General features: G+C 47.6%; 2 protein-coding genes across 5 annotated transcripts in view; one reads left to right on the top strand and one right to left on the bottom strand.

The window, feature by feature from the left end:
- LOC144146717 (sushi, von Willebrand factor type A, EGF and pentraxin domain-containing protein 1-like) overlaps positions 1 to 54,950 on the top strand; it is a 759,548-nt gene extending 704,598 nt beyond the window's left edge. Inside the window, exons 14-23 of one of the 3 annotated variants that reach the window (XM_077678646.1) lie at positions 21,731 to 21,934; positions 34,077 to 34,313; positions 35,265 to 35,624; positions 38,130 to 38,411; positions 42,361 to 42,534; positions 43,543 to 43,680; positions 45,312 to 45,485; positions 47,064 to 47,243; positions 49,197 to 49,373; positions 50,429 to 54,950. In XM_077678646.1, coding sequence (XP_077534772.1) covers positions 21,731 to 21,934; positions 34,077 to 34,313; positions 35,265 to 35,624; positions 38,130 to 38,411; positions 42,361 to 42,534; positions 43,543 to 43,680; positions 45,312 to 45,485; positions 47,064 to 47,243; positions 49,197 to 49,373; positions 50,429 to 50,718 — 2,216 coding nt within the window. In that variant the 3' untranslated portion in view covers positions 50,719 to 54,950. The remainder of the gene's footprint in view (positions 1 to 21,730; positions 21,935 to 34,076; positions 34,314 to 35,264; positions 35,625 to 38,129; positions 38,412 to 42,360; positions 42,535 to 43,542; positions 43,681 to 45,311; positions 45,486 to 47,063; positions 47,244 to 49,196; positions 49,374 to 50,428) is intronic. The other 2 variants (XM_077678652.1, XM_077678657.1) reach the window with 2 other exon arrangements.
- A 17,652-nt stretch (positions 54,951 to 72,602) lies between these two features.
- Sec24ab (Protein transport protein Sec24AB) lies at positions 72,603 to 133,671 on the bottom strand. Of its 2 annotated transcripts, XM_077678636.1 has the most exons (24): positions 133,514 to 133,671; positions 126,414 to 126,738; positions 124,746 to 124,820; positions 119,124 to 119,216; positions 114,259 to 114,965; positions 114,009 to 114,167; positions 112,352 to 112,458; positions 109,986 to 110,088; positions 108,899 to 109,025; positions 104,209 to 104,318; positions 102,393 to 102,459; positions 100,603 to 100,767; positions 98,227 to 98,282; positions 90,418 to 90,519; positions 90,228 to 90,329; positions 89,071 to 89,194; positions 87,917 to 88,075; positions 86,262 to 86,435; positions 83,881 to 83,991; positions 81,923 to 82,104; positions 78,392 to 78,529; positions 77,805 to 78,005; positions 75,931 to 76,034; positions 72,603 to 74,260 (listed from the first exon to the last, which is right to left on the bottom strand). In XM_077678636.1, the coding sequence occupies exons 2-24, from the start codon at positions 126,733 to 126,735 to the stop codon at positions 74,146 to 74,148; spliced, it is 3,603 nt and encodes a 1,200-aa protein (XP_077534762.1). In that variant the 5' UTR covers positions 126,736 to 126,738; positions 133,514 to 133,671; the 3' UTR covers positions 72,603 to 74,145. The 2 variants fall into 2 exon arrangements, with proteins under 2 accessions (XP_077534762.1, XP_077534766.1); XM_077678640.1 differs by lacking the exon at positions 119,124 to 119,216.
- Positions 133,672 to 144,179: the final 10,508 nt, after the last annotated feature.

The following is a 144,179-nucleotide window of genomic DNA, read 5'->3' as shown; positions in this document are numbered from 1 at the left end:
GGGTACCCACAATGCCGCTCCCGACAGACCTTTCACCATGCAAGAACTCAAGACGAACTAAGTAAACTCATCCGCAATACTAAGCCCGAACACGACCAAATCCCCAATAAACTTTTTCGCAATTCGGACGACTTCGCACTTGTGCATCTCCTCCATTGCATCAATGACCACTGGGCCCACGAAACGCTCCCACCAAAGTGACGCCATTCCGACATCACACTTATTCCAAATCCTCAGAAATTCGTATCCCTTTCAAACCTGCGTCCTATTTCTCTTACCTTGTGCGTCAGTAAGCTCATGGAACATTTGGTTCACACTCGATTGACTGATTATATAGAAGACAACGCATTACTACCAAATACTACCATTACTACCATGTACGGCTTTAGACCACACCTGTCCACTCAAGACATTCTACTTCAACTAAAGGGGGACATCAACCTTCGTATTCCCAAAAACCACAAATACTGCATTCTTGCTTTGGACATCAAAGGAGCTTCGACAATGTCACTCATGACGCCTTACTACATGGCCTCGCCACCGGTACGAACACCTACAACTACGTTAAAGCGTTTCTAACAGAACGCACGGCGACAGTGTGACTTGGACACCTACGCTCGCCTAAGTTTACCGTAAGTCCACGTGGTACCCCACAGGGGTCTGTCATTTCCCCACTCCTACTTAACATCGCTATCAAAGATCTATCTACGCAACTCTCTACCATACCCGACCTGAAGCATGCTTTGTACGCAGATTATTTATGGACAACCACAGGATCCATCGGAGACCAGCAAGAAGCCCTTCAAACAGCTGTTGATTGTACATGCAGATACTTAGAGGAACGCGGTCTCACATGCGCGCCTACAAAAGACGGTTCTCTTTACCCTGCAACAACTCACAAACAGAAGAATCTATCCAGTACCAGACCATGAACTCCATATTGAAAACTTTCCTATTCCAAGTGTTACTCACTTACGCATACTCGGACACATTATCCCACAGGACGGACCAGGCTCCCATACAGTCCTGCAACTTCAACGCTCCATGACTCAGCTAACCCAATTAATTCGCCGTATCGCGCACAAGCGGACCGGACTGAAGGAACCAGAACTCATCCGCTCATTCAAGCCTGGCTCATAAGTCGCGTTACGTGCCTTACCTGTCTCTCAAGCCATCCGAACGACAAAAGCTAAATATTCTCATCCGAAAAACATACAAGACGGCTCTCAGACTTCCTACATGCACATCGAACGCCAAACTGTTACAACTGGGCTTAAACAACACCTGGGAAGAGCTATGTGAGGCACAACGCACTTCACAACTCCAACGGCTCCGACTCACTAATGCTGGACGTGCGACACTGGTGCGCCCTGGATATTCATCGCCTTCGGTCTCCAGATGCAAGATACGTATTCCACTGTCGATACGGAAACACATCCGCGTAACCCCAATTCCTCGCAATATGCACCCTGCCTATCACGTTGGACGAGGCCTGCGCCAACTATCTTCAGGCACAATATCAATATCAAAAGGATGTACGTAATCAAAAACGTCTATGCAATATCAGTGGTAAGTAATAAACTTCAGTCTGTAGCCACAGCCACTGTCCTCACCACGGACACCACCATAGCCGAGGGAGCAGAATAGCCATGGCAGCCACCACAACACAGAGCGACTACGTTACCATACTGACGGGTTCACATGATGCTTGTCGCAACTTCCTGCGAGGCACAATCTCCCCAGCAGCCCTCCATATTCTCAAAAATAAGACTCACTTACCTGACCTCTGCATTATCTGGGCACCAAGTCATTCCGGCATAGTCGGCAATGTAGCGGCACATACCGCGACCCAAGAAGCATTACACCGGGCCATTGCGGTCAGCCACAACCCTATGCAGTGCCGGATTAAGGTGGAGGCTATGGGGGCTGCAGCACCGGGCCCCCCAGCTCTCAGGGGCCCCGCATCAGGGCCCCGCTCGACTATTTGTAAGAGGAAATGTCGCTGAGCTTGCTTCCTGCCCACGTAGCATTGAATCGAGGTTGAGCCCCCGGTTAAGGGGCTCGATTGAGGACCCGGCCGTTGGATTTCTATCCGATGGCCGGGGCTTCAACATCGACTTCACAGGGAAGCTAATCCGGGACAGATAGGGACGTCCCGGCAAAGCCCCTAAACTTATGGTTGACAACCTTGGCGTTCAATTCAATTCAATGTCTTTATTTTTCCCAGATGTTTCTGAGAACGTTTGCTGGAATAAAGCTATTGTACCAAGCTTGACGGGGCTCATGCACCCACCAAAAATAAAAGCTCTGAGCGTGACTCCGGTATTTTCGGTAGAGGGCGTTTCGGTACAGTCTTTTCAGTACACGAACCTTTCGGTACACGGACGTTTCTCTGCACGGACCTTTCGGCAAACACAGGGGTTCAGGCGTGCGCATAATGTGTTGATTTCCGTAGAGCATTGGGAACTTTTTAAACCCAAGGGAAGTTCAATGTAATTATTGACAGCCTTACATGCTCGAAAATGTGCGTGCAGCAGTCTTTGCCAAAAATTTCAGAGTATAGCGCTTGACAAGAACGTTCATTGCGATGACGACCTGGTTAATCAAGGTAGTGGATTAATGAAAGCGCATACGTGCGATTTCGACGCGTTTTATTTTTTTTTTTTTTCACTACCTGGGGCGTTGCAGTTTCCAAGACAGAAGCACAGGCGGTATGCTCAAAATGTTAAAGCAAAAAAAAAGCGTTTTTCGTAATATTTCTATTGCTCTGAGGTTATTACCTAATCATTCCTGTAACAAACTAGGAGTCTGAACACTCCTTTTTTTAAAGCTGTCCTTAATTAAAAACTGCTTGCGCTCTACTATGTGCACAAAGAACTAGAGCCTTTACACATCATGTCGATTGAAAGGGAACTGCTGAAAGATATTTCTTCTGACGGCCCAATATAGAAATTTGCTAGTTTGAATAGCTATAAAGTACCGTTTTAAATTTTATACTTGTTCTTGTTTTAGCTTAGTGCTACTTTCTTTCGTTTGTTTGGTTGTGACCAATGTACAGTGTGAAGGACGTCGTTCCTTGTTCCCATGGTGTTACGGGTGATTGAGTCAGACGTGACCGATTTGGCTAATTGTATTGAATGTAAACATTTATTTAGGAGTGAAGTCATTGTATATGATTCGTATGGCTATTTCGGTGTTCAAAGGCTGCGGCTATACATACGTTTTGTTTAATTTTATGCGTTTCTAAGAAGGCTTAAAATGTTGCTTTCGAAGAAAATTCTCTCATGTTCTTTGGCCTTTCCTACGTGCCAACGCGGCATTTCGATTATTGTGAATTTCTAAAGGACCGGGGAATAAAACATACTGACGTGCGCGCCAGATAACGACCATTAAATAATATTAGGACGGAAACCAATGAATCAGTTTCCGGGAACCATTGCAATTACGTATAGTTTATCACTGATCAGTGACCGGAACATGTGGGCTTCAAAAATGTCAGCCTCTTAAGAATCATTAGTATCGTTATCATCGGCCCCAACCATAAATTCTATGGGCCCCAAAATTTCCTTATCCTGCACTGACCCTATGCTGACCACCCCCGCCCACTACACGCCCCAACCCCTACCAACGTACAACTACATACTCTCACTACCGATTAGCCACCAGCAGTTTCCTCCCCCCCCCCCCCCCATAAGCAACTCACCAAAGAGGAAGGAGTCACACTTTGCCAGCTCCTAACACCTTCCCCCACAACAGGCTCTGGCACAAAATATTCCCCACCCAATACTCACCTCAGTGCATCTTCCGCCCTACATCGGGAACACTATACCACATAGTGTGGGCATGCCCGAACAAACGCCCCAGATCTGCTTCCCAATCCCAACCCTACCCCTTCACAGTGGGCGGCGACGCTGACCAGCTCTGACTCCTCCTCCAGCTTCGGCTGGTCACGGAAGGCCGGCTACAGCCAGGGATTCCTGGAGTGAGGACTCCCCTCACTGGTCCGGACGAATAAATGAATCACAACGGATGGAATAAATGAAGTTTTTTCCTCCTCCTCCTCCTCACGTACTGGGCCGACTCCGGCGGTTCTGGAATGGGAAATAACCCAGGGAGCGGAGTCAACGGAGTGGCCTTGCGAAGGCTGGAGGCGTGACGTCATGCCGTCTCCTAACTTTTTTTTACTCAGGCATTCAAAGGGCATGGGCCACGTGGCCTGGGCGCTGTCATCAACGCCGCTCGTTCGACCAGCGGCCTCGCGCGGCAGTTTCTCTCTCTTTTTTTTTTTCTTTTTTTGCTCTAATACCCTTATAACGGGAGGATTTGACCGGATCCGTGCGGTTTAAAACAACCCGGCCGTAGTTAATGGCGCCGCTCGAGCCGACCGCTCGGGGTGGCGTCTTTCACTTTACCTTCATATGCATTTATTTCACCTCTCCTCGTTGCCGCTTGTAACTGTCGTGTGATCCTGTAGACTTTTAGGAGTGCCACCACCCAATTTTCCCCGAATTTTCCTAATCCAGACAGGACCTCCAGTCATCCTTTTGTAAAATAAAAATTGCCCGACCGACCCGGTTACGTACATTTGTTTTCATAAAAGCAAACTGAACGTGTGTTTTTATTTAAGGTAACCCTGGCATTCTCAGTTATCCCTTTATGCTTTCCTTAAACCGGCCTAAGGTTTCGTTTGAGCCAAATACTGTTGACATGTACGAGCCGTGTCATAAGTGCTAGCAATTTGTAATGGTCTTACCTATATTTACTTCGTGTTCGGGCTTCTTGTCACGGCAGACATTCTTTTTGCAATGGTGCACAGTATCCCAGGAGATGGAAACGGCTCCAGAGAGCCACACTAAAAAAACCTGCCGGGGGTTCGCGAAGAAATGTTTTGCAGATTTAAAAAATGTCTCAGGTTTAACAATTCTTAACCTAGTTAGCACGAGCGAAAACAACGACTATGCACACAGTGTTTCGTGAAAATTTGCTTTGCTTGAGGCTTCGCTACCTGCCGTCTAGCTTTATCTACTAAACGATTGGATTCATCCTTTCCCTTGCGCTGAAGGGCGCGCACAAACAGCACAGCTGGTGCGCCGTCGATGCCAAGACTAAGGGACCCAAGCGCCGGCGGAGCAGCCGTTGAACCCTCGCCTAGCCACGTGGTTCACTTGCGCTGAAGCGCACGCATGGACGGCCCAGCTAGCGCTGAGCGAGCGAGCGCAGGCGAAGCAGCCATTTCACCCGCGCCTAGTCACGTGGTGCCGTAGCAGCCACACTCAAAGAAAAAAGGGTGTGGTAGTTTCTCCCTTAAGGGTGGAACAGGAATGTATCATATATTTCTCCCTAGGAGGTAGAAAGATTCTCCCTTTAAGAGGGAGGAGCGCGTTTCTACCCCTAGGAGTGGAGGAAGATTTCCCCCTTTCGTGTGCTAATGGAGGAGTGTTCCTCCCCTGGCAGCGTCACCCAAACAAGGCTTGTCATGCGAGAAAGGCCTAGCGAGCTGATCGGTTTGAGGATCGAGGAAGTACAAATACGTAGGTTACCATGGTTGTGTGCGCTTAAAATGCGCTATAACAAAAAAATTACCTACCGAGCACCAGAACTGCGGTTAGCAAGCGCTGTCGCCAATCGTATATGCGCGACTTCTTACATTCGTCTCGCTGCGCGCCACGCCTACGCGTTCAGAGCAAACGCGCCGCCGTAAACAAAGTAGAAGTCATACCGATTGCTTCCAAAATGCCACCTTTATTTCCGAAAGGCTCGTAACCCCGCCGTTCACCGCACTCGAGATCACAAGCATCCAGTGCGGCCGTTTGAGAACAACCAGTTGTTGTTAGTCGTCTTACCTTGCTATAACCGATGCATCAAAACGCGGATCGCCTGCAATCTCAGCGCAAAGGCAATGCAGGCAACACGAAAAAAAAAAATTCCCGCGCCTTCCCGCGAGGGGAACACGAGTAAATGCAGAGCATTGGGGCCTCAGTACTGGTTGAAGGAAGTGTTGCTTCCATCGCTTCTTCCGTGATGCTGGAGTAACAGACACGAGTAAACGTGGGAGCGAGCGTCAACCAAGGAAGGAAGGAGCAACGCAGTGACTGAAGCACGAGCGACCGCTAGCGGCTTTATATTTGCAGCGCGCGCAGTAGAGGGTGAGCGGTACGGGGGGGGAGAGCGCGCATGCGCAAGCAGCGCGCGCTCTTCTACGCCCCACCGCGCTGCTATCACGCACCTGTTACGCCGAGACACGGCCGGACTGGAGGAGCGGCGAGCACGCCCTTTCATATGAAAGTGCGCGCCCACCGCTCCTCCAGCCCGGCCGTGGCCGAGACCGCGACGGAGCGTTCCGGGGGTGACGAGCGAACGGGCTGACTACGACGCATGCGCGCACCTGCTGCGGACGCGGAGCTGTGGACGCCGTCCGACGCAGGAAGAGGCTAGGCTAAGAAATGCTCTGCATTTAAAACGTATCCGTCGCTGTCGCAACCGTCCGAGCGAGGAGATGACAATGCTCGCCCCCTGGCGTGCTCGAAGTAAAGCAACCGTAAACGTTTTAAAATGACCGATAGATGACGCAAAAAAAAAGTAGGGGTGGGGAGGGGCAGCTATTAAGCATCACCATCAGTGGGCACTTACATCAAGGCGTTTCCTTGGTTTCCTTTATGGATAACGTATATTATTATAACCAACATCACAGAGACCGCATGTGGGCGGGCACATATTGGGAAGAAACATAACACAACACAGCGACATACACTTCATTAAAGGCACTGCCAACGCACAATACACGCAACACACAACATCGCAAGCATAATACACGTATACACCATAACATACAGCACACTTTTGACATGTCCGCATGATCACAAGCCACAACTAAACATTGAAACGGCCACAAAGTATTTATAACCCTGAACGCCGAGAATGCAGGTAGGAACAATAAGCTTGTTGCTTGTTTCCATAACCCACGGCAGTGCGTGAGCCTTAGGTGGGTTTTGTTATTTTGATCAAATGTAGCTCGTGCAATTGCACACTTTTATTAATTTGAGGTTTTGTAAGAAGCAGTAAAATAGCTCAAAGAAGAAAAAACGTTTCACGAAACAGTACGGGAGGTATGTTTGGGTAATGACCCTCATTGCCTCTCCTTCGCTCTTTTAGCGTAGAGCGCACCGCTGGTCTGGCAACCATTCAGCCAAGATGTGACCGAGTGTGGCCCTGTTGTTGTTGGTAACTGATGCGTCAATATGCTGCGGTCCGTGTTCGTTGACGAAAAAAGGGGCAGTTTGCTATCACCGCTGACCTCTTTTACCCTTGGGCGTCAGTATAAAACGTCCACAAATGCAGTGGTAACGTTGAACGGCGCAGGCGAGTCGCCCACAGCAAGCATGCAGCGGTGCCCACAGAATGTGCTTCAAACACACGGCTGGCGAGCCGTGCGTTAGCGTGGCGGGCACATGGTAAAAATAACAAAGAAAGGCAGCGAGAAAACAAGCAAGCAGCACACCGCAGGGGAGGCGTTGCTCATAGTCGTCGTATGCGCCCGGTCGGCGAGAATATTTCCTCCCCCGTTTCGGTGTTTCGTAGAGGCCGTACAGAGGGCGCTACGTGTAATTAGCTAAAGGGAGAATCTCGCTGGTCCGGGGGGAAAAAACCTCGATTTCCTCCTTTTTTCTACCCTTTTTTCTACCCTTTTTTCTTATAGTGCAGGATCAGAGCGAGCGAGGGGACAAGAAAGAGAGGTGCAGCTTGCGCGCCGGCGGCTGAAGGTCACTTGCGACGCGATGAATGACCGTGAAAGGTGTATCGTAGCAGTGTTTTCCTCTAAAAGGACGTCTAATACAGAATGATTGCACATCACGATGACTCTACAACTGGGCCCACTTCCATCGTACTCATTACCACAATAACAATAGCTAATAAATGGAGTGATACGACACCGCCGCTAGCAGCGTCACCGGCAGCGGCTCTGGAAAACTGCTGCCAAACGAATTGTTGTGAATGCTTGCCTACCAGGATAAAACTGTCATTACACTGTTTAACTCGGAAGAAACACTACAGCGGAATTCGAAACCGATCTTGATTTCGTAGCTCGCCTCGGTCTCGCCACTGTCGCGCCTGAAGACCGCAGTCCGGTCATCTATGAGGCCGACCGCAATGTTGACCGTGCGGCTCCCTCAGGGGGTCGCCCGTCCATGCCTTTCCTTACCTTCTTACTTTTACGTGTTCCGCTGCGATAACGCAGATACCTATAAAATACAATTCGTATACTCGAATTCCTTCTCAGAAAAGCTCAACCAGACATGTTCACTAAAAACAGCACCTAAACTTGCCCCTCGGCTACAAGTCTCGCCGCTGTGAAGGGCTTCGAAATAAGTCAAACCAACTGGGATGCGGGGAGATTTTACCTTGTTGCCCCCACGGATTCATTACGATCCTGCGTTAGAAGTCTTCGTTTCATTCCTCACCTTGTTGTTTTCCTTCTCATTTTCTTGCCCTCTTTGGCTTTCCTGTGAATGCAACTTTCCTAGTGTGCCTCCTTCAGGTTTGTTGTCGGACTGACACTTGATAAATATAAAATGTCGATTCATTTCATCGGTTGTGTTTCATGCGCCAGTGCGTACCTAAAGCGGCACTGTAATTGGTCAATTGCACTTTCTCTAGAAATCCAGCAGTGGGCCGTCCAAAGGGCCGACGACACCGCCAGAAGCCAAGGCATCTTGGCTGTCGTCTAAGGCGCCACAGGTCTAAATAAACCTCCCCTTTGGACCGAGGAAAGCAATTTCCTCCTCCTAGAAAATCACTGCGCCACCAAACACTCACCGCTGTAATTTGGTTGCCCTGGTTATGTTATTGGTTGGCACTAGGGTAAAGCACTTAATTCCTGGCAGAGAAGCACGCCGGAGCAGCACGGCGCTCACTGGAGTGCTACTTCAACTGTCCGCGGGGTGAGGTGGCATTATTCACTTTCTCAAACTTTTCGGAATGTCGCATGAGCTGCTCCAATGGTTCCGTGCGAGGGTAGGGGGAAATGCCGCGTTGAAAAATAATAAAAATATCGAGGTGCTATTGGGACATCGTTGGCTGGGATGAGAGCGTGCGGCGACACTAGCATCTCAGGGAGACGTTGATTCGATTGCCGCGTCGTCGCCACCCCTCCTTGCTTTGTTCAGCAGATCGCCGCTCGCTGAGTCCATAGATGGCTTGCACTGACTCCAGTAGATCAGCCGTGTTGGAGTACCTCGTCTGCGTTGAAACGCTGCGAACTTATTTGGCGCTGCAATCTTTAAAAGCCCTGCGAACGTTAAGATTAGTGCACCAGAAAGAGTGCTGGTGACGTCTGTGCAAGGCATGTACGTATAGTTTTATTGGCAATCGCACCGCGTACCACGCGTGTACGGGCTGCGATCGTTTCGCTGGCTCGTCAAGGTGGTACTGCCGTAAACCTACAATATTTTATGGCTGAAGACCTGGAGACTTGTAAAGTTTCTTTTCCACACATTCTAGGAAGCCTCCATTAGCGACGGGATTTGCGACCGTGTTAAATGCGTAAAAACACGGCACATGTGGCGGCGTTGCAGCGAGCGCCGCGCGAAGGCAGCTGCGCCGGGCAATGTCCCACCTCAGCTCAGTTTCGGAGCTAACGAAACGAGACGCGAGCCGAGGCCAGCGTGTCTCGCGAGAGTGCTTGCCTCGCGTTTGCTCTCGAACAAACTCGGGGCTCTCAAAGGCCCTCGGAGAGAAGGCGCCCTGTGAGACTCGTGTAGTGAGACTAAGGGCACCCACTCTAGACGGCCTCGCAGGGGGCTTTTATCTCTCGCTGCTTCCCCCTCTTACCCCGCGGGAAAGATAGGAGCGCGCGCATCTTTCCTCCGTGGGCGCACGTTTAATTTCTGGCCGAAGGAGTGCACTAGGGTACGCTTTTTTTTTTTTTAACGGTCAGGATGTCAGCTGAGCTTTGAATAAATTCAGAGATGAGTTTTTTTTTGTTTGTTTTCTTTTCAATTGCAAGTACAGGCGGATCCACGTTAGTGATCGTATCCTTTTTAAGAACAAACAAACGGGGTATTCATGGTGTTGTGTGTTGCAAACTCCCAGATTGCAACATTGCAGACAAAAATTGTTAGCGCTTCAACCTAGGCATATTCAGGGATAAAAATGCGGTAAGCCTTCATTAAGTTTGCGGCAATCCAAAGACGCTTTAATGTGAGAATTGATTGATTGATTGATTGATTGATTGATTGATTGATTGATTGATTGATTGATTGATTGATTGATTGATTGATTGATTGATTGATTGATTGATTGATTACGAGGTTTAATGCGCCGAAACTACACAGGTTATGAGGCGTGCCACAGTGGAGGGCTCCGGATTAATTTGAACCACCTGGGGATCTTTAACGTGCGCCGAAATCTTGAACACACAGGCGTTTTCGCTTTTCGCCTCCATCAGAAAAGCGTCCGCCTCGGCCGGGAATCGAACCCGCGTCCTAGGGCTCAGCAGCACAACGCCTTAGCCACTGAGCCGCGTCCTAGGGCTCAGCAGCACAACGCCTTAGCCACTGAGCCACCGCGGTGGGTTAACGTGAGGAAGCCAAATTCCATCAGCTTGAGGGAACTGTATACAAGGAGAGGTTTTTTTTTTTTTTTTACGCATTTTGTTAACTGAACGGAAAGTACGGTGCACTTACAAACGAAAAAAATCATTTTCTATCCGTGTAGACGCGCCTAGCGAAAAAATATCATAAAAATTTAAAAATTAAAAAGGGGGGTGGGGAGGACTGGGGAAAACACATAACCATACTTACAGCAGAAGAAAAGCATGGCGAGCAAGGGATTTATTCGGCGAAATATACGTACATTAGTTATGTTGAACGCAATTGGTATAAAATTACGTACAGATGCAGGGTTCAATCGACTCCCGTAAATTGCACCATCATAATTGGACTTTCCGTTCCGTTCCGCCGGACTGAAAGGCCCCGTCATACGGTCCTTTTAAGAAAACCCGTTATTTTGAACGCCCAAGCACAATGCACCGGCTAATTCGGCCTGCAACTGACGGGTCGAAGCAGTTCCGTCGTGCGCCAACTGCGCGCAGCATAGCTGAAAATGATTATCTTCTGCACGAAATAGATTCACCGCCTTCACTTAGAGCATTCACTGTATACGTCGTCACAACATGGCTTCGTAAATCTGTTTGATTTCAGCCTCCGCTTGCCGATGCTCTTTCCCCTGGTGTCGTTTTTCGTTTCAATTCTACGTTGAAGCCGCGTTTAAAGATATCGGCGCTGTTCGCAGCATGCTTGAAAACCAAGCAACAAGAGTGAGTCGCGCTTAACGATTAAGAAATAAGGAGGCATACTATCTGCACTATCTGCAACAATTCAGCCTTCCGGATAATTCGATGGAATTTTACGGTCCGGTTCTCTTACCTTACAAAACAAAAATATGGCCTAATTAATCGTGTTTTTGTGTGTCCTAGGTTCTGACTTTTTATCACGTTCCGAGTGACGTTCATTTGATATTTCGGTCCTGTCTTCGTTTCTACTGGCCGCGGAGAGTGCGAGGTTGTATTTGAGCCATAGGTGTCTGCATGATTCATCGGGATGCTGCCAGAAAAGTTCGTCTTTCTGTTTAAAAAATATGGGCTAATTTATCGCGCTTTTTTCTCTTGTCTTCCAACACCTTTCACGTTTCATATAGTACTTAGGAGGGAGAACCTCTGAGGACCACAGAAGGACGATAGACGTTCTCAGCTTGTGTGTACTGCCTGGTCCGGTAGAGGAGAACATACCCGGATACCAGTGCGGCTACACTGCTAGGAACGCTTCCTTGGATACAAGCGGTACTCGCTTATTAACAGGAGAGGATTTGGCCTCCCTGGAGTACCATTTCGGCTAGCAACCCCCACCCCCTGGCCCCCGAACAAGGCGCAGTCAGCTCAGCGACACACGGTAGCGCTGTGCTGAAAATATCTGGGTCCGGTCAGGCCACGGCTATAATTTGAACCTGGCAACGCTCAATACTGTAACTCCGTCGAGCAGGAGCAGCTTAGCTGTGTGATTAGAGGAGCTCTCAGGCGTTAAACAGGAAACCACCAGGTTACGCAAGGTTCTAAGAACAAGTGGGGGCTTTAAGCTGTTGAATATTGGGGATATTCCGTGCTACCGAGAGCATCGAGAAATGAACCAGCTTGGGGTTGGATTCGTGATCCACAAATGAATAGAGAATATGGAGGAATACTACCGCATCAGTAAGATGGTTGTCGTCTAGCGTCGTCTTGTTTTTCTTCCTCTTGTCCCTGCTCGGTTTGCTAATAATCATGTCTTATTCTGCCTATAAAACATGGCAAAATTTTTAAAAATAATAGAAATGGCAGGATGTTTAGGGGCGAGGAAGAAAGAGTTAGGAACTTGCTTTTAGCAGAAATAAGTATATATTCTCTCACAGACCAAACTGGTAGCACAAAGAACAGCATGAATGTGGCAATGAAAGTAGTGGAAAGGACCTATGGACATTGGTACGCTAGCAACGTTAGGCCAGGGAAGATTATTGAAAGGACTAGCCTGGTTCGCGAGGTTCGAACAGCAATTATAGACAAGCTGGGAAAGACGCCCAAGGGGGTGAAAAGAGGAAAAGACGCAGGAGATTGCGGGTTAATTGTATATCTACTATAGGATGGAGGAAATACTGTGCTAGGAAACCTTCCAAAATTATTCCCTAAACTCATAAATTCCTCAATGACAACCTACCGTTAACCTGTAAAACGCCATCACCAAACGACATAAGGAACGCCAGAGAGCTTACGTATTAAAGACCCGTCACCGTACTATTTGTTGCGCACGAATTATGTACCTCGTCAGAGCGACACCCTAGATTTTCACCAAATGAGATAAGAGGCTGGATTTGGAAAATGCTGCTCAACAATGGCTCACATTGATGCCTCCACCTAAATAAGAAAGGCGTTGAGAGAACATGGAGTTTTTTGCGCTTCTGAACAAGTTGCCCGCTTCTTTTGATTTCTTTCGTTTTTACTGGTATCCCTCTTCGCTACTGGTACCGTGATTCTGATATGCCTCTCCAGATCGAGTTTTTTTTTCAATTGTACGCTTTCCCGTCCACCTGCGTTACTGCATTGTCTTTCTGTTGATTTGTGTCGGGACCAGACACTCCTGTGCAAATGAAGCTCCTCGTCGACAAAGCAAGAACGCTCGCAACCCCCTTCATATCCATCACTGTCCCACGCGGGCTTTGTGAGGCGTATATCTTGACCATTTGGATCCGGGGTATCCGCAACCAGTGTGGCGCCAGCACCAGCGCACAGGCACGGAGGACTGCTCTGGCCGCTGCGGCATTCTAGTGCTTGGGGTTCCGGCTACGAGAGGTACCAGCTTTCGCCAATGGTAGTCGGAAACTCGTCCCAAGGCATGACACGTTGTTGCCTTGGAGGACACGCTACTACATTTAGGCTTCGTGCGCACGGGGTCGTCCTTAACCAAAAAGTGGCTGCGGCTTAACTCAGCTAACCCTGGGTATGCAAAGCGAAAGCTTGGCTTAGCCTGGTTAAGTCTTGGTGTCAATTGGTTAACCTTTGCTGGCTTACCCTTCCAACGGCCAGACGTCAGTGAAACTCGTCAGTAAACCAGTAAGCTGACACGCGCGTGTCAGCTTACTCCTTTAGAACCGGGCGTATAAAAAGCAAAACCGACAAACGCTGGCTCAGTATCACTACAGGCGTGCGCGGCAACATCGTCCGCGGAAAAATTCCCTCGCTCTCTCGTTCATCTTCATCTGGCAATTTATGCCCATCCCATGCAGGGATGGAGTGCTCCGTAAGTAACCATCATCCCGGATACCTAAGGGGCTACACTAAAAAAGTTCAACCATGCTAGGAAGGCTCTTAGGGGCACAAACAGCTTTCCTTCACTAGAAAATGATCTAGCCAACCTGGTGTAGTAGTTGGCCTTCACCTCCCATGACTGACCAACTCAACTCTCGGCCCTCAGTCCCCAGCAGCTGTAGAGCATCTGTCCACGGCGGCGGTCACAACAGCGATACAGCAGAGGGTGCTAAGAATCTCTGGGTCCGGACAGGCCGCCTTTGGAAATTGACCCTGGAAACGTTCAACGCACGCACTCTGTCTAGCGATGGAAGCCTAGCTGTACTACTAGAGGAGCTCTCGGACGTTAAGTGGGATATTATAGGGTTAAGAGAAGTTAGAAGGACAGGAGAAGGCTTCATGAAGCTCACTAGCGGGCATATTCTAGGCTACAGTGGACCCCAAGAGGAGAACGAACACGTGGTGGGATTTTTAATCCACAGAGAAATAGCAGGAAACGTGGAGGAGTTTTTCAGCATTAAGGAGAGAGTCGCGGCTGTTGCGATCAAGCTAAACAAGCGACGAAGGTTAAAGATAGTACAGGCCTATGCGCCAACAACCAGCTTTGATAATGAAGAAGGCAACAACGCAGTTCACGACTGTGAATGAAGACGCTAACGCAAACGTCAGTAAGAAGCAAATGGAAGAGAGGTCAGTGGGAAACTTCTGAATGAACAGTTGCGATAGTCGGGGAGACACACTGATAGGATTTGCAGAGAGGACTAACCTGAGGTTGATGAACGAATTTTTTTACAAACGAAAGAATAGGAAATGGACATGGAAAGGTGCCGATGGTACAACAAAAAACGAAATTGGCTTTACTTTAAGTAACCACGTAAGTATCGTGCAAGACGTAGAGGTGCCATGTACATTAGGAGCAGCGATCATAGGATGGCTAGATGCAAGCTAAGGCTGAATCTCAAAAGAGAAAGGAACTCGTGAAAACTAAGAAACGCCGCATGGAGTCAGTCAGAGCCAGATCGCAGGAGTGTAAATTAACTCTTCAAAACAAATTCTCGCTTTTGAACGAGTGGAACGAGGTCAGTGTAGACAGGCTAAATGACAACCTAACATCGGCACTCAATGAATCAGCAGCAGCTGTGGTAGAAGCAACATGTAGAGAACAAACTGAAAAACTAACTACGAAAATGAAGGAACTAATTGCCAAACGTAAGAACATGAAAGTGTCAAGTGCAGCGGATCGGATTGAATTAGCCGGGCTGTCAAAACTGATTAACAGAAATAAAACAAAAGATATTCGTGCATATAACATGGCAGTGATCGGGGAAACGCTGCAAATAGGGGTAGGCCTGAAAGCAACTAAGAGAAGGCTATCCATCGGCAAAGACAGGATGTATGCACTGAGAGATTATCAGGGAAACATTACACACTATTTGGACGAGATAATTAAGGTAGCAGAACGATTTTACACCAGGCTGTATGCCAGCGACGTTTACACCAGATTCTACACCAGGCTGTACACGAGCTCAATTTACGATGTCCCACTTGTAACCAAAGAGGAAGTTGGAAAGGCGCTCAAAGGCATAAAAATAGAAAAAGCTGCAGGAGATAGCGACATAACCGCAGATCTTTTGAATGAGGGAAGAGATATTGTACTGGAAAAGCTGGCTGTACTATTTTCGGAATGCTTAAAGACTCAAAAAGTACTTATATCTTGGAAAAACGCCACCATTATTCTGATTCATAAGAAGGGAAATTCTAAGGACATCAAGAATTAGAGAACCATCAGCCTACTCTCAGTTGTTCACAAGCTGTTTACAAAAGTTATAGTCAGCCGCATAGGTGACAGCCTGGATTACCATCAATCCAGAGAACAGGCTGGGTTTAAAGGGTACTCAACCATGGATCACATCCATGTGCTCAATAAAGTGATAAGAAAATCCGCAGAGTGCACTAAAATTTTTACATGGCATTTATAGATTACGATAAAGCGTTTGATTCTATACCCACCGCAGCCGTGCTAGAAGCACTAAAAGACCAGGGAACAGAGGAAACCTATATATGACTTTTAGAAGACATATACTACAAGGGATGCACGGGCAGGATAACCCTCTACAATCAAAGCGATAAATTTCTGATCCTAAAGGAGTAAGACAGGGAGATACCATCTCTCCAAAACTATTCACATCATGTCTGGAGGGGGTATTTAGAAAGCTTGACTGGGTTCACGTAGGATTAAGGATGTCCCCTTCTTGTTAGGAAATTAAATGATAGAAGTAGCAGAATATAATTTCCTCGGACAGATGGTTAGTGCTGAACCCAACCACGAGAGAGAAATCCGGCGCAGAATAGTTATGTGTTGGGGAGCACTCGGCTAGCACTCCCAAATAATGAAAAGTGATTTTCTCTCTCTCTCTCTGATGTACCTCTGTCACTCAAAAGAAAAATCTAGAACCAGTGCATACTGCCGGTGATGACATACGTAGCTGAAACTTGGCGGTTACTAAACAACTACAAAGCAAACTTACGTCGGCTCAACGTGCCATGTGACGAATAATGTTAGGAATAACACTCAGGGACAAGAAAAGAGCTACCTGGATCAGAGAACAAACTAGAGTTGTCGATATCATAGTTTAACTGAAGAAAAAGAAGTGGACTTGGGCTGGCCATGTAGTGAGACGAACCGACAAGGCCTGCTCGAAAGGCGCACGTAGTGGAGGCTTCGCCACAAGCAAAGGAGTGCGGCAAAAAGCACGAAGCATTGCAGCCCGCTGATTCGTGGCAATACCAAGAGATAGGTGTAGAAGAAGGGGAAGGCCGTTAACCCGATGGATTGATGAAATACGAACCTCGGGGGTAAACTGTGGACGCGAGCAGCGCAGGACAGGAGTGGTTGGAGGTCAATGGGAGAGGCCCTCGTCCTGCAGTGGAGCTGAGCAGGCTGATGATGATGAGGAACTTTTGATTTAGCTGTAAGTATTGTACAGCCTCCCAACTTTTTAATAATATAACGGGAGCGACGACCGACCGGCATGTGAGCGCCTTATCACGGTGTCCACCGGCAAAATAGGCGAGGGTACGCGAACGCGCATAGAACTATCTGTTGTGGGAGCGTCGTCAGCTCTGCTGTTCTCAGGGCAACACACCCCCTGTTTTAAAGCAAAGCTTTTTACCTCTACCCCCCAAGGGTTCTTTCGCGACCGTTGGTGTCACCAGAAAACTCCAGCGAACAAATAAAAGAATTTACAGGCACGGCCGGGAATCGAACCTGGAACTAATAGACTAACAAAGCGAGAACCCGTTGTCTTACCGATTTAGCTACGAGCCCACGCGAGAAACGGAGAAGACAAGTGTTGTACTCATCAAGCACATCTACGGGTTTATCCCATGCGTTCTCGCTGAATTCCTCGCTGACTCACGCCCGTCTAGCGGCCCTGTGCGCACCTTGCTCATATGCTAAGAGATATAAAAATTAAATGAAGGTCACACCAATGCATGACATCTCACTTCTAGTACACCAATGTGCTAAAGCCGGTGGCCTCCAGTGTTCACGTAAAAAATCACAGCTCCTTGTCATTCGCCCTCACGCCAAATCAAGGAATACATTCAAATATTCCTTGATGGCCAGGCCATCACTCCAAGCCCCAGCATCACGATCCTGGGCCTACATCTCGAGACTAACACCAAGAATGACGTCTCACATGATCAGGCGACTTGCCACCAAGAAGCGAGGCCTAAAGGAATTCGGTACCTTTCGATTAATTGAAGCTTTTGTCCTCTCGAGAGTCACTTACGTCAACCCCCTGTCTTCTTCTCGACAAGGAAGACATCGAGATGTTTTATATAATGATTAGAAAGGCGGTCGAGCAGGCCATTGGTCTTCTCATTAGTGCGTCTACACAGAGGCTGCTTAGCACGGGGCTCCATAACACGGTGGAAGAGCTGATAGAAGGACATCTTTCTAACAAGAAGGTCCGACTCAGAACTTCGGTGGGTAACCACATGTTTCACCAGATTGGCTGCGCAGCCCAGAATGTCACTCTGCTTGACGTACTCCCAGACTCTTGGCGACTAAAACTAAAGATGCTCCTTTTGCTTAGAAATATGAACCCCTCACATGACGAGGGTCACCGAAAAGCACGGGCTCAAGCGCTAAACACCACCCTCGGTGGGGATCATGCAGTTATCTACACAGACACCTCAAAACATCGAGGGCAGCAATACGCCATCATCGTGGCTACCTCCAGAACCAACCTCCTTGCGTGTACCTCGCTTAGGAACCAAGAAATGACGGCAGCAGAAGAGGCAGCCATCACCTTGGCTCTCACTCAACCAGGGGTTCGGAGGGTAGTCACCGATTCCCAGCAAGCCTAGTGGAATTACCAGTCGGGTTGGGTGTCCTGACCTGCACTGCGCGTGCTAAAAAACCACTCCCCAAACGGGTCCATTCAGCTCATCTGGACCCCCCCCCCCCTCACGCTTCAATGGAGGGCAACAAATACGCCCACCCACAAGCCTGCGCTTTTACCTCCCGTGCTATGGAGCTTCACGAGGACAGTTACCCGGTTTTCACGTTCATGGAGATAACCCAGGATTATCGCCTTCTGAGACAGACCGTGCCTTCGCCTTACCCTGACCTTTCCAGAGAACAAAAAACTACCCTACGGCTCATACAATCCGGGCTCCTTCCCACAGCCTACGCGTCTTCACTTAATGCATCCGAATCGCTATGACGCTGAATCTAAATTTTGCTCAGAAGTAGGAGCACTCCGCCCCGTAATCGGGGTGTGCGACTTGAGCCCTGAGCACCCTCCTCTCTTTCCGTCAACTACCCAACAAGAGCAATGGGAGATGCTGCTGTCCAGGCCCTCTCTACCTACCCAGCTTCAGCGGACAGGCCGCGCGGACTGCATATGGGCCCCAAAGAAGAAGGACTCACTACCCAGGGCTGCACTCTGGGCTGTTCAGAAATCTGAACAGAAGTATTTCTTCATCCTCCTCCTCCTTCTCTGCCGCAAATCTCGGAGAAGTCAGATCGTCTAACACCGGGTTGGAGCTTACTTTAGTTTTATAAAAAAAGTTTCCACTCTTGTGCTACACCAATACAACTCAACCAGACACCGTTCAAGCATAATGCATTGATTTAACCTTACCAAGAAAATCTCTTTGAAGTAATAAGTGGTGTGGTTAAGTGCATTTCACTTCTATCTGGCTTTACTATTTGTAGAGCGATGTGAGTGAATTTAAGTGACGTCGCATGGGTAATCGTTATGGGTGCCGTTTACAGCTTTGCTTTCCAACCACATTCACGGGGTGGATTGGCGCGATTTTTTTCTTCTCTTGCAAGGCCGTTTCGCTGCCGCCTAAGATAGCTAAGCAGCGGGGTGCGCAAAGTCATTTAGATGCAGTGGCAGGGGGTGTACCACTCTCAAGGAAACAGCGTAGCAGACGACACTCATACATCAGATAGCCCTATCCGCATGCGCGTACTCTCGCCTATTTCGCTGGTGAACACCGTGATAAGGCGCTGACATGCCGGTCGGTCGACGCGCCCGCTATATAATTAAAAATTTGGGAGGCCGTACTATTCGTTCAAAGCGTGCATTTGTCTGCGGTTTTGGTCCCGCATCTACGCGTAACATGTTGGAATAAACAATATGTCTTTTTTAGATGACAACTATTCTGTAGCTTAATAATTCTGCAATTTTCTTTCCCCACGAGCTCAATCAATCTACATGTGTACTGTGGCTGTTAGGTTTTACTCTTTACTGCCGCGTCCATTTCCTGCGCCGGACAACGCCAACACCGGTTTTCTCACAATGGGACACTAAATGCTTTCGCATTAAATGAACAGCGGGAGTACTTTTTTTTTTTACATACGTGAAAATATGAATTTTGAAGTGGCAGAAAAGAAAGATAATGGACAAAAATATGCACTGCGGTTGGAATCCAGACTCACGACATTCGGAGTACGTATCCAATGCCCTAGCAATTGGTCTACCTGGGCGGATGCATTCCCTTCAATTTCCTTGGGTATTTTAATGACAGTAGTCTTTTTGGGCTACTTAAAAGTGAAAATTTTAGTCTGCCTGCCTGTCTGTCTGTCCTTTTATTCAGCCGCTCTACCAAATTAAAGGAATTCTTCAACGAGGAGTTTATATGGGCAAAACATTTCCAAAACATTTCCAAACTACTTTCAAGTTGAACTTTATTTAACATGTTTCAAAAAATGCGTAATAATATTAAAGATCAGAAGAAATTCAGAGAATTGTCTACTAATGCGCAGCATTCTTAGGCCGCTTGTCTAGTGCGTAAGTTCTTTACAGCCAAATATGGTTATGAGTAGCTAAAGGTGTTACTTCCGCCAAATCTGCATTTTTGTGGATATGCAGGGTGTTACAGGTTAACTCATTTTCGCTATTTTTGTTAGTATTTCTAACGTTCTTTTGCAGACTTATTTAAGTGCGAGGCACTTTGGGGGCCCGGGTCTTATCTAGCCACCGCAGTCACGCGGTGTCACGCGTGCAAACAGAGGCTTCGAAAAGGTACCCCTGTGTCCCTCTATTCATACTCGATTCCGGACAAAAGGCAAAAGAATACATCAACAAGAGGTTTATAAAGGCAGAACCCTTCGAAACTCCTGGAACAACTATCACTGGTCACACATGTCCCCATTATTTAGCGCAATTAAAACTGCATGTGCATTTGAGGTAAAATATATGTACTTATCCCTGCGTCCATTTAGTTAGGAATGAAGTTTGGTTGGATTTTGCGATATCAAGAAAAAAAGTGGCCGTGGAACAAGAAAAAGCGACGCGTTCAAAATGGCGCAGAAAGGCTCCAGCACGTGCGAGATGAAAGCAAGCACAAAAAGAACAGACCTCCCGCTCGTGCTGTTCCAGGCAGAACAAGAAACAAAAGATAAAGTAGTAGTAGTAAAGTCCTTTATTGGGAAGGGACGGCCGGTTGGCCAGAGGGGGGAAATGGGAATAGCAGGGAGAGAGGATTAACACTTCTTGAATCTTCAAGGGTCGTACAGGATCTAATTGTCCATTGAAGATCTAATTGTCCAGTTTGAGGGACCGAGTGGGTTGTAGGCCTCGGCTCACACTCGAGCCAGACCGCTCTCAAGGGAAAAAGTGCCTAGCGCGGCGAGGAATTGGGGGTCATGGTATGGGGGATTATCTGGTGAAGAACCATTTGGGAGTGCATTTTCGAGAATATATCGATGGTCTGAGAATGCAGTGCAGTGCCAGATTAAATGATTTAGGTCCTCGATAGAAGTCGCTGAATAGTGCGGACAACGTAGGGGTAGTGACTTCCCAGGGTGATTCCATTTGTATATTGTGTGAGGAGTGAGACCAGCGTTCGCAAGGGTCTTATTAATGAAAATTTCGGCTGGGCGTGGTAGAGAAGGGACGCCGTGTGGGTAGCCAAGCGGAGTGCTTGATGCTAGGCGGCATCGGAGCGCGTGGCGAGCGTGGTCCAGTTGCAGGCGAAAGGGGGTGGGCGAGACAGCAGCAGGGGATTGGTCATCCAGCGGAGGGGTTACGAGGAGGCTCTCCCTAGCCGCATAGTGCGCGGTCTGGTTGCCATGTCCCTGCATCATGTGTCCCGGTATCCATGCCAGGCGAGCTTTAGTGCCCTTCTAAGCGAGTATGTTAACCATAGCTTGAATCTGGTGGACAGTAGGATGGTCAGAGAAAGCATTGTTGAACTCGTCAATGGCATTTTTGGAGTCAGTGAGAATACGAATGCGGGCAGGTAGTAAAGCAGAGACGTTGTAGGCAAGATAAAGAAAAAGATGTAAGCTGTCCCGGGACTTTACACGCGCCGCTGTGTGGATCGTCCCCGTGGTAAGCAGAATGACTGGGTGCTATTGCTGTTCCCACGCCGCAGCCACGTGCTCGCTGCCAGAGGTGGCGCACGGCTCGTTCCGGGAGCTGACGACGGAGCGGCCGCTGGACCCGGAGGAACTCATCGGCCACGGTACCCTGGTGGAGCTCGTGTGCGCCCGCGGTTTCCAGGTGCAGGGTCAGCCCGAGCTGCGCTGCTGGCAGGGAAACTGGACGCCCCCGGGCCTGCTCCCCGAGTGTTTGCCAGGTACCCTCTGCGTGTACACGCGCCGCCGTGCTGCCCTAATTATGCTGTGGCGAATGGCTGTGGCAAGCTTCGCGTTTGCGGCACTTGGCTTTGATGCGACAAGCTGCGCCGACTACGTAAAAAGAGAGCCGGTCGCGCCGCTTTTCTTGTCAGTGCCATCTCGACAACAAGGGATTGAGCGCCTCGCTCAGTTTCATTGTTGCACATTCTCGGGGCTATGCCGAAACCGTTGGGCGGTCACGAGGCTGTTTCACCACGATGCGACTGAATCACAATCATGGCGATGAAAAAGGACGAAGTAGGCAGACCATCTGGCTAAGAACAAATATGGTCTGCTCTGTGGCATTACTCAATGCAAGAACGACACTTTGTTTTTCGTTAACTGTCCAAGCGCAGATCCCATTTCGGAGTCGTCTAACGCCGCACCACGTTATTCGTAGCTTTGCTCCCCTGAAGGCTTCGGCAAATTTGTCGCTTAGGTGCACTGGGGCGAAGCATAGTACGTTTCTAGACTGCCATGGCGGAAAAGGCATAGAGTGACTCGGGCTAGAGAGGGAGTTCAAGCTCAGAGTGTAAACTCGAGACTGCGGGCGCGCAAGCGCGTAGATGAAGCAGCGCGCGTGCTGCACGGAAGGGCGTACGAATGCGATAAAGCCGAAAGCGCGTTCGCAAATGACGTTAAGTACCCTTCTCCTCGAAAACCATCTCTTTTTTAGAAACCATCTCCTGTCCCACACTGCTTCTTTCCAGTCGGATGAATGGTGATGCTCTTAAAAATGGTTAAATAAATACTGCCCTGCCAGGAAATTCCTGGGCAAGGAATGCGAAGCAGATCTCAGTCAGTCAGATTATTCGCCGCAAGTGGCCTCCATTGCAGTATGGGGGGGTACGTACTTCGTCACAAGGAGCACGTAGTTTATTTCGGGGCGCTTGACCTTGATGTCACTGCTATGCATAAGCGCGTCCAGGAGAGAACCAGAATATTACATTTCGCCATCACGCAATCATCTAGCACCTAAATAAAATACATAACAACCGAGTCAACCTCAGTTGGAAATTAGCGCTTGTGCTCGTTTGTCTCGTTCGGAAAGCCGCTGCTGCCGCGGTTGCCCCATCAAGTTGCAGCTGGTCGAGTAGCTGCGAGTCCTTCCCGGACGAACAGCCACTGGCCCGCTTGGAACGCCGACGCCGGCCAATGTCACTTGTGCGCGTGTTCGGAGTGGAGGGAGGGGGTAGGGGCGGCCCACGCGCAGCTAAAGGTTTCATGCTCTTACTGATGGAATGTCCGGTCAAGAAGATGGCCGGCGCGGTAATTAGTAACCAACAAACGCATGTGCTATCCGTTGGGATTTGAACCCGGGTCTTCACAATAGCAGCCCGATGCGTTACTGCTATGCTATTTCAGCACCTTCCGAGCGATAGAACAAAAGCTGTTGCCGTTGTTGTTCCTTTCTTGAACGCAGTTACCCACTTTATGGATCGACCGGGAATTTGGAGCTCTGAGGGGCTAATGTGCCCGCTTGAGAAAATTCAAAAGTACAAATTCGAAACGTCAAAGTTGTACAATATTGCCTGCCGCGTGACACCTGAACGCGATGTCACGCGAGTATAACAGGTGCATTTCAGCCGCGCGGAACCCAGATTCCGGGGAACTTGTGGCGTGTTTCAGTCTGCTCGCTGGCGCAGTTCGCGCAGCAAGAAGAGAAAAATGAAAGCGAGGAAACCGACGCAAAGGGAGTGTGGCACAAAAGAAGCCGGTCGAAGTAATTTAATCAAAAGAGAAAGAAATGAAAGCAAAGAAAGAGGCGCAAATGTGATGTTGCTGCAAATAAAAAAGTCTCCCCAGGCTTTCGCCTTCAAAGCTCGTAAGCAGACTTAAGTGCCCCGAACAATTTTTGTCCTGCTGATTTAACTAACACTTTCTCATTTAAAATTTAAAAAAAAATTTCCCCTACGAGTGTAATACCGCCAACGGGCATATTACGTATAGCCGACATTGTTTCAAATGAAGGGGTCGGGAGGTTGAGGCAGAAATTGGGTTGGGGGAAGGCGGGGAGGGGAGACGTGACGGCAGGTGTTGGGGCAACCCTCGTTGGGAGAGGGTTATGGGAAGATGACGGAGGTCATCGGTCATCGTCCAAGCTCCCCCGAATGGAGCGGTGGGCCCCAAGGGCTCCCCAGCCCTGCTGTGGTCTAACCGTACGCCGGGCGGCACCTCCTCTTGAAGGGCCTCTGGACCGACGCTTCTCCCGGTGTCTTCCTGAGCCACTGCCGCCGAACGCCATGTTCGATAAAACGTTTTCCTCCTCTTCCTCCTTCCAACCTAGGCACATGCGCCGTTCCAATGGCCACAGCGACTACGTGCACGTGTCGCGTGCACGCACGAGCAGTGCAATATAGCCCCAAAAAGCCACCCCGTTTCTTGACCAATCCCCACGTGGGTATTTGCCACTAGAAGAGGAACAACAACAACAACAACAACAAAAGCCAAGCATGCTCAGCTCCGATGCTGACCTTCAAAAAGCTCTCGTCCATCTATTCTCGGACGCCGCCTGTGCTCAAGGCGTACAGGCCGCCGCCTGAGGAGGGCAGGCGTTTTTGGGATCTTTCTTAGCTTTGGAAAAAATAAATTTGTTCATCATCGTCCTCATGTAGTAGTAATAAACAGTTATGAACGCGAGAGCCTCAGTTGTCTCATCAAACACGTAAGTGACCTATGGTCGTAGTCGTCGTTGTTTCGGGCAACACGAATTGTACCAAATAGACCGCCCCTGCAAACAGTAAATAAATAAAGAAACATTTCGATTATAGTGGGATTTGAATCCGTGCCGCCAGAGCACGAGGCCAATGGCTAACCACAGCTCCAACTAAGCACCCTTGATGTACGGAGCAAAACTAGCCTGATGTGTGCCCCGTGGCAGGGAAGCGCGACCTCAGAAGCTTTGAACAGCTGTGCACGCTGAGAAGACCTCCTGTAGTGGGAAAGCAGGCGCGTGAATTGCGGCCACTGTCCCTGTCGGGGTAATTTGCGCGCGAAGACGAAGAAATGAAAGTGGTGGAATAGGCGCAAACACGGTGAAGCGGTGAAGTCTCATGGTCGATGCCTTTCGCCTTCAAATCACATAACCAGAGTTAACTGCCCGCGATTTTTTTTTTTTTTTTTGACAGAAACACGTTTCAAGGTGGCAATGCACAATCAACGAGTGTCTTTCTCTTGCAATAGTGACCAGGGTTGCCAGGTCCCCAGAAAAAAAAAAAGTCGACGGATAATCGTCGACAATAGCCCCAAAAAGTCGCCACCTTGAACCGAAGGTCTGGAAAGAAGCCACATAAATCGCAATTTTAAGAAGACGATATTAGCCATTACTTTTCGATGGCCTTCGCGGGAAAAAAGGGGAAACTTCTGAGAAGTGGCAAACTGGACCATAAACATTATTCGTTTGCTATGGTGCAGGAAAGCAACAGATGATTAACATAGTATACAAATAAAGCTAAGATAGGTAAGTTTACTCGAAGCTGCACTGCGTGGAGGGCGTGCAGCTTCGCAGGTCATCCTTCTCTACAGAGTGGGAGGGCACTAAATTTCTTCCTCCCAGCGAATGACATGCGTCCGTCCCATAGCTAGTTAACACCTCGAAAGATTCCACCTTTATTTTAGCTGACACACACGTGACTGTCCCTTCCACTGCCCTGTCGTAGGCATCTTATTTTCTGTGCAACACACCAACCCAGGCAGAAACCGCTCGATTGCGGAGGACAGCTGCCAGGACGCATTGAGCGATGAGGCTCCCACGTTTAAATCTCCCACTACCACAATGCGCAGGTCATTGATATTGGCATTGAGCCCTGTTGTGCATGTATGCCCCCTCCCTCCCCCCCCCCCCCCCCCCCCTCCCAACCCGTGCACGCCTAAACCGGGAACCGGGGATGGGCGCCTAATGAGGCATGAAATACACCGGCGAAGGGAGAGAGAAAGACTTATCTAGTATTATTCTTCCGCCAGAAGAACAATGACCAGCTGGTCAACGAGGGCCGGCGACGCGACAATGTCGCTCGGAATGGCTTTCAAGCTAAAGAAGAATTATGTGCTCACGCCGGCGTTCCAACGGGGCAAGTTGCTTTCAACCGGCAGGAACCCGCAGCTAGTACAGGTGGGCGAGGTGGAATTTGAGGCGGCAACGGCCGCGGCTACATTATCGGCGGTGGTGGCGGCGGCGGCTTTCGGGCGTTTTTCCACCCATTCGAGCTGCTTTTGATTTTCCGCAATCATCTGATAGCGACGCTACGGCCTCTGTCTTCCGACTGCGCAACTTGTGAAAGAGGCATCGGTGGTGGAGAGGGGAATAACTGTTGTGAAAGAGGGGTCGGCGGTGGCGAAGAGGAGCCCCGGAGCGGCGCCGAGTAAATCTGCTTCACCGTAATGAAAACTGGGGGTGTGAGACACATACAGCTTCGCAGTAAAGTGTTCACATGCGCGAGCCTTCTCAAAGGTGCTTCAGCGTGGGAGAGTTCTGTCGAACAGCTATATTTTTTTACATTAGGAGGGCACTGTGTTCGCTAGCGTGTTCTCGCTACCATGTAGTCCGCATGCGAAGCACCAGCGGAATAATCTACACAAAAGCACCACCTGAAACCGACGCGAGAAACCAACCCCAGGGTTCACCAACGTATATATGCTTACATTACATGTAGATGAAACTTGCACATCACAAATCATAAAGAAGGTGGCTGATGGAAAGGCTTTCCTTCGATAAAGGTGAAGTTGGGAAGCTCTGAACGCGACGTTCGCTCCTGCGCCGAGTCAGTCCTCACAATGGGAACGAAAACGGACTTCTTCTAACGGCTTTCCGCATCGTAAAAACAGCGCATGCGGAGAGCATCACGTGGTTTACGGACCCTGCCAACTACTGGGGAGTACAAAAATGTTCGGCAACTAGCTAGGAGCCGCATCTCTCAGTGTGAGACTGCGAGGAATTTTGTGTCATGATAAAGTAAAAAGCCATGGTGCCTCACGCAACGGTGAACACACATTACACCGCGGCGTCAAATGTAGCCATGCGCCGCAGACTGGCCAACAAGCGAGCTTCGTGCTGGTTGCGTCGTGTTTCTTTCCCAACCATCCGCAGCCACAACAACCATAGATGCACTAACAAAAAACACAAACGTCACTAAAAAAGAGCTGAGACAAGTCTTCGCTGGAAACATATCAGAGCTTACGTCGAACAACCCATTAAAATTAACTTTCTAATTCAAAATTTATTTTCTAACCCGCAAAAGAATCCCCGAAACACCTGGCTTATTTTATGTGGTGTACTGGTGAAAAAGAGGGGAGCTGCAGATTAATTATGGCAACGTAGCGCTGAAACCTCCGTAAGTGAGGGGAGTGGACCAAACGTGAGTTGAACAAACTCCCTCTCCAAAGAAAAAGGAAAGTCAAATGTGCATGTTTTTCCGCAGATTTATTTTTCACGTTGTATACCGAAGAATTTAGAAGAGGTGTCAGAGAATTTTTGCTTTAAGGGGCATACATCTTAACGCTGAAGCGATTCGGGTACAGCATGGAGCTTGTTCGGGCGCCCAGGCCGGTTTGGAAAGAAAAGTAAAGGTTTGCTTAAAAAAAAAACTTTGATAGAAATAAAATATTTGCCTCTCGTGTCGTTTCTTCTCCCCTGTTCCTCCTCCCCCCAACAAACAACTAGTAGAGGATGTCGTCAAACATGGACAGGACGCCAAGAAGCAAACATGTTCGAGAAAAAAAAACGAATCAGGGTTCCGTCGTGACACCGTTGCGTATTATCGCGAGTGCTCAAAAGTTTCTGCCTTTGCTGTCCGAGTGGTGTAATTTCGCGGGGCACACACACGAAATAAAAAGTTCCGAGTGCACTCCGCTAAACACATTTACTTGGCGCGTGTCTTTATCTTTTCTTATCTTTTTTTTTCCCCTCAACAGTAGTTACACGTTGGTGTCTGTGTTCGTTGCTGACTCAAAAGAGTATCTTGGTCTCGAAAAAAATTCACCGATAAACTTTTTATGCAGGCTTCCTTCTGTGCCAGACTGTACAGTGTCTGGCGTGACTGGCAAAGCGCAACAAGTAACATAAATACCTCGAGTCTCAGTATTACCAGAGTCCTTCAATGCTTTACTGGTCACGAAACTGCTCCGTAACTCAATGGGAGAGCTTCATATGCTGCGTTTGGCCGCCGCGCGGTGGCGCCACCCTCTCACTGAGGTCACTCCTCGGGCAGGTTGCGTTGGCTCGAACGGCAGAGCCGCGGCGAGTTGTGTTTGCTTTGTGCGGGAAAAAATGTAACGTGCATATAGCGCTCTTGTGATGCGACTGAAGTAGTGCAACGACGATGCCGAACATGTGGTGCGTCCCGGGATGTCATTCCTTGAACAACGATACCACAGAAAATGTTTCCTTGTTCTGTTGACCGAGCGACGGGCAGCTGTGTGAGAAATGGAGGGGCGCCATTCCAAGGCAAGCAACGGGAGATTTCAGCTTCGATTATAAGTGTGCGACAGGGTATGGAAATGCACTGTGTGTGAGAATGGAAAAAGCAATGTACCCTTTTGATAGCATCGTGGACCTAGAATTGTTCAAGGCTAACTTAAAGCCGGATTTTTGTCATATCAGTCAGGTTGTAGCGGTGCTTCATTATACCTGTTTGCAAACTTGTATTACTTTGCGCTCAGGCTCGCGTGTAAAAAAAGCTTTGGGACGTCCTTGTGCTTTTACTTTTCATATTTCCGCGAATTATCCCTTAAAGTTTGCTTTGTTTGTTTTGTAACACAGTAACTCAACACAGCTATTATTCCCTCGCCACAAGATAATAAGCGCAAAACACATTTATGACTATCGCCTACTCTTTTCATTTTTCTTCTCAAATGAAAAGTTTAAAACATTTCTGAAGGCATGCTCAGATTTGAAAATTTGTAAAAGTGATTATCGCACACGTGGCAGCGATAGGTGGCTGGTACCACGCCGGCGCACGGGCTACATGCTGCAGTCCCTTAAACATAACGTGCCTTTTCTGCTTAACAGATATGAGAATAAACTGAACTCTGATGCGTGTACGCGCAAAGCACTGCGTGAATATTTTGTAAAGATAAGCTAGAGCATGGTTATTTTTTTTTAGTTATCATTACGTCATGATTACCGGTTTTACTGGCTTTGTGCACGTGTTTATTTCGTTATGCCTGCATTTCCTTGTGTGTGCATTATCTATGAACCAGCAATCTATTTAAAATGTAACTTTATATTCCTTGTATAAACATAGTGTAGCGACTGTTTCTATTTATTGCTCATTTGTTCTTTTTTTTTCTTCTTTTGTAATCTTCGGAATAGCGTGCAGTGGTATGGGCACGTCGTGTAGTATTTCTGCGTTTTTGTGCATCAGATGAAGGTCATCATGTAGTGATATTTTTATTTTTACTTTTTTTTACATGGTTCTGAAGGCATATGTTTGCTTCATGGAGCATTTTGATATCTTACAAGCATCCATATATTTATATTATCCTTTTTCACGTGATGCTGTCATGTATGCGGGCCCTCAGGCACCTTCAAGCGGTAGCTAGCCGCTTTTCGCCTGAGGGACCCCCAACACTGTTGTTGGAAATAAACTGATTTGATTTGATTTGATTTGATTTGTAACCGCGCGTGGCCGATTCCGGTTTCTTATCTGGCGTGTCAACCGGAGCGCCCGTTTGCTCTTTTTGTCGTACGTCCCGTCGGGCAATATTGTTTGATATGTAAAGGGTGCCACCTTGTCGCTAACTTGATTATTTGTTTCTTCGACAATGTTCTCGATCCTATTTCCATGGATCTGAAATTAATAACGTTCCAAGAGTAATGCATGCATAGTAAACGCCGCCCAAATCACTTTATCGACGTTCATCTCTTCACGCCACACTGCGGACTGCTTCTTAGGCGTTTGTGTTTCATTCTAGTCTTTTGTAGTGCAGAAGATCGCTAGCTCGCTGCGTTCAGAAAAGCTTTGCGTCGTCCTTGGCTACGTGGCAATTGTTAAGAAATAAAGATGCGCAGGCAGGGGGCGACAGTAGGGGGAGTAGAAGGGGAGGAACAGGAGGATCAGGGCGCTCACTGTCTCGCTAATCGACACCAACACCACATCGGAAGCCAGACGCTGGTCTTATTTCGCTACACATTTTCTGGTGCCGAAACCCGAGAAATGATTAGCGAGACAGTGAGCGCCCTGATCCTCCTCTTCCTCCCCTTCTACTCCCCCTATTGTCGCCCCCTGCCTGCGCATCTTTATTTCTTAACAGCAATATTCTGTTTCCTCCGTGTGCTGCACATCGCAGCGCGAAAAAATAAATTTTTGTACGCTGGACCACGTTCTTTTGTCTCCCTTCGTAACATTGAAATTTTTTGTTGCGTGTGATAAAATCAGTTTCATTATTCTTTTTTCGCTTCCTGTTTTTGCAAGGATTGCAAAGTGTGGAAGCAGAAAGACACATGGTGCAACATATATCTCTTCGTGTTTTGATTCTTTGTGTTTCTGCAGCGTTTTTAGATGTTCTGAAGTATGTACCCACTCATCGAAACGACAATACTATTGGGCTATCTCTTTTAGCGTTCTGTGCATTCTAGAGCAATCAGCGGATTCATTAAGCGTAGTCTCAACGACGCGTACTTGGTTTCTTTCAGTTTTTTATTGTATTATCGATAAGCCCGCAGCAGTCCGTGACTACACAGCTACCGTATGTGTGGTATTTACAACTTTGCTTTGAGAAAAGAAGCAATATAGATTTAAAAATCCGTAAACACGACGGCGCAGCGCTTGTGCCAGAGCACACAGAAGCCGTTGCCGTTCGCGGCCGAAGTCTACGGTAACTTACTTCGAAAAATAAAACCCCATTGAAGGCAGGTGATAAACACAATAACTGGACTATTCATCGCTAACTACTACAAAAAAAAACACACTTAATCAGCGCGCAGACACCAAAAGCAGCGAGCGTTTGCACGCCAAGAGCTGGCCAATACGCCGCACGCGCGGCGGCGGGATGACCTTCGTGCGGCGGTGGCGCCTGTAGTGGCGCGCGCGGTCCCTATATGAAGCGAGCGCCTAAGTTTCGTGACCAGTAAAGCATTGAAGGACTCTGGTATTACTTAGCCAGTATGATTGGGAAGAAATAAAGAAATCCTCAAGTACGCCACCTATTGTACTCCAGGTGTTGCTTCGACATGACTTCGTTCGCTTGACCACCCCAAAAAAAGATATTAAACCCTTTCCTTTATCCTTCCCCTCTCAATGTGGGCGATAGTTGTTTTTCCCCGCACATGAGGTTTTCTCCGCTTGCAAACGTGAAGAATACCGTAGAATATGGTACGAGGAATATAGGGAGTAGTCGAATTCTCGCAAATGTCGCCATTGCGTTGCCTTGAAACAGAGCCCTTCTGCCCAACCTACTCCGGTGACAGTTGTCCCTTGGAGACTCACTTCTCTGCGCTGCTTTTAAGTGCGAATGCACTTCTTAAGCGAGCCTGAAGCGTCCGCCGCCGTCCGCATAGCAACAGCTGCGGGTGCGCGCGCTCCTCGTCTTCCTTGGCAACGGGGGGAGATGGGCGCGCGCAGCCTGGCCGCTGACATGGCACATACCCACGTGGGGGATTGGCCAGGAATCTCCTCGTCTTCCTTGGCAACGGGGGGAGATGGGCGCGCGCTGCCTGGCCGCTGACATGGCACATACCCACGTGGGGGATTGGCCAGGAATCGGGCGTGAGAAGGGCTAATGCACCCGCTTAAAGGAGTACTGACACGAAATTTCAAAGCTGAGATCCGCTCTAGCAATCAAGTACAACGACAACACAAATAGGTGTCTGTGCATGGCACATACCCACGTGGGGGATTGGCCAGGAATCGGGCGTAAGAAGGGCTAATGCACCCGCTTAAAGGAGTACTGACACGAAATTTCAAAGCTGAGATCCGCTCTAGCAATCAAGTACAACGACAACACAAATAGGTGTCTGTGAATAAATGCATCTTTCTTTCTTTGTAGTTGTGTGTGTGTGTGTGATCTCTCTTTCGCGAACATTACCGAACCGCGCAAATTCAACTCCTGCATTCGCACTTTCACATTCTTCCCCTCGGGGAAATGCGGGGAATTTTTTTTTTATTAGGGAATGGCTTCGTGCACTGTTATATTTGAACAATTTTGAAGTTGGGCGGCTGTAAATGGAAGCACTGGTAATTTGGCAGCTCTTGTCGGTGCCTTCAAAGTATGCATAGTTCTCGCCCGGAGGTACCAGCTTTTTCTTGCATGCACGAGAGCCATGCGGCGAAGCTGCTAACCTTCGATAGTCGTTTGCAGATTGAGCCGTGTTGCGTAACTGCTGACACACGACCACCATTTCTAAACTAGGATTAACTTGTGGGCAATCCAAGGCAATACTCAGGTCAGTGTAACTGTCACGTCACTCTTCTGTCCGGATTTCCCAAACAGTTTCATGGTCAACGAAACGTCCGTCAAACGTCGCGTCTCGTTTTCTTGAGATCAACCAGTTGACCTGGGCGTGATACTTGTTATTTTCACTGACCCCGCCCGTACGCACACCTGCGCTTCTGAGCATTTCCTCGAACACCGGGGGCATGTTTTTAATCTCGTTAACCAGAACTGACACGTGCGCCGTACCGTGGTGTGCGCATAGCATGTAAGAATGCTTCAATAAAAAAGAGCGCTTTTTTCTCTCCCTTCCGTTCGTGTTTCGCTTTGTTTCTTTCTCTTCGCCTTCCTTCTTCATCTCTTTTCCTCCCTGCGTGTCCCTCTCGCTCTCTTTTAAACGTCCTCTCTCGCTCCCTTCCAGCCTGGGGGCTGCCTCTGGGCTGTTTGGCGTAAGGAAGCCACCAGCGCGAGCGCTGGTTTCGCTCGGCGAGATGTACTATATACTCAAGACTTGGCAGATGTTCTTCGTCGAGGACGGTAAACAGTGCGAGCTTGACATAGGCAGGCTCCGGGGAAGCGCGAGAACTTCGTTTGCTCAGCGGTGGCAACGTTCTTCTTGTCGTCGGCAGCCGGTGGACGTTGTTGAAGTCTCTCGCCACTTGTGCCTCCTGTTATATCTCAACGACTAGCTCGGTGTTTTCCCTTCGCTTGTTTTTCTTATTCTTCCCGAATTCTTCGGCTGACGAGGAGATGGGAGAAAGTGGAGGAGAAAATAATCACTGGCACGGGATATCAAAGAAGCGGGGCAACTGGAGTGGCAAAATGTAGAGAGGACGATGTTTGCGGAAGAGCCTGCGGATCCAGTGGAAAGGTACGAGGCAAGCTTGAGGCGGAAACAAGCGAGAAACTCGGATCGTAATTACACAGGGCAAGATGATTGCCAAAAAAAAGTACGCCGCGTAATATGCCCCCAACGCACGCTTTGTAACTTCTGTACACATTGCGAATGAACTATGTGGTAGTTCCTCGAAATCGGCGGCACAGAGTTTTCTTCCAGAAGCCATAATCAATGACGACGCGCAATATTTGTGGGACCTTAATTTTTATTCTAAACGCGTTTTCCAATCATGGTTTTAGAAATGAGGTGCGGCACCACTCAATGAATTATAATAGAAAAATGCATTGTTTTCTTAATTAAGAACACTTTATGAATGAATTTAGAACAAAGAGTGAGGGCCCTTGATCGGTTCCGGCATAAAGAGTACTTTAATTACTCAAATCCAAGGTTAATTCCTGCTGTGATTTTGCACGGCTTCACACCAGAGGTCGCTAGGCCCTTTTCAGCGGTTGTGTGCGCAGTTAGAGGGGCAGAAAAAGTGGGCTTGCTACGGTGGGGCGGTCACAGCTGCTTGCCATACGAAAACCTAAAATCCGACTACACGTGCGCTTAGCACTCACACAAACTTTCTCTTTCTCGCGGCAGTGCGGTATGTTACCCGGCCGGGCACACACGTAACCCGAGTCGACATCCCAGTCAACGCATACTTTTTTGTCAGCTTTGAACGGACGGCCGAAGAATTTTCGAAAATAAATTTCCCTCGAATGAATTACCAAATAATTACCAATCGAAAATAATTACCAACCCCGCCTGGTCGCTCTAGTAATGACTACTGCGCAGTGTGAAGACTGCTCTTAGAAACAGCTCACCGCCGGCGTGGTTCCTAATCTCTCTAGAGCCGTGCGAGCTACCGGTGCTGCGTGGCGGTCGCTACCTGGGCGGCTACCGGGCGGGCCTGACCATATCTCCGGGCTCGTCGGTCGAGTACGCCTGCGACGAGCCGCAGCTTCGACAATGGCCACCGTCACCGCTCCGCTGTCGCATGGGCCGCCTGCAGCCGGCGCCGCCAACCTGCCTGCTGCCTCAGCCGACGATGCACACGCCCTCGGCACGCGAATCGGGCCCGGACGCAGGTATGCACTCTTGAAACGCTAGCACAGCGAACACCAAGGGCAGCCGACGACAGAAACAGAGCCCGCCTATCTGCGTCCGTCACAACGCCTAGTTGCAGGCGTGTATCGAACGCAGACATTGCAACATGTCGTGGGAAAAATTACATGCAACCTTGACATGCTCATCCGCGAAAAATAATTAATGTGCAAATAATATGACATAACTTCCGGCAAGACAATCCCATACTTGTTACCGCACAACCGGCGCGGCGGTGCCTGGAGCCTATCCTTCTTCGGAAAGTTCTTTGCGAAGTTGGCCCTCTGTCTGTCTCGCTTACGCTAATATACACTCCACTACGTTCTTATGGTGGCGTACAAGGCCCTTGACAAGTTGTGCAACAATGACAGAAAATTTGCTTCAATTCTAGATTGGAGAACCCGTACGGGGTGTCAAAATTGCGTAGCAGCGAGATAGAAAAAAAAAACTTTTATTGAAACGATAGGGAAGGGGTAGGGGAGAAAAGGCTATGGGCAGCAAGTGGCCATCCTATACCGGTAGGCCGCGTGCTGCGGCTCCCATCCTCGCCCGAGAGATGTTTTGGTCTTCGATCTGGCAGCTCTGAAAGGCTCAATCGCACTGCTCAAAGGTAAGGGATCTGGGGCGTGGATGATTGGTGGTGCACGTCCAGACGAGGTGAGCGGTAGTGTTAGGCTCACCGCATTTGGGGCAGTTGGGTGGGTACGTAGTAGGGAAGGTGTGGTGGAGATGGAGGCGATTGTAATACGTGTCAATTTGAAGTCGGCGCCAAATGCGGGCGTCTGCGGGAGAAAGGGAAAGGTGGGGGGGGGGGGGGGGGATTTGTGCGTCGGGCTGCACTTGCAAAATCTTTATATAATGAACTCGTGTTTCAATGCATGGATGGCGAAATGAGAGCCACGTGACCCACTTTTTCTACCCCGTTTCGCTGCAAGCGCCCGAGGAAGCGGCGGTGCCGGAGGCGAGCTCCAGGGGGACGGTCGAGGAGAGTCCGACCACAGCGGCATCTCCGACGGCCCCCAGCGGAGGTGACGCAGTCCCGCGACGCGTCACGTCCCCGGCCCCTTCGGACCGGCCGTGCAGCGCTCCGGAGCGGCTGCACAACGCGCTCGCCTTCCGCTCGTCGTCGCAGTCGGCGGTGGAGTCCGACGAGGAAGACTCCCGGGGCCTGCTGCAGTTCCCGCACGGCACCGAGGTGGTCTTCCGCTGCATCGACGGCGCAGGGGGTGGCGAGAGGAGCACCTGGAAGCTCCTCTGTGAGGATGGCAGCTGGCTGGGCCGCCCCGAGAAGTGCGGTGAGCGAGACGCTGCCTAACCTTCACCCTGAACCGTGCTCATACCTCATCATCATCCTCTGTATATACACTCCATAATGAACGGCTCTTCTATGTATGTAACTCCCCACTACTCTTTCCTGCGTCATATGAATCCATTCTTTGCCCGCATTCTCTCATCTAATCCCTCCAGCGATTTTTCTATCGTTACCACGGTCTTCGCGAAGGTACTGAAGCAGACGATGTATACTTTCACTCGCTCTCCCACAACAACGCGTGCAGAACGCCTAAGTGACAGGCTGTCTTTCTGATCGCCCACCAAATCCAGCCGTGTTTTACACCTTCCCCGGGAAAGATTTTGATCTACGTCGGCAAGGCTTGTTTGCGCAAAGGTAACACGGTTTTACTTCGCAGAAAGCCATAGTTGGTAACCATTTCTCCAGAACTGGCCGAAAAATTTACGGGGCGTAGGCGCCTAGAATACGTCAAGAATGTGCAGGGCTCACTGTTCGGCACGAGCTGCCGTTTTCTTGTTTTCTAACTTAACAAGTGCATCGCAATAAGTCAGCCAGCGGTGAACATGAAAACGAACTTTTTTGTTTCGATTTTACAGGTAGCAAGAAAATTGTACTTATTGGGTTGGTGGAACATCACGAAGAGGAAGTGAGTGAATTTCTGTTGACAGAGTAAGAAGTATAATTGATGACACCCTGCCGCCCTTTAGGCGGTAGAAAACAGAAAAATAACGTTTCCTTCGGAGTGCAGGTGAATGCTTAGCTCCATCTATCGCCACTGAAAAGTACCACGGTTTCCAGGAGTGTTTGAGCGGCAGCGTCTACAGCCACTTGCATGTTGCGCGTATATAGTTCTTTTTGGAGAGTACAGTTATCACCGCCACGTAAGGGAGTGACCATTAAAAAAAAGTTTCACCCTTAGTAACAGATTCTCAAGCTGCCTGTCGCCATTAATCCGCCGGTCACATTGCTCCGTTAGCCCTCGGCATCGTATAGTCCATCCCTAACCCCCCTTACCTCTACATTCTCTGCACCCGGGACATGAGTCTCTGGAGGGAAACGAGGTGACCCATGCTTCCGCCCCCGCGCATATACCGAGTGTTCCTCTCCAACACTCCAGCGTCACCGTCAGAAGTGCACTATTCTGTGCCTCAAAAATACAAAGATATCCTCGAACACTACCGCCTCGAACGCCGCACCTTACTCCCACCCCACAACAAGTTGAATAAGGAAGAAGCCATGACACCATCTACCGCCGCCTCCAAACCAACACATACCCGCACGGCACTCTCCTCCACGCCATCCCCTCCACCTCCAACTCCGTCCCCTGCAAGTACTGTCCCCAACCCTGAACACTCTACCACATGATCTGGGCGTGCTCCCACACCCCATCCCTTCCTTCAACCACGAGCAGTGGGTAGGCATGCTTGCCAGCTCAGAACCCGGCAATCAGCTTCGGCTGGTTGGAAGGGCCCTCCTGGCCGTGACCGCCCAGGGACTTCTGGACTGACGTGACCCCCCATTGCCGCGAGTCCAGAATTAAGATACAAATAAAGTTTATTCCTCTTCGCCGGCGGATGGCCCGGAAACCAAGCATCTTCCGGTCTGCGGTTTACCAGCTGCGCGCGTTGATACGATGGGCATAACCAACAGCATCGCCAAAAAAATACAAATAAATAAAAAGTTGCTCAGAAATTTTTAGAATAGTCTATTAATGCGTAAGCACTCTGTCAAGCCCCTCTGCTTTTCACCGAGTCCCTTTAAGGTAGGTTTCACTATACAGGCCGCGAGAATTCCCCGTGGCCGCCACCGCCGGCGCACTTAATCTGGGCAACTACGTGCACACAATTCGGAAGAATTTCGCTGACGGCACAGGCTGAAAGAATCGCCAAAGGCTTTTATATGGCTGCGTTACTACCATCTCAGAAGCCGCGAAGCGTTGCCAATACAGCTACCGACGTAGGACTCCTGGCTGGGCATTCAAAAAGGCGTCCCTTGTATATACACATGTGATTCAGGCACGTTGTCGGGAGGACGAATGCTTGAACCAGACTAGCATCGCTCAAACTGTGGACATAATATGCCATTACGGCCTTTGTGTCACTTTTGCATAACTTTTCCGTAACACATAACAGCGCGTCGAGAAACCAATCGTAGATAGACCATGAGCTTGCAGAATTTGTTCCTTCTCTGGAGAGACAAGATGTGTCTAGGGAAGTCAAAGGACAGCAACCAGGTGGACATTGTGCAAAATAAATAAATGAATAAACCCTCCTTGTGTTCGTAGTGTTTTTTTCTTTCTACAAGCAGGGGCAATGTGCATTAGCTGCTATACAGACTATCGGAGTTCACCTAACGCCGGTTTGACTCCAGCTTCTAACTCTAGGCCCGCCTTACGAACGCCATGGCGCGAACAAGGATCATCGCATGCCTTCCTGCGAGCAGTGGTCTTCTTCTTCCACGGCGGGGCAGCTGTGGCGGTTGTCCCACTGAATTTTTTTTTTTTTCGCAGAGGACGGCGCCCAGCAGCAGCAGCTGTCGGTTCCCAAGGAAGAGCGCCGCAACCGGTCCTGCGTGTTCCGCAACACGGAGCCAAACCTGGAGGCCTTCCAGGGCGACCGACGCATCACGGACGACGCGCTTCATTTCCCGCCTGGCGCCGAGCTTGTCTTCCGCTGCAAGGACATCGGCAAGTACAGCCTAGTTGGCAGCGTGCGCCGACGCTGCGTCTACGGTGACTGGGACGGTGTCAAGCCCTCCTGCTTCGGACTCTCCCAGGAGAACGACTACGCGCGTGAGTGGCCTCCTCTGCCAAGTCTTTGGACACTGCTGTACGGACGGCTGTTTGTGCGCAGAAGACGCGCTGTATTACGACACGTTCCAAAACACACCAGTGTTTGTCTGGGTGTGGGGCGTTTATTCCCGTAACCCACAAAAATCTTTTCGAGAAGGCAGGCTATCAAGCTGCTGAAATGCAACGTACTTTTTTGTTCGCATCGACTTCCCACAAGTTAAATGCAGATGTCATTTATTTTGTACCTTACACGCCTCCTTGATTGCTAGCTGAGGACGACAAAATCAGAGGGAAGTGGCGTCTAAGCATCTCAACACTTTCGGTATGGTTCGGCAACTGTTAAGCGTTATATCCCAAGGAGCAAAACATCTGCAATGTTTGCTTAAGAAGTGCGCAGCCTAACCCATTTTAGGGTCCTGCTCTTGAGCGTCGTTCAGCGGCCAGAACTGCGGAAGAACCAGAGGCGCCATTTGTATATATAAAAAACTTCAACCTCTATGGTAGTGGCGAATTGAATCTATCACGTCAAGCAAGCGCACAAATGATGCAAAACTTCTTTTAAGGTACGCTAATTAGGACGGGAATTGAAGCTGTTTTTTTGTTATCATACTCTTTTCGTAAAAGGCAATGTGTTTGAAATGGTAAGCGAAGGAGGAATTCCAAGCCGTTTTACTGCTCCAGTGGGAACTACCTCCTTGCCACCAGGATGCGAAGCTCGGCATGGTTATCATCTATTTTCAGAAGATATGTAGGATATAAACTGCATTACGGAACGTTGCATCCGATCAGTTATAACCGCTTAGCGGAACCGCCGTTTTCGCTAATGCATGACGGTAGCGCATTCGTTCTATATGTGAGGTCAGAAATTATATACGGCAATAAATGCAGTGACACTCAGAACGGTTGCGTAGGCAGGTTTGCAAAAGAACACGGTGTAATACGCTGCTAGGGATTACTAATGTAACGCTGGTTAAAATTGTTTTTTAAGGACACACTCCGAGTTGTTGTTAGCGGTTTCCACCAACGACAATGCCACATTACGATGAGCTCGTGGGCGCGTATAAATTGCTATCTCCACAACATCAATCCGCCGCCAGCTACTCATGTAAGTGCCTTTAAATCTTATAGCAGTAAAGTGATCTCAGTTTATATATATTTATATATATATATATATATATATATATATATATATATATATATATATATATATATATATATATATATATATATATATATATATATATATATATATATATATATATATATATATACATATATATATATATATATATATATATATATATATATATATATATATATATATATATATATATATATATATATATATATATATATATATATATATATATATATATATGCTACAACTCTGCATCCATCGGCACTTCCACGCTTCCCACGCTTCTCCCCTTAGCGTGAGGCTTTTCCACACAAAGACCCACCTAGTGGAAGAGCACGCTTTACAGGGCAAGATAACTCGAGCCGTGCGACTCCAGAGTTGTTTCCCATTCGGTTTATTTGTGTGTAGTATGGTGAGGCCTGGCGGCTTTAGGGTGTTGGTTCCCATGCAGAATTTTTTCAACATGGGAAGATGAGATTTCAAATTGTAAGCATTGATCAGTGCATCTAAGCTCAGCCAACGAAAATGCGTTGCACAACAGTACCACAGGTTTCCCGCTCAATTTAATCCAATCGCCATACAATTTAATCCAGGTGCCAGCGAATTTATTCCAAGTGCCATCTAATTTATTCCAAATGCCATTTAATTGAATCCAGGTGCCAGCGAATTTAATCCAAGGGCCAACCAATTTAATCCGGTCGCCAACCAAATTAATCCAGCTGTCAAAAGGTTGTTCAGGAGTGTTTTGTGCGAAATTAGGCGCCGCTCAGCGGACTTTGTTGCGCGTGGTGTAGTGAAAACGTGGTGTTCCTTTATCCATTATGTGAAAAATATTTGATGCGCACAGCCTAATGAACATTTACTACATGCGCAAACCAGAAGAGCGGTCTTGTTTGATCCGTTGGTGCCGCGTGCTGATCGTCTGCGACATCGTCATAAGTGTCGTTTGCTCACGTATTGTTACGCCAGCAGACGTGCGTGCGTACTGCAACGCGAGCAGACGATACTTCTCACGCGAGCAGACGATATTATAATTTCGAAATAGTACTCAACACGGCAGAACAGCATTCATTGGATGAAAATCGGAATGCAAAGAGCATTTAAGTAATGTGTTTTTATCAAAAAAACTTCTGAAGGCATTGTTACGCGAGGCGCAGGCGATGCTTCTGACGTGAGTTATCGAAGGCGCTCTCGCAGACGATCAGCTCACAGGCACAGCATGCGGCACCGGCGGATCAAAAAAGACCGCTCTCCGGTCAGCTCGTGTTAGTAAATGTCTATTAAGTTGTGCACATAAAACATTTCGCACATAATGGATAAAGAGACATTACGTTTTCACCACACCATGCGCAACAAGGTCCGTAAAGCTGCGCCTAATTTCGCCTAAATGCCTCTGAAAAACCGTCTGACAGCTGGATTAATTTGGTTGGCGCCCGGATTAAATTGGGTGGCACTTGGATTAGATTCGCTGGCACCTAGATTAAATTAAACGGCATTTGGATTAAATTAGATGGCACTTGGATTAAATTGGGTGGCGCCTGGATTAAATTAAATGGCGATTGGATTACATTAACCGGGAAAACTTGTAGTTTCAATGTTAGTTTAGCCGGCACGTTTTTTTAGATATAGTGGCCTGACAATTATTCTCGCGTCTCGCTTATCAGGCAGTTTCTCTGTGCGTACATGCGACTGAGATGCAAATTGACTATCAATCCTCAAGCTGCCTTTAATGAGCCGAAATGAGAGCAACCAATCAAAATATATTATACTATAGTTGTCAGGGGTTGTTTAATGACCCCAGAAAGAAAATCCAGTAGTCAAAAACCCCAGGAAGGACATAGAAGAATTGTTTTGCTCCTTTGATCTCAAAAAAGAAATTTGTAGATGCTAGGAAGAACGAAAGTGGCGACAAACATGCCCCCTGATGGGATCCGAACCCACAGCCTTTGGATAACACGTCTCCCTCTTAACCAATTCAGCTACCCGGGCGGCTGCATTCCCACCCAACGTCTGGTGTAGGTATGTGCACTTCTACTCGTACGCGCCAGGATATCTGTACGTGCACATAGACACAAAAAGTTCGAGGGGAATACAGCCGCCCCAGTATCTCGATCGGTACGGCATCGAACGTGCTAGACAAAGGTTCCTAGGTGCGCATACAACACCTGGCCTATTTTATCTTTTTCGCAACATTTCGGCGCATGTTAAATATCCCCAGGGGTTCGAAATTAATTCGGAGCCCTTCACTACGGCGCGCTTCATAGCTTAGGTGTAGCTTCGCCTCGTTCAAACCTACAATTTTTTTTGTTCTTCTAACGGAAAAGAAGTACTGAAAATACATTTTCTTTAATGTTGTGAAATCAACTCGGCCATCAAATTACGGGCTCGTTGAAAGCGCCTTATTCGGACAATGTCAGAATGAAAAGCTTCTTGTACTAGCCTTTATCTCACTGCATCAGCCGCAGGCCCCGACAATCGTTATGGGAGACTGTTTGCACTCGGTGATTGCCGGTTGCTCTGGTGCTGTGTGCAGTCGATTTCGACCGGAGGACAAAGTATCCGCCTGTACGTGCATTCGATGTCCCTTTGAACGTTCTAGAATGATTAAAGAAAACGCTATTCTCAAAAGGCTTCATATTTTTGTTCTTTTTCTGCTGATAGTTTCCACGAACATGCTTTATATATTTACTAGATATAAAGTACTATTCTTTTTTTCTTTTCCTTCTGTTTCCTCAAAGCATTAAGTAGCGTGTAAACGAGTGCCTCCCTCCCTATGCTTTCTCACCCCAACCCTTTCCTTGGCGGCGGCAGTGGAGAAGCCTCCGACGATCCTATTCCGGCCGCACGTGATGCCGGTGGCGCAGAGCAACGACGGCAAGCTGGTCGTGTACCCGGGGGCTATCCTGCACTTGGAGTGCCTCTGGCTGCGCAAGTACGGCACGCCCAAGTGGGAGGTCAGCCACAAGTCCCGCAAGTACGCTGAAGGTACGAGCCGCCTTCGCCGCCTTTCGACCCGCGGTACGCCGAGACGACGAAGAGACGGAAGGACGCGAGCATGGCGTCTTCGTTTCAAGAAGGCCTGTAAGGCTAGCACTATGGGCTTGCAGAATAAAGCGCAGAGCCAACGTACCTTCATTCGGCGATTTTCATTGTACTCTAAAGTAGAAAGAAGGAGCAAAAGGCCTACAGACGTAGAAATTGGCGTATCTTCATCCCATTCAAACAATTATCCATGGGGATGTGTAAGACTTCCTTCAGAGTAAATTACCAGACCTCAGCAGGCGCCAGAAACGGCACAGTGCACTCTATTATTTTCTTGTGCTGTTAACAGTCGTGTAATGCATAAAATGGGACTGAATGCATGTAGTGCCATGCACACCTCATGAAGCTGCCAAGAGGAAGCTGCTGGTGAAAGTTCGCGCCTGCGCGCGTGGTTTGCCTGGGAATGTGTGATGGGGTTTTCAGTCGCATCACGAGCGTGTGTGCAACGATTCGTAATCACGTAATCACGTCCATGCCAGTAAAAAAACTGTGCACCTTATCCTGCTTCAAGGCCACTTCGGATGAATTTGACGTTATTCATTAGCCCTCCTCTGGCTCCCCGTAGTCTGAAAAAAAAAATAAGGCTCTTTGCCAAGGTTTGAGGGTCCATGCACTCACTTGTTCACAGTCCGCATTGTTTATTGCTACTCGGCGTACATTGCAAACATGAAGCGACTAGTTGCTACTGACGAAACAAGTAAACGAGGTCCTGAAAAAGTAGAAAGAAAAGCAAGAAGAGGGAAATAAATTTCGAACATTATATTATGCGCACTGCGAGGGAGCAATCGTTGGAGCCATGTATCGCTGCTTAACACCGGGGCATGAAGTCGCTGCGAAAAGCCGATAGCTTATCTTTAACTGCGGATGACACGTCATCTTGTGTTTCTCCTCGCTCCGCGCGTGTGTGTGCTTGATTCCTGATAGTTGTGTCGCTGGCGTGGGCGCGAGCAGGCTGGACCACGGAGCCCGGCAGGGACTCGCAACTCGAGTACCGGCTGTCCATCTACCACGCCAAGAAGGACGACTCCGGACGCTACACCTGCGTCACGCCCATGGGCCACAAGCACTCGGTCGACATCGTCGTCTCGCGTAAGCACTAACCCGTCGCCAAACACTTTCGAATTCCACGTCTCTCATTTATAACCTCGCCTATAGTCATCGCGTCTGGCTCAAAGAGAAACGTTCTAAGGGACGATAGCATTTCTGCAACTCAGTCCACGCGCTTGTCCTCAGTTTAGAGCAGCTTTGGGATTAATCAAGACTACCTTGTAATGTTTTGTCATATGATATCAGGGGTTTGACTCAATCAAAGCAAAAAATTGTTGGTGTGTACGCCACAGCATCCCCATCGTCATTACAATCGCTACGACGACTACCTTCACTGCTAATGCCAGGAGCGTAGGGATAAAAGGGATCCCGCTGCCAGAGAGAGATAGTGGCGGGTCGTCTACCTCCTCCTGTTTCTCCCCCTCACGTTGGCGGGCAGCGTGACGATGTTAAATTGGGGCGACCCCACTCTGCAGAGTATAACAGGCCCTATTTGAAGAGTGGGCCATGATCATCTTGCAGAATGAGGATCGGGACCATGATTGCTCTTTCTAAATCTGTATTTAACTCACGCGTGCAACGGATGGAGGCTGAGACGCGTGTGCTTTCTTGCGGCTGTATATACACTCATCATCCCCCGTCATATTCTACGTGCTTGTAATAATTGCTTGGAAAGATAAACTAATCCTGACGTTTTGCTTGTCTTCTTACAGTCAGGTATGTTACAACATCGTTATTTTTTCATGCTCCTTTTGGCGATGCTTTAATCGCCAAACTAAGTGCACAGCCAGATTTAACTGTAGTGAATAAGGAAAAAAAAAACATTCTAGGGATCTTACAATATCATCACAAAGTAAGGACATCTGCAGCAACTCACGACGAGAAACATGACCTCAAGTTCTTTGTTATGTCATCATGTGTAGCTTTAGCGCGTTAATTCCTCATTTGAAATAATATTTAACGTTAACCGTCTAGAAATAATTCGCAAAGGATACCTGTATTTGACTGCTTTGAACGGAACTATGTGCGAAAGCGGTAGCAGTAGAGCGCGGCTTTGCACACTGCTTAAGCCGCGCGCCCACAAGGTGAAGTGTTACGACAAGCTATCGAGTACGCGCGGCCACCAAAGAAGCTCACATGAAAAGCACTGATGCCGTGGCAGGGAAGGAGGACGTTCACAACGCATGCCTCCCCGAGGTCTTCCAGCACCTCCTCAACTTTCTGGTTGTGACAGGACTAGTGCAGCGTTTGTAGCCGTCAAGCCTCGGACGAGGAGAACGCGACATAGACTGTGCCCCACTCTCTTCCTTCTTTCCTCTTTCTCTCTTCCTATCCTTTGAAACCCCCCTTCCCTTCCCTGGACTGGGTTGTATTAGGGTGAACTCCCCGACTGAGTTCAACAATATCCCCAGTTTTTTTCTCTTCCCTGCTTTCTTAATAAACCACCACCACCACCCCCTCCACTGCCACGAGCCTAGCGCCTTCTCCTTCATCATGCGCGTGCGCGAAAGGTATAGATGGATACCCGAGTGCCGTTGTGTTCGCCGTTCATTTCATGTCGCACGTACAGAGAGGATAATTTAATTTCTTCTTAGGGAATGTACACGAGTTCTGAATTATTTGTACGCGAAGCGTCATTGATGCGCATCAAGTCATATCGGTTCTCTCCGCAGCGGTCCACTGCCGGCCGCTCCCGAGCGTCAGCGGGCTGTCAGTAAGCACGGCGACTACGCGCATGGGCACCAAGGTGATCTTCTCGTGCGACGAAGGCCAGCGGCTGCGTGGGAGCCAGCAGGCGATGTGCCTGCCCTCGGGAAACTGGTCCGCGCAGCCTCCCGTCTGCCAAGGTGCGCAACGGCTGAGCGAATCACCACGCGCGGCGCCGCTCGCATATCGGGCGTTGACGCCCTGTTCGCATCAGGCTAAATGTAAGGCATGAAACATGGCGCCATCACCGCTGTGCGCGTCACAACCGTTGCTCTAAGCACTGCCCATTGGCTACCAGCTTTTATTCTCTGCCCTAAACCTCTGTCGAGCTTGACTGAATTGGACAAGTCAGTGGGCCCAAGTCGCTGGCTATGAGATGCCACAACCATGCCAGGCCCCTGATATCGGTCTCTGTGGGACATGGTGGCTTGATGGAAGGATGTTAAAGGGACCCTGCAACATTTTCGATAAGCGCTTTCACTCTTTCCTTCGCGTCTGGAACCACTGCGAAAGCTACAGTTATCGCCAGCATGGAACGGCACTGCGGGATTCCATAAGCCTTCCATATCTGTTTTGTTATTGTGGCTTTTTTTTTAAGTTGCTATCGAAAAGCGTTCATGGCTGCGACTGAAAGAAAACCGACCAACAGCCGCAACGTGGTCTTAGTGACGTAATTCGAGCCGTCGAAGCTCGTCAACACCGAGAAAGAGAGGAAAATCTTTTGAGCGAGTTTTCAAGTTATCTGATGGGCATAGAGCACTAATTTTTGGCTGAGGTACTTTGCGACCCCCTAATCTAAGTACTGGGTGTGTTGGGTGACTACATTCTGCAAGCATTTAAGATTTCAAAAATAGTTGAAATAAGTGTTGCAGGGTCCCTTTAAGTACCATCCATATCGGCATTACCACACGCGCAGCAGCAGATATCGTTACGTACGCCGCATGTAATATTCCCACTTAGATGAAAACTACCATAGCCCCTGCTGCCTCCTTTGCCGTCTAAGGCAGTTTTCACGTTCTTGCCGGAAAAAGCGATGCACCCCTCCGCCTAACGATGCCGATGGTTTAACGCGAAGCTTTCTCGTAAGGGATTCCTTGATTGTCGTCCGAGTTGGACTTTGACTCGCAGACGGTTTAGAATTTTGATTATAGCGGCTTTGACTTTGACCCTTCGCCATTTTATTTCGCAGAAGGAAACTTTGCTTTCAACCATCGTCCTCGTTACGGAGCGGTGCACGATTTTTCTGTATAATTTTGCACGTCCATGCACCCCTCTCCAAATCCAAACTGTTTCGACCGTGTTGGAATGGCGCAATGGATGAATTGGTGTCATTGAAAATATTTCAACCAAAGTGTGACATCAAAGTGGAGGAGGTTCATTTTACTCAATGGTTGTATTTTGTTGTAATGCCAAGAAGGTAATAAAGAAAAAAAAGTGTTGGAATGGCACAATCGGATAGGCGGAGGCTTCTAACGCGAGGTGCCCAGGTTCGATTCCGACCACGGGAAACGTTTTTTTTTTCTTTTTACTTTACCAACTATCATCATCGACGAAGAAAGTTGGACTTCCTGGAGTGCGTGTTTTGACGTTATGTAGTACACCATCAGTGAGACATCGAAAGCTCCGCTTTAATAATTCTGCCGCTGAAAGCAAAGTGTATCGGAAACATTGAGCCTGCTGCAAACGTGCTGACGTAAGGCCCGCTGTGACTCGCCCAGTGGCCGAGTGCCACGACATCAGCGGCGCCTCGGATGGCCTGGTCGTGGTGAAGGCTGAGCAGCGAGCGGTGGGCTCGCGGGCGCACTTCTCCTGTCCCCTGGGCTACGCTCTACGGGGCCAGGACTTCGTCGAGTGTCTCGACACCGGCCAGTGGTCGGGGTCGCTGCCCCGCTGTCAAGGTACGAGTCATGACCCCCCAAGCTATTGGACGAAGCAAAATGGGCCATGGAACACGTCTGATGTCGCCTGGCACACCGGAATTCTGTGGTTGGTGGGAGGTTAACGGACATGGCAAATATTTTTAGAACTGGGAGTGGAAAAGGGGCAAGGGGTGCAAGAGGGCTATAAAAGACAAATTCTTCAAGGGAGCAAGATGCATGCTCTTAATACGCCCTGATAAAAATCAATACCTATTGGTGCTGCTTCAAGTGTGTGTTCTCGCGCCCTGCACTGTGCACTGTAGACATGTTTGGTGCTTATAAAAGTATATATACTCTCGACATCATGTGCAGATCATAACAGGAAAGGGGGCCGTTTTCTCTTATTTTTGTCTTTCATCTAGTCAAAACATGGAGAATATACACGGTCAATATCGTTAATAGAATACGCTTAATTCTAACTTCCCCTTTATTCGGGCTGAGCTGTGGGGCCTGTCAACACTATGCCTATTTCAATGTGTGAAAACTCGCGGTAATTGAAACGTGAACCTGCCGATTAATTCAAACATAGCCGCCGCCCACCATACTCTCAGCAGCAGGCGAATTCACGCGGCGGATCTTCCGACTCGGCGGTGTTGCCGCAACAAAGGTCTGCGACACAATAACTGATGGGGCGATCATTCGGGCTACGTGCCCTGAATAGGCCACATATGAGGACCCTCGGCGACGAAGGCTCTGACGCTGCCGAAGAAGTGCCCCCAACTCGTGCAACTGACGTGCAAGCGCGGGCGCTGACAACAGCCGCGCGTTAACTTCTTGCCAGGAGAATGTGGATGCCGCGTAATAGCTAGTCTGCAAGCTCCAAGCGCTGTTTGCTGAGTGACGGCAGGAGAATGGCACACACACGTGCACCCCTGATTGCAACGAAGCGCAATCGGCATAATTAAATTTTCCGTCGTAACTCGTCACTCATGTCTTAGCTCAGCCCACACGCTCCGCCTAAGGCAGCGCTGCACGTAAGTACTCAATATTGCCACGAACCATGTTTTGGGTTTGTTTATTTATGTTTTGTTTTTGCTGACCGGCTGCGCCGGGCTATGTTATCTGTGTTATCCGTGGTACAAGTGAAGCGCATGCTCCATTCTTTATGCTGCACGTGTTATCTCATTTCATAGGGAGAGCGCTTCGAACTAGCGTCACCAGCCTAGAATAATCTTCGTTGATCTACAGTGTTCTAGATACAATTCGACTACTCGAGAAACCCTCGCGCCGAGTGATGAATGCCCGCAGAGCAGATGCCGAGGCATTCGAATCGCCTACGCTCGCCAACGTACTACGTCACTTTGTTGACTGCTGCTTCGCCGCCTGTGTATTCGTTGAGTTGTTCGGGGGAGCACAAGTTCGCTCCAATAAACTTGTTTTCCTTGAAGACAACTGCGTCGTCTTTGACTTCGTGGCAATATGAAAGGCTTCCTTTAATTAAAAAATCGTTTAAATCGAACAAATTTGCGGTTCCCCTCTAGTTAAGCGACAACTACTACTAGTTAAACGACCAATGACAGGCGTCGTTCTAAATGTGCTCAAAGTTTGTGTTCCGTTCAAAACTTTACACGTTTGGCATGCGTGGTACCCTGACCAAATTAGGCGCTGCTGTCCACCGTGTCGCCAAAATCGCTCTCTCCACCAACCTCGAGCATTGCCTTTGAGAATCCTTAAACAAAAGCCCCAGTGAGAGGTACATGAAGCGTGTTTTTGCGCAATGGTTTTGCTGCCATGCAAATGCGTGGAGCTCTGAGTGAACAATGGACGGTATATAATTCTCAAGCTTCGCGTGCCGCGACCATATTGTGAAAAGAAAATGAGGCTCTATTGCATGCCCAAAATCCCTACGTTAGACCCACAAATCATGGCATTGGCCCGAAAGCGAGCTCTTCGTAAGTATGCATTCACCCCTGTCGCTTTGGCGTTGCGCAGAAGTCGTGTGCTCGTCTCTGCCGGCACCCGAAAACGGCTTCGTGGAGGGTGAATCTCGATCCCAACACCGCGGGGGCCAGCGGATGCACTTCGCCTGCCGGCCGGACCACATGATGATTGGCCCGGGCGTGCTCGAGTGCCTGGACAACGACCGTTGGAGCGCCCCCGTGCCTAAGTGTAAGCTCCTTGAGGCCGAGCCCACCCGACCCTACATTCTGACCCTTGTGGTGCAGCGACAGTTCGCAGCTCGTCGCCAGGGCGCCTCTCTGAAATGGCCATTTGCGGCATGGCACGTTGCTTTGTGTAGTCGGTCATTTCAGTTGACCAACGAAAAGCCGCGAGTTGTTAGAGCCAGTGGAATGAACCGGTTACTGCAAGTATCCCGGCGGCTGGTTTGTGCCCACTAGAACAAATTGATTTGAACCTAGTTATTCTGAAGGCATGGTTTACTGAGACCATTTTTTCGCCGCTATTATGGCCGGTATTCAATAGCGAGGCGCGCATGCAGGCAACCATGTGAATGCGCCGTCACTGGTTACGTCGGGCTCCGCGAGATGGAGGTACTTGTCCGTGCCCGTGCTAAGCTCATGATATGGGTTGGACATTCCAACCTTTGGCCCGCCGAACGCAAATTAATGCCTCGACTCAAATGTGAGTGCGATAAATAACAACTCTGTCGGCGCCACCGTTGAGAATCGGGTTGAAACGGAGCAGACGACGCACGCCGGTGTTATTTTTGTCCTTCGGCGTGCGGCCGCAGTGGCATAAGCCGCGCCACGTTTGTGGCGCTTCGGCCATGGCCGTGGCCATTTCAGTGTTGCCAAATGAAGAAATTGACCGCTAAACTTTTCAATGAATAGCGAGGATAGCATCGGAATAGAAGGCATTAGCGACGCATGGGAGCTTCCCAGTACCTTTCATAGCTACTTGTTTGTTGCACAGTGGAAGCTGTCCGATAACGCGACCACGGCAGACTTGGGCTCCACGTCAGCCGTGACGGACTTCTCCCTTTCTGACGCTACGTAGAAGATACAGGGCCTAAGATTTCGTGCACGTCGGTCCAGGGGCCAGTCCTGCTTGCCAGTCTTGTTTGATTTCCCTTTGATGTTCGTTTTATCAAAACGAGTCTGTGATGCCTGCGCTTCCACTGCACGTGCAGCTGTTCGCATACTCGATTGCTGCTGTTTATCGGCACGGTGCTCACGCGCGTTTCCTCGTCGGTCTGGGCGCAGGTGTGCCGGCGTGCCAGTACCCCAGCGTGCGCGATGGTGCGCGCATCTCATCGCGGGTGAGCTACTTCTACCGCATCAACGAGACGGTGTCGTTCGAGTGCCCCGAGGGCTCCCAGCTGCGCGGAAGCCCCATGATCCAGTGCGTGACCAAGGGCCGCTGGTCGGCCGCCGTGCCCCGGTGCCAGCCCATCGCGCCCGCCCCGTCCTCGCCCGAGCGGAGGCTCCGCAGGCAGCACCGCCACTGGCCGCACGCGACGCCCGTGGCGACCGGGGCCGGTGGCCGCCTGTGACCACCTGCGGGCGGCGTTCTCCACGACACGCCCTACTCCCGTTTCGTCGAGCTTAGGGTCACCAAGAATGGAACTCAGAATGCCGCGACCGACTCGCCACTCGCTGCCAGATCCATAGCGGCAGGCGTTGTAAATAGAGGGAAGTTCGCGCATGCTCGCGTTGGGCACTATACTTCGGCTCTCGCACGCTAGTGTCGAACAGCCGCCGTGGATCTCGGAAGCGTTGTCAGGGTATTTGCGACAAGCTGAAAACCTTTCCCACTCGAGATTCTGCAACAAGAGACCTCTTGCGGCACCCTCCGTCATGGGTTGCGGCACCTTGCAGGCTCTTCGTCAGTGGTAGTACGCTGGGTTTTTCTTTAAGATAACCCTTCGTCGAACCGCAATACTTTAACCTGAGCAATCGCCGAGAAGGATCCGAACCGGTAACCAAATGAAAGGTCTATGATGAGGTGGCCTTTGTAAAGTGAGGCGGTTATGGATACGCCACTTTCACGTCACTTCTTCGCCGTTCCTCCCAAAACCGGACGTTTTGTGCCGCCCTGGTTGCCGGCGCGCAGAACACAGCGTTCCCTTGTCCAATTCGGGTGCCCAAATTAGACATTTACCAAGAACCTCCGGAGGACGGCAAAAATGCGCTTCGAAATAGGCCACTTGTTCTCCTCGTTCGTTTAGTTTATTCTTACTCGATTTATTTTTATTTTTTCGTCACATGCAACTGAGAGCAGCTTCTGATCGTTCGTTCGTTCAGAAATAATGGTAAACACTGTTCAGGGTTATAATATGCGTGAGTACGGGTCATGTACAGGTGTGCAATACAGACCTCCAAAATTCGGTGTTGACGATTTAGTTGCAGATAACATTTTGCGCTTCTTGTTTTCTTTAGCGCGAAATCCTGAGAAAAAAGTTATTGCAGGCACGGGTGGGTCGCCCAGCAATACTGAGATAGGCTAGAGAGCCAAGCCTACACCACAAAAGTATCGCAGGGAAGATAAGGAAACTGAAAATAAAGTGTTATTCAGAGTTACGCAACATATTTCGCAGACAGCCGACTAAGTGCATTCGTAAAAGCACACAGGTGTGTCTTTCAGCCATAGCCGATCAGAATGATCACTCGCTACGACCAGTTGATGAAACTTGATGAACGACGTGAAGTTTGGCACAAAAACTTGATTCGCGTTGTCACATTGAGCTAAATACTAACGGCATGCTCGCAGTCTATCGTAACAGTTTTAATTGAGGTTGTAAGGGAGCAGGGGCGCTATTCTCGAGTTTTGTCCCTTTTGCGTCCCTTTCAAAAGTGTCCCTTTTGGCAAGCCCTGATTGGCTAAAAGCAAACAACCGGAAGTGACGTAACGCAAGCGCGGCAAACCTACTGCCAACGCTCACTGCTTAACCGGAAGTACGTCACGAGGAAGGGGCGCAAAAGGGACGTTTTCAAAAGGGACAGTTACGAGAATACCGCCCCTGGTCTCGTCATCCGCCCAAGTGCTTCGTTGGTCGCAGTTATTGGACATTCGGGTGTGCTGCGCCGACCCACTAGTGTTTTCTATGGCATTACAACTATATCCCGCCGCTCGAACATCGTTTTTTTACAATGCAGGTGTCGCGAAAGGTTCCCTATTACGGGAAGAAACCGGTGTAAGTGCCATGCGCGTACATCTGACAGGTGGAAATATCGCTGACGCCACGGTTTCTCAGCTAAGTGTGTCCTACAAAAAGGACGTGCCGAAAGGGATAGAGAGAACGCTGTGCTTGGCTGGCTGCGATCGTGCGAGGACCGTCGGCGCAGTGCTTCGATGAGTGGCCGGCACCGCCCGGAGTGTGACGCAAGAGTTCCGATCGACCGACGGACGTGGACAGCTTCCAATGTGCGCCTCCGTGCTGTGGACTCCGTGATGCGCGCGTCGCCCGAAGTGCCGTTACAAACGCTCTTGTTCTCGCGTGTGGGGAGAGAGCGAAGAGGAAACAAAAACGTAAAAAAAAATGAAAAAGAAGTGTCAATGTCTTCCGCACTGATTGTGCATGCGCACGCGTAGGCGGCCAATTTGTAGAGAAGTTTATGTCGGAGGCTTCACGTTACCAGCGTCTTCTACCCGAGCTGCAGAAGCACGACCACGTCGCATGGCAGATTTCAAATGGCTCGATTTCTATAGCCACAGTTCCTGAAGTCAAATGAGAAAGGGAGCATGGCTATTTAAGCTCTCAGCGTTAATTTAACGCCGGGCTAATACCACAAGGCAACCCCAGGCTAAGCAATCATGCGTCTCAGCTCCGGAAAATAAAAACTGAAGCATTGCTATCCTAGAAATGTTCATGAACTTTTGGTAAGACAGCTGAAACTCGGTTATTTGAATCAACCTATAAGTGGGTAGCACCCTTAGCGAGCTTTTAGCCATGTTTACTGTCTGCAGCACAGCTAGCGGGCAGGGCCATGAGACAAGGCTGAGAGCTCCTGCAGCCCGGAGAGAAACTTTGCCGTACTGAAAACCCGCATATTTCAATAGACTCAGGAGTGTCGCATTCGACATGGCGCCAACTTCAGTGGAAACTGCTGCATTCGCGAACCATTTCGCGCCAGTGGCCCCGTCAGCCTTTTCTCCTTCTCTTGAATTGCATAGACGTGAGCGTAAACCCGAATGTATATCTATAGCTTTGTGGAAGTGATATTGTGTATCAGTGTCATGTTTATGAAAGCAGAGAAACGTTCGGATGAATGTTGTGCACACTCATTTTACAGGCAATGCGGTGACCGGCCAAGTTCGCTCGCCCCGCCAACCTCGAGCATTGCCTTTCCAGATACAGGCTTAATATCTCGACCACAATATGCCAACGAGGCATTTAATATAGATGGCGCCTTTCAGAAGCGCAGTGCTTAAATTAACGGGAAGCCTTAGCTCGAGCCCAACTCCGTTGGACCACAGGAGCTGGATCTCTAGGTAACGCTTGAACTGTTTCGAATGGAACTAGTTAGTCGCATTTAAAAATGCTCAGATTTAGTGAGCAGGGGTCATATGTGTTAGAGATAGGTCATGCATTTATTTCTGACTTCGAAACTTCGGAAATGAGAAAACTCACTGGAAGGCTAAAGGAACCCCATGGACGTGTGGGCGATAGCACCGAAGCTCTCCGCACACTGCAGCTTCGTTCATTGAGCAGGGCATTCCAGTCGTTCATGCCACTTTCTATTCCCAGTCTTATAAAAGCTGACCATAGTTACTCTCGTAACCAGTGGGGTTGGCAGACAGTCTGGCAGATAACACTGATGCCGCTTATAACCAGAGGTGTTGGGTTCGGCAACACCGCCACTGAAAGAACACAATAGGGATCCAAAGAGGACTGAAAAAACCGCAACGGCTCGTGCATAGGCTGTGGAAACGTTATGGAATGCATGTGTACATTTAGCGGTCTGTCTTTGTGCCATAGAAACAGTAGTCTCGGGCCTGCGAACAGGCTTTCGCGTGTTCACGAGGGAAACGCAATGTATGCCAGCTGCTCTTGAGAACCACGCAGCGCACTCTAGCACAGATTGTAGGCATTATGTTCTCCGTTTCTTCGCTTGGGTAGCATACCAGTGCCTCGCGGGCTCGTGCTTTCATCTTCGTCGCACTATCGACAAAAGTCCCGCAAAATGTGCACGCGTTCTTTCGTACATACTTTTCGTCTATTAATATACATATATATACGTGTGCGTGTGTGTGTGTGCGTGTGTATTTATGCTTGCTTTATATATTTCGGCTATAGTCTAATAAAGCTATTGTTCCACTAAAACGACATGGTTTCCAGCATTGATACTCCACAAAAACCGAAGTAAGAGTGTGAAAACACAAACTCCTACCCAGTAGAGCTGGACCAGCAGTTTATCGCAGTTGGCTTGCAACCCCATTCATCCTTGACGTTCGCTTACGTCAGATCGCATCATTTTAAGCGTGATGAATGTTCTGAACCACACAAGCATGTGCGGGCAGGAAAAGGAGTGGGGCTATAAGTATTAAAAGTTCCGCGCGCGCTATAGTATGAACAACGCGCCGTTCTTATGGTACACTTGCGCTGGAAATTTTCACGGTGCACTGAAGTATCTTGAACCTCCTGTACACACTGTGTCAGGGGTAGACAAGCTAGCCGATAGTGGCGTGGTCAGCACGCCGACGACCCTCCACACTTGCCAGATTAAAATGGGAAATTTCTCAGAATTTGTGGTTTCAACGAAGCGCTCAGGCGTAGTGCGCAAGGTATTCGGACACTTCATTACGCAAGCAAATTTCATTGAGGACCGATGCCGATTACAGGTACAGGTACATTGGTAGTGTAGTGTCATCCTCTCGGATTACTTGTTCTGGTGCCTGATAGGTCGTGGAGCAGCATGGCTGTGATGTTCTTGCCAGACATTTCCCAGAGGATGGTGAAAAAACTAAAGGGGAAGCACACAATGCATGTGCTTCATATTACATATGTCGATTGCGACCTTCCCAAATGCGCCCCCCTTCGTGAGCACCTCGTAAAATTCCCGACAAAGTTGTCGAACAAGCGGTGTGCGGGCGGGTTTCCTGAGTGATGCTCACATGCCTGCATTTTCCAGTAGCCGCTGTACCGTGCCCTACTAAAATAATAGGGTGGAATTAAATTTTGAGCTGTTTTCCACCAAGAAATGTACCAACTGGCACAGATTTCTTTAATTCTTTAATTTCTTTAATTTCTTGTCTTTAAATTCGTTCTAAAATAACGCACGTCGCTTATGACGGCAGTTAAGTGATGCTTGTATGTACCAAAGGCTCATTGAGCTGAAATTTTCGAATGAACCCAGGACTGCTCCTAATTTTTGTATTTTTAATCTTCACGTACTGAAAACCACGGTTCAAAAGAGTGTTGTTACGCCGTGCTAAAAACATCGCATTTCGGGGCGGTGGGCCACAGAACGGCTTACTGAGTGACCACATATTGGCGCTAGAAAAACATTTTATCCCCCAAAACTGGCTGCTTGTGAAAATTCAAATTCAAATTGCGTTTCGGCATGCTGCTGAGTGAATTAGCATAATGAAACTTGGTAGGGCCGGTTAAATAAATACTCGCGGGAAAACATCTAGCTTGTCTTGGTGAGCTGTCATTACTATGTGGTTCCCGAACAACCAACCGAAAAGCTCCAGAAACGGTGGCATCATATTATTTGTTTAATAACTGTGACTGCGACAGACCTGGACCGCCAAGCGCCCTGGGTATGTGATTCGTTCCTTCTATTCAAATAATAAATCCAACAGCTTTCTCAACGCCTTCAAATACCGACCGCCCACTCGGTTCATTCAGGGTACTGGTGCATTACGGCGAGCCTCAGCTAAAAAATATCCTGCCGGCAGGATACGTGTTCTTTTTGGGCGTAATCTCGGAAGTACTTCGCCAGTGGGTTCCTGGAGTTTACAATGTCGAAAAAATGGTAGAGAAACCTCACAAATTTTGCCGCGACACTTGGGCCTCTGAACTGCAGTAGTTAGATTAAGTTTTCGGGAGTCAAAGGCATCCGCGACTGAAGCACTCATCCTTTGGACGGCAGGCAAAACGTTATTATCTTTGCCATTGAACATAGATTTGAGTGAGCTTATTGATGATTCGAAGGACTTCCACGCATTGCGAAGCAATGATATTTTAGCATGGAGCTACATGTATTCCTGAATCTCAACGAGCGCACGCTGCTTGGCACTATACACAAGGGAAAATCTATAATCAAATAAATTAATTTACGTCCTTGAATTGAAGGGGCGGCAGTAGCCGTGGTGTTTTGCACGACGTTTTATACGTAATTCTTGCAGCTGCAAGGACGCGAATTGTTTTGAAACGGGAACGACTTACTGCTTGTTGTAGGCGTTTCTTACATCAACGCACCACGCATAAACGTCAATGGCATACATTACTGATGTCCAGAAAGCTCACGCATTTCCCACTGAGTGGGGAATAAACGCCATTGAGCTTAATTCCGTAGTACTGCTAGACTGTTAGCCCATGAAATACCACGGGCTGCGTCGTTACCGGGTGTGTTCAAAGGAGTTGGGATACGGCTTGGGCATTTCGGGCTGACTGCTATGTGCTATTTGACTGTACGGCAAACGCCCTCCTTGCTCCAATAAAAGACTCAATCAATCAATCAATCTCTGCTGACGTATAGTCGAAGCCGCAGCGCTGCGGCTCAGTGCTAAGAAGTTGGCAACGTTGCGAATTCAGCAGACTGCAGTGTTTGTTTTACGCTTTGAAAACTACCTCATTCAGGAACATTCCCTGCCAAAGCTCCATAGAGCTTTCGGCCAGAGGCCCGGACCGGACTGGCATCCAGTGATAATTAATTGAGCACCGGACAATGAGCCACTAGAAAGTTACACGATATCTAATTTATCAAATTGCTAAGTCCCACAAAAAGTCCTTTCAACACAGTATTTATGTTCAAAATAAGTAAAAAAGAACAATCTGAGGCAGATGACATTTGGGCACTCCCTTTTTACATAATAACTACATTGTATAGTTTTGACACCGAACGCAGAACATAAATGGCACATACTGTAATGATAACATGCGGAAGTACTGAAAGAAGGCACAAAGCATGATAGGCCCAAGGCCGGGAGAAAAATGTAACATAATTACCGATGCTTCCAATTTATGACTAAAGACGATGGTAGCCGCTGACTAAAACGTTGAATGTATGTAGCCCTGTATTATCATAATTTCGCAAACTGGAAGGAGTAGATATTGTAGGAGTAGATAGAAGCAGTTGATTAAGCTAAATGTAAATAGGTGATAATCACGCCCGTAAGCGAATGTGGAGTACAATGCTCAGCAAAAAACTCAGAAAAGAGGAAAATATTCACATATTCACAGACTAGCATATTCACATTACTGCAATATACGGTGCCCCGAGCAGATCGTGCTTGATTGCATTGGAATTTCTAGTTGCCATGCCGTATAGGCATGGCAACTAGTTTGAGTGGTGGAGTTCTTGCCTTGACTTCATTATTGCCACGAACTGTGTCGTAAAGCCTAATGAGCTAATAAATAATGAGCCCATAATTCAGGCGATCGTCAGATAAATTAGTTTTGTATCTTGACTTCACAACTTAAACTCGGAGAGTTAGCTAGTAAAGTCAGGTAGTGCGAAAAATTGGCATTGTTATCCGCGGCAAAATTGGTTTAAGTTCGGGGACTGTTCAGAGCCTGGTAATTTATAAATTTTGGTTATATTTTATTTTTTGTGCTTGTCTTTGAAGGCGTCGTTTCGCTAGTTTTATAGACTTTTAATTGAAAGGGGCCTGGCACGGCATTCACACCACAGCTAAATAGATTATGAAACTGCTGTCGTCCCTCCTCGCATCAAGGACAGAGCTGGCAAAAATTTGGGAGAAGATGCCGAAGGTTATTGTCAGAAATGGGGCTGTATGACATCACGCACTGATCTTTCAACAGCAAATGCTTGCCGTTTCCATTTAGTCCCCGCTGGTTCCCAGACAGTTTATCGAACGCCGTTTTATCGAAAAAATGCCCGTTTTATCGAACGCCGTTTTATCGAATGCCGTTTTATCGAACCACCTACGTCCGTTTTATCGAAAGTGCGGTTTTGCGGCTTGCATTGTAATTTTCGGGGTTTATTTTGTTTAACTGGCCATCGCATTAACCTAACCTGCAGTAACCTTCCTCCTACATTGTCTCTGCCGTGCATTACATAAAAAACCTATCTATATATGTTGACGCGCCTTTACAGTGTTTTCGATAACCTTTGTTTTATTAAATTATTTTTATTTTTTGAGTCTTTATTGATTTCACTCAAGCATGTATGACCCCCTTGTTTATATTACAGAATTTGCCCCTACAGTACCAACCCGAACCCCGTGCGCAATATTCCTTAGATGTGTATCGGCGTGTTTAGATTAGTGTTGAAAAATATATCCCTTGCGCCATGGTTCATCATTACGTGATCCAGAGTCTTGTACCCCACAGTTGTTCTAGTCACGTGGTTTACCCGCGACTCCTACTCGGACCTTGGGGTCACACTGTTTGCATCTGGAGAAATGTTGGGCCAAGAACTTCTGAAAGATTAGTGCTATGTGACTGGAACAGGGGGGTTCCGACAGTGATATAGTGAGACCCCAACAGAGGTGGTGGAGTCTAGGAGAATCGTCACAAGGGAACCTGTCAGAGCCAACTCGTCATAGGTGAACTCGTCAAGTAGGACAAGTCGTCAGAGGTCATCTTGCACTAGGGAAACTCGTAAGCTAGTACAGCTGGACAATTGCCCATCCCATCACAATTTACGTTTTTTGTTAATCATGCTCAAATAAAAAAAATACAGGATTTCGTATACTTTTCTACTTTTGCGTCAACACTCTTAGCCCCTCTTTTGATTCACCAACCTTACGTTTTCGTGGTGGCCTTGGAGGAACACACCCGACCAGGCAGCGCATTTTGTTGGTTTTTTGTGTGCCTTGTTCAGGTATAATCGCACGGGCCATAGTATTGCTCGTTCTCATTTTTTTAATTTTTCCATTTTTATTTAGAGGTAATCGGGTCACGACGCTGTATTTTGAGTAGACCTTCATGATTTCTCCATTTTCGGTGTTTACTATTTTGATCGTACTGTTTTTATGCCTTCTGATAAAAAGGCAAGAGCATGCACCCCAGCAGACATGCTGGGGTGCAACCAGAGGGAGATGAAAACGAACCAACCTGCAGTACGGTGACAATTTTGTACCTCACGTTTTTCTCGTTAGTTCATGCAAGGCAACGAGAACAGTAGTACAAGGCTTGGTAACCTCTTAGCAACTGAACTCAGATCCCATTAAGAATTAGGAATGCAGAAATCGGGAGAGACTTTTGCTAGCGTTCCAGTTAGGTTTTTGACATTGGACCCTCAAGCGCCAAGAAGTGCCTTACTTATGTACAACATACGCGGCGAAATAATTAGATTATGTGTCGACACAAAAGCGGTTTATACAAAAAGGTATGAAGCATATCGAGGCATTTTAATCAATACGCCACAATGCCGTGATATGCTTCGGATCAGAGGGGATAGAGACACAAGGAGATTCGTTATGGCAGTACCAGTTGCGCAATGAACACAGCAAAAACTTCTGGTGACATATTTCGCGCATCACAAAAACAAAAAAAAACACGCAGGAAATAAAAGTCAACTAGAAGACAGACTATAAATGTTTTTAAATAGGCCTGCTGTGGAGACAAGATTTGCAAATTACATAGCGAGGAGGAAATTAAAAAAACGTACTGCAAATTCTGTTACTCGGAAAGGCCGAGAAAAACACTTTCGATAAAACGGCTTCGATAAAACGGCGTTCGATAAAACGGTGTTCGATAAAACGACTTCTATAAAACGGCGTTCGATAAAACGGCGTTCGATAAACTGTCCGGATCCCTTCCCCGCTTACAAATACACGGGAGTTCTGCCCTGAAGCCTTTTATGTCCATGTGAAGGTAATGAAGGCGGCATCCCTCTCCTTGCAACTTTACCTTGGGCTTATTCGTGTATTTCATTATGCTATGAAGTCGAGAGCATGACGGGAATCCCCTCTGACCGGGAGGGTACACTCGAAACAAAAAAAATCAGGGAAGCTTGCACTCACGCGCAAGACTTGGTGGCGAAGCTGTTGTAGGTGAGCACTGCCGACCAAATAGTTAAGTTTCAGTGTCATTGCTCATTTGCATAGTTGCGGTGCTAGTAATCGTCGTCATATGCGTCGAAGAGGCCGTCGTCTTCTTCGCGGCAAGTGGTGGATGCAAAGTCATCCTCAGCATTGAAGACTTCCACCAACTCTTCGTCATCGACTAGAGGTAGTGGTGGCGGGATCTGCAAGTCGTTTCGGGAAGGAGTGGCACACTCGTAGCCATGTCTCCAATTATCCATAATGGCTTCTAGAGAGTGCGGCGGCCGCGGTGACCTCTCCCAAGCGGGGTGTCATTTCATATTTAGCATTTAGCGCTGGAGTTTTTTTATTTTATTTTTACATGCGCGGTAGCGCTTGACGACAGCCCTCGAGATTTTTTTTTTTTTCTAAATCCACTGCGGTCGCCACGAGGCCCGCGCTCACGAGCGCTCACCATTTTCTCTTTCCTCGGGATTTTTGCCAGTTTTTTTTTTGTTTTTGTTTTTGTTTCTTGCTGAAGCCACTGCGCGCGTCCTCGGCGGTCGCCTCGAGGCACGCGCTAGCGAGCGCTTGGCATTTTCTTGGTATTTTTTCCTGCAACGGCGAACTTACGGCCAGTAACAACAGCTCCGCTGTTAAAAAAAAGAGACGCCGACCACTCGAAACAGGACTGGTTTAAGACAGTCCTGTTTGGACTGGCTCAAACCGGTCTGTTAAGCCGACGCAAAAGGATCTCGGAACTGGACAGTAGTGGCTAGGGGCGAGACTTCTGGGGAAAGCCTCGGACGCATTGACAAAACCTTCCCTCAGCTCAGCCATCAAGATGTGCACTGCGAACTCGGATATTCAGTTATTCACGGAATTGTTGGGGTATTGGGGATCGAGCTCATCATACTACACAAAATGAACCAGAAACATCACACTTCGGAACATAGGGCATGTCCCCGTATTTTCCACAGAGGGCATGCTGGTTACGGTTAGTCAAGTAGAGAGAAAGCATGGCTTTGAGAATCCGCGAACTGCAGCAACGTGTATGAATTGCGTTACAAGTCTTCTTTTTTTTTTTTTTCATTCTGAACAAGTTTTTTCCTCATTAACAGTGAGGGTCTATTTTGCCCCACTTTATGGCCGTACGCAGATACAGTCTTATATAATTATTTGAAGCTGTACCCCTTGTGTTACTAAGCAATGAAGGTTGCGGACTAAAGCTAGTTGCCGCGTTATGTTGAGCTCATCATCCACCCCTAGAATTCTGACGGAGCATTTCATCGGCTTTTTTTTTAACAGATAGGTTTTTCTGCGATAAAACAAAAAAAAATTAAACCCAGTTCAACCAGTGTGAAATGTGGTGAAACAGCAAAGCTGTAATTCTCTTGTGTAGGCCAGAACGTCCCCCGGCACTCGCCCGAGAACGGCAGCGCCGTCGCCGCGCAAGTTCTACGGTTCGTGCAAGGGAATAGGCAGCTAAACGTCAGCGGCGGGTGGCTCCCTCCCCTCTGCCTCCCCTAGCGGGAGAGCGAGTAACATGCTGATGATGATGATGATTAAAGGCCTCCCCTTTGAATCGGGTGACGGCGTGCGCCATCTAGCCTATCTTAGTTGTTTGCATTTAAATTTAGTCCCTCAACTCGGATTTCTTTTTAATTATGCCCTGCCGCTACCCCTGGATGGGATGTTATTTTATCGACTTCCCTGCTTTTTTTCCACCAATACTCTAGCCGCTGCTTAGTAATACCAGAGTCCTTCAATGCTTTTCATTGAAGGACTCTGGTAATACCTACTGCTGACCAGTTAATGCTTCCATCAATTGCGAAGCCCAGTGCCTCAGGAAGTAGGACTTTCTCCCCAATTCTATCCGGCTGAATCTTTTGGCATCCTATTACTATGCGTCGATTGTTTCTTTATCCCTGCCACATACAACACATGTCTCATCCTGTGACGAATATTTGCTCATGTAAGTTCGAGTTCTCATGCAGCCAGCCCGCGCCTCAAAGAGCAACGCACTACCTTTATTGTTGTCATAAAAGTTCTCTTTCCGGATCTCTTTTTTGCTTGCTTTGTAGATTCCCAGCGATTCCTTCTTTTCCATCCTCTCTTTCCACATGAGCGTCTCTGTTTCCTTCACTTGCTTTTTAACTGCCCCCCCCCCCCCTTGTTTATTTGCCGCGGTCAAGTTATATTTAGTCGCCAGCTTTCGCGTCCTCCTCCGCCATTGGGTGTCCACACTTTTAAGGTACACGTACCTGTGCACTCTGGCTGCCCAGTTCTTCTCATTTAAATGTCTAAGCCGCTCCTCAAAACGTATTTTACTTTGCGCTTCCCTCGCCTCAAATGAAGCCCAACCCATATCGCCTTGTACCGCCTCATTTGTAGTCTTACTGTGAGCTCCCAGTGCCAATCTGCCGACTGCCTTTTGGTTAACCTCCAGTCCCGACCGGATCTCGGACTTTAAGCATAATACGGCATTAGAGAACGTGAGCGCCGGCACCATTACCCCTTTTCAGATGCCTCGCACTACCTCGTACTTATTGTATCCCCAAAGTGCTCTGTTTCATTACTGCTGCATTTCGTCTCCCTTTCAGTTTGAGGTGTTCTTCATGGGCATTCAGGTAGCCTTTTCCTTCATTAAGCCAGATCCCCAAGTATTTGTACTTATTTACTACTGGTGTGGCTTCCTGTTGAATTCTTATTGGCGCTGTATGAGCTTCCTCGTTGAACACCATGACTCCAGATTTCTGTGGGTTAAAATGTAGGCCTAGGTAAGTTGCCTCATCACCACAAATGTCGGCCAGTTTTTGAAGGTCTTCTGCATTATCTGCCAGCAACACTATATCGTCCGCGTACATCAATCCCGGAATCCGTTGCTCCACCAACTCTCCACTGCTTCGGTACGACAAGTCAAAGCCTAATCCACTCTCCTCCAATCGTCTTTCCATTCCTCTAATGTAAAGTGTGAACAGCAATGGCGAAAGGGGGCACCCCTGTTTTAGACCTCTTCGAATGTACACAGGTTCTGTGCCTGTACGCCCTTCCCATGTAATATGCGCCTTGTTATCCACATATATTGCCCTTAGCAGCCCCACAAATTCTGACCCAATCCCCTCTTCTTCCAGTATAAGCCACAGCAATCCCCTATCTACGTTGTCGTAGGCTCCCTTTATGTCCAGAAACAGTAGCCATGTTGGTCTGCCCTGTGCTGCCGAAATTTCGATGGTCTGGGTTATTACCCAGACCTGGCCTAAATCCATTTTGCAGTTCCCCTAAAATACCGTTACTTTTCACCCACTTCAACAACTCGGTTTTGATGGCTTGTAGAGCTAATCTATAGAGCACTGACGTGACTGTAATCGGCCTGTAAGAGCTCGCCTTGTCCTTCTCTCCCTTGCCTTTATAGATCAACCTCATTCTGCTTTCGCGCCATTGCGTGGGAATCCTCTCGGATTTTATAGCGCGCTCAATGGCTCTATACAAGTGCGTCTTTCCCGCTGGTCCCAAGTGGTTGATAATCTCTATTGGGATACCATCCGGTCCTGTTGCCGTACTTTTGGGAACACCGTGTTCTGCCTTTTTTCCAGTCCAACAATTCGATATTAAATTTTTCATCTGTCGCTCTTCTATTGGCCCCATGTGTCCGAGTAGCCGATATCTCGTGTGTTTGGCCGAAAGTATTTGCTATGACTCCATGTAGGTATTTTAATGCGCTGTCCCCCAGGAGAACGTTACCGTCCCCATCCTGTATCTGAGTCTGCACCTCTTTAGTCGTCGTTCCCAATGCTTTTAAATGATTCCAGAATTTTTGGGGGGCGCTCTTATCCTTCTTGCGTATACCTGATACCCATTTCTCACTCGCAGTTTTAATCTTTGCTTGTACTAGTTTTTGCACCTCAAATTTCTTTTCTCAGTACCGGCTCCACCGTAACTGCACCTCTTCATCCTGATATCCCATTTGTTTTGCCTTTCTGTGCAATCTAGAAGTCCGTTGTCGCTCTTCAATAGCCAGTTTAATTTCCTTATCCCACCAGCTTCGTGGTTTCCTTTTACCCCTCCAGCGGTTTTGTTTCCTTACTTTGTATATTTCCTTCTGTATACAACTCACAACCTCGTCATATTCCCACACCTTCGTGGGCTGAGCCTCTAATTCTCTTTCGATGCTATTGACGATGTCTGCTATCTGCTTTTCGCTTAATTTCGGGAGCCCAACCTCCGGTGTTTCCTGCCTAGCCACTCCCCTGTCAAATTTCAGAATTATACGCTTGTGGTCGCTTCCCAGGCTGTTTTCTCCTTCTTCATCTATCGTCATTTGGTTCAACCGCTCGTACGTGTGCTCTGAGACCAGGCCGTAGTCTATGCAAGACTGTATATTGCCGCTTTGCTACGTTATCTGCACGTCGCATTTATGCCCCCGGTTAACTATTACCAGTTGCTGTTCTTCACACATATCTAGAATTATTGCGCCGTTATAGTCCGTATATCCTTCTAGATCCTCAATGTGGGCATTTAAGTCTCCTACTAATATCACCTCACCGGATTCTTTGAATTTCTTTATGTCCTTCCTGAGGCAGTCCTGAGCTCCGGCGAGCTCCCGCGATGCGAGCGCCCTCACACGCCCGAGCGCGCTCCTCCTCTCCACTCACTCGCCGCTGATCCGCCCGCACCACCTGCTCCGGTTGCTAGGGGAGAGGAGGAGCACGCGCGCTCGCAGCTGTTGCTATGGGAGAGGGGGTGAGAGCGGAGAGATAACACCTGCGGGCGCGTGGACGCCGCACGGCGCCTGACATGGCTCGACTAAGAAATGCATTCGCATTTAAAAACAATTATTTCCACAGCCCGCAACACACGCCTGCGGACGCCACAACGCAACCCGCGGAACGCAAGCGAGCACACGGCAGGGAGGGACGGATCACACGCTTATCTCAAAGGTGCTTTCCTACGGCGACGATGATGGGAAAAGCGAGGAACGTCATGGCTTTGCCGTGAGGACACATGCACACAAAACGCGATCTTCGGAGGCGTGGGCATCCTCAGGGATACGGATGGGGGAAACAACCTCCCTATGGTGCCCTTGATGAGGTGACGTTGGAGTTGGGGTGATGTCGGTGTAAGGAGTCTCGGGTGCCGAAAAGTACTGCCGTTGGAGGGGTCATACTCTGGCACTGCATCTGCCGTAGTTGTACACGGGATGCATGTGGCGTGAAATGGGTGCCTCTTTGGTATTGGTCCTGATGTGGAGAGGGGGGAGGGGTGTGAAGCGCGTTATTGGGGTTGGGCGTGGGGTGGGAGCCACTTGTAAAACGAGGGTGCGTCCTCAGGTTGGTAGAAGAACCGCAGCAGGGTTTATAAAAGGCTATTAAACAATTCATCTCATCCATGTCACCAATAAAATAACAGAAAAATTGGCGGAGTATAACAAGCCCATTTGCATGGCATTTGTATTCAAAGGCGCGTTTGATTCAGTACGCACCGCAGTAGTATTGGAAGGATTAAGAGACTACGGAATAGAAGAGACTTACATAAAATTCTTGTATTACATACTAGCGGTAGCACCCGGCGATGTCCGCGTGGGTCACTATGATAAAGACAATAATGGGTATAACACTTGTTGAGTTATTTCTTAGATTTTATAAGTAGGTAGTTCACCGTGAAGTTGTACACAATTAGAAAATCCCGCCTACTGCCAATACATGGGCTCCTACCGGAGGCTTGTGTTAATGGGAAACGCCTGGAACTGGTGCTTTATTGTAACCCTCCCGAAACAAATTGTACCAAGATGGCGCGCTCAAACGACTGCATAACATAGAAAGTGTTATCTCAGTAGGTATGAACGATACTCATCAGTCATAGACTTATGATAAATAACACGGGCTGTTACGGGAGGTGCGTGGTTGCAGAAAGTCCCAAGAGATGGCGAGCGCTATGCGAACGTGGGGATATCGAACTGAATTCCACGTCCAGAGATGAGTAACTTTAAATGATCCCGCTGGGATCTTTATACGAGTGTTAGGACAAAATCCTGTAATTTGTTTTTCAACAACTGTACGGCCAGGATTTGCAAGCAAAAATGAATTGGATATGTCAACGGGATGTATAGTTATTGAGGAGTGTGTAAAAACGCGCAGTTTTCCTGAAATACTAATTGTCCCTAATAGGTGAGTGTTATGTGAAAACCTTCTAAAACAGCTGTACAAGTTGCCTATATCAACGAAAACCAGTTCAATATCTGAACTGGCCTGTGATAAAAAAATAAATATGTGAAAACAATTTCCAACGCCTTTCACTCTCTCCGTGGCGTAATTATTAAAAACATGAGCAGGATTGAGCTCGTACGCCATAATCGAATGTGCTCATAAAATTTTAAGCCGTTTGAACCAGCAGCTTGGCTAGGCGTTGTGGGAATCGTGGAGAACCGCGACCCGCGATCCCGAGCCGGCGCGCGCTTCGGGAGAGACTTGTGTGCTGAAACCGGTCTGGCGCTCCGCTGGATCGTCGGCGTCCCCCGAGAGATGGCACCACCGATATGTGCGGGCTAGGGTGCCTTGATGCTCGCGCGGGGACGCGCGCATCGAGGCACTCTAGTGCGGGCATAGGCGCGCGGGCGCGGGCGGCACGAACGTGTGCGCGCGGGAGTCGGGAGAGTCTCGTCGGAGACCCTGTCGGGACTGGTTCGGTGGAACATCGCGGCGGTGATGGATACATGTATCTCAGGTGGGAGCTTTGTTTGTCGCGTGCCGTGAGTGCCTGCCTCCCGTTCGCAGTCACGACCCGGACGGCGTGATTCGTGAACGCCGTCGAGCCTTGTGCTCGCATGCTTTGGGATTCCCCAAATAAACGGCTGTGCTTCGGCACTACTGTCTACTGTGTTCTCGTATCGGCGAACCTCGCTGGGCTGCTGTAGGCATGGGAGCCCGCGTGGTTGACACGCCGGGAGCTAGCGTGGGGGGCCTACCCCAGAGTGCTGGCAAGGTCCCCGAGTAACCCCTCACATATCCCACAGCGTTGACATCAGATGTTAGGCCTTTTCGGCTTCGTCAGGCGGGTCATTAAAAATGCAAAACAAAATGCATCTGCAAAGCAATGCGTCAGGACCTGCAGTCAGAAAGCTTGGCCATAATGTTAAAGATAAATATAAATACATCAAAAGTAAGGCTGAATAGACATGCTGGAAGTACCATCTTCAGCCTAGGTAACGATATGCTGGAACAAGTGAATGAATATAACTACCTTGGACAGGGGGTCAATGCTGCATGATCCCAACCACAAGAAAATCCGGCGCATATTAGGTATCCGCTGGGGTACACTAGGCAAGCACTCCCAAATAATGAATGGTAGGGTACACGTCTACCACTAAAAAGAATAGTGTACAGCCAACGCGTACTATACCGGTGACGACATATGGGGCGGAAACTTGGATCCTTACTAAGCACCTTGAAAGAAAACCTGGGTCGGCCCAATGGGCCATGGAACGAAGGAAGATAGGGGTAACGCTTAGGAACAGAAATTGTCCGGGATGAGGGAACGAACTCTTGCGGAAGGTATCATAGTTCAAACTAAGAAAAAGGAGTGAGTTCGGACTGGCCGTGTTTAGTGCGACGAAATGACAACCGGTGGATCATGCACCAAACACGGACGAAAGCGAAGAACAGGTAGGACCACAGCGCAGACTAAGAACTAATATTTGTTGTTCACGCATCGAGGTTTATATGCCTTTCAGCTCAAACAACAAAACACACAAAAGGAAATAAGAGGTAAGAACACACTATTGATGCACAAATATGTGACATGCACTTTTGGTTTCATAGCGATCGAGCTAGCCTGAAGTATAAAGATCGCTTATCAATCTAGGAAGACGATCGGTCTCTAAGAAACCAATGGTGCATGTCACACAATTGTATATCAATAGTGTGTTCCATCTCCCTTACTTTAAGAGAAAGATCGTTCACTCGGTGGAGTGATGAATTAAGAAAATTCGGGAGCCAAGAATGGAATCGGGCAGCGCAGGACAGGAGCGATTGGAGGTCAGTAGGAGAGGACCTCGTCTACAGTGTACTTAGATAGGCTAATGATGATTATGATAATGAGGTGGGGGTCTTAACACCCTGGGGGCCGTTCGGTTGGTCGGGGTGCGCGCCAGGCGTTTGGAGAGGGTGTTGTGCAGCGCGATTCCGTTCCCCTGTGGGTACAAGCCCGCCACTTAACTCGAAAAAGTAAACGTAGTCATCCGAAAAGCCTGCAAGCAAGCTTTGGGATTACCCATGAGTACCTCCACCGCCCTCCTGCTCAGTCTCGGCCTTCACAACACGGCCGAAGAACGTGTTGTGGCCCACCTTGCAAGCCACAAACTGCGATTAGGCTTGTCCACTGCGGGGCGACTGCTGTTGGCAACATATAAATGGCAAGCTCAGGGGAAACAGCAACCGCAGACGCTTCCACCAGAAATCAAAAAGAATGTCTACGTCGCAAACATACCAAAAAATATGCACCCAGACCATCATGAGGGGCCAGAGCAGCGGCACTCGACAAGGGGTATTCCAAAAACTCAACAGCAGTGTACACTGACGCCGCCCCATGCCAGCGTTACCGAAAAGCAGCGGTTGCAGTGGTCACCTGAAGGGATCAACCACTCACCAGTCTCACAGTCAAAACCGGTTCCATCCAGGAAGTGGAAGTGGCGATTGCCTTGGCCATAACAGAAACGACCGCGATTACTATAATCACCGATTGTCAAGCGGCATGCAGCTGCTACGCGGCTGGTGCAGTTTCTTTAACAGCACTGCGCCTCCTGAGCAGAACCCCTCCCTCTCGCACGGTCAGAATCGTCTGGACCCCTGCATACTCCGATCTCCCGGGAAACGACACAGCCCCATGCATTGGCCCGCGCTCTCACCAACCGGGCCCCAGAGGAGGAGCACAGTCCAACACCGATTGAGACCTTCCAGGAAATAAATTATAGATTAGGTAGCAGGACCTTTCCCCCCGCCCAACGCAGTTTGTCTAAAATGCAGGAAAACACATTAAGACGAATTCAAACAAACACGCTCCCAAATCCAGTATGACTATTCCCCACCCAATACTCCCCACACAATACTCCCCAGAGCGTGCGTTTTGCGGTAATTCAGGCACACTCTACCACATCGTCTGGGAGTGCGACCGAAACCCCGACCTTCGCCTCATTCCCAACCCTTCCCGTGAGCAGTGGGAGAGCATGTTATCCAGCTCGAGCCTCGACGACCAGATGATCTTGGTTGACCGAACGGACAGAGGCAGGATTGCTCATGGAGTTCCGGGCTAGGAAGCCACCCCACAATTTATTTTTGCTCAGTAAAGTTTCTTCCTCCTCCTCCTTCTCCTCCTGTACGCATCCAACACCATCTACTGGTTCGCTTCGAAGGCTAGCTGGTTTGGCGAGAGCCGCGACAGTCGTGTGGCAAGTTTTCGATGTCCGGTTTACACTTTGAAGAAGCACAAGTGACACCCCCCCCCCCCCTCTCTCTCTACCAATGTGGCTGGTACCCGGCGGTGCCTCAGGGGAGGTTCCCGTTTGAACCCATTCCCATTCCAACCTTCCCGCTTGATCCCTCCCGCTTCAACCCGGCGCAAAACGACCTTCCCGTTTCGCCCTTTCCCATTTCGCCTGTTCCCATTTGAACCTATTCCCATTTCAACCTTCTCGTTTGTTCCACCCCGCTTCCACCCTGTACAAAACGACCTTCCCGTTTCACCTTTTCCCATTTAGCCCTTTCCCGGAATTAATGTACCAGTTCGACTCGGGTGACCCAGACCGAGGCGTGCGATTTTTGAAACCGAAAGTAAATACCCGTTCCACACGTACACGAAAAAATGACATTAGGTTGAAGTTGCGTCAAACGCATTCCACCGTAAAAAAGCGTTTGGGCTGGCGGAGCCAAAGTATCGAGACGCCCTATTAACTTGCAACCTTATTGCAATTGTTCGCGGCGCCAGTTAAAACACAACGCATAGGTTGCTGCGTTACGTCCGACCCGGTACAGCGTTGGTGAACACCCTTCCATCTGGTTCCGCCTTGATCTAATGGTCTGGAACGTGTTGCTCGCATGCTTACTCCGGCAGCGGTGTGGGTTCGAGTCCAGACGGTTCCATGTCTCAGTTTCAACGTATGTAATAGATTTATATACGAACGCACATGCACTTCTTTCTATGTGCAACACACACAGAAAAGGAAAAGATGAGAATTGACATAATAGAACCTCTCCGCGGTCGCAGTGAAAGTTTGTAGCGTCAGTGGTTCTCGCAGAGAACGAAGTTGGGTCTTCTAAAATGTACAACTAATGATTAGGGGTAGTACAGTGCTACTGTTTTATTTCCACGCAGAAAAAAAAAGTCTTTTGACAGTGAAATCTTTCCGGCCCTGACTGATTAGTTTGCCGGGGTGGCCGCTAGGAGCAGCGGCACGAAAAAAAGGTCATCCAAGAGCATGATTTAATTTGCTTCAGCGCGATTGTTTCTTTTCTGACGAGAGTCATGAATGAAGGAACAAACTTTTTTTGATTCCGTGAAGAGGCCAGACAAACCAGAAATGCGGAAGCATTTTCTTCTTCATAAAGCTTCAAGAGCACAGTATCGGCCTCAGACATTTGCGCACTTTTATCGGCCGGAAATATCGGCCGTATGCTTAATTCCAGAAAAATTGCTACGTGGAAGTTTTTACAGTAATGAACTTGGATAAACATTTTTGGGAACACTTTCAAAAACAATAACGCATATTTTCAGAAATTCCAATGGGCTGAAACGATACGGGTTCAAATGGGAAGGGCATTTTGGGAGCGGGTTAAAACGGGAAAGGGCGTTTTGGGAACGGGTGCACACGGGACGGGACAAACGGGAAGGGCGTTCCGGGAATTGGTTGTTTCGGGCTGCACCCGTGCTCAGCCCCCCCCCCACACCTTTAGCGATGCCCCTGTAAATACGATCGTTGATTAGCTTATAAGTAGAATCGACACCGAATGCAACGAAGGCGAGAATACAGAAAATAATGAAGAGGAAATGCACACGTGCTTAAGCTAGCTTGTTTCCTTTCTTTTTCTTTCGTGGCAGTTTTGCTGTGGGGGGGGGGGGGGGTGCGAGATAGGAATTAACTAGAAGCAGCAACATCTCGCAGCGTTTGGTGAAGTGAAATCAAAACGCTTCGGTAACACTTGAATTAAAGGTTCTTCACATGAATGTTCACATAAAAAGAAGGTGGAATGGAAGTAAATTAACAACGTTAATTTTTCACATCTACTATCAAAATGGGGTTTTACGTGCTGATGCTCCGCCTCTATTTAGCATTAGTTTCTGCGCAGTGCGTCCCAAACCCAACTCTTGTATGTAATGTCATATCATCCAACGAAATTAAAATATAAAGCTAAAGCGTTAAATTGATGTCAGGGACATCACGTGCACTGAATTCAATGGCCGCACCGAGACAGACATCCTGCACCGAAATGTACGTCCGTGCACCGAAATGTCCGGCCACCGGAATGTGAATGTAAATACATTTAAAATATACAATCTTTAACGCCAAAGTGTGAATGAACAAAGGGAAAAAAGCCTTCAGGAGCAACAAACAGCAACAAAGAGTCTAAGAAAAAAGTTGAGGAAAAAAATGTAAAAAAAATTGCAGGGCGTGCTTACAACTCGCTGAAAATGTGAAGGCGAAATTTTCTGTTGATACGCCTTGAACTTTCGTAAGAACGTAACGGCCGCCCCCGCCCACACTTGATTAACCTGTTTGTAAGGCAGCTTCCAAGGGCTTCCTTCTCTTCTATGCTTCACAGGTCCTCTTGATGCTTTAATTCCGAAATTTAGTGAAATACAAGACTAGACAAGTTAAAAGACATTATGCAGCTATGCAGCCACAAGTCCACCCCAATTTTATGTGCAGAGAGAGGTATGCAAGTACAGTTTGAGATGCATAACACTGACCATTGAGTGTCCCTAGAGATATTACAGTAAAAGCCACAAAGCAGTGATGAAAGTGACCCAGTGAAAATTTACACAAAAGAATATACTAACTTGCTACGAGCATATTTGCAAGTTGCTTCACTTCAGTCTATCACTGTTTTCATGCACATCTGATACCTAAGCAACAAAAATCTATCCACTTGAGAGTAGGTTAATGGCAATGAAATAAAACAAAAGTAGCATTATTATTAAAGGCCGCGTATATGAGTGTCAGTTGCCGCCATAACAAGATATGGCAGAAAAGGACATCATTACATCCATTGCAATAAATTTCAGCAATTCTTAATACGACAGAAGCAATTTATTGTTTGTATTGTCTTGATGCGCATGTCTTGCTTGCTGTTTTGGTATTTTAATGTGACGTGAAGACTTTCAAGTGCAGTGAAAGGGGGGGGGAAAGACCTTTAATAGCCAGCTGTCCCAGATGTCGCTGCAATTAAAAACTGCTCCCGAGACGCGATTTATTTGGTTACTGTGTACCATGCAACAGAGAAAAAAGTTGCAGCAGTTTTCATCTTCTATGTCTTTACACAAAGCAGTAAAACATTTCTCCTAGAGACATCATACCCCACAGCTTGCCCCCACAAAAATGTTCTTGACACACATGTATATATACCTATGTTTATATACACACATTTCTAGTGCACATCACTGAAGCAATGCACAGATGGCAATTTGTTAAAAAGTCAAGCGCTGTGCAAACACCAATAGTTTCGAGGAACCCAAACCACAAAAACACTGCAGGAACAAAAAACATTACAGAAATTTCGAACTTGTCATGGTTGCATCTGATGATGCCACCATTCAAACACATTTCTTCAGAAGGAGTGTACAGAAGCAGAGGTGCAACATTCCACCTTTCGAAAGGTTTGCACAGCAAAAGGAAGAACCTCAGTGTACAGGCTTCATAGTGGCAATGGAGGAGTTGTTCAAAAGGCAGCAAGCAAGCCATCACTGCAAGCAGCAAAGCACATTTTAACAGCTTTGCAAAGATTGCCTAAATGTACAGTCTTCAGTCACCAAAGTGAGAAAGAAATCTTGCATGAGCAAGCAGCAGAAAAGATTTGGCTCTCCTGCCTGTACTGTACACACTCCAAAATACCAAACCTAGCTCAACTGCAACAGACCACATGCCAACACATAGCACTACTTCCGCTGCAGTTGCCGCTCCATGGCAAATGGGATAAGAACAGGAGGGCAGGTAGTTGGTAAAATACCACAGGCCAGAAGCTATAACTGAGGAAAGAAGAAAAAGCCTTCCTCCAGAAAGGCTCTTCCTTCCTTACTCTTGAGAACAGAGGAGAGCACAAACAGTATGAAAAAGAAGGCGAATGCCAAACTCTGAAAGTGATCTTAAAAAGCAAGTTGTGGGCCACAGCTCGGGAAAAAGGGACAATTTCTTAAAATAATGCCTAAGTAAACAACAAAGCAGCTTTTGCCGAAACAAGAACATCCAAAGGTAAACTTGAAAGACGTCTCTTTGCACCCTTCACAGGAAAAAGAAAAGGGGGGTCGGGAGAAGGAGAGAAAGGGAGCGAGAGAACACACTGTCTGGGGCTCCACCGTCCTCTCTCTTCATCCCACGATATTCTCCCTTCTGGTGACAGCACACTGCACACACCGCAGAATGTCCTGTCGCACTCACACACGCACAGGCCCCGCATATGAGAGTCTCGACGGAGACCACGAAAGCAGTAGGCTCGTCTTGCATTCACCAAGTTTCCACTGCTAGGGGACGCACGAGAAAATGTGGGGGCATAAACGAGCCAGTAAAGAAGATAGAGCAACATAGATCAGCAGAAAAAAACTATCATCAGTCCTCCTATTTGCTTAGCTGCGTCTTCAAGTGTTGGAGAAATTCGTAGTATGAAAGTGCAGACTCCGTACGGTCGTCCACCATGTGCTGCACAAACAGGTGCCGGTCCTTGCTGTCTTCTCTGCAAAGTACATATAAAAAAAATACCATTTAGTAAATGAACGATTACACGGCATATGCCGAAACAAAATGTAAAAAAAAAAAAAATCCCCGAGTTCTCGTTTTTAAAAACTTTTGGCAACAGCAAGTTGCAATGAGACAACCTGGAATTAATAACCAAGCATTCTTCTTTAACTCAATGCAAATGCCTTGGTAATTATATCCTATCCACTTAGGCCTGCATTAGCTTTTGTGGGAGGCTCCAACATTTCAAGAAGACTATCTGACCATATATCTGCTTCGTTTCTTTTACCACCGGACGAGACGCTGGTGCAAAGCTCAAGGGTGGGTGCCAATACTTGGACGTATTATGCAACATTACCATGTGCGCAAGGCTGTCAATGCCCGCTACCATTTCTTATACTCATCCCCCGTATCGCTAAGCCACTTGCTCTTTCCATAGGTGAGAGGAACACGGGGGGCTCATGTGAGAGGACATGACAACTTCACAGGACAACTTCAGTTAAGCGTAGAAGAACTGGCCTGTTATTTAACCCTTTCACTGTCGGGTATTTCTGGCCGTGACACCCCCCCAATGTCTGCTTGGTTTCCGGAATAGCAGGGAAGCAGCATAGTGCTTTATTCGACTATGATAGCATCTGGAACATAATGCGTCAAAAGGAAAGAGCGTGGGTGAGAAATTGCCTTTCTCCCAGATATTTTCAGTTTGCCGTGCACGCTTCCGGGACGACGACCCCACCGTTTCAACATCAGAATCCGACGCAGTGGAACTCGCACCCCTTCCTCGGATGAGGAACTCTCAGAATGCAAATCCAAACTCGGCTCGTATTCAGATCGGAATCGGAAGAACCATCGCCCCTGTCTGCAGTCGAAGGGCCCGCATGGTCAGCCATCCGAAAGTAACCACACGCATGGAGAAAGCGCTTTCAGCAGCCCGGACAATGTGCAGAAATGACGCGTTGCGAAATCATGGTGGCAGATAGAGATAAAAAGGGGATACAACATTGATACAACCACCTCATTCGCTGCTGACCGCGGCAAGTGAGGACGCAGCGAGCGAGTCAAAGCCGCGATTGAGCCAAGTTTCTGTTTATTGGAGAGCCAATGGCACGCTGGGCTAACCTGGTGTGCCGTAGCATGCGCGAAGAGAATAAAAAAAACCTACAAACCCGTTGTGGATGACACAACAATCCTTGCACCTGTAGTCGCACGCGTGCCGCATGGTCCCTCATCCCGACAGAGTACAGCGCGCGGAGCGACCAAGCCCCCCAGCAACGAAAGGTGGGCGCAGTCACTCCGTACTTTTCAATATACCATGAGAGAGCTAGCAAGTGAAAATACGAGCTACTAGAAACATTCGACGATGGTGCGAACAGTCCAGGCGTGCCAGCTTTGCACTATGACGTGAATTTTTGAACGCACAATAGAGAACATACCGGTATGTCAGTGACACTGCGGAGGGGAAATGCGAAAACATACCAGTACATCAGTGACAGCGAAAGGGTAAGGAAGCTGATGCAACAACTGAAAACTACACAGCTATATTCACACCAACACAGTGCTCTGCACTGGCCAGGGCTACACCCAACGCCAGGTGTAAATCTTCCACAGCACAAGATGTTTTTCCTTCAAGTACATAGGGTGCAAGCACCCAGCCACACACGCTCTCACCTGATCACCCTGAGTGGACTATAGAAGGGCCGTCTCGACTGTGTCCAGGAGAGGAAGTTGCGCACCCTCTCAGATTCCTCGTTCGCCAAAAGGGGCAGCTCGGTCTACGAAAAAAAACATGCATGCTTTCTTAGTACGAGCCAATCTCGGCAAAGTAACAAGGATAATCGCTGGGTTTTGACGTGCCAAAGAAGCACAGAATTGCATAAGACTGTAGATTCATCCAGACTGCCCGGTGCCTTCTAACCCCCCCCCCCCCCCCCCCCCCCCCCCCCCACAAACTCCACCCACACGCGATTCAGCCCTTAGCTCCCAATCAAAACAAGTCCCCGTAAATCAAACCCCCGGGCCCAGCCTGCACGTACTTTGGTTACAGCCACACACGGTAGTCACAACACCGGTGCTAATTTATAAATCAGGGTTTTCTATATAGCAGGGACACGTGAGCAATAAGTCACAATGAAGGACCGTTTGGATAATTTAAGCTCCTTCCAAAAGATGTACCTGAAAAATATGACAGCTGCATCTGAAGTATTTACAAAGCAGATGCACCTGTAAGACCTCTAAACAACCATGCTTGTCCATGTTTCTAAGCATTTTGTTTAATAACAAAATCTGTTCAAGAGGGCAGCTGTGGGCCACAATAACTTGGGATGTCCTGGTCACATTTGCAAATTTTTTCTGCATTCGAAAGCTTATGAACTGGATAGCAAGATATAACCACAAAATTACATTTGTTCTTGCAAACAAAAAAAGTTTATGTGGTTTATTTAATGAAAATTGTCAGTATTTCCTGACCAGACATTTGTTATGGTTATAGTTATTGCCGTAAAGTGTGAAAATTACTGCTGTGATATAGCTGCCCTCCCTCATGCCTCTAAAGCACTAAGGGATGTGGAGTATTCCAATCAGTAGAGTATCAAGAGACTAGCCACAAAGGAATCCCCCAACAAGTTACATAACCTCAAAAGCTCAGTATGGCAAAATAGACTGAACTTGTAAGGCGCATAGGTCAAGAAATGACAAAAATGTCCTCAATGTTTCAAATTGCTCCAATGGGGAAAGCAGGTTTTTGATTTTAGACAGGCTTTTGATCTAGACCCTGCATGCCTTGAAATTCCAAATGGAGACCCTTGCCATATCACTGCACAGAACACTGGAAAAAACTGGTGCATTACATTTTCTCGACCTTGGACCATCGAACTTAACCAGGTTTTGACTAAGGTTTTGACTAAGGTTTTGACTAAGGTTTCAACTACATCACTGCAAATGCAATACCTTAAATGGACCCCAAAAAACTATTCAAAGCTTTTTGTTTTAGCTCAGATCCTATCAGAGCCAACTCAATGGCGACAAGCGTCACATGACACAGTGCAAGCAAACAGCCTGTGCAGCCCAACAGGAGGGGGCCTCGCTGCTTCACTAATAATTTCCCATTTTTGCTGTGCTGGCTGCTGTCGTGAATGCGCGAATGTGCTGGCAGCAAGAAGGAATGACAGGTACCATGTCAACGCGCGTAAGTCTTACAACTGCACTAACATGCCAGGCAAAATATTTGAGTGAAATCAAACCCCCCTCACCACTTGTGGCAATGCAGCAGTCTGTTTGGCAATGCTTAGCTTGTATAATTTAAAAATGGGTTCAATCCGAGTCGCCAGATACCTTTATTTTAAATTTACTCGTTCATGCCTTACTGCTCCTCTCAGAAGAACACCTAGACAGGCCCACCAATTCAGAGGTTTCTGGAGATGAAACTTAATGTACCATTTTATTTTAATTCTACTTCTCCCCAGGCTGGTTATAGAGCCCTGCACAGTGTGCTTCACAGGTCGGCTGTTGCACAAGAATGGAGCAGGCAAACAAGACTGCCGCACCATGTCTTCGGGGATGGCCGTGTAATTTGGCACGCCCAGGACGTTGGTGCAGAAGCGGTCGCTGAGTGCCCGGCCGGCGTAGACATACAGCCGGTCAACTGTGTCCAGCACGTAGCAGCCGTGCCGGTCTATTTTCTCGAAGGACAGCTGCAGCCGCGGTGGCTGGCACACCAGCGTGCCGTCGTCCAGCTCCAGGGCATCCTGGCGAAGAGGACAAGAAAAGGCAGCCCACTCCCCTTAGCGCGACGAGGCAACACTCTGGATGCGGCTATGGCAGCCAACCCTAGCACGTGTACCGGAGCAACGAGATTAACATACCATTCCACCAAAATGTGCCGACTGCCCTCAGTAGTAGAGTCAGGTTATAAGTGCAGCATATCATTAATAGCTCTAGAAATATTTGCGCCCACTCACTCGACTTCAATCAAATTGGCAAGGCTGGTACGCATCTACATTGTGCCTTTGCCTAGCAGTTATATAAAGTGCTCTACAGCAAGTTTGAACTGCTTTATTATGAAATGGCAGGGTGAATGCTATCCATAACTTGCATGTCCCCCCAACAGGGCTGTACATGGTATTCAACTCACCTGATCGTCAAGCATGTGTACAGGATACAATGCTGGATAGATGTAGGTCATCAGGTACGACAGAGGCATTGTCTTCATTTGCTCCATAGCAAACACCCGCTCATCCAGCTTGGTGCTGACGCCCACACGGAATGCCGTCTGCAACAAGAACAACCAATGTGGCAACTCAAGACCAGCTGCTCCAATTTTTGAGGAAATTCCCTGATCAATGCATCCAAAAATTTCCCACTTGAGCGACATTCTATGCAATACAAAGTGGTATATCCCACATGTGTAGATCACCTAGTTCCTGCTAGTAATGAAAATGCTGCATGGAGCATGCACATTGAGTAAACGTGCATACAACAAAGTGCGAACATCGAGTAAAAATATTTTGTGTCAAATATTTGAAAACAAACAATTGCACCGGTAAGTTAGCTGGGAGATTTCTTTGTAGAGGATGAACATCGTAACACCGCAGTTGAAGCATGGCAAATGTGCAGATGCAATATAAGCAAACATTTTGCTGAATCAAGCTAAAAATAAAAAAACCAGGCACTGCAACAATGCCCGAGATTATGCCGACACTGAAACTGCAAGAAAAAAAAAAGGAACGACAATAATCCATATCCTAATATCGACCGTGGTTTTTGATAACTGCTTCCACGTGGTTGTGTGTGCATCATTTCAGCACATGTAAAGAATCCTAATGTCAAGAAAGCTGGGGACGAGTAAAACCTCGTTAGAAACAACGGGATGCAACAAACTTATGGATATAACAAATAAATCGTAATTCCCCTTGAAATTTCCATTGACGTCCGTGTATTTAAGACCTCGGTTTAACGAAGTTGAAATGTCCTCACAATGGGTATAACAAACTTTTTTTTTTTCCACAAGCAGCATTCCATGACCGTTTCGGTACCATCAGGTCAATGTCTTATAGCGTGTGACAGTTAACATCCCATGCTGGATGTGGTAATTCAAAACTCACACCCACTAGGGGCCATCAACAGGCCACCTGGCAACACGCGCGAGCGTGCGCGTCTCCCAGCCTCCCTTTTCTCGTGGACCCACCCGCTTTTTCACTGCATGCATGGGGCGCCGCCGACTGCGGTTTTGTTGTTGCTTGTCGTTGCCAGAAAGATGGGCGATGGCACCGGCAAACAGAAGCGCGAGACGATTTTGAGAAACGAACAGAAGCACGCTGTCGACGATTTTGAGCACCAAGAAGCTGTCACCGGTGCTGCCGCACATGGCATAAAAGGCGTCAGAAAGAAGCTGCGAGCCCCCGCCTTCGAAGCTGTAGAGAAGGTGGTCTTCAAGTGGTTTTTGGACGCATGAGCAAGCACCATATCTGCAAGTGGGCCACTGTTGCCGCGAAAAGGGAGGACATCATGTGCATCATGGGGCACGACGATTTTGTGGCGAGTTCCAGATGGCTGCAGCGCTTGAAGGAGCGTCAGGACATTGTCGGCAGGGTTGTCAGCAGGGAAGCGCAGTCTGTCGACCATGAAACTGCAGTGACGTCGGTGGAGACAAACGCTGGACAGGGGCTAGAAAAGTACGGTACCAAGGATTTGTTCAAAGCAGATGGGACCACCCTGTTGCACTAAATGCTGCTGCAAAAACCCTCGGCACTCAAAGGTGTACGCTGCCAGGGTGGTAAACAGAGCAAGGTCCGTGTACCCGTGTTTCCCTGTGCCAACACGGATGCAGCGGAAAAGGTGTTGGCCCTTGTGGTCCCCAAAAGTGCGTCACCACAAAATTTTCACACAATGGTTGTGGGAGTGGGACGAGCGGCTCGGCAAAAAGAATCAGAAAATATTCCACAACCTGGACAAATGGGCGACCCACAACACTGCCACTGTGCTCAAGAATATCGAGCACCAAACTGCATGGCAGTTGGGCAACCCCTCGACCAAGGTGTTATCATGAGTCGGGCTACCGCAAGTGTGTGACCGACTACATTCGGCTCAATATGAGCAAGAAACAAGACCATGATTGACCTGTACATGGCGATCGAGATGCTACAGGTTGCTTGGATGGCTGTACTGGCAAGCACGATCGCCCATTGCTTCCAAGCAACCAAGCCCTAGCGTGGTGGGACTTTTTGTGGGATGCCGGCGTCGTTCCCAACTGCGACACCTTCTGCATGTATGCCTATGCTGACACGGTGACAACCGAGGAGCTAATGGAGGCATAAATTGTGCACGCGGTGATGGGGACACATAATGATGACAGTGATGAATGTGTCGACGACAATCCAGAGCCTAATGCTAGCAAACCTGACGTACTGATGTCCATACACGTGCGGGATGTGGCAGAACTGCTCCCCTGCTTCTTTGGTGTTTATGATAACGGCGAGCACAGACTTGAAATAGGGGCTCTCTCTCAAATGAAAAAGCCATCATTCACCTAAAGAAGACGTGGCAAAAATCTATCGAGGACTTTTTTTCTATGAAGTGAGCCTACAGGTGGTGTGCTGTTGATCGATCAGGGATGAGCCATTTGGCATGAATTAAATAGCAATTCCTCGCTGTTCTTTTTCCCCCTTGTTTTTCCTTTTCTCTGTGCAATGGCCGTTCTATGCTTTCGCGTGGCGGGCTGCTGCAATTTTTGCTGGTGAGTAGTTTCTTTCTTGCTTGCTAATTGTCAGCAGAAATGGACATTGGCTACAGCAAACTAATGGTTACAACGAAATACTTACGACCCCCCCTTTCAACTTCATTATAACAAGGTTTTACTGTATGTCTGTACACACCTAGGCTTTCTTATCCAGACTAATTTAGTGGGGCAGCCTGAGTGGGAAAAGTTGCCCCCTAACTAACTTGCTTAACAATACTCAAGTGCCACCAAAAAGTCATTGTTGTAACTAACACTTGTAGGACGAGAATTTTCTAAGCACTTGGTGATTTTTACCAAGCATTTAACAGAACAAGAAACTGCACAGCCACGCTGACTAGGCAGTGCACATGCAAACGGGCTCAACACTACCCGCCGGGACGCCACCCAGATAGCCTCCACATTCCAACCTTACTTTTTTTTAATGACTGGCAGGTTTCATGCTAATAATCTTGATTTTTCAATCGCAGTGACAGCCCGGAAGATCCAGTTCGTTTTTTCAGATCAGTTTGATGATAACAATGGAACTACCCCCCAGTGAGGCTTTGTTGCTGCTTTCATGTATCATTCTTTCAAGGAATCTTTTTTTCCCAGGCAACTAAGGCAGGATAGTTATCTCAGATCTGCACCTCACGGACACTTGGTGCCCGTTAGACGCATGCGTGAAGTGTTCAATTAGGCTGCTTTGTGCCTCCTCTCTGTGGAAGTAATTATATTAATTCTAATATTCCAATTGATGTACAGTCATGTTCCAATTTTGCTTGGACTTGCCATCTGTATATTGCAGCCCACCACACGATGACATGCTTCATTTCCAAAAGTAAGTAGACTGCGAAGCGATTGGCACGTAGTACCAACACCGACCCCTAGCAGCAAAACAGTGCTTGATGGTGAAAAGGCTGTGAGAGAGACCGCCAGCCGGGCACTCACGTGCTTCATGAGTGCCAATACATAGAGGGGCACCAGGCGAGCACAGTAGGGGATGGGCAGCCCGGCCAGCGCAGACTGGTTGGCACCCAGGGTGGCCCTGAAGGCCTGGATGAGGTCCAGGCAGGCATTCATCATGGCGTCCCGTGCGTCCACCACCGACGACGACAGGCTCCGGTCCACCGCTACGCAGGCACAGACAGGCGAGATGAACAACAAACGCCTAGACACACATGTTTTAGGAAGACTTCTTAACTGAATTATTCCTTTTGCCAACTTACAGATTCACTCACTTCACTCACTGTCAGCCTCCCTTTATGGTCAAAACTAGGCACAAACCATCAAGCACATCTTAAGCATCCTCACATCTCCAGGGTCATCTTATACGAGGAACATCATCACTACTAGTAATCACTTCGCCACAGAATGCTGCTAAATCAACAACTGGCTCTGTAATGCTAGATACTGTCAACAAGACAGAGGTCCCCATACAATGTCAGGCGCTGTGCCTGCCCACAATGAAGCACTTCAAGTGGGGGCGATGTTTCAGCACAGGAGCAGCCACTCGGGTTTGCTTTCCCTCCGGTCGTGGCTCTGGACCCCACAGTGGAGGGATACAGAGTCGTAATAGGAGGTCCCTGCACAAGCGCTCACTGCAGAGTGTGCTTGGGTGCGTTATTAGCTTGTGACCTCGCAGAAGCTTTCATTATAAGCAAAGCATCAAGCAGGTTTCTTTCCTCCCAGAACTTGTCGACTGCCCGGGCATGTTCCAGTGATCACTGAGCATGTTCCAGGGTTAATGCAGCGACAGAACCACAATATTTTAACTGGTGGTGTGTGAATCTGATTCACAGCCCACTTTTAGCTGCAGTATTCGAGCTTTTCAAACTGCTCGAAAGCGCTAACAGTACCAGTAAAAGATGGCTTCAATACACCTTTTAAAGGACATTGCCAAATTGGATTCTTTCCATGTACCCCCGACAAAAACTAGCATTTAAAAACATTGTCTAAACAAAATGAAAATTATCTATAGAGGACATGAGGAAAATATTTTTTGAAAAGGAAAGGTTCCTTTCCTTCGCCTTCTAGCAAAAATACAACTGCCACTTCACTATCGTTTTTACACTCCAAGTTGAATCTTCGGCTTAAGACCCACACATTTCAGAGCATTCCCTTTTTTCCTATTTTGCTCGAGAATTCCCACCAAATAGGATGTCCAGAAGAAGGCAATGTTATTTGCAATGCCAAGGGACAATTTCCACTATGTCGAGCATGGTATCTATTTTTGTATGCATCATCTGCGTAATACGTGCATCTTCCAGCTAACACCTTCTGCTCACACGCAGCGCTCACTGGGCCTGGCTTGGCACTCCAACGCCAACTTGCCCTGGCCCAGATTTGCTAGAGTTGCACGCGCACATGAGGGCGATTCTGGGAATAAGCCCACAAATTTTATATCCAAATTACACATTGCTGGTATCGGCAGCGCTGTTCCTCTTGGCAGCACTCCTTTCATCTCAGGAAGTGATCACGTCATCGGCAAATGCACGATTGTGCCCGCTACTCTGGTGTTATCTCGTAGTGCGTAACCACCTCGGAGGACGTCTTGCGCGGCCCCCTCGGCATACTGCACTCCCTTTCACACTTGCGCCATACTCCTTTTCTGCTTTCCTCATCACTATCTTCAGTGTCCTCTGCATTCTCATGGTTACAACGAGGCCAACTGCGAGGGACGCCACGATACCACAGGAGTGGGTGCTTAATAAGAGCTGCATTATAAACAGACGATGTAAGGTACAAGATGACCAGACATGAACAAGCATCTGGTCTCTGTCTTTTTTCCTGCTCTCGTCTGTGCTGCAAAACGAAGCACCTATTAGCTATTACCCATTTGATATACCCTTTTTATGTTTTTTTTTTCCAAGCAGATACCTTGTCTTCGCACACAAAACGCTACTCACCCATCTTGCACAGCATGCCCATGACTGCTTCCTGGTCAACAGAGCCAAGAACGTCCTGAAGCATCGCCGTTACTGGGAGGCATAGCGTGTGGACGCGAATGCGCCTTTCTCCTGCATTGCCAGGAACACAATGGCCATGCAAGTTGAATTTTGAAGCACTGAAACCTTGGGGAATGTGCCAAAGAAGCTTTTAGGCCAGCCTCAGATACAATAACAAGGTTAGAAGCATGCAAGTAAAAAAATATATATATATATAAAGGCAACAAACATACGAAGCTTCAGTGAAGTCAGTATTTGAGTTTCAAATAAACTATACAAAAAACAATTGCATTAAAATTCTGCTTTCACTCTGAGTACCAAGAGATGGGGAACAGTTAACTATAACAAACTGATTAGAACTTGGCCAAAGGGAGGGACGAGCTACGGTTCAGTTTGAACTTAATAAATGCGTGACAAGCAAGAAATTGCAGTGCTATAAAGTCCCTTCGACTTAACATGCATTTCCAGATGCAGTTTCGCAGTACAGTTAAACCTCGATGTAACAAAGTCGGTAAAATTCGTAATTTACTTCGTTACATTGAAATTTCACTACATTGAAATTCGCGGTTATAATGAAGTGTTCATCCCGTGAAGCGTTTCCTGAAAAAGAAAACGTGGCGCGCATACACGGCCGGCGCACTGTTTCTGTTTCTATCAGTGCTTAATCGTCTACGCGGGCATCAGCGTGATCCGCATGGAGCGTTTTCTTCCCGCAAAAACGCGCCCCGCAAGCCACAGGCGCGCTGACGCAGCCGCGGAGACCACCCGCACGATGCGGGTAGCTCCAGCAACCGATTCTAACCGCTCGCTGAAACGCAACTCGAGGGGCAAACGAGAGGGGTATGCGAGAAAAAAAAGCGGATAACGTGGGCGAAATTTTCACTGTAAAACGTCATACACGCCGCTTACGAGAGCGCCCATCAAATATCCTTCGCGGCGGCCTTATCGTCTAGCCAGCCAGCATCCCCAAGCGCTTCGAAGCTCCCGCCGTAGGGTGCGCGCCTCCCCATTGGCGAAACCATGGCGAAACTGCTCAGGCTCCTCCCACCGCTGCGCGCAGCGCGAGTCACTTCCCGCCGCCGGCACGCAATCGCGGGCGCCGGTGTGAAAAAAAAAAACACACGTGCAAGGCTCATAAAGATTCACAAATGCTTGCTGGGACGACGAAACCCAACAAGCATGAGCGAACTCGAACGAACTGCAAAGCGGCGGCTTGCGGCGGCGGCGGCAACGCCAGCGGCGAGTAGGCTTACCACCGCGGAGGATATTTGATGGGCGCTTTCGTAAGCGGCGCGTGTCACGTTTTACAATGAAAATTTCGCCCACGTTATCCGCTTTTTTTCTCGCACGCCCCTCTCATATGCCCCTCGAGTTGCGTTTGAGCGAGAGGTTAGAAGCGGTCGCTGGAGCTACCCGCATCGTGCGGGTGGTCTCCGTGGCTGCGTCAGCGCGCCTGTGGCTTGCGGGGCGCGTTTTGCGTTTTTGCAGGGAGAAAACGCTGCGTGCGGTTCACGCTGATGCCGATTAAGCAGTAGCCGATTAAGCTCCGACAGAAACAGTGCGCCAGCCGTGTATGCACGCCACGCAGTTTGTAGGCAAGGGACTTAATCAAAGACTCCGTGGCTGGCTGCATCCGCGGCATTGGGCGACCCGTGTCGCCGTTCGCGTTTTATTGGTACCCCATTTCGGCGCTTGCGTCTCCCAAAATCTACTTCTACAACTTAAATATCGTGCCTCGTTCTCCATGAAACTTCATTACATTGAAATTCCGGCAAACGGGACTTCGTTACACAGAGGGTGAAAATACATGGTGTGCATACACTTGAAGTTACAAAAAATTCCGTGGTTCGTTACATCGAGGGTTTCGTTACATTGAAGTTCGTTACATCGAGGTTTAACTGTACTATCACGCCGGTGATGCCATCGTGCAGAACAAATTTGGCAATATTTTCTGCCTAACCTTTTTTCAGGCACCAGCAAAGCTGTGAACTTGCTCCGCACTTTCCCACGCACCTCACAAAAATTAGAGCGGAGTGCAGGTGTGGTGAGCGTGCAATTCAAGAGGCAAATGCTGCACCACCCGAACCAATTCAACCACAGCCAGCCCAACCACTGGCATACTGCCTACTGAGCAGGTAGGGTGCAGAAGCACTGTCATTCATTGCTTTGCCACAGCTACAGTCCATGCAAACTGAAGAAAGAGAGAGAGTTTACATTTCTCCCTTCCTGTATCAATTCTGACAGTGGAACATTAATGCAAAAATATTCTGTTATCGTCAGTACTCCTGAAGAAGTGCTCCTTTAGGAGGTTGTTTGTTGACCTCAAACAATGGGCAACGCACCTCGACTGGAGGTGTAAAGGACGGCCGCCTGGAAGCAGGCCAGGTTGCAGTCGGCCAGGCTCTCATCGATGGCAATCTGCATGCCGAAGCCCGCGTCCGGATTCACATTGGGCAGTGACAGCAGATCCGTGGAGCGCACAAAGAAGTTGCCGTGGAAGGTGTGGATCACCAGCCCTGCATCAATGGCACAGCCAAAACACACTGCTCTGACAACAACACTGGAGCGGCAGTTGCACGCGCGTGCTCTCGGACACCCTGCCATTGCCAATCCCTGCAGCAAATCGAGTTAGGCATTTCTTAGTCACTAAATTCGGCACATTCGGTTATATACTGTAGCAGCATCCAGCAAGCTTATGCGGAGTAGTATTTGCGAATTGTACATTCCCCGAAAATAACACTGCAGCCCGTGCGTATGAAAAGAGACCATGAAAATTGTTACCTGAACAAGTATGGCCCCCGGAGGACTACAAATTTATTTCTCACCAAAGAATGCTTGTGTGCACTTTGTTAACAATGGTCGCACAGATTTTTCGTAACTTTGTAGTGTGTTTGTAGAACAGCACCAGCGACGTGCGAGTGAAACTTTTTTTACCACTAGCCCCATCTTGTGAATTCAACTCAAAATTACAACTTCCGTTTCGCACAGCGCAGTTTGGCAAAAGCGGGACAAAGATGCTAAGCGATGTTATCTTTGGCGTGCCATGAATCAATTTTGAGACGTTCTCTACAAAATAGACCAAAAATTAACACATTTTGAGCAGCACTTTTTGATAAAACGTTCGTTAAACCGGGACAGATCATGATATCGGTTTTGTTATTTCAAGTTAGTCAAAGCACCGCGTTCTACAGGTGTCCCAGGGGGGATCGGGATATCTTCGTTAAATCGGGACTTTCGTTAAATCGAGTTTTGACTGTACTTGCACAATCCTCACTGCGTGGACACAGCCAGTGCTGTAATATCATCGCTACCCCCAAAACAGCTCCTGATGCGGTGTCCAAATCTAGTCACTGCCATTGACTGCTATGCAGGGCACATAAAAATGTGGCTACGTCAACATGTAAAACAGCTCACTCGCTGTCAAGCCACAACGAAGGCCATTCGAGACAAAACTGTATCAAAGTCCCCAGTGCATTGTAGTCATAGCGACAATGATGGCTATTTAATGCGAGAGTAGTTTTTGCGAGCACAGTGCTGTCACGTAAGGAATGGGAGCTCTTTAATAATCACAATATCAGAAGAAATTGCACGCTACCGTGACACACTCTTGGCAAGAGCTTGGAATCTGTCACTTCCATAAGTGGCATTGCAGGTACTAGGTGCACTCAAGGCAAGAAGCTTTCATATGGGCAGCTAAAGGGAGCATTGTCGTGCAACTGATCACTGAATGCTGCAGCTCATTTAAACAAGAATTACAGCTAAGGCAGTTGAGCTAACCATGTTTACTTTTACTCTAATGGCTCCCTTTCTACCCCATGAGACGTCTACACACACAACCTCTAATAGCTCTAACTTTAGCACAAATGCTCTTTGCAATGCCTGTGTCCCGCATAAACAAGAGGCAAGAAATACACAAGATGTTGTTTGCCGTTCTATGGTCCTAACGTACAAGCTAAAAGGAAAAAGCATGCAGGTTTGGTATGGAATGCCAACGAACCTTTGGTGCACCGTATCCTCATGACTGCTTCGAAGCCAATCTTGCGTGTGACATAGTACCGCAGCTCGGCTTCAAACTTCTCCACTTGACTCCGGTTCATAGAGCTATGCAGGCCTGGGTAGTAGCTGACGTTGCCCGCAGAGTACTTGGAGATGCATGCTGCCATAGCGATAAAACCAAGCACGCAAGTCAGACACGGAAACACACACCACCAAAACCACATAAGCACACAGCTAAAAGCATGCTTCCCATGTTGTTGCCAAATATTTATGCATACTCCAAATAGATTACACAATAAAAAATAGTACTCCAAGTTGGTTTGGACTGTTTGCATGTTAAGACAACAAACCCCGAAAATCTAAATGTCTATCAGTGAGGTAGCAATTTGTGTGTGAATACAATCCCAAATGCACCATTAAGTACAAACCAAGCCTTACGTTATTACATAGGTGTTTTGGTGCCCTCTGTTCACACAGACAACCCCTCTTCTCCTTTCCAATGTCGAGGAGCTGTCCGTTCCTTCCTCTACCCAAAATTTCCTGCATACTAGTAAAACTAAAAACAATGAGCGTTTCAGGATTTAACAAAACTTGAACAATATGAAAATGGTGGTGCAGTTTGGAGGCAGTATATGTATCAATTGGGTGTTTGTGGAACCCCAAAAAGGTGATTTGCAAAATATCTGTTTCAAAAAAGCCTCTTGAGAACCCATGACAGAACAAACCAGGCTATATTAATTGTAGTATGTTAAAACTCCTTCACTTTCTACATGCCCATTGTGCACAGGACCTTAAACTGAAGCCCTAAAAAAACGTTTTGTCATTTTTTTACACAGAAAACAGTTGTCAGTAGCACTGCCAGAATTTCAGTTATCCTACAACAACAACAACAACAAAAAAACACGACAGAAAAGTTCTATTTGGCATTCTTCAGTCTAAGAAATTAGGGCTACAATAAAATGAAATTGCAAAACTATGACTGCCCCTTGAATCCCAGTACAACAAGGTTTATTTACCAAAACATCGTCCCAGTTAAACTCTGCAACAAAAATACCTAAAATGACATGTTGCTCCACAGCTAATTTTGACCAGAGTCGTTTAGAGTTGCCTACTGCTTGTTACACTTGTTCTGCTTTGCAGGGTGGCACAACGTACCAAGACTGGCCACGTCCATGTACTGAGCCCCCATGAGGAACACATCCACTGCCACCTGCTGGCTGGAGCAGTCCAGAGCCAGCTTCTTGTAGAAGTCAGTTGCAGGCAACAGGTTGGCTATCTCCTGCAGATTGAAAGCCACAGGCTCGGGGAGCTGCTTCACAACTGCTAGGCCACTCAGCGCCCATCTCAATTAAAAGAGAACATCGAAATCCCAAACAATTAATCAAAATATTAAAGAAAGCAGAAGCAGCACTGGTGACCCATCAGCCGATTCTCGTGTGCTTACGACGTCCATAGACTAGTTCAAGCGATTGGCGGCCGCCAAACAAAGCCACCGCCAAGAAAGATGACTGTGCGATTGTACTGGCACCTGTAGTACTGTTCGATGGTACCCCTTGAATGCCAAAGTGAAGTTTACACACTGCTAACTCCGTTTTTAGTGTCCCCCTATTACACCACTGCTGATGTCGTGTATCATGAAACTTGGGGCTATCTTAACATTTCTTCCACTTATTTTTTCAGTTACGAAACGTCTCTAGGGAATAGAAGGGGGCATAGCGAGACCCCAAAGGCTAGTTCTTTTGAAGATAGAGAGAAGAAAGGGTTTCAGACAAGAGTTTTCATTACGAGATGCACTAAGCTCAGGCTGCAGCGACAGCCCTTCTGATCAGGAGTAGCTGATCTTAGATGCCACAGCTGGCCAAGCTATGTGGAGAGGTGAAGGTTGGGGGTATCTACGGTTAATTTGTCACAGCAGCCACCCACCAAGTGCTTCAGGGCTCTCCACAGAAGCAGCAAAGCGGGGTCAAAGTGGCGCATTTTAGTGGGGTGAAGGAAGGTGTGTTTGACTAAGGCAAGAAAAGCCGCCACAGCCACCACAGCCAATGGCAAGCACGTGCTCCTCTGTGCACCAGTGGCAATGCGCGTTGACCAATCAGAGCTCGCAATTGTGCAACAGGAAAACAGTGGCCACACCTCAGCCATTTTGGAAGGCCACAAATGAAGGAGAAAGAATTCACATTCAAAACAGGACCAGGACGCCGGCCATAAGTCGTATCGGGCAGGAGTGGTAAGTTGGCATTGATTTTCGTGCTAGTGCACCATTTCAAAGCCTCCCAGAAGTTGTAAATTTTTGTCAAAGTGTCGGCACTCACCTTCCCCGCTCTCTGGTTGGGGTCTTCTCTGGGCTTGAGGCTGCCAGGGCCCGCGTTGGGAAGGCAGGTCTGGAACACCGACACCCTGCCACCGATGGGGCTCTACACGAGACAAGGTGGGGTTTAGGCACACAACACACTACTGGCACTGCACCGGGGAAGCCACCAACGGTGCCGATTTCCTCCTCACCATAAGCTTATAAGCAGCCTGCACAGCAGCACCCAGGGCACTGGTTGTCTCGCCGTTGTTCGCGTGGATAGACGGCAGGTTGGTCAGCAGATCTTGCACAAGCTGCACGAAGGATGCGCAAGGTGAAGAAAGCCAGAAAGAGACTTGCCACTCCCATAGACATGCACAAGACTGCCCCCAAAACAATTTTGGGGTTCAGTAGAAAGAAGAGCAGTTACAATTTGCAAGAATACTTCACTGCTATATATATATAAAAAAAAAAGCTCAGGCCCACTCATCGGGTGAAACATCCTTACACTCCTTGAGCATATCAAGCTGGGTTTAGAGATGATTTCTGGCTTTCATTGTACTTGGGAATAAGTCGGAGCCATCAGAGCCGCTCAGTGATTAATTAGGGTCTTTTTACAAGTACAGACAATAGAGAGTTTTAGCTGAACGTTTCTGACGGTCCACTCCGCTCCGATAGCTAGCGGGAGCGCCATTGCGCATGTGTGGCGCGCAGAGGCGCTAGCGGCTATACCAGAGCGGGGCCCCGCTCCGCTAACCGGGGCCTCTTAGCGGACCGTCGCAGCCGCTTACGTTACCGTGCGGAATATCAGCATGGCTCCCGCGAACTCCGTTTCTTTAGTTGAAACGCGAGCGACGAAATCGAGAAAGCTCTTCCGAATAGGCAAAGGTGCCACACTCCTCAACAAGCTTTAGTACGGAAGCGAAAGTCGACCGAAGTGCGGGGCTGCTTCTGTATGTATGTATGTTTGTGGTTTATTGGCGCAAGGGTTTCTAAGACCAAAGAGCGCCAGAACTATGTTATGTGGTCTTTCAATAGTCATGTTTGTGCTTAAAATATGTATGAAATGAGTATGATACGTCTTAAAATACTGTATATATGGGTGTAGAGGGCCCGTCCACTAAAGCATGAAGATGTTCATAATGGTGGCTGAAATGGATTATGGGTGCAACGTGATGCACCTCGAGCCAAAGAGCATGCGACGAGAGTGGGCCTCCCATGCGGACAAAGGGAGCATGAGGGCCTCACTCACTGCTCGTAGGCTCTGAGGTCACGCACTGTACGAGATGAGTTTTAAAAACTTGATGTCTGCAAGATAACTTAAAAGACTTTTGTTTGTAAACATAGGTTCATCTCCTAAAAAAAGTGAAGGATGTAGTGGAATGTTGTAGGTATATATTTTCGGGAAATGCCGTTTTCTGGCTTCATTGCAGAATGTGCACTCAATTAACACATGGAGGACGGTGAGCCGTTCCCCACACTTGTTACAAACAGGTGGGAGTGTTCCATTCAAAAGATATGCGTGTGTAGCGCAAGCGTGGCCTATTCGCAGTCTGCAAATGGATACTTCAATGAATCTGTTTTGTTTTTCTGTTGTGTATCTTCCTAGGTTTGGTTTTACTGAGTGGAGCTTGTTGTCTGTGTGAGTGTCCCACATGTGCTGCCAGCATTTACGGATTCCCCTCCGGATTACTGGTTTCAGATCGAGGTGAGGGACCTGCGCTACATCAACACCACTACGTAGGGCCGCCAAAGTGGTGTTCTGGTCAGCAATTTCATTGCCCAGAATGCCACTGTGTCCAGGGATCCAGCAAACAAGTATTTTTAGCTTTGACTTATAGGCAGTTATAAGAGCTTTAAAAAGGCGGTTTAGAATAACGTTTTTTGTGGGCTTAAAGGAATCCAATGCAGTTACTACGCTTAGGGAGTCTGTGTAGATGACTGATTGTTGTATTTTGTTCTGTGTAATGTGTTCCACTGTGATTAGAATACCATAGGCTTCTGCTATAAAGATGCTACAATTTCTGTTCAATGTCCTTGTGCTGGCAAAGTCCGGGCCATGTGCAGCACAGGACACAGAAGAAGAAGACTTGGAAGCATCTGTGTAAAAAGAGGCGCATGGATATCTGTGTTGTAAACTTAAGAAATGCTGTAAAATCAATTCGCGGGGTGCACGACGCTTGTCAATTTGTTTAAAGGATGTGTCACAATGAATAATTGACATGTCCCAAGGTGGGACTATATCGGCGATACAGGTTTTTATGCCATCACCTAAAGACACCCCTATCTCCTCTGCAAGGCCTTTGACACGCAAGGCTACAGGGGCAGGGATCGACGGGCGCGCTAAATACAAATGGGTGGATGAGATGTCATTCACAATAGAATTGCATGGGTGATTCGTAGGGATGGGCGAATATAGATTCTGAGGTTCGAAGCGAATTCGAAGCGAATAGTGATTTGGTCGAATAATTTCGAATCGAATAGTTCGAATAGTACACATTGCCAATCACAAAGACAAATGAGCAACTTGTGACCTGACTAATGTACCCATTTTTTTCTAATAATTAGAACTCACGTAGGCACAGCATTGTGTAAAACTATTACCAGTTGAACATTTATTGCAAAATCTTACACACAGCTTTCCTTTGCTGTATTCACAAGTTTTCATGAAGAAATGCCTGTTGCGCCACATGCTCTAGGTGCAGCAGTTTCCGCCGGCTGCTCATTCACAAGTTTAAGCGCCGCCTAGAAACTCGCAGAGTTAAGCGCCGCCTAGAAGCTCCGCTAAAAAAAGAAGTAATGTAGCCACTAGTATCCTCGGCCGTAGCAAAGCGCTGCGCAAGTGGCTGGCCGCCATTTTGAATAGGCTCGCTTAGTGCGGCGTACTGCCGCGCTGTGCGAGCCTATTCAAAATGGCGGCATGCCTATTCAAAATGGTGGCCTGTACAAGTCTGCTGGCTTGGTGCCGCTATGTTCGGAGCGGTGTCGTTTCAGTGCCGCCTTTTTTTTTTAACTTAAGTGTGCTGGCGGCCGAGAGCTTCGTCGAACCTCTAGGCAAGGCAGCAACTCGGCAGTGCCGGCACTGATAATAGAAATGTCCGCGTCGGTGGGTCTTGAGCCAAGCCTGGGGCACATCGTGGCTTGGGGTAACTCTCGGAAAGCTTGACCGAAAAGCTTGGCTTTTAGCTGCCTATTCGGGAGCATCGAATAATTAGAAAATATCGAATACCTGCATTCGGATCGAAGCGAATAACGAATAGAGAGCTATTCGATCGAATATTCGACAATACCGAATATTCGCCCATCCCTAGTGATTCGTCATAGACATTGTCCTAATAGCATAGAGGAGTGCTGTATAAGCGCGCTTGGGCTCTAGGCACCAGTGGTCGCATTGGATTGGACTTGTCCTGAAGGCTCCAGAGGCAAGGCGAAGGCCCAAATGTAGTACTGGGTCTAACATTTTTAAGGCAGTTTTAGACGCGGACCCGTATGTTACACTTCCATAGTCTATACGTGACCTAACTAAACTCACAAAGAGACGTAGAAGGCAGTCTTTATCAGCACCATAAGACTGATGTGACAACACTTTTAAAATGTTAATGGTGTTTAGGCATTTTTGTTTGAGTTTCTTTAAGTGCTGTACGTACGTTAGTTTTCCGTCAAGTACAACACCTAAAAACTTGTGTTCTTTCTTGACAGCAATCCGTTCTCCGTTCAGTGTGACATCGGGTTCTCGACGAATTCCACGCTGTTTTGTGAATAACACACATGTACTTTTGTGAGGATTCAATTTAAAACCATTTTCTTCCGTCCATTTTGCAAGCCTGTTCACACCTAACTGTATCTGCCTTTCACATATGGACTGATTGCATGACCTAAAGCTTATTTGGACGTCGTCAACATACATTGAGTAGGAGATTGAGGGTGGCAACGATTTCCCAAGTGAATTCATTTTAATTATAAACAGAGTACAGCTTAATACTCCACCCTGGGGAACCCCATTTTCTTGTATGTATGTTCTTGATACCACTGCCCCTACTCTTACCCTAAATGTCCGCTCCGACAAATAACTTTCAATAGTGTTTAGCATATGTCCAGACACACCGAATGACTTGAGATCAAGCAGTATGCCGTAACGCCAAGTTGTGTCGTATGCTTTTTCTAAGTCAAAGAAAACAGAAAGACAGTGCTGTTTGTGGATAAAAGCATCTTTGACATACGACTCAAAGGCAACTAGCTGGTCAGTTGTGCTTCGACCTGATCGGAAACCAGCCTGACAACTGTCCAGGATGCAGTTATATTCAAGAAAATGGATTAGCCTCTTATTTACCATTTTTTCAAAAACCTTTCCTAAGCAACTTGTCAGAGCTATTGGTCGGTAACTGGCAGGTAGTGAGGCATCTTTCCCCTGTTTTAATACGGCAACTACAACTGCTTCTCTCCAAGCTCTCGGAAAGTATCCCGCCGCCCATATTTTGTTGAACAAGTGCAAGAGTGTTCGAAGAGTTTCTGGGTGCAGATGTTGTATCATTGTGTATGATATACTATCTGCCCCAGGCGCTGAAGCCTTACATGTTCCCAAGGCGACCAAAAGCTCTGTTATGGAAAATTCGGTGTTGTATGGTTCGTCAGATCTTTTGTTATCACGAATCGGTTTCTTCTCCATATATGTTTTGTGTCGTAAGAAAGTATTCGTGTAATGAGCAGAACTCGATACATATGAAAAGTATTTCGCAAGTGTGTTTGCCTGGTCCTCTAGGGTATCACCTGTACTGTTGACCAAAGGTAGGGTGTGTGTTTTCCGTCCATTAAACTTTTTAATTCTGTTCCATACTTTGCCTGCATCTGTGTACGAGTTGATAGAAGTCACGAAAGAGCACCAGCTATCTCTTTTTGCTTGTTGGCGAATGAGTCTTCCTTGTGCTTTTGCACGTTTGAAGGAAATCAAGTTTTGCGTAGTGGGGTACCTGCGAAGGACACCCCACGCCTTATTTTGAGCCTGCCGTGCAAGCCTACACTCTTCATTCCACCACGGCCTCCTAGTGTTAGGTGTGGCACCAGATGTTTGCGGAATTGAGCCCTCGGCAGCATGAAGAATGTGTGCAGTCACCAGTTCACAGGCTTCGTCAATGCCCAAATAGCTTAAGGACGTGTATGAAAGCTGAGATAATTGTTTAAATTTTAACCAATCAGCACCAGATTCCTTAAACTTTTTATGGCAGATGGAACTGTTACGGGCTTTATCAATGCCTTTCAAGATGACAGGGAAGTGGTCGCTCCCATAGGGGTTGTCGTCCACTTCCCATTCAACAGCCGGAAAGAGGACAGAAGAGCCGATCGCCAAGTCTATGTGTGAGTATGTATTGTGTGTAGTGTTGTAGTATGTCGGCTCTTTTTTGTTAAAGAGACAAGCTCCGGATGAGAAGAGGAATTTTTCTATCAAGCGGCCCCGGGAATCTGTGCGTTCAGATCCCCATAGTGGGCTGTGTGCATTCAGGTCACCTACGAGTAGGAACGGTTCCGGCAGCTCATCTATGAGAGACTCAAATTCAGAGCTAGATAAACGATATTCAGGGGGAATGTATAGTGAGCAAATTGTTGATAATCTGTTGAAAATAATTGCCCGGATTGCAACCGCTTCTAGGGCGGTACGCAATTGAAGAGATTGGCAAGGGATAGATTTTTGCGTAACTATAGCTACGCCACCAGAGCAGTGCGTGCAGCTATCTCTGTCTCTCCTAAATACTGAGTATTGGTTCAGGAAATTGGTGCGCTTAGGTTTCAAGTTTGTCTCCTGTAAACATAGGATGGCTGATTGCGTTTTGTGTAGGATTTCATATATATCATCTAGGTTTTTAATAAGGCCCCGGCAGTTCCACTGTGTAATTATTTGTGCTACCATAAATGTTTAGGGAGGAGATTTTACCTGGTGTAGATGAGGACTCGGGCTGGATGTATACTATCAGTTCTGACTTGGGCCTGTGACACGGGTGGCTGGTGGTTTTTTGCCTCGCCCCGCCATGGTGCGCTGTTCTCTTTCCGCCTTTGGCACTGGCAGAGACGGTGTTACCTCCTTGTCATCATCTGAGTGGTGTGACAGTGACGAGATGGAGTCCTTGCGGGCTCCACCTCGGGATATGTTCGAAGTGGAGACAGGAGCCCCTGCCGCGTCCGACTGTTTGTTGGACACAGAAGTGGTCGTGGGACCGACCACATCTACGTCCATGGCCGTCTGCAGTCTGGCAGCCGGAAGAGGAGGATTGACGGCAGAGCCGTCACTCCTCACACTCGCAGCTAACACAACACTTGCGGGCGCCACAGGTGTCGTGTCGGATGGTTGGGCTGCTTTGGGCAGCCCCTGGGGGGGCTGGGACGGCACCAAGTCTGCTTCGCAGTACTGGGTGGCCGCCATGACTAGACGCCGCTCCGCCCCCCGGCGAGCTGCATCGGCATACCTTTGCGAAAACATTGAGTGTTTCTGTCGTGCTTCTTGATAGGTAATGTTCTGGGTGACCTTCATGTTTATGATTTCTTTCTCGGCTTTGAATTTAGCACATGACCGAGAGTGTGCAGCGTGGGGTTGTTCACAGTTGGCACATTTCAATACGTTAGAAGCACAGTTCTCTGAAGGGTCATGATGTCCTGCGCACTTGGCACATGTCAGTTTTCCGCGGCAGGTGGTAGTACTGTGCCCATACCGCTGGCACTTGAAGCAGTGGCGTGGGTTGGGTATGTAAGGTCGTACGTTGCAATGAAGGAAGCCTGCAATGAGAGACTCCGGTAGGACACTTCGGTCAAAAGTTAGGATCACATGTTTCGCTTTTACTTCTTTGTTATCGCGTCTGATCATTATTCTTCTTACCGCAGTAACGCCCTGGTCACGCATGCCCTCGAGGAGGTCAGACTCACTTTCATTGAGCAGGTCCATCTCAGATATGACGCCCTGCGAGCTGTTAAGGCTCCGGTGTGGCGTTACAGCTACTTCAAGGCCAAGTAGGTCGGTCTGGTTCAAGAGACTATCAGATTGTTTTTTAGTAGATAGTTCTACAAGCACGTCCCCCGATGTCAGCTTCTTTGCCTTGTAGTTCGCACCAACTACACTCTCAATGAACTTGGCAATTAAGAAGACCGACTTGCAGGTAACTGGAGATTCCTTGTTCTTAGATTGTATCACTAAGAAGCGAGGAAAGTTGTCCGGGGTGTTAAATTTCATGTTGGGCAGAGGTTTGAAAATTACATCGGTGCGGGCCCTTTTTGGGGCCCGATCATTTGGAAGAGAGGGTTTCGAAAATACCATGCGACATAGTATAAAGCAGGGAACTGGGGTACTTTCTTCTTTGACGTTACCCTGTAGGTCAAAGAGGTCCCGGAGCTCCCAGCCTGATAGACAGACAGGCAGCCCATCGGCCGGAGCTTGACCAGGGCTCCGACGGCCACCGTTCACGGCTTCTAACCATTCACCTTTCAACTTCTCGCCACGGTAGGTAACAGCTTAAGTATGGGGGGCTCGGGGTATGCGGTGTCGCCACTCACCGTCACCAAGATTACTCAAGGTGCCCCGTGCGGGGGCGGGGCTGCTTCTATGCAGCGCCGAGAAAGACAGCCTTGTCTTGGTATTCCAAAGTTTATCGGCTTCTTTAAAATAATTTAGAACCATTATGTAAGTGACTACATCGTTTTAAAAAGGTGGGCACTAAACACGGTACTGTACATTACTTGAGCGACCAAATTCCAAATCGTATCTTGCAATGACGTTTTGGTTTGCCCACGCACAGGGCACGACCACTGACACGAATCCTTCCTCGTCAAGGGAGATACGGTTATTGCTTAGCTAAAAGCCTTTCTGCTGCTGACGCTCCGGTTGTGCTTAGCGGGCCGTCGGGAGCATAGCGGAGCGTCAAAAACGGTCTGCTAAAACTCTCTATTGACACTGAGTACTAACGAAGTTACACTAAGCTATCGTTATCCATGCTTCAACAGTTGGCTTAGAAGCATCATAATGCAATCGCAAAAGTACTCACTGCTTTGCTTTCATGAACATTCACCAACAAGCTGTCTGGGGAGGGCAGGAACACATCTGCAAAGAAAAATGTTCACCTGCACTCCTTGCCTTTCCAGTTCTCCAATCTGTTCTATTTCCATGTTTACGCCAACTACTACCTCGTTCAATACAAATGTACAATAGAGAAGCTTTTAACTGGGTGAGTAATTCAAAGCCCAGATTAACTGAACAAAAAAAAAACAAGGAAATTAAAACTGGGAGAAGCATAGTGGGTGAACTAGAGGGCCATCAAGAAGAGCAGTGGGCTGCGGGCAATAATGTACCGTATTTGATCGATTGCAATGGGAGTTTTCTTTGCAATTTATGCTGCCTGAAGCCAACCCTCGCATTACAATAAAATGCCGAACTTCAAGTTGCCTACAAAGTGCAATGATGCATCGAATTCTCATCGATGGCTATAGTTTTGGCCATTTCGCGATCTATGTTGACAACAGGTGCTAGGGCCATATGGATCCACTACAAGCCAAGACAGGATATCTTTGTCTTGTTTTATTTCCTGCGGTGGTAGTAACGGCGTTGACGGCCTCTATGGTTTTCGTTGCCCTCAAGTGTTTCGACTTCTCTTCAGCGCCCCTTGCGATGGCAACATGTTGCAATCAGTACGATGCCAGTTTCAAGAGAAACACTACCGTAATTATTCGAATCTAAGCCGATAGTTTTTTTTTGAAATACTGATATATCAAACTCCAGGGTCGGCTTGGATTCGAGGATTTTGAAACATGCACCAATTTCCAAATGAAATTGAGGGACGTGGCGCGCAGCTAGCGCCACCCAGCAAAGAAAGTATTGTAGCCATTACTAGATGAGCCAGTAGCCACTTATTAAGAGGCCATAGCTGGGGGCGATGCCGCTATTTTGAACTGTGCGGATAGTGGCCTGCATGCAGGGTGGCGTTTGGTTTCGACAGCCCAATTTCACCAAACAAGCGCCATTATAGTGCCGCTTTTAAAAGAAAAGTTGTTTTAGCTGCGGAGTTGTCGTCGAACGTTCAAGCCGGGCGGGACTTCGGCGCGAATGAAAAAAATGTCTGTCATTGGAGGACGCAATGGGAGAGGATATTTGCGTGCGCCGTAACGAGAATGACATTCACCAAACCACGATAAGGCCGTCACCACGAAATGGAGATGGCATTGGCTGACTTCGTTACGACGCAGCGAGCATCTGCCCTTCCAGTAACAACGGAAGTGCTCCAGGCAAAAGCAAGGGAGCTTTCACAGGAACGAGGCTTATCGCGGCACACTTCAAAGCCAGTCGGGGCTGGCTACAGAAATTCATGAAGCGCTTCGGCTTTAGCCTCCGTCGTCGAACCTCAATCGCCCAGAAGTTGCCTGGTGATTTTGAAGAGAAACTGATTGAGTTCCAGCACCGCATCTTCATGTGCAATAAGTGTGTTCTCTTTTTGTGAACGCTGACATCGCCTTTTTGTTCGGCCTACATTCGAGGTAAGTTTTTTTTTTTTTCATGGCTTCGGACTTTCGGGGGTCGGCTTAGAATCAGGGCCGGCCTAGAATCGAAAAAAAAATACGGTATTTTCATGGCTCGTTGTTAACGAACCGACCACCCTCAAGGATGATCGGTTCATTCACAATGAGCCATCAAAATAGCGTGTCATCAACAAGCCATCAAAATGACTCGATGTAAATATACCGACCATCTTTGAATGGGGGTTCCAAAGGGAGTGCCTTTTCACGTGAGAACCCGGCAGAAAAGGTTTTTATGGGCCTCGCCCCAGTCGCCACGTCAATTTGGAGAACCGTGCTCTCAAAGAACTCACCAGATGTCACTCACCAGATGGTCCGCATACCGCGAACAAAGTTAAAAGCATCACAGTCAGTGTTTAGTGATGGTGTTTGAAAAATAAATGTGCTTTTCCATGCTTCCGCTGGCCTCACATGAGTACTTTGGTGGTTCCCTTTTTTGCTTGACGTGACAAACAGTTACCACTCAATTTACTTTTGCAGTTCTATTTTTTCTATCCGGATGCAACGAGAAGTCACCCCTCGTGTTACAATCGTGGTCATGTTACAATCAAGTAAACACGGTATGTGTAAGCTGCTATTTTCCTCCTCCTTTTTCTTAAAGAATGCCCTTCCTGATTCTAAAACATCTATTAAGAACAGCCGCTTTTCAACTGTGTGGAAACCCGCAAGATTGTAGCATTGGTCCTTTCACCCCATGCGATGACTTCTGCCCCCGTTTCATATGAAGGAATCGCGCGTTCACCATATCTGTGGCATTGCAAAAGCTTCCGGATGCCATTCGCAAGGGGTTTGCCCCTCCATTCTTTGACTGGCTCGGTTCAAAGCTCGCCAGCCCAGCTGCCATGCCCACTCACCGTCGATGTCGGAGACGAGCAGCATTTGTGGCTGGCTGAGACCCTCCCCCAGGTTGTAGAAGTGTACAGACGAGTCAAACGTGACAAAGCCCACCTGGGTGCGACCGTCACCAGGAATATTGTCCAGCTCCTCCAATAGCACCTTGCAGAAGGATGACAAGTAGCCTAAAAGAAAAATCACACAGAACACTTTTTTTATGAAGTATAGGCAGGAGCCCAAATGGGGGATTAATACAGTAGTGCTTTCATTCAATTATGCAAACTCAGTTGTACAAAGTCTACGTAGGGGCAATAAAAAAACGAAAGCTGCTCAACCATTTTTTTCTTCTCTTTTTTTTTTTCAGGAAGTACCATTGTGTTTTTCTAACCATGAAAGAAGTTTTCCCTTCAAATGAAGAGCAGAAAAAAAAAGAGCTCAAAACAACCTCCTTAACCGACAAGTGATGCCAAACCGTTACTCAGCACTTAACGAGTGCCAAAAATCTAGTGCAGACACAACATCCACTGGCGACGTGCTGCAATGACAGTGGCGGCCAATTTGGAATGCGTGTGCTATTTTCCCCATCAGCTGCAGGGCTTTAGAAAACGACCTGTTTTTTAAAACTGATGTGGCATCATCAGCTTTGTGGCTACAAACTCACCACTGACAATAAACAATAAATGTGACTCATTAAAACATTAGTGAATTTTAGTTAATTACACAATTTGCATGTTTCTCCCAATTACTTGCATTCACCAGACTGAACAACTGCCTCTTTAAGAAAACATCTTTTCCCCAAAAAGCCCACCTTACGGAAATTTTCGAGTGCATTTGTTTAAGCACCCGTATTTACCCAACTAATTTAGCAACTTGCATGCGATTTCTGGTTTTGCATTCACAACTGTATATTTTGTTTGCCATCAACCTCATACTCACTTCAGACATTTGGAAATGCTTTGAACAAACATGAAAATTTGTGGAGGCAAGGCTTGAGATTTACAATAAGTTTGACTGAATGCCCATGTTTAAAATTGCTACGAGTGGAATAAATTGTTCTTGCAAACGATTGTTTTTTATCTAAGCATGTATTTCACCACGGACTTGTCAAGTTGTCAACTTATGATGTGCTAATAAGATATGTCATAATACCCCAAAGTAAAAAGTACTTGCCAACTGGATGAATTGAATTGGACGAACAATTAGAGAAGAGCTATACCACATGTCAAGGCCCCCCATGACAGCTTGCTTCATTTCAATGCCAAAAAATGGCAGTACAATCCTGGCTAAAGTGAAGCTGAACATTTAAGCTTTTAAGTTGATACTGAATCCAAACTCGAACTACTGGGTTCTCAGAAGTGTAGTTCCATGATTTGTTACACAAGTCCCTTCGAAAATGTGGGCTACATTTATGAGCTCTTGAATATTTTTTTCTGCAGCTATTCTTGAGCGACAGAGTCACCAGTATTGGCTTTCTACCAAACCTAGCCAGCAGCTCTGCGCTCTTCATGAAGCCTAGAGAAATAGCGTTGTGCAATGACCACAAGAAATAAAGCTGCTCGCCCAACCACACTGCCGACTGACATGAATTCATGCCTTTCCTCTGAAAGTCTCTCACCAAAATGACTAGAGGCTGACACAAGAGCATACACGACCCAAAGCTGGTGCCATTAAACTTCATGAACAGGTAAGGCGAAAATACAAACCCATTCTATTTTTCGTAACAAGCAGTGGTGCATTCACTTTCGGGGACAAAGCCTCAAAGTCAAACGAGCTCTGCACGCAACATCTTGAACTTGTTACAATTACTAACCTGTCCGTATGGCACCATGAGAAACGTCAAGAACAAACAGGTAGACTGCTGGCTGTGGCGGTCGCAACTGCACGAGAAACAAAAGGACAATCTCTGTGATGACAAGCCCACTTGCTGCAAACTGTGGTTATAACAAACAAGTGTTTGTTTCATAAGAAGGTTTCTATGCTATTGGCAAGTACCGATTAGCATTAAAAAGTGATTTTCATGGTCTTTTCCTCAGAGTTCACACCTACAAATTAAAATCTCACTGGCACAATCTAAGCAGGTCACTAACAAAAAGCATGTCACAAACACAGTGGAAATGATAATGCACAAACAGGAACTAATAGAAATGACAAAGCATAATACAGTCAAACCTCGTTAATACATTCCTGCTTAATGTGTAATTGCAGTTTAAATGTAGTTTAAACGCCAAATACGAATTTCGCAACGCAAAAACGAAACTGAAACTGTTGGAAACTGGCTGAAAATGCCAGGCGCACTTGCTAGACATGCAGGGGACCATCAGAAATAAGCTTTGGCCGAATAAAGCCACCCTTTCCCCGAACCAAAGATTACTAGTGAATAGCTGTTTCAAGTAATTATCACCTCTCAACGCTGTCGGATTACAAAGCTGAATACATTATTTGGTACTTGACTTGCCACGAGCCTTTTGATTAAAAAAATTTATGGTAATGCAGCGTAACCACGAGCAGCATGCTTTTTTGTCAAGTGCAGCAGCCATGCCCCCTTCATTAAAAACACACGCACCCCAGCTAGCAAAAAACGCCGTCAAAAATATCAATGTCGCCGGAGCAGGAAAATTTAAATTGATTCTAAAAATTCAGTGCCTAGACTAACCACTGGCCGCATTAGGTGCACGAGAAACAACTACACATGTTGAAATAGGCAATATAAATAATTGATCACCGGTGATCGATTTGAATAGGCGTGGTAACAAAAGAGTTAAAGGGACTCCAAAATGTGAGCAAAATTTTGTTTCATCTGAAAGATCATACGTTTTGTAGCTCTCGGCTGTTGTTCGACGACCAAAGATGCGTTATTTGCTAAGAAATAAGTAAATAAAGCTGGCGTTCTCTCACCTACTTCCTTTCGTTTTTTCGTTACGTCACAAAGTAGGAGTGAATCTTCCGCGGCATGCTCACTCTGGGGACTTGGGCGGCGGCACAGAACAGCTCAAGCAAATCAGCTTGCAGCGGCAGCACGGCACGGTGGCGCACAGGTCAACTACGGCAACGTTTCTCTGGCCAAGGAGGCTGGCTTGGACTTTAGATTTTTTTCACCGACGGGACGAGAAACGCGTTTAGATGCTCGAGCGGACAGTGTGCCCGTATACTCCGGCGTCCCAGACCCCCTTTAGCCTGCTGCGAGCATGGAGGGCTGCGGCGAAGCCACTTTTGAAGTAACAAGCGCCGTTTTGAATATCAAGCGCAGCGTCCTGGGCTCCCGGCTGGCGCCATTCACCACTTTTGTGATGTCACAAACCGTAGTACCCAAATGCGTACGGGGGATCGTACCCCATTTTCATGTTTCTGGTGTTTCGTGCCTTATTAAACAACTGCTAGTTGCGAGAATGGTGTATTTAGATTCTTGGCACCGCAATCCATTGATACAGGCTAACTTGTTTCCACCCTTTAGTGTCCCTTTAAGCCAGTTCACTGTAGCACAGCAACAAGTGTCACAGCCATAAAAACTGGATGAAGTGATGCAGGCTTGAAACAGTTGGGCTCACGACGCTATACCCCATGGTTTCAAGAGAATGCATGGTGAAAAAAACTGCTTCACTATACAGAAGAAAAAATACAATACATACCATATATTCCGATGGGGCAATGAACTCCACGGTGGCATTTCGAACTTCCGGTCGCCGTTCTGGCTCCCCATATTTTTTCGTTGATGGGTCGTACATGAAGTCCTCAGGCACTGAATAATAAAACATCACCCACACATTAATTCTCCCGGGCAGCTTTTAAACCTGTTCAATTATCCCACATATACCATAAGAGTTAAGAGTTCTGACCCGAAATTTCAAAGCTGTGATTACTATGCAAAAAGCTTGTTTAGTATGCGCAAACTTCGAGATTTCAACCACACCTGTTCAGTATAACAATTTAAGTCAATTTTAATTTCTTTTGACGCACGAGAAAGCTCAGAACGGATACCCTTTCGACATTGGCATCAGCATGACGCAATGAGCACCGAACCCCAAACTGCCACCATCAGGGCTCCCGTGACGTAGCCAAGGCACTGGCTGCTGTTGGCGCGTGCTGCTCCGCCTTGTGTATTACATGTGTGTTTTGGGACGATGTCATGCTGCCCAGGCGCGCGCGGCCATGGCCGGTAGCACGCACATCCAGACTGGCCATGGTGCAACGAGAACGATGACATCAAGAGCGCCGTCCTGTCAAGGCGGCTGCCTCGGTGCTCATTTCGTTGAAACCTAAACTGACACCGACACGAATAAACGAGGCTGTAAATAGTTATTTATGCTGCAATCAACCATCTAATGTAAAATGCTATGATTACTGGTCTGGTAAGCATCTATAACCGAGGGGAAAAAAAGAACAACGTAAAATGAAAATGTGTCAGTACTCGGCCACACCGCCTCCCACATTGCAAAGCGGTGCCATACGCTTTTTTCCCCATTTGAAAACATATGAACACACAGTGTTGCCTGTGAAGACGGCGTCTTCTGGGTAAGATTCGAGGGCAACAAGTGGATCAGTTGTGGATGAACCTGACCAAAAGCCACCCCAGGCCTTGTTCCTAATCTCTTGAGCATTTCTACAACCACCATCCTCACACCAGAAGCCCAGAAAATGGTTTTCAGACACATCAAGAATATATGCAGTAGCTATATGCAGTACAACCTTCTATATGCAATGCAATATATGCAGTACAACCTTCAATGCCCAAGTTCCGTGCTTTATGGCGAGTATGACAATTGTGATTTTGTTTTAACTTAGCCCAGTCAGTCTGTACCAGTTCTCTCATACCTTTATGTGAAATACAACTGTCCAGGTATTAATCTAAGCATCCCTCTAGTAACGTTGGTCACAACTGCCCAATCAAAAGACAAAAAAAAAAAAAAAAAAAAGAATACCAGAACCTATTTCCAAGTCTTTGTGTAAATACATGTCCTGTGTAGAGCTTTGTAGGTTGCATTTTGTTTAATAAACAAGCATTTGACGACATAAAAAGACTTTTGAATGATCCCAAGCATTGGTTCGTCCTAATTTCAAGAACTCACTGTACAAATTAATGGTCTGGGAAGCTCGTCTACCGAGAACTTTAATTCCAATCCAGATAAGCAACACTAGGGGAAACGTATAAGGAGCATACCGTACTTACCTGATTCTAACACGCACTTTTTTTCCGGAAAAATAGGCCGAAAAATCGCATGCGCGTTAGAATCAGATACGAAACCTAAACAGCGGAAATTTCATCCCACCCATCGCCACCGCCATCTCAAGTTGGCGCCAAAGCTTTTAGATTATCTCTATGGCTTTTAACAACGATTTTTCGGATGCAGGAAGCCTAGGACACTCTAGCCTAGGCGCCTAGGCTTTTCTATCGGCGTTCACACAAATCGTCAAATTGTTCCATTTGCGCACTTGATAACAGCAATGGCAGCAGCGGCAACGACGGTGCGCCGCTTCCACAAGTGGCTTACGAGCGGCTCTCCAGCGTTCAAAACAAGCTGTCGGCTGAAGCGTGCGCCCCTCGAGAAGCTCGCGGGATGGGCGTGCAAGGCATGAGCCACGATTCCATCGACCATGGTTGAACGTTCGTTCAAAAGTGTGGCATCGCAAACGCGCTTGACGGCACCGAGGATGAGATGTTGTAGTCAGCGGAAAGCAACAAGGAGCTCTCGGAGAGCGACGAGGAGTAAGATGAGTGAGATTACTTCAGGAAATAAATCGCCTTGTTTCTCGCATTCATTTTTCTGGGTCACAAAGTTCCGTGCGCGTTACAATCGGAGGTGCAAGTTTTTTGTTTTTTTTTGCCAATAAATTGGGTGCGCGTTAGTATCGGGGGCGTGTTAGAATCGGGTAAGTACGGTAATTGCTTGGACAGCGACCGCTTCAAGACTTCTGAGTAACTTCAGGGTGCGACACGAAACGGATTACCGAGTGACTATTGCTACACTGCCCGAGGTGAAAGTGCACATCTTTCCTGTATAGAGAAAGATCGAAGTGGGGAGTCTCTTTTTTCCTCCCAACAGTCATTAGAGGCTGTATAGCTTCTTTGATTTTCGTGATGGCGGCAAAGATGCTGCAACACGGATGTCCTCATCTGACAATGGTAAAGTCAATGAAGTAGAGTCTATAATGCCCACCCCTAATGTATTGCTTGCACGGGCCACGGGTGCCATTTGTGGCAACCGCAATGCCGCAAAAGTGGGAGTGAATGCAAGAACGCACGAGTTTAACGGTTGCAGGCTCCAGCAAGGCACCAGAGCTCCCTGCCTGTGTCCGACATTACAAGGAGATACTGCGGCAGTAACAGCTATTGCTTGTGGTATCGGCCCTTCCACCCTTTCACCCTAAAAAACTTTTGAGGGGAACAATTGAGATTCTCAATTGTTCCTCTGAATGTCGCCAAGATTGCTCCAAAGATCTTCTCAAAATGTCAGTGTAAATGGTCAGACAATTGACATTTCTTCTGATCATTTTGAGAAGATTGCTTAGGATTGAACAACACAAAAAACTGGGGAACACGTTCTTCGCTAGTTTTAGCGTCCTTTGCATTGTTTTTACAATGCATTCTTGCATTCTTTACAATGCACTATGCCATATTTGTTCAAATACCAAACCAAAACATTTTGAAAGAATTAACTTATCCCACACACAAATGCCCTGAACTGCTTCTCTGCGAACAGTGCAGCATTTAAACCTCCAACCCCCTCTCCTCCTTCATTGTTTTCCAGCAATTCTTGTATATGCATTTTCTTACCAGCAGCTTGAATTCACTTATAGGATCATAGAATGTGCCATTAGATATCTAGGCAACATGGCCTTTGTCAAGGATAGATATTCAAGTTAAAGCCCTGGGAGCTAGAGGCTATACAATTACACTAAAGCCCCCAATTCCAGCTTCCATTCCAGTCTTTTCAATCAGCCTGCTCGTCAAGAAGAAAGATTCTGCCTAGTGCATTAATGAGCAAAAGCAGCGCTTGCTGCACAAGCAAAGCTTAATTAAATTTGGTACCACCAAGACTACAACAATCAGCACACAAGTGGACTTACTCCGTATTCAGAAACGTAACTAATGCTATCACACAGCCTTTTGTAAGGGCGGGAAAAGGACAAGCATAAGAAAGGCCACCATGCATTTTAAATCTACTTGTGGGAATTAAAGGCAGCCTTATCTAAGGCACCCTTTTCCACACAAGTCCGGTGCCTGGAAACAAGGCTAGCCCCCGATGCACCGATTGCCATATGCTGTGTGGGCGGGGCCTGACTGTGCGCCAACGAAAGGGAGCAAACGAGCCCGTGGCACGGGTTTCGAAGTGTTCAGACAGCAGATATTTGATGGGCGCTTTCACTAGCGGTACGGATGATGATCCCCGGTGTAATTTTGTCCCACACTAGCATCCCCCCTTACCACATGTCGCTTTGTTTTGCAAGGAGTTTCATTCTTGAAACGAGCTGTGGCTACAGCTAGCTATGCCGGTTCACGAGCACAGGCGGTGCTACACGGGCAGGTGGGGTGCGTTCATGACTGCATCCATGGGGCTAGCTAGCGTGTTTGCAAAGTGTTCTCGCGGGGGCAGCAAACACTTGATGTGTTTTTTACACAAGCTGCCCCTGTAGTCACCAATGTTGGTTGGGAAAAGGAATGCTTAATGGGACCACGAAGGCAAAACACATGTTTGCTTCATCTAAAAGACTGCTTTGCCGTAACAACGAAGATGCCAATTTTAGTGCACACTTGAACAAATAATCTAGATATGAAGGAAAACATAAAAACCAGGTGGCGACTCACTTGCCACTTCCTCACCCAACCCCCCAATAAGACTTGGCTGTGCAATTGGCATCCGCCCTTGATTGTGAATGTTATAACAAGAAGCTAACACATTGATAACTGTTTTTAGCATATGCCCTCTTATGTCACTGTGTGTGTGTGTGTGTGTGTGTGTGTGTGTGTGTGTGTGTGTGTGTGTGTGTGACAGAGAGAGAGAGAGAGAGAGAGAGAGGAGAGAGAGAGAGAGGAGAGAGAGAGAGAGAGAGAGAGAGAGAGAGACGAGAGAGAGAGAGAGAGAGAGAGAGACGAGAGAGAGAGAGAGAGAGAGAGAGAGAGAGAGAGAGAGAGAGAGAGAGAGAGAGAGTGGGGGGGGGGGGGTTGAAAATGTTCTCTGGAGCCATATGGCCTGACGATTTCCCCTGATCACAAAGTTGCTGTGAGGCAGCTCTTTGGCAAATCTAGAGGGCAGACAGCAGGCACACCAGCTTACTAGCCCAAGATTAAGCCCAAACTGCACCCAAGAAGCATCTACTTACAACCGTTGATGCGAAAGCAGATGTTGCACTTCCACTTTTGCCGTTCCACGAACTGCACATATGGATTGATGTAGGTGCGACAAGAGCGGCAGCGCACAATAGTGGTGCTCTGGATCACAGGCAGGTGCTGAAACAACAGGAACAGGTGCCAATGCCGAAGAATGCACGGAACCTCCTCTCAATGTGTTTGCAGTCATTTATTCACACTCGCCCTCAATAGACCAACTCAGCTAAAAAGTTGTAATGTAAGGTTTGACAAGCCTTGCCGCCTTATATCCGCTCACAAACTGAAAGACAATGAGTGCAAGAAGAGTCGTCAGTAACAGCATCACAATTGAGTATGAATGCTGGTCCCACCATTCCACCCAGATACAACCGGTGCTGCTGATATAACCCAGCAAGTTTGCATAGGGGAAAAAAAAGCGGATTTTGCGTGCTACGTAATTTGCAACACACATTTTTTAGTAAGTGCTCATGCTGCACTGCAGAGAAGGTGCACGGTCCTTGTTTCAAAGAGTTTTGAGGCTCTAAAAGCAAGTTGTCTTGTTATTTTCCTAACCACAATTCCCATTCCGCTTGGGCCCCTGAATGCCACACAGCTGCAGAGTTACAACTTCAGTTGATGGATAACCCAATCAGATGCTTTCGAGGTACCCAAATAGTACTAAATAATACACAAGGTTTTATGGAATCTTTCAAAGAAACAGCAATCATCTATTTTCTATCAAACATTTTTTTTTTGCAACAGCACTTCATTTTTTTCTGTTGGTAAATCCTACTTAGTCATGTTTCCTCAGTGATGCTACTTTGAATATAAATAGAAAATACATTCAGAAAATAAAACACTGTCTTGGCACTTAACTTTTTCAAATACTTCTCACTCCCCGCACGATATGCTACTTATCATCCTGTTTGAATAACCTTGCCCACCCAAGAGACTGCACACAACTTCCGAGAGCTCAGAAAGGCCTATAAATGCCCTTAACAACACAGCTAGATAAATACAGACTACTTCCAACTGCTTTGACAGCCTCACAGTTATCACACCAATCAATGAAATGCTATGTGCAAATGCAATGGCACTCACACTGACGTCCCGAAATGGATGGATTAGGACTCCTAGGGGTAAACGAGCCTTTTGAAGAAGGGACTGCGTCTCTGGTATCTTGGTCAGAGTACACCTAAAGATTCTGTGCGGGGAAGGGTAAGGGAAAAACACAGAGCACAATCAGCCTGGCATACAGCAACAAGACGCAAGCTAGTTCACCAGGTTTTGACATTTTTTTAACCACGACTTTTACATACTGCTCTTGTAAGACATTGTCATCTTTTCATCTTTAAAGGAGCCATGAAGAGAAAACACAAGTTTGGTTCATTCGAAAGATTGCCTCGTTAGAACCATAACGACACCACTTATAACGCAAACTTCGCTCAAATAAGCTACATAATTAGGAAAAAAGGAAATGACCATGCGACCCACCAGCTCATTTTCCGCAACAGAACCTATGATGTCACTCGAGAATGCTCTGCGATTGGTGGAGGCCGGCGAAAGCAAACGCATGTTAGGCAGGGCTTACAGTTTGCATAGCGAGCTAAATGCCCGTGAAACATACTGCACATTCTTTTTATGACAAAGAACGGTGGAGTAAACGGTTGAAGTTCCGAACGAACACGCAAGCGTGTGCGCCAATGCGTACGAAACTACCGCCGGCCGAGCTCGACATCTCGCCGTCGCGCAGACGAATTTTCGGGTTCGAGGCTCTTAGGGGCCAACGAACCGTCCCAGCACGCACAGCCGCGACCTTGCTTGGTATCGTAATCCCTTCACAGGAGGTTGGCCGTCATATCGCCAACCAGCAAAGGTAAAAATAGAAACGAGGGGAGTAAGGAACAGCAAGCAGCGACGAGATAGTGACAGTCGTCGCAGTTTCGGAATGGTGTTGGCTTGCTGCTATTGTTAGGAGCTCGTTTCCAGTTTACAACCACTGAAAACTTCAGTTTGTTCGAGTACTTTACAATGAAATTTCGTTGCTACGTTTTGAAATGCCCATGTAGTACGGGCAAATCGTCGAGGGAGTGTGACATCCCCGGTGAGGAGATCTCCATTCATGTGCTGCCCAACGACGAACCTCGGCGAAGCAAGTGGCTACGTTTTGTGAACTTTGCAAACGGAGGAGAAAGAGAGCTAAAGGAAGTACGAGTGTGCTCGCTTCATTTCCGAGGAAGTGATTACGGCAGGGACCCTTACGTTAGCTCACTCCTGGGACATGCTGGCGCTCGTCGCCGACTTCGTCAAATCGCCGTAAAAGCGCTCTGACCTTGGGGGAAAAAAATGCCGTAAACACCGCGCATTGACGCTCGTATCTTTCTGGTCGAAGCAGAGAGCTCGCGCGAACGGCTTTCCATACACGACACCGGCCAACTGGCATAAGCGATACTGCTACTGAAATTAAACTATTATTAACCGTAATAAAAATACGGCACATACGTACCAGTCTGTATTCGTCCGTCGCGACGGGGCTGACGAGGCAGCGGTGCCGACGGCAGGGTGTTCGTCTGTTGTGGCTATCGCGGAATTGTCGCTTTCCCGTCCACCGCGTATCCCACAACTCTTGCCACTCGTGCACTTAGAAGCATTGAGCGTTCAAGTTGTGTGAGGTTGTTAAATGCAAGCCCGAGCTCCTCGGCGAGAGTTTTGTTGTCCGGATCAGGCGATTCCATGACTAGGGCTGCGGGTGCACTAGGTTTTACTAGTATTTTTAAAATGGCCGCCGTCTCGGTCGACTCCCGCGTGTGGGTGCTATATGGAGTCGACATACTAAGTATCTGTTTCATGGACCGGCTCGTATGACGCCATTGTTCACGTCACGGAATGTGCAATTTTAGCGGGAGATTTAAAATTTTGGCTTAAATTGCCTTATTTCTCAGTGAATAAAGCATCATTTGCTTCCGGGAAAGCGCTTGGGGTACTATGAAACACCTAATCTTTCGAATAAAACAAACTTTTGTTTTCTCTTCATGGCTCCTTTAACAGTAACGGCAAACATTAGCCCAGAACAGCTGATCAATACTTAGAAGGTGAGCAGTTTGTTGTCCTTTTAAAAATGCATTATTAGTGGAGTAAAAAAAAAACGTGTTTACTTTCTGCTCCACTAAAGCACCCTTCTCACAAAAGGTAATAGAAGAAACTGAATTAATCAGTACTTACTCTGGCAAAATGCTGTTTTCGATACGCCATTTTTTTGCTTTTCTTGCTAAGACTTTAGTGTTCAAAATTTAATAAAATCCACATAGAAGGCTGGTCAATACTTACAAAGGAGAACAGTCTATGAGCCCTTCAGCACAGCTTTTTATCAGAGGGACAGGGGAGAAAAAAGCTCTAACTTTCTGCGGTTGACTATAGTCCCTTCCGTGGCAAGAACAACAGACACAAAGGAGCCGCTCAGTGCTTACTCTGGTGAGCAGTTTGCACTTTCGCCAGGTAAAGCTGGCTTCGGTGGGTCCTCAGGAGCCCTCGGCAGAATGTTGCGGTCCTGGAGCAAGTTGTACGCCTCGTACCCCTGTGTAGAAAATTTTAATTTTAAGCCACATGTCCACACTTGGCGATGTCATCATTGTGAAGGAAAAACAATAATTTAGACCACCTGAGGTTTGTAAACATGCCCCAATCCAGTCACTTCTTAAAATTCTATCCTCACCTAATAACACCACCCCCCTCGGCACAATCTGGCATAGAACAAGTGAAGCAGAACACCTTAGCAGGCAAGATTTACGTTGAAACGTGCCAAACCTAGACCTGGTTATGAGGCATTCTGTAATGGAGGGCTGTGAAGTACACTGAAGCCCACGGGGTTCTTTAGCACGTACCAAAATGGTATGATATATTGCTAAGGGCAAGTCAACTTTTTTTTTCAAAAATCGGGATGCCAAGTTTAGGGGGATAAGCTTATACGTGGAGCCCAACTCAACTGGAGGGGTGGGGAAGAACTATAAGCAAATCTTGGCTAACAATGTTTCGCGTACATATATGAACACTAACACAGCACATTCTTTATGCACCTTCTAAAATTTAAAGATATCGTCCAAGCTTAGGCCGTGAAAACTTGCAACCAGCACAACCAGCCTTGACTTTGGCACACATAGGCTCTGGATCAACTTGCGCGATTCCTGCACACTTGCTGCCATGCTTGCTGCACACTCGCATTGCTTGCTTTAGCACACCGGGCAGGCCTAGCAAGCACTTGGCAACTTTGTCCACAATTCATTGTGAAGTGTCCGCAAGGACAACACCAAAATGCCCCCAACTCATCGCTGGAGTTGCAGTGCGGCGTTCGAGCACAAAGTTATTCTTCATGCCGAGTCAACCAACAACTTAGCAGTGGAGCATCACTATGATGTTTTCGGAAAATGCACCCGAGGTTGGTGGCAGCAAAGCTTTTTGCATTCACACGATCACAAATGTGCTTCCGGGGCCCCTAGGAGGGAAATTATCCTGTCATTGAAGAAGTTGTAGAAAAGTGCGTGACAGAATGGCGAGACAAAGGTTTGAGTGCGTCCTGCGAGGATATTCAGGTGAAGGCTTGCAGTGTCGTGAATGAGTTGAATATCGCCCACAGCGAGTTCGAAGTTTTAAAAAAAATGGATAAACATTATGAAGCGGAACGGGCATGAGGAGGCATACCACTGTTTGCCAGCAGCTACCTGATGCTTACGACAAGAAAAAAAAGGCTTCCTGGAGTTCATCAGTGAACTAAAGGCGCAGCATGCCTTCCCACTGGGCCAGCAGTAATGCCAATGAGACACGTGTCTAGTTTGACACGCCGAGCAAGTGGATTATTGCAGTAAAACGTTAGCGGCAAGTGCGTCTGATGACGACGGGCAATCAACTATGCTCATTTCCATTATTCCCCTCCTCCAAAAAAACAGCCACTATGGCAAAGAATCAAACCTACGACCTCCTGCGATTGCTGAATAGTTGTGGAGAGTGCTTAGGAAGAAATTAAAGCACGTTGTACTAAGACAAAAAGCATTAAACATGGCTGTGCACACCACAGGGCTTCTTTCTTGCTTCCACTCTGTGTTCACTGCCCAGAGTCACCCCTTAGCTTACCCAGAGCTTGTTGAAACTGGCATTGATGCTCATGCCAGCCATGCGCGAGTGCAGCTCTGCATCGTAGCCTGGCACTCCCCCGACAGGCGGTTCAAGTGACGGCTGCTGGGGTGCCTGCTGCTGCATGGCGCCGCCGCCAATGGACCGACTGTAGCCAGCCTGCGCAAGAGGGGCCAACGATGAGCACAGGCGGTTGCACACCGGCCCCAGGGGCAACGGCAGCGGGAAGAAAGGAGGAGGGCCTGCCCACCTGCTGCGGATACGATGGCCTTCCGTGCAAGTATGATGGGAACTGTGCGGGGGCGCCGGGGCCAGGTGGCGGGCCAGGGTATCCTCCCTGCTGCGCGCCAGCTACAGCTGCCGCTGGTGTTGGGGGTGCAAATCCCGGATGCTGCGAGACCGAGCTGGGGGGCATGCCAGGAACAGCACTGCCCGCAAAGGGGGCCGCAAACTGGGACGAAGGCGGAGGCACGCCCTGGGCCGCATGAGGTGGAACGGGCAATCGGCCGGGGCCAGAGTACGGGGGATGGTGGGGGGGACTAGAGACGGGGGGCGGGCCCGCCACTGGCCGGAATCCTGCAGAGGCCGGGGGCTGGCCTTGAAAGGGAGGCTGCGGTCCAGTGGCATAGTGCTGGCCGGAGGAGACGGGAGGCGGCAGACCCGGCTGTCCCATTGTCGGGGGTCCGCCCGGGGCCGCACCGGGGGTGGAGTACGGGCCGCCACCAGAAGAAGGGGGAGGCGGGCCCACCGGTGAACCCCCCGGCCCCGGCATGGGGGGACGGTGCCCGGGTGCTCCTGCAGCCTGTGGCATGAAGGGCAGCCCGGGCTGGGAAGCCACCTTCGCCGGCAGAGTGGTGCCTGATCCGTGAGAGGTGGGTGGGAGCAGCCCCGATGATGGAGGTCCTCGAAGGGACGGGGCTGACTGGCTGGTGGTGGGGTGCATATAGCTGAGCGGACCTTCAGCGGAGGACAAAAATGATAGCAGAAAAAAGTGTCAGTCAGTTGACAGCGCTTGCATCTGACTCCACTTGAGACTTTCACGGCCATACAAGCCACACAGGACTGTGACAGATACTGCCAGTTTTTTTTTATGTAGCTAAGCAGGGTTTAGGTTGTTGCAAGAAACAATGAAGACAATATACAGCTTTGCTTGATTTTAATAACAAACGTTTTTGTATTCTGTTCAAGAAATGACAGTTCTACTGCAGAGCATTTTGTGCTCAAATAGCCCGCTTCCTTTACCTTTCATGATGCGATTGGGAGACCAGCCTGTGAAAGCCAGTCAGTAGGCTCACTCAGTAATTACAAGGTCTAACATGATTACAAATAATCGGACTTTGTCAATTGATTGATTGATTGTAGGGTTTAACGTGCCGACACAATGCCGGCGATGAGGCGCGCCGTAGTGGAGGGCTCCGGATTAGCTTTGACCACCTGGGGAAGATCTTTAACGTGCGCCGAAATCTCGTGCACACGGGCGTTTTTGCTCTTCGCCTCCATCAGAAAAGAGGGCGCCGTGGCCGGGACATGAACCGGACTTTGTCAATCCTGGTAGCACTAATTGCTTGTTCAGCAGCGCAGTCATGGTTTCGGTTCCTGCGTCTTACAAGCTCCCACCCATGAGATTAAGCCATGATCTAACACCTTCAGCCTAGCTTTTAAGGCACATTCCCACTGGCGATTCGCCTCGTCGCACGACGAAAAGCAACGTTGCAAAGCGACGAGCCGGCCGTCACTTTTCGACAGCGAAGCAGATCGCTCTCGGTCCGAATTCCCTCGTCGCGCGACGGCCCCGCAAAACCGGTAAGCCAATCATGGCCGCGGAGTAGGCTGACGTAGCCGGAAACGAAACGTTTGCTTACATCCGGCTATGGAAACGGCGGCGGGCGGGTGAGCCGCCGCCGCTGGGCTCGCTCGGCCAGCGCTTGGCCAGCTATCACCGGCTGTACCCGCCGGGTCGGGCTGGCAAGCAACTTCCCGTGCGCTTCGGTTTTTTCGTCAGTGGCTTCAGCGTACGCGTGCACTAATCAACGAATAGCGTGGAACTCATCAGTGTGGAGAAACGTGTATGGATTGTAAAAGCAAGTAATCATCGTATACAGGTGGATAGCGAGACGGTAGGTTGACTTGCAGCCTCTTCGTACTTCTATCGGCGACTGGTAAACACACGTAGAGTTCGGAGGCGTCAGAACTTTGCGCCTGTGAAAAGAAGTGAAATTTGTGTGCCGTGATGCGGGTGTTGTGGCGTGAAAGCAAGCGTGTGCATTTCTTCGTGCAATAATATGTTGAAAAGAGCCTTCTTGAGTTTGTAATTTTCTACTCCTCCCGCAACACGCAATGCTTTCGGCATTGTTCCAGGTTAGTAGCATGTGTTTTAGTTTGCTTTCTACCTGCTTTTGTCGCGCTCGTGTAACATAATTTTCTTTGACTGCGAATGGTTGACGCACAAAGGAGGTCGTACAAGTCGGGAAGCAGCTGCGCTGAACGCAGTCACATCATCGCTGATCGCAAGACCGAACACCGCCTCATGGCCTCATCGCGCGACGCACGCCGTCGCATGACGAGGCGAATCTCCAGTGGGAATGTGCCTTTAGGCTAATGGTTTTAATTTATAGGCTGAACGAAGTTCAGTGGCCTTAAAGCTCCACAAGAACATTATTGTCGCAGCGTTACAAGTGCCACTAAGAGAGGGCACAATGCCTCAGCCAGCCAAATTTCGGCATGCGATTTAGGCTATTAAGGCTGATAAAATTATTTGTTGCGTTTTTGTGTACTTTTGTGCCATAGACATTTTCTAATTGCCGCAACACTAGAAAGAAGTGCTATTTTGGATTACAACTACAACTGGTTTTGCAAGTACACATTATTTTTATTCTTTAGTTGCTTAGTAAAGGTGCCCCACAATTGGACGTTGCCATCTCATTTCACTGGGAAGTGTGAAAAACTCAGTGCACAATTGCAATTTTTTTCTTCCGTTTGCCCAGTTATCTAGCCACATTTAACGCAGTTTGCAGTTAACGTAATTCCTCAATAAAGTAAAGTCACACATTGTATTTGTCAAGGGCCATTTCAGTGAACTGTACTGACTACAGAGCTCTGCCATCCACTACAGCACGGCCACACACAAAATGGCAAAGTGGGCCGAGTTTAGCGAGCTGGCATGCAGGAGCAAGAATAGCATTCTAGCTACACTAATAGTAATTGTGTCAGCAAGAAAGGAAAGGCAGAGGCAGCTATCCTACAAGTGAACACTTATGCTACATTTTCCGATAATAAAAGCAGGGAAGGCTGCTGCCTGCCTTCCTTGCGCTGCCTTCCTTACATGTGCACTCACGTACTAGCAGGACCACTTCGAATGCAAACATTACAAACTGCAATACATGCCGTACGCACTGCTACATGAATTGAGGACAACCACAATGACAATGTTTATAGCTGGACCTGACTAACATCAGTGCTCACTACCGATGCTTAAAGCAATGCAACACTCAGCAACATAGTGTCTGATTTCCATTTGATCGTAATAGTACATACAATTACAGTGTTGTTCATTGTTAATGCAACTGAACCCCACTACAGCAAAGTCAATGAGGGCAAAATTCTTATTTTGCTGTGAAGCCTGATTTTGTGAAATCTTCTTAGTAAATGCAAACATACACTGTGATAACAATACTGCACTGTGTTGGGAATTTTACTTTTGTAGTTTTCCATTACTGCAGGACTCAACAGTACCTCCAAAATCAACTGTAGGCTTCCCTTTTTCGTATTTTCAATATGAGGAGGAAAAAGAAAAGTGGTGCTCAGATGTCAAGCATATTAACATTTACATTTACCAGACGGGCTGGTTCCCTTGACATGAAAGAACTTACGAAGTCTCTTGTTGATCACTGAACACAAAGCAACCGACAAACCCTCCATGCACAAACATCTTTCCTAGGAGAAGCAATTGCCCCATCCTTCGGGGTGAGAAAGGAATTACTACAGTCTCACACGATGGTGTTTAAATATTTCATAACCACATTTCACAATAAAGCAAACAAAATAAAGCTTTTGAAACCACTCAAAGTTCAATTTGCTGACTGCATGCCAAACATGTCTAAAATTCTCACTTCGTCACAACTACTGTTTCACCTGACCTGTTTACATTAGTTCCATTATTCTAGTGGCTCCTGTCATAACGAAAGCACCACATCTCTGGAGCCAGCATGGGAGGGGAAACAAATGAAGGGGTTCATCCTCGCACCGAGTGTCCCCATGCATACTCCTTTTCACAAGGAGTCACCTAGCACCACAAAAGGCAATTTGTTCAAATGAGAGTTTGCATTACTTTGCGTTCAACATAGGCTTTATTTTTCATTGGCTACTTTTTCCGACCTTGTTAAAACAAACGTGGAAATCTTCGGATTGGTGTGTGTATAAAACCGCAAGATAGGTATTTGATGAACAACAAAACATCAAAATTGTAACTGCAAAAAAAAAGTGACAGTAAGGATGCAAATACACATTCAAAAGTAAATCTCACACAGCACCCACGCATCTGCAGAAGAAAGCAACAAAACAATCTAATGTGACATCCATGCTGCCGCCCTCTTCAACATCTGACTAAGCCAGAAGGTTGTTGACATTCACACACTACACTCCACACGGTGAGAAAATGTGCAAAACAGATCCAAATATATAAATAATGTTCACAACAAAAGGTTTTACCTCCACAAACTATTTTAGGGCATCTGTTGGTGCAGGATAGCAAAGTGAACTCTGTTCATAATGGTGCTTCTTCAATTAAAATGGCAATAAATATCATCATGTATCGCTTACAATACACAACAGTTTTTTAAAACTGACTTTGCACTCACTCTAACCCGACCTAATGGTTGGTTGCCGCAGTGAGCTTTGCCAGTTTTCTGACTATCAGCGCTAGTGAGCTGCACTGCAGCTGAAACGATCTTCAAGTGAGTTGTTCTTCACTTTGGCATCCTCTGCACTTTCTACTGCGCAAATGCCAAGTCTTCTGTAACATAAGGTGGCAGCACCCAGAGCAAGAAAGGCTCATGCAAAAGCAAAAACGGCAGCAGAGAAAAGCAGGCTGAGTGGGACACGGGACAGAGAACATACTCGGTCTGGGCGAAGAGAACTGCCCCTCCATGAAATCGTAACGCTGAGTGGGGATTGGAGAAGCGTTCCGCGAAGACTTCGCCGATGTTGGCTCTACAACGGGGAGGGACGAGGGGAGGAGGGACGGGCGTGTGAGAGTCGCGCCGCACAGTTAGCTCGTTTACCAGCCACACAGGGAAGAGAGGGAAGAAGGGAATCATCCAGGACGCAGCAGTACCGACACAAAAGCCACCACCACCACCACCACCACCTACGCACCTGCAACGCTTCCCCTTTCCAAGCACACACATACCATGGCCGAACTTGTTAGTTCCCTGGCATGCATTTTTGCCCATTTCTACAGCAGCTACTCTTTACACCCTGAGAAAACCAGCAAACACACACCCTCTAGCAGGCACTTATGGCAGCGTTTGTCCTACATGCCTAACAACGTGCAACCCTCAGCACTAATGCTGTACTACGCTCAGTCTTCTACACTTAATTGTTCCCTTTAGTTCACAAAGTAGAAATATTGGCCTCGACTTCAATTAAAAATGTGGATTTATGTACCAACGCTCCACATGCGCTACAAGACACTGCAAAACAATTTCGACCATTGAGCAATCTTCAATTAGAACTGAAACCTTTACACATGGCACTTTCTTGCACTTTGCCCCACATCAGATACAGCACCCGAAACCCACAAAATGTGGCCCAATGCCTGTCCTAAAGCCACCATGGCAGGTAATGCCCAAATGGAGGTCTGCAGCCTTCCTCAGCATTCTCGAGAGTATTTCAGGGGTTTCCAAAAACTCACTTCACCATGAAATGCTTTCCAAACAACCTTACGTCAAAAAGTGTTTACACTGGTCTAGTTGGCTGAACCTCTGATTTTTTTTTATTGTACACCAAGTATTCAAATGGGCAAAGAAATGGAGAGACAGACAAATAGTGCATGAAGCAAGCAGATGACTTGCATCTTTTTTTTTTCCAAATATAAAGTCAGCTTTTCTGTACAGCATATCCATCGTTGTGGCTTCTCTACATAGCCCATGCCATTAAGCTTGCTTTAACAAATAGTATGTCTGTGCAATAAAAGCCACACGCACGAAGGACACAAAACTACTCTACAACCAAGTTGGGAGCAACAGTCAGAAAGAAGAACACTTGACTTGGCAACATGTCACGTGTAAACAATGCCACACCATGAGATCCCTTCCACTTCATTCAGAGCATAAAGAGTCTCTGACACATTCACTGTCGAGAGCCAATGTGTTAAAGGAACTCTTCCACCTGTGATTCACAATCGAATTCCGGAATGAAATTTCATGCAGCCCAGAAACATCTCGAAACTAGAGACATGCAAAGTGGAAGGTTTTAGGATAAATAAAATCTTAGCACCAAAAGTGTTCGTTTTGTTTCTGTATGTGGCTGCCCTGCCCAGAAATTCAAGCAGGAGTGCCGAATATATGAGATTCTCAAATATCAAAGCAAATCCCCTAACATTTCATTCAGCTCGGAATCGAGTAGCACCATTAGAAAACATCGAATACCTTCAAAACATCTCAAAGTTCAAAAAACGAGAACACACCGCTGTTTCAATAATGACAGATTCATGGAATTATGCCTTGTTGAAAACAAGGAATGCCTGGCTAAAACCTAATGCAAAAAATATATTCTTTGCAACCTGGTAAGACTTAGTTAGGCGCCAGATGAAGTGAACTTTAAGCACCTCTGAACAATTGCAGCAAACATGCACTGGCCCCCTCCACTAGCGACAGGCTTTCACACAATGTGCCACTGACACTGAGGGGCAAAAGGAAGCTGCTTGTGTGGCATATCTCTTATCTCCTTGGCGTTGCGCCAATTCCAACATCTTAATTCTCTTTGTGCATCCTGATACGGCAGTCCCTCTCAAGCTGCCCAGGTCGACACCCTCTAGATAAGAAAGCCCAGCAGCATACTGACAGAGCTCCCGGGCCCTCGGTTTCCTGATGACAACTCAATCTTTTAACCTGTAATGTTCCTTTTTTTTTTTCTTTCTAACAGAACGTATGAAAAATGACCTCGTTGCGCTTCTTACTTCTAGACTCGGCTTTATTTCCAAGAAAGCGTTGCCACTGCAGTCCTGGTAAGCATGGTTTGCCTACTGTGTCCGTTTATTATTGCTCACTTGCGCCAATTTTGGACTCAACTCTTTATGTGTGGAATCAAATACCCTTCACTGAACCCACACTTAAGTGTTTTCAAAAAATATGGTTAAAGGGTCACTGAAGTGAATTTGTCAAGCTCCTGTTTTTGCTTGCACTGCGTAGACTGGCTCAAATTAATGCGCTTTTCATTGTTTATCCGGCTGATAAGTCGGTAATTATTTTATAAAGCCCGAAAGAAGAAAAGCTACCATGCGCGGAGTGTGGCGGCTGCACAAACTAAGCTGTGACGTTGGGAGGAGGGGGCGCCGTGATTGGACGATGCCCAAGGTTAGCAATCAAACAAGTTTCGGTTTCGGTTTCGGTCTGTAAAACAACATGTTTGACATTCGATGGCATCGTTGGATGGGCATTCTCAATATCCCAGTTATCGTAGTACCGCGCTTCTGCCATGTTGTCGGCTGTAAAATGCATAAGATAAGCCTCCCAGGACGGCTTGGAATCGTAGCATTCACTATTTGAGGCCTACACAGTGGATGAACGCCCTCCGCGTCACCGCAGACGCTCAAATGCCATGCGCTTTTCCCACATATTCAGATCTTGCCTCACTCATGCCTGTATCGTAAAAAGCGTGTTTGCACCAGGCCAAGGGTCTGCTGATTCTGGCCTGTGCCCACTGCCCGCAAGTAGTCGGTGCTTGTGGCAACAGCACGCCAACGAGAACTCGCTAGCGCGTCAGTGTCAGTCTGTGCGTGTCCTGCGAAATCCTTTGTGGAGCAGTGAACGTTAAGGCCCAAAAATGGTGAACTCAGTTTAGAAAACACCGGCCGCAAACGAAATCATCAACTTACAAAAAAAAAGCATGTACCCTCAGGGATTCGAACTTGCGACTTGCAAAACAACAATCCTAGCGCTTCAGACCACTCAACCAGGAGCAAGCGCTGCCTAGATTGGATATATAAGGTATATAATGTATAACCAGTTTACACTTTTATTTAGTTTTAGCATTTCAAGTACCTTAGGTGACTTTGTTGTATAACGCTCGTGCAGTAAGCGTCCCCCAAATTTCCACAATATCTCACATCTAGCAATTGCGTTTCTTAGACGGAAAAGCATTCGCAGATGTGTGGTCGTGCTGCTGAGCGCTGTGCTTGTTCACCCAGGGCAAAAAAGTGCTTCCTGCACTCTAGTTTTACGCTGTACGGTAAAAGTTTCAGTTTATTTTATTTCCTTAGTATCAATATTAGCTTTGCTGACTCTTCTCCCGCCTTCAATTGGCCTTAAATTTTCCTACTAGCATACCAGTCAGCGAAGCGTCGCGTGTGCGCTTGTGCAACGCTTATGTGGAGCGACCTGGACTTTGAGCTTGATAGAGTGTACAAACTAACAAGCTAAAGAAAGGCACATTCTTCCATTCACAAACGTGTCGTGGCTTAGTTTCAACTGAGCAAACGAATTGCGACGACCCGTTGGCGGCCGGCGGACTAAAGGTTGGGTCGATTGACACTGTCGGAAGGTTGGCGAGCCGCGAAGTAGCGCAGTCAAGTCGTCATTTCTTCCTGAAGTCACACGAAAACGCCACAGAAAATTGCGAGGATGCAGAGAGGAGGACAGCATTTTCGAATTGACTTTTCTGCTAAATAAATTCGCGTAAACGCACTCAGAGTGGTCAAAACATGGCCTAGGGACTCCGAACTACAATTTGCGCTAGTAATCCCGCAATGTTTACAAATCACTTCAGTGTCCCTTTAATGCGTTAGTACCAAAAAAGGGACCCACAAGCAGTGTTTTTTGAAGAATAAAATTAATGCGTTGTTGCTACCAGAAAAGGGACCCTTGAGAAGAGGGCCCCAAGGTGGAGACGATATCATCATGCCATGAGTGCATGCATTGTTCCATACGCAGAGCCTCGTCCCTGGAACTGATATCAACGTCCATGCATATGCCATTTAGGTATGGTTTTTTAAAGGCAAATGCGCTAATCACAGCTAGTAAGAATATACACCCTTGAGACACTTGTTGTTGAGGCCACCACATGAGATGAAAGTTGCCCCCAAGTAAAATATGTTAACAAAGCTAAAAGCAGCAGGATAGCTTCTGTATGGCTGTTTTACGACGTGGAAAAATTCTGGACAGAATATCAATTTCCAGATAGGATAGCGCCCCTAATAGAAAGCATAAGAATGCGAGAAGCTTTATTACCGGCTGCAAATCCAGCACAATACTTTCACACAATGATAGCAGGATGTGGTTAATACTTTTGAAACTTGACTGGCTGTGACGAGACAAGTCAAGAACAGAATAAAGGACAGAATGAAGCATGTGCAGTTAGAGCTGTACACTTGTCACTGGGCAACCCTTACTGAGAGCTAGTAAATCAGAAGCACGAACACCGAATTCCCTCTCTGATGCAGTCCAAGAAATGCATTACAATGAACTTTGCAATGACAGTGCCAGTTTGGAGTTATTCTTATACCATTAGAATATATTCGCAAGATTTCATTACAGTACTGCAAGCATGAATGAAGTGCATGTCACAATATGCGATTGAGTATGTCAGCCTCGGAAAACCATTTTAAAGGCACTTTTTTTTCGCAAGCACTATCAGGTAGTACAGGATAAAAGAAAGCAATTAGTGTTTTACGCCTTTACTTATTGCAGAAATCGCATGCCTCGAAAAAACGCCTTTTTTTTCACTATGGCTGCATTTCAGAATCCCAGTTTTCCTCTTCCTTAAAAAAGATTATGAAATGCTGCATCTTGGTGCTTGCTCAACATTTTTTTGACAACAAAAACTGAGCAACAGGAAGGTAATGAAAGCCGTCAAAACAAGGTCTAGTGAGACCAAGCCTTGGGTGTGTGTGACGTGAAATTTCAAAGTGGTGATGCGTTCCCACCAACCCGAGCTTATGCTTCACCCTCAAAGTTTTTATGCATATTATTGCCCCCTTAACAAAAGACCCAAAACACGTCAGAAAACACGAAAAATAACCTTCCAACAAAGGGAATTCGCTATATGCTGGCCTTTTCCTATCTCAGCTATGGGAAAATAATTTGGTTTTCTGCTTGCTTACAGCCCAGACAATGACAAACACAATAAATAGGACTTTTGCTTTTTAAAAACTCGTAACAGAAGTCCGGAAAGTGTGTTTCAGTGAAAATCATGACTTCTGCAATGCATTCAAGCATAAAGCAAACAAAATACTTAGAGCAATGTTATATCGGATGAGTACTTTGCACGTGCGAGTCAGAAGGCACCTTCACTGCACCCTGTTTGCGACATGACGGCAACCAAGATTTCAGTCATCTTTTCTTTACGTACGAAATTCTATTCGCATAATCGGTTGCTTTCAGCGGTCATTTTTTTGTTACTAAGATGAGAGAATTCTTTGTGACCAGCACAACTTATAATACCATGGCATCCATGCATGCAGAAAATCTCCAACTAAAACAAAAATTGACAAAAAAATGGAAGCCACGAGCCAAGCCTCACCAGATGCCGTTGGTGTCCCAAGAGGACTTGAGCCAGGTTGGTGGTAGCCCTGGTTTACTCTGCTCGACGACACACCTGCACCGTGGACAATTATCGCATGAGGGTTCACACAGCCATTGGTGCCCACTGCTATCAGCAGCATCAAACAAGCGTTCAATGCCATCTGACTTAACTGCACTACGGCTGCAAGCCAATATGTAATCACGTCCTACAATTATCTGCATGCAATCATGTTAGCACAAGCCCACCAACTTGAACTATCTCAACAATACCCTGCACGCCTATCATTCAAATTTTACAGTTCAGATACGCCCTGTATGAGTCCAATGAGGTCAAGCATAGCAGCACCCGACAAAAACTTGACATTGGCTCTTAGCCACGGCCCATGAACACACAGCAGACAAGTTACTGTGTGGGCTGTAGGCTTGGCCCCATGTAGGCATGTTGTGTAATTGAACTGGTGTAGCAGTGCATGGGAGGTGCACCTCACACATCATTAACCCTTTGAGGGTCAAATTCTTTTGCCGAATGCGACCCCCCCGGGTCGATTTTTTAAACTGCTGATATAAATTCTTCAGATGAATCTATTTCGAGATAAATTTTTTTTTAGGCTGATCATAAAGCAACAAAAAAGATCATTTGTGCTGTTACATACACATGGCATATTCATGAATAGCATAAGAAAAATTCCAAGAAAGTTTTGCAGGTGCAAGAAGCAGGAGAAGCGCAAGAAGCGCATCAGTTTTGCGGACGCAAGAAGCGGGAAGCGCCCGTAGGACGAAACCAAAACCAGCGGCTGCGCACCCTGCCAGCGGCTGCGCACCCATGCATGGCCTGATGCGCAAGCGATAGCCAGCACACCGCTGTACTAAAGCATAAAAAAAGAAAAGAACCATTGGCACAAGTAAAAATTTCACGTATTCCCGCAGTTAGGCAGCCCATGCCAAGCGAGAAAATAGATCGAAAAAGGCGCACTTTTTAAACATACCAGCAATGACATACATGTACGTTATTAACCATTTTGAGAGTGTTTGCCGGAGACATACAAGTACGTCATTGACCCTGAAAGGGTTAAGACAAATGTGCACCACATTCTTATCACAATTTTCTCTGAAGTTGAGTACATGGAGCCTGGATAAGTAACCGCGAGCACATAACGAATAACACAAGCTCCAGGTACACACTCCAACAGAAAAATACAGAAGAATGTTACACTAGTTTGCCAAGCCTAATTTGTTCACCTGCACTAACCAAGAATCTACAGCCCGAGCCAGCAGGTGATGCATCAATCCCAAGGTGTTTCATCAAGAAACCACACTGTGAATGGCTGAACTTGCATTGACCCCATCACTGCACCATTACGTGAAAGCGGTGAAGCCATGCAGATTAGAGGATTGTGGAGTCCTGAAATGCATTGGTGCTATCCTAGATTCACTTCAGGAAACTTTAATACAAGTGTAATCCTCAAAATCCCTGCAAAATAATCGGCATTTCATCAAGCAAAAAAGCTCAACAACCTCTTTTGGCCCATGCACGATGCAATGCTGATAAAAAGCTTCATCCTGCAGCTCCCGTATTCCCCGCCATTCCCCTGGATTTCAAGCCTCGCTCACAGTGTGCACACCGAGCGAATTAGCGATCAGCATGTGCCAGCAGAGCCCGACTCACCGGCAGGGCCCAGTGGAGGCCCCGACTGCTGCGGTGGTGGAGGGGCCAGCTTGGCCGAGGGCCCGTTGGTGTACCCGCCGGCCAGGTGAGACCAGCTGCCGTTCACCGTGGGGCCGTTGGGCTTGGCCTGCGCCGCCGAGGGTGGAGCCACACTCACCGGAGGAGGGGCCCTGAGAGGCGGCGGTTCCTTGGCCACGTGGTGAACGCTGTCGCCGTAAGGCGCCGCATGGGGTCCCCCGCCCTCAGCAACACCAGCCGAGGGTGGCTGGCCATAGGAAACTGGGCCCCCATAGGGCATGCCTTGACCCCCCGGCGCAGCCATTCCCTGCGACACACAGCGGCAAGCTGGTCATTTCAGAGCAGTGGTGCAATGCCAGAGGCTGTCTCCCCGTGGCCTGTACTGTATGTGCCCCCAAGGAAATGAGCCAACATGGAGAAGTCGAGAGTCTGATGCTTTACCCTGTATGGGTGTGAGCAAGTGCTCCCGAGCATTGATCCCGCGGCTATACATTTCGGCTCCTCTGACACTAGCTGAAATCTCTTGCACAGAGGTTTTACGTTACTTGTATCACTAGCGGACCAACCAGAAATTGATTTCAAGGCAAGGTTCTGGCACATTTTGGAGAAAAGTGTTTGCTGTAAATGATTTCTCCGTAAGGGTTTGGCCTCCCATATTTTGCAAACTGCCTTAAATTAGCAAGAAGTTCCACTGAGATATCAAATCAGTTGAAACAAAAACATTTGTTGTACTGTAAAATGGCTCTGATCTGTGTGCGTTGCTACATAATCGGACGGCAATTAGTTTGCAATTAGACCAACACAAGAGGGACCGGAAATACAGAAAATACAGTGGTCTAAATGCCAGCTGATTCCCATCTGGTTTGTTGTATTGGTTGGCTCTTTTCTCTTATATGCCAAAAGAAATAAACCTTGCTCTTGCAAAACCTTGCAAAAGAAATAAACCTTGCCCTCAGCATGACGGCCATGCATGGTTTAAAACCATGTCAAGTTTAGAAAAAAATTCCTAGGAGTAGAAAATCCCTTTTCTACAGCAGACACTTCATTCCCACTACTGCGCAAGATGTCTCCCACTATGTATCACCTCTTAACACTTAACAAGCTACACAGAGTTCAGTGCAGACATGGCAGCTTGCCTGTCTCCAATGGGGACGATTCCCATCACTTGTACATATGCAGGCAAATTAAAAGACTCCACAGTCTCTCACAGCCCCCGGTGGCCTTATAGAGATAAAAAAATAAGATACCATGAACACAGCACCCCAGTACAGAAACGAGAAGCTTTCTACAAAACTGCTTTTCGTGCTCCCTACTTCCCAAAATTCTATACCTGTGAAATATTCTGAAACTTCAGATCAGGTTGGAGTTGTGAAATACAGGGTGTCTACCAAGTTGACATTTTCAAATTTCCTTAGTTTTCCAGGTTTTCCCTGAGCCTTTTTGCAGAATTCCCTGAGTGACACAGAATATTTTTGGCCAACATGGTCTGACACCATGTTGCCAAATGCAGTCACTCCCTAAAAAGCATGTTATAAAATAAAGAAAAACAACATAATATAGATTGAATGGTAACGAGTAACCTTTATTCTCTTAAAAAGACAACAGAACAGAGTGGTTAGTAAAATTCAAAGGGAATAAAATATCAGAAAAAAAAGATAAAAATTTTTGTTTTCAGCTCATGCACAATGCTGTATTTCACTGCTTCAAAGAGTTATTTTGGTTTGGATGAGGGACACCTGCATCTCGGACTCAGCCACCGCATTGGTGGCAAAAGCGCGATTTGGATTAAACTTGGCGAGTACACGGAAAATGAGCAGACGGTGTAGCAGAAGTTCGTTAGTTGCACCAATATCACTTGATTTCGCAGGGCCAGGCCCATTTGGAAAATCTACTTGACTGCTTGAAAAATCAAACATTAGATATTCCTTTCGCGAACCCAATTCTCCGTGGGGATACTACCCTATTCGTATTCCAATTTTCATGTATTTGCATACCCCTGCTTGCAACTCCTCCAGCCGACGACATGGTTCCATGAGTTTTCCCCGAGTTTTTCCAGATTATTCAAAATCCCTGAGAATTCCTTAACCCGGTTGGTAGACACCCTGAAACAGTACACTTGTGAATAAGATGTCATTTACAGTATAAATGCATGCTTTTTCTAGTATGCATGTGTACGCATAGGCTCGTAAGCCATTTCAGGAAGGGTTTCTATTGCTCGAATGTCCTACCAACACCCCTCTTCTGCTAACAGTCCCTGTCTATTCAACATTCAACACATTACAAGGGATGACTCCCAGACGACTTCCTAAGGCAGGGGGTTTTCAAAGTGATTCCTATGTTCCTAGGTTCCATGTTCCTAGGAACATGAGTTTCTCACAAGCCTCTGGCAATGCACCCCTTCCACACCCACCTCCCCACCTCAAAAATTCAAACTTCCTTGGTATTTTGAAGTTGAGGTATGCCACAATGTTTTCTACACAAAACACTCAACACAGAAACTAAGTGCACCAGTAGCTAATGTGAGGCTGCCCCTAAGCAGGACAGAGCCACACATTAACTTCTAGCTCCAGGCAAAAGTTCGTGCAACCCTGCAACATGCATGCTTTCCATTCCAGTGGCCAAATAGTGCAAGAAGCATTTTGAGTGAAATTACAGCACGTTCAATTTAAAACTCATAAACCTGTGCAAGGACCGCACCTAATCTACTGTGCGGTGTGTCTGACAGCTTCTTCAGGCCTTCAAGGGTTCTGTGGAAGCAACATCTTAAAGTGACATCTTAACGTGAAATTAGGTCCTTAGAAAATTAAGCCTAGAGGAAGCAGATTTTGACTAAAAATAGATCCTCAAAGACTGCCCCAAAATTATGTAAAAATAACATCCCATTCATTTGAGCTTAAATATAGGTACCCATATACAGCCCATTGCTTTGTTGCAGCAAGGCTTGAGAGTTACAGCAGGCCTTGTGTCATAATAACACACTTTGAGCAGAAAAATTTAAATGTTTCAAATTCGGGGGTTTTAGGCACTGAAGTAACACTTGGGCCATGAGGCGCACCACGCTGGTGAGGTAGGGAATAATTTGGACCCCATGGGGATCTTAAAATGTGTACCAAATCTCAACACAAATGCAATTTTTGCCTCCACCAACTTTGAGCATAGTCAAACCCCTATTCCAAGAAGAGAGCTATTAAAGTGGCTTCAAACAAAACTGCCACAGTTCTCAAACTAACTAAAAACGAAATGGTACAAGTGAAGAAATGTGAACACCAGACCACTGGTCATGTTCCTAATACTAAGCTACCATAGAGTGTCCTCATGCCTTTCTTCACCCATTATTTGTAAATGCGGCTTGCTTTCAGTTTCCTTTAAGTCTCCTGGAAGCTGATGCCCACGAGGCACCTTCAACAGTGTGCACACCGAACTAGACAAAGGCCACCGACAGGAACTTCTGAATGGGGTTCAGAGAAGCGGCACCAGCGAACCAGCCCTCGATATTGACTGTGTGCTCAAAAAACCATGGCCACTCAATCTTCTGAGCACACATTCATGTGACAACCGTGGTCTGGGAAAAGCCGCTGGCTGCAACACAATGGTGCACTACGAAAAAGCTCGAGTGCAAGCCACCAACACGGCAATATACGCAGCTGGCATGCTTTCACAGCACAAAGCATTGCATAAAGGCTCCAGCAAGCTTTAGAGGCAAACAATAATTCCTCGAATGTGAAAACTTCTTGAGCAGGTGAAAAAGAGCAAGAATCAAAGCATGAGCAACAAAGTGCAGAACCAAGTTGAGTGCAAGCACAGGTGCGTCAGAGGCACTCAAGACAGATGCAGGGGGCCCTAGGGGGGGGGGGGGGGTGCCATGGTGGGAGGGGGGAATAGCCCTCCAGAACCTTTCCCCTGAATACCCTACGAATGTGCATTGAAGACAAAAGCACTAAATTACCAAAATCATGCACCATGCTCTCAATACAGATGTAACAGAATGGACCTTTTTCCAGTAGCGATTTGCGCATGCACGCACCACCGGTCCCCGCCTGTCTGTCAGGGGGACCTTGAGCAACAATCAACCGGGTGCATTCTCACATTGCCGCTTGGAGAGCAGCTACCACTTTCAAGCGCCGCACCTTTTTATCACCGCCTTTTGGACAGCTCGCGGTGAGTTTGTATGTGCACACCATGGCCAAGTACACTCAAGCTACACACACAAAAAAAGGTTTACGAAGGAAAGGCACACACAGCTGACAAGAAAAAGGAAGGCTGCCCATGCTGCGAGCATGGCTACCAGTTAGAAAATCACAGATGAAAAAAAAAAGAAAAGAAAATGGCACGTCGCCCACTGAAAATTAGTCTCTGGAATGCGCACCTGCTTCCATGGCTTTCATGTGAAATAATAAACGGGTGACGGGTTGGTAGGGTAGGGATTGAGCGGTGACGAGGATATTTCGTGCACATGTTTTTTGACAGCGAGACCTTTCCTGCCCTGACTGCTTAGTTCACCATGGAGACTGCTAGGAGGACTGGTACTGGAAAAAGGTCCATTCACTGATGTGCATGTGACATTCACAAACAATGCATATTTTATAAAAGTTACCGCACTGCCCCACAAAAATTCACTCGAAGCATTATGTGACAAGCACATTTCCCCCCATCTGCGTGATTAGGGTGTTAACACGCCCAGCCCTATAACCAAGATGCAAAACAGCCCGTCCCAGCCCTAAAACATATCTCGGCTTATATTCTAAAACTGCACCTGCAGCAGTGGCAAGTAGAATGTGCACATTAAGGAGAACAAGCGACTCTATTGACATACTGGAACGTTGACATTCATGCAAGAAAATCCACTAATAAACAGTCGCATTGTACCATTCTCACAAATCACTCGTGTTCTTTATTCAATCAAACAAGATTATTAATGTGCTAGATAGGAACCCGGCCCTACAACTTAGCTGATACCTTTAGCTTGTTTTAGCAAACATTTTTCAAAATTACGGTTTTCCTTCTGCAGTGAAATCGAACCAATTACGCAAGCTGCTGTATAGCTGTACAAGTTCATATTATACATAAATAATCTGGAAAAGTAGGGCACCAGTTGCGAAAAAAGCTACGGACAGCTTCTTCCACATATATTGTGGCAGTGATACACTACGCAACATTTCCAGATATTGCATTGCAAGTATCATAGTTCATTATACTACGTAAACTTGCACTCTTCAGGCTTAGATTTTCTAGGTTTTTCCATGTACCAGTTTCTTTTTTCTTAATGTGGCATGCAACACGGCAGCATTCCTTTTTTGTTATTTTTAGATCTTGAAACCCTCGGCATTCGGGCCTCAAAGGTGACATTCACTATACATACTCGGCAAATAACTGAAAGTGCTCTTTAAACAGACAAAAGATAAAAATCAGGAACATGCAAAAATGAAAAATTTAGGGTTGATGTAAATGTTGACCCTTGTGAAAGCATTTCTGCTTAATCTGAGCGCTCAACTGTTGCTGCCAAACTACACACTTGGATGACCTCCACACGCTGGCAGTTGTCAAAGGCTGCACAGTACAGTATGATGAGCAGCAGATAAAGGATGACTGCTATTACTTTGCCAGTTGGTTTCTGCATTCCCCCTCTCACCACCCACAGCCACTTCTACGAAAAGAAGGTTGCAATCCAGAGAGGCAAATAAGGAATGGTGCAACTCCCTGTACCCACAATATGTGCACAGCTCCTCAAAATTATATGCAGCAGCTGAAAGGCTGTTACTTTGTCTAAACACAAGAGTTCCAATGAAAAACTGAAATGGTGGATGGATTGCAAGTGATTAGACTGGCTGTGTGCTGAAACCTACTGAAACATGATGGCAGCAATTACGCGCCTTCAATCACAGTTGACACACACAAAGCGCACTACTAGAGCTTTAGAAATGTGGAAGATTACCATTACATTCCCAAATTTGCTTTGGAAAAAGATCCCGCCTCTTAAAGCAATGTTTCCAAGTTTTTTTTTTTAAATGGGAAACGACGGACTAGACGTGCGTAGTATGAAACAAGCTCAAACCAAGCACCTAAGTAGGTTGCTGGATGTGCGCGTTTATGGACTGTGCCCCCAGTATTTATTAGCTTGTCGTCCACCAAAGGAAATACACAAGACCACAGTCATGCTACAAATGTCAATGCTCCGGAACTATTAAACCCGAAATGTCAGAACAGGACAACGACACACCGTTACAAGGGTAAACGGCACCGCAGCAGAGAAGGGAAAAAAAAAATACTCGGCTGCCAACATTTCCTCGAGCGCCATATCACAACTGGGGACGGGTACTGCAGAGAACTCCGGCCCGCAAGCACTTGCAGCTACTTGTTCGCTGGGGCTACGATACAACGGGCGCACACGTTACGCACCTGAGTTCGTCGCACGTTAACATCGAACAGCGCACACGCAAGGTCACTGACTGCTCATCAGAGGGGGTGGGGGGCCGGCAAAGACGTGGTGCAATGCGCGTGCCACAGGCATGGGCAAAGCACCACGGCAAAGCTATCCGGAAGGTTGACTGACCAAGCATATCGTCATGATCAAATTCAAGGCTACGATAACACATTACCCACTTTTGTTTTTTGCTTTCCTACTCCGCCTTCCTGCTGCGCCGACGCAGGGTCTCATGCTAAACTCGGAATTTTTTTCAACCTACGTAAAAGTGCCTGCATTACAGAAATGTACTAAAATCGCGGTGCCGCCTTTTTGGAACAGCATTACCGCGACAAAAACAAGCGGTGACACAGCGTAGCCGACTGATGATGCGGCAGTGCTTACGCGTCAATGCCACGAAAACCCACATTTCAAGCGCTGTACGGAGCTCAAACATGAAAAGCACGTGTGCTTACAAGCGCTCAGAACAACGAAAGCGTTCTTTTTTTCAGCCAACTGTCGCATCGAAGGCGCGATTAAGCCTTTTTTTAAAAAACACGCCGCAAAGCTGCCCCGTCGATCGCAAGTCGTGCACAGGAGCCAGCCAAGAACGCAGACAGACGGTCGGTCTGTCAATAACGCTTGCAGGTTTCGAAAAGACGAGACGTATTCCAATACTCACTTGTAATGGTTAAAGCACAGCTCGACGGCTTCGTCTTTAACTTCTATAACCCGCTCATACTTCCCGTGGCCAAGAAACAGCAGGCTGACGTTATGTTCTGATAGCCGGAAATGGCACGCTACGCATGCGCCCTCAAAACAACGTGGCATTTGACCCACAATGCACTACTGGGAGGAAGTGGAAATTACGCAAGGGAAACGGGTGCAACACACCGCACGACAGCAGAGGCAGTAGTGTAGAACCGAAACCGAAAATAAAAGCGCTACCTTTGTTATTTAGGTTATTGTCAGTAATACGCGGGAATAGGTGCGCCAAAAACGCTGATTGTGAGCGCGAAAAATAAAGGGTTGAGAACAAGCAAGTCCACGGTGGGGAATTATACAAAATGAATCTTTTCGAAAATGTTTTTTTTTATCATCGCCCCCACAGGCCAGGCGCACCCGCAAGAGATTGTCGAGCCACGGACCTTTACCTGCCTTCCCCAGCCCTGGCAAGACACTGGGGATTTTCGATTACAGTCTCGGACTCACCGCGGACTCCCCAAGAGGCAGTCCGGCGTTCGATTTTCCCATGTATCCCTGTGGCTTCAGGTAATACTTGAACTACCCGCGGACTATCCGCGATGAGTCCGAGACTGTAAATCGAAGAGCCGGCCAGTCACCCTTTTTCAGATGAAGAATAAGCATCATCATCGCCATTACCTTAATTCCCAAATGTTCTACTTTTAGAGATTCCAGAAATAAAAAACGTTGATATTTTAAATTTATGAAACGTGGCATGCGTTTTACAAATAAAAGGAAACTCTAGAGCTGACTGCTGGAACTACATCCTATTATTTCTGCCCCCTCTCCCAACAAAAAAAAATTAATGCTAAAGCAGCGATAAATATCGTTTTTGCGTGCAGCGCGTTTTTTGCACAAAGGAGGTTGGTTTGGATGAAAGCAAATACTACTTTCCCTAAAGCAAGCATCCTCATGCGCCTTTTGTAAGCATTCAAACAACCCTAGACACATCACACATGTCGCCGGGACTTTGATGGTAGCGTTAAACTAAGCCTAAATGGCAAACATTTCGAAACAACAAAATTAGGAAAGACAGCCATTTCGTTCCTTCTTTTACGCTGTCATTGTTGGTGCCATCTTCTTGCTGCCCAGACATTAGGATGTATAAGTGAAGTGAAGTGAAGTGAAAAACGTTTATTGACAAAAGGAGAGTGCTTCGAAAAAAAGGTTGACGCAGAATGACAGGCAGTGCTGAGCGGTTGGTATCACCCACACGAGAAATAAACAACTTTCTGATGTATTAAAAATAACCTGTCCCGAAACACAGCTCGACGGCTATTTCCATCCTTCTGAAGTTTCTTCCCCATAAAAGTGTTTCGGCCCCGCAGCTCGACACAGGCCGCTACCCTCCCCTGGATACATTGAGGGCTGCAAGATGATTTTCACGTATCATCTTCGTCCGGCAGCCTTTTAGAAGCGGCTTGATCCCGCCCCAGCTGATAACAATTGAGCCACCTCGAAGAACGTCAGCGGAGGCCCGTCGCGCAGCACGAATATCTGCCATCTCGCGTTCGTCGATACCGGACAGTCGAGCTGCCTCACAATGCATAGTGGCGTCACCCCCAGGTGGAAGAAATACACAGTTTGGGGACTCTCGAGATCATTCCCCAGTTCCCCTTTAATGCGTTACACGCCACTGAACTGGATCAAATAACTGACCCGACCCAGGCTGCGAACCACAATTGCCAGCGGCTAATTGCCATTATGGGATTTGGTCAGATATTTTTCCGGCCTTGCATTTTGCCTTCGGCATACATTTACAAATATTTTTAGATGCAAAGCGTCTCTTGCTCTCGGCTCCGTCGTCCGTCGTCCATCCATAAGCCGGCCCAGGAAGACACCGGCAACACTGTCGCTCCAGCATCTCATGGTCGGGGCTATGTCCCTCCTAGCGTCACTAAATAAAGGCTAAGCGTAGCTTATTTAGTGACGCTAGTCCCTCCCTTGTTGTGGCGCCGTCCACACCCCCACTGCGCATGCTCGGCTCATCTCGGCCCAGGAAGACACCGGTAACCGGGCGTTCAGCAAGCCGAGCATGCGCAGTGGGGGTGTGGACGGCGCAACAACGACAAGGGAGGGACATAGCCCCGTCGCATCTAATAAAATTACACCATCTTCCCGTAGGGGAACCCTGAGTAGTATGCGAAACAGCCATGGGCTCAACGCAATTTCCCATTTCGTAGTTCCGGTAAGTGAAAAGTGTGGTAGTTACCATGGAAACCAAACTGTAAATATAACGGTAGCTACGTACCCCAACCTAACGGAAACGACGAACAGAAAACTAATGGGCACTTGAATCGACCCCATGGCTGCTTTGCATGCTACTCAGGGTTCTCCTACGGGAAGATGGTGTAATTTTTTTGACTACGCTGAAAAGACTCGTTCCGAAGCCCAGCTGTCAATTTCTTTAATGGTAACTTTTTGAAGAAAGAAGTGCGCTTTTCTACGGTCTTCTTTTCATACAATTATGTAAGTAAGAAAACAAGATATACAGGTACATTTTTAGGTAGCGTCCCAAACATTATGCCTGGGAATTTACGAGGGACTGTCGAAATAGCAGCTTATGAACACTGAAGGACAACTCGCATTTTAAACTGCTGAAGTTAGAAATCGTTAAACCCATTCACTGAAGTAAATAGATCACGGAATGCCTGGCTTAATTTAAGCTAATAATTAATTATGAATTAATGAATTAATTATGAATTATGAATAATTAAGCATGAATGTAACATTTACCGTCAACATCTTCCAGGCTGGCGCTCATTCCACAGCATGGAAACTTGTGTCCGACCACCGGACTCTGCCAGTAATGCGTGTCTTGCCTCCGGGAAAACCGCAAAACAATTTGCACCAGAGCTAGCCAAAACATTCTTCCCAGCGTTCGACCAGGCCCTACCACCATTCATTGCCCGACCATATCTCCCTCCTGAAGCAGGTGCGTCCCCAGCTCAGTTGGACATTGATGACATACAAGGGCCCTTTACAATGGCGGAATTTGTGGCCGCCATCGACCAGGCAAAGTTGCGAACAACTCATGGACCAGATGGTATCTGTTCTAGAACGCTCTTCAGTGGATGATTGACTCACTCAACGCAATCTCGGCCTCAGGGGAGCTGTCAGCTTACTGGAAACATGCAGATGTAGTGTCAATACCAAAATCAGGCAAGCCAGTGGACCGCATGAGTAACCCTAGGCCGACTGCCGTGACGTCGACATGCGCAATCTGCAAGTCCCTGGAACGTATGCTCGCTACTAGTCTGTCCTGGTGACTTGAGTGCTCCTGTGGTATCATCCGGCTCAGATGGGTTTCCGCCCACACATTGGTACAAAAGATGGCCTGGAACATTTTTCTAACATGATTCTTTTGTGTTGCAGACCTAGTAGCATACGAACGCTCCGAACCATGGATGTCCTAAAGGCTTATGACCATGTCAGTCACTCAGCGATCCTTACCATCCTACGTCAGCTGAAAGTCCCAAGCATGGTCTGCAGTTTGATGCGCTCTTTCCTCAACTGTCGATCATTTTCTATACGAATCGGCATGAAACGGGCAGGGCATTTACCTCTGAGCTGGGAGTACCTCAGGGCTCTGCGCTGGCATCAGCATTGTTAAATGCGGACCCTTTCTTTCTCATATATGCCGACGACATGACAGCAGGAAGGCCTCCAGGCGGTCGTAGACAAAACGGAGCATTGGTGTGCCCATGGGCGTCCGGAAGGGGGGGCAAGGGGGGGCAACTGCCCCCCCCCCCCCCCCCCCTTGGAGATTCGGATATTTTTATGCACTACGAAAAAGCTGCACAGTTTGGTTGGCCTATAATTAAAATAACTTTGCCCTGAAGGGCGGAAGAGTGGAGAGAATGACGCCGACGTTCTCTCCTTTGTCCCGCCCTTTAGCGCAGTTTTTTAAATTATGCACGTGTAACAACTATCCCGACAATCCATGCTACTCAAATGATTACCACACTCAGGTCCTGCGTATCCGTATGGAACGCCCTTCAGGACTCTGGTCAACATTGCACTTTAGACAGTGGGGCTCTTCGATTTACAGTCTCGGACTCGCCACGGACTCCCCGAGAAGCAGTCCGGCATTAGATTTTCCCATGTATACCTATGGCTTCGGGGAATCTTTGGACTACCCGCGGACTCTCCGCAGTGAGTCCGAAACTGTAAATCGAAGAGCCCCACTGACTGACATTGCCGGTCATGTGACAGAAGTGAAACAGACTGCCTGGGCTGGCTATTTAAGATAGCGAACAATTCTGAAAGGCGCTTGATGTTTTTTTTTTTTTTCTTAGCTGTAGATTTATGCAGTCTTACCGCAAGAACATCAGTTTTCGGACAAATTTGCGGCTATATCTAGCTTAAAATCTTCATCGCTACACTAAGTCCCATCACCTTGTACACCCTTTCCTTCGAAATTGCGAAATGTCGGCCCCACACAAGCCCCGAAACAAAACGTATAAATCAGCCCCACAAAACGCTTGTACGCATGTAGTGCATTGGAAGACAGGGAGGCCAGTAGTATCTTTATTGTGTGACCCATTTCAACAGACTTTATCACACATGTCATCTCGCAATTTGCCCAGAAAAACTCGAGGCGTCTGCAGCTGCTACTCAAGGAACATCGACGGAGTGCAGTTGTATGTATGTGAACGTATGGTTCTGTGTGCTGGCGAGGAGGAGGATAAACTTTATTGGGAGCATCGTAATGTGGTGTGGGGCCCTCAGTCCAGGACTCCATTGGAGACCCCTGCCGATACGGCCCTTTCCACCAGCCTAAGCTGGGAATAGAGACCGGAGCTGGACAGCTCCTTCTCCCACTGCTCACGGGAAGGGTGCACGATTCTTGGAATTTCGGGGTTTGCCGAACACTCCCATACCATATGGTACAGGGTGCCCGGGGAAGCGCAAAATTTGCACAGCTGGAAGTACTGAGTGGGATGGAGCAAGTGAAGTTTTGAAGGATGAGGAAACGTATTTGTTTGGAGGAGCCGGAGGCAGTGCTCCTGCTCTTTAGTTAGAGATTCATGACCGGCGGGATAGATCATTCTTTGGCACTTATAGTTCCCCGTTATTTCTTGATACGTAACTAAAGGACACGCAGTCTCTAACCTACACCCTCGTGTCGCCTGGCGGGATAGGTCTCGGGCGATGTCGTGGGCGGTCGTGTTGCCCTGGAAGGTTGAGTGGGCTGGCGTCCAAACAATCTTCACTTTTCTTTCGGGTGGCTTTTGCAGCAGGATGTCCAGAGCCGTCTTGGAAATTCGACCACGAAGGAAGTTTCGGCAAGCCTGTTGGGAGTCCGTAATAACGGTATCCGCATTTGTCTGGGAGATGGCCAGAGCAATGGCCGCTTCCTCTGCCTGGGTAGTGGTTGTGAAGGGCAAGGTGATGCTGGTGAGGTGGTTCTCTGTTGAAGTAACCACGGCGGTCATGGCTCCCCTTCTGGCGTAGTCGGCGGCGTCGGTGTAAACCGTGCGGTCTCGGTCCCTGTGTCGTTTGTCGAGAGTGCGCGCTCTTGATTCTCTTCTCCCTGCGTGGTGAGTAGGGTCCATCTTGCGGGGTATAGGTGCAACGTCAATGTTTATTCTTATTTTTGGAGATACGTCGCGATCATTTAGCGTGAGTCGATAACCCTCACGCAGCGAGACTGACCACTCTTTACAAAGTGACAGTAGCGTTTCGAATTTTTATTAACTTTATTTCTTTGTTCGGTAATAAAATCCAATGTATATTCTCCAAGTCTGGTTCTAACTAGCTGTTTGTAATTTTTGTAACCACAAATAGCGCCTTTTTTTATGCTATCCAACCGTACCCCCTCCGCCCCCCCCCCCCCCCCCCCGGCTACCGGCTAATGGAGATGCCCCCCCTTGCAAAAAGTTGTGCGGACGCCCTTGGGTGTGCCACAATCGGCTTGACACTATCGGCTGCAAAGACGACCTTCATGTCGATCAAAAATAGATGGGGCCGACGCCGCGTTTAGGAGATGCCCCTCAGCTTGACCTTAAACGGCCATGCGCTCAATCCCGCGTCGTCAATGTGAGTGCTGGGAGACTCTGTGGGAGTTGAGCTGGACGCGTCTGCAGGGTGCGCAGCTTCATGGATCTGTTTTGAGCGCAGTGAGCTGCCAAGACGATGAACCTCTTTCGAAGGATCTCCCAGAAGCAGTGGCACACCCACGGGACCCCCCAGATGTCTGTCGACCCAAACCTCCTCCGCACGCCTCTCCCACTGAACCGAAACCGAAGTTCACCGAGCGAAGTGTGTAGTCTCGGAAGCTGTTATTCTTGGACATTCACAGTTAAATCTCGAAGAATCTTGTATGACCGGCATTAAAAATAAAAGGAAACTAGAGCCCGAGATTTTAGGATTGTGCTTTTAAGACTGTGCGGACCAACTTGCGCATAACTTGAAATAATTTTAGAAAAAGAATGTGAAAAAATTTTAGTGATACAAAAAGTGTCCGTGGGCAGGCAATTTGTGAAAGCTTAAGAATTCCTGGTGGTTTTAAATGATTCCGTAGCCCCCCCTCCCCCGTACGGCATGCCTCATAGCCTACACTAAACCGCAAATAGTAGCACAGTTTTCGTAGGGCCATATTATACCCCTTTCTGAACTTCTGTGCGCAACTTCCATCACGAGATTTGAATCATTCGTCGTCTTCTAGAAAAAAAGGACGCTGAAATTTCCCATAGGTTGGGACTCAGTATTGTCGAGCTTGCCTTCTGGCCTCAAATCTAATCTAACAAGATCAGATCGAAGTTATTTTATTTCATTTGAAAGCTTAAACAACTGTTTTTCCTCCAACACTAAGCACTGTGCGAGCCCTCCCTCTCCCGTTGAATAAAAAAAAAGGTTCGGTTTTCCTTTATATATATCGCCTGAGTTTGTAACATTATAGCGAGGAAGACAGCAACGCTTCGTGCGCAGTTACGAAAACCACTGATCACGGATAACAATTATGTTGTGTTGAATAGCCTTTCAGAAATATGTGTTAATGTGACTATTCAGTGCAAAATTTCGTTCACTTGCAGACAGATCGAATTTGTGTAAACTTTAACATTCAGACGTATTTTAAGTTTGGGCCCTGTCTTTGTTCCTCGAAACTGGCTTCGCCGTGTAAACCGTATTTTGCAGTTGGTAGACAGGTGAACAGCCTTTTTTTAGTATCTGGTATAGCAGCGAATAGTTGTTTCGAAGCCCTCGTTGCGCTTGGTGTCTTTCCCTGTTGTTTAGAACTGCTTGGGGCGTCAAGGCCCCCGTTTTACCAAGAAACGCATGTAGCCTGTGTTTGCGCGCCGACCGACCAGAAGACGCGGCTATTACGGGGTGAGGAGATCGTCCTGGCCGAGTGTCGCTGAGGATCGGGTATCCGCGTTGTAGAAGATTCCGCAATCCCTGTGGTGTTCACTCCGGGCTCCGAGCCCTCTCTCTACTTCCAACGGCCGTTCCTGTTCTTTCCACTCTTTACTTCCCTGTTTTGTCTCAATAATTCTTTTGCTGGAGCGCGCGTTTTCGGGTTCAAACTTTGTGTCTGTTAGTGCTGGGTTCCTTTGTTGTTGGCAGGACCATGGTTGATTGACTGCGGAAAATGTGTCCAGAATGCGCTTTTCTTTTCAATGACCCGGTCGAAACAAATCAAAGCCCTGACCACCGGGTTCACGGGGAGCAGCTGCCGGCGCCGGGGTCTCACTTCAGAAACGCTGCCTCCCGTCGTTGGTCCACACCTTCACCATCAGCTATGTTCCATTTAGTACACTTGCTCTTGTCGCGAAGCCCCCGTTCAATTTGCTTTTTTTCTTCTTTCAACTCCTTCTTCGGCCGCCAAGGCCCAGGTTTTCTCTAAGAAATGCACGCGGAGTGTGTCTTTGCGCGCCGACCGACCGGAAGAAGCGGCTGTTACGGGAAGCCATCGGCCCAGCTTGGGTTACAGCGCGGCAGCGGCGTTCCACACCCCCCGTGGCGTCGGCACTGGCCGGTTTCGAGCTCCGGACACTCGGTGTAGTAAAGACGACCTTGCTGTCTTCTCCACTGTTTACTTTGGTGTGTTCTGTCTGAACTACATTCTTTGCTCGTTCTCCAGTGCAAACTTTGTGTCTGCGTATCACTGGTCCTTTTCTCTTTGGCGGGAACATGGCTGATTGGTGTTCATAAGCGTCTCCCGGATTGACTGCAGACAGTGGGGCCAGAATTTGCTTTTCTTCCACGCGTCCACTTGAAGTAACTATAACGCCACTCCGCCGGCTGAAAGGGGGCCCTGCACCAGGAAATCATTGCAATTGCATTGTTCACGTATCTTCTTTTTTTTATGTGAAGGTGCACTCATTATTATATTCCTCCTGCAGGCGAACTGTATATTTTATTGCTTAATTTTTTCGCGTAAAAAATAATAAAAACTCAGCTACTCTGTATAGTTTTATATATATTTTTTTTATTCTTTATGGTTATTTATATTTATTTATTTGTATTACTTACACTTGTCTTTATATTTGTTCTTTTATATTTTTACATATATATATATATATATATATTTATATTTTATATTTGTTGTCAAAATTTCAACCCCCCCCCCCCCCAGACAAAAATCCTGGGTGCGCTAATGCCCAGAAGACCTGCGGTGCGTGTAGTCGCATGGCACGCATCCTAGTTTGATTTGTATTGCAACCCCGGCTGATATACCAAGCTCAGTTTCAGCATCTCACTCGAAGGAACTGGGACCTACTGGAAACTGGAAACAGAGAGGCTATGCGGGTTATAACTGGCCTGCCTCGCATGTCCCCTATTCCAACCCTACAAGTGGAGGCACAGTTGAACACCCTACACGAGCTTGTTGAACAGCGGCGGGGTGTCCGTTGCCTAAAAATTCACACAGTTCCCCGCTGCTGCAGCATACTGGCCCACTACTTCGATTCTAGGTCACCAATTTTATCACAAAAATCGCCTGACCTAACCCCTTGGTACATAATCCACAGACAACCGGCCACTTACCCGGATACGCCGCTTTCATCCCCAGGTACTGCAGCACAACCCTCTGCCCTCGGAGTCGGATGGCACAACCGATGCAATGCAAGTGTACGCCGATGCAGGAATGGCCCAAAGCTCCTACACACCAGCCTGGCGGGCCCCAATCATGCAGAAGTGCAGCAGACGTGCTTATACCTCACCGAGGCACCTGTTCCCTCAATCATGGCAGAACTTGTGGCCATCCGGGATGTGCTATCGCAGGTCAAGTCTCTCGACTTGACCTGCGATGTGCATCGCATTGTGAATTCATTTCTATGCCCTGTGCGAGTTCTATGGAATCGACGTTCGACACCTGCCCACACCAACGCTGACGTGGCCGGCCATCCCCAGAGGGTGACTAGGCCGCCATTGCTACAGTTATCTAGGAGTGACGCCCTCTTCATTCACAAGGAGTCTTGCCGGCGCTCTACGCACGCCCTACTACCTCCGCGTGGGTCGGACTTTCCTGGCGGATTAACCCGCCGCGAGGAGGTGGTGCTTCGGAGAATCCGCGTGTAATATCCGAGTGGACGCAGCTTGGACACTGGTTGTTAAGACCTCATGGGGGATGCAAGTTTCCCCGGGAACATATATCCTTTCCGTACGGCCCCTGCCACTGAAGCGACTCTGGACCACCTCGGACATGTCCGGGTCTAGAGTCCGCACGAGGTCGCCACATGAGGGCCCTCGTATGTGCACCCTGGGCGACCACCTGACCTTCGCTCCTGGACGCACGGTCCCCAATACCGACCGCCTCTGAACTTCATTGTGAAGACGGGACTGCTTGACTTCATTTAGTTTATGCCGAAGGGCGTACTTGCGCAATAAAAAACAATTGGCCGCGCATCTGCTCACTTCGTTGCAAATGTCGTTGAAAGACGATAGTCGTATGACGCCCCTGCAATGTATACAAATGCCTCCCTTCTCATTTTCGGTCACGTCTCATGCTGTTCCTCTCCCGTCTCGCTCCTCCCAAGATAAACACGCTAGAGGTTTGCTTAAATCATTTTAAATTTACCGCGTTCCACTGGTCCACGCTTGGAGCGTCTATGCTAGCGCCGCGGTAAGACGGATACGCTCTAGGGATCGTAAAAGAACCAACGTTTACAAAACTCCATGCTTTTACTCCACTCGCATTCCGCGCGCCAGTTATTGGAACCCTTCGTTACTGTTGCCGTTTGAATTCTTACAATGCCGCCAGGGGCACTGCGGATGGCCGTTTTTGTATTTTTGGGCGTATTTTTTAAGCAACCTTGCATTCTTGATAAGAAAACACTGCAAATGTCATATATGTATTGATGTTTTGCCTCAGATATGCGTAATCTTTTGTTTTGGCTCAGCAATGTTGACAAGTATGAACATTGCCACCGGACTTGGTTCTTTACAAATAGCTGTGGGTATATAGGCTTATCATTCAACATCTGCATTAACTTTGGCCGGGCGGATGAATCGAGGGACAGACAGACACACAGACAGACCAACATTTCTGCGTTCAAATATTCCAAGAAAATATATCGTCTTAAATAAACAAGAATTTTTCATTTTTCCTTGGCGCGCTTTCATTGGGAGTCGCTATCTAGAGTTCCTGTATATAGCTC

The sequence above is a fragment of the Haemaphysalis longicornis genome, unplaced genomic scaffold (assembly GCF_048455015.1).
Source record: "Haemaphysalis longicornis isolate Haplotype H1 unplaced genomic scaffold, Haemaphysalis longicornis Haplotype H1 scaffold_1, whole genome shotgun sequence".
NCBI classification, from domain to species: domain Eukaryota; kingdom Metazoa; phylum Arthropoda; class Arachnida; order Ixodida; family Ixodidae; genus Haemaphysalis; species Haemaphysalis longicornis.
The sequence above is the reverse complement of the archived record's forward strand: the minus strand, read 5'-3'. Positions and strand labels throughout refer to the sequence as shown.

Bases quoted from the DNA above. Each gene is read 5' to 3' on its own strand.
- Sec24ab (XM_077678636.1), bottom strand. From the start codon at position 126,735: ATGGCTGCGCCGGGGGGTCAAGGCATGCCCTATGGGGGCCCAGTTTCC. The intron at 90,330-90,417 runs GTGAGGAGGAAA...TGTCTCGTGTAG, and splicing joins AGGCTGCTTATAAGCTTATG to AGCCCCATCGGTGGCAGGGT. The intron at 82,105-83,880 runs GTGAGTAGCGTT...GTGCCTGCGTAG, and splicing joins GGGCATGCTGTGCAAGATGG to CGGTGGACCGGAGCCTGTCG.